The 144,179-nt window shown below is 31.6% G+C and overlaps 10 protein-coding genes and 1 long non-coding RNA gene across 22 annotated transcripts; 6 read left to right on the top strand and 5 right to left on the bottom strand.

Annotated features, from left to right (window-relative positions):
• The first annotated feature begins 75,756 nt into the window (after positions 1 to 75,756).
• Positions 75,757 to 83,418, top strand: LOC109602063 (importin subunit beta-1). 2 transcript variants are annotated; one of them, XM_020018384.2, is made up of 7 exons: positions 75,758 to 76,105; positions 76,339 to 76,580; positions 76,886 to 78,473; positions 78,703 to 79,157; positions 79,217 to 79,539; positions 80,414 to 80,516; positions 80,812 to 83,418. In XM_020018384.2, the coding sequence occupies exons 1-6, from the start codon at positions 76,051 to 76,053 to the stop codon at positions 80,478 to 80,480; spliced, it is 2,730 nt and encodes a 909-aa protein (XP_019873943.1). In that variant the 5' UTR covers positions 75,758 to 76,050; the 3' UTR covers positions 80,481 to 80,516; positions 80,812 to 83,418. The 2 variants fall into 2 exon arrangements, with proteins under 2 accessions (XP_019873944.1, XP_019873943.1); XM_020018385.2 differs by lacking the exon at positions 80,414 to 80,516 and having other exon boundaries at positions 75,757 to 76,105.
• A 99-nt stretch (positions 83,419 to 83,517) lies between these two features.
• LOC109602064 (carcinine transporter) lies at positions 83,518 to 85,931 on the top strand. Its single transcript, XM_020018386.2, has 7 exons — positions 83,518 to 83,649; positions 83,698 to 84,084; positions 84,218 to 84,476; positions 84,526 to 85,158; positions 85,214 to 85,395; positions 85,451 to 85,629; positions 85,686 to 85,931. The coding sequence occupies exons 1-7, from the start codon at positions 83,617 to 83,619 to the stop codon at positions 85,873 to 85,875; spliced, it is 1,863 nt and encodes a 620-aa protein (XP_019873945.1). The 5' UTR covers positions 83,518 to 83,616; the 3' UTR covers positions 85,876 to 85,931.
• Positions 85,932 to 85,967: 36 nt separating this feature from the next.
• On the bottom strand, positions 85,968 to 95,098 carry LOC109602065 (serine-rich adhesin for platelets). Of its 3 annotated transcripts, none has more exons than XM_020018389.2 (17): positions 94,979 to 95,098; positions 94,314 to 94,516; positions 93,901 to 94,143; positions 93,679 to 93,846; positions 93,246 to 93,623; positions 92,343 to 93,196; positions 91,938 to 92,286; positions 91,327 to 91,873; positions 91,142 to 91,261; positions 90,412 to 91,062; positions 90,053 to 90,356; positions 89,590 to 90,000; positions 89,031 to 89,504; positions 88,422 to 88,832; positions 87,452 to 88,254; positions 87,272 to 87,400; positions 85,968 to 87,211 (listed from the first exon to the last, which is right to left on the bottom strand). In XM_020018389.2, the coding sequence occupies exons 2-17, from the start codon at positions 94,491 to 94,493 to the stop codon at positions 86,880 to 86,882; spliced, it is 6,354 nt and encodes a 2,117-aa protein (XP_019873948.1). In that variant the 5' UTR covers positions 94,494 to 94,516; positions 94,979 to 95,098; the 3' UTR covers positions 85,968 to 86,879. The 3 variants fall into 3 exon arrangements, with proteins under 3 accessions (XP_019873948.1, XP_019873950.1, XP_019873951.1); XM_020018391.2 differs by having other exon boundaries at positions 89,611 to 90,000; XM_020018392.2 differs by lacking the exon at positions 88,422 to 88,832.
• A 576-nt stretch (positions 95,099 to 95,674) lies between these two features.
• On the top strand, positions 95,675 to 99,976 carry LOC109602066 (nuclear fragile X mental retardation-interacting protein 1-like). Its single transcript, XM_020018393.2, has 3 exons — positions 95,675 to 96,428; positions 98,604 to 99,099; positions 99,188 to 99,976. Exons 1-3 carry the CDS (start codon positions 95,781 to 95,783, stop codon positions 99,937 to 99,939), a joined length of 1,896 nt encoding a protein of 631 aa, XP_019873952.2. The 5' UTR covers positions 95,675 to 95,780; the 3' UTR covers positions 99,940 to 99,976.
• Positions 99,977 to 104,125: 4,149 nt separating this feature from the next.
• On the top strand, positions 104,126 to 106,156 carry LOC109602061 (uncharacterized). Its single transcript, XR_002191705.2, has 3 exons — positions 104,126 to 104,284; positions 105,519 to 105,637; positions 105,949 to 106,156. It is a non-coding gene; the product is annotated as an uncharacterized LOC109602061 (long non-coding RNA).
• Positions 106,144 to 108,586, bottom strand: LOC109602060 (transcription initiation factor TFIID subunit 5). Its single transcript, XM_049966486.1, has 7 exons — positions 108,447 to 108,586; positions 107,805 to 108,390; positions 107,542 to 107,749; positions 107,366 to 107,485; positions 107,151 to 107,307; positions 106,769 to 107,089; positions 106,144 to 106,709 (listed from the first exon to the last, which is right to left on the bottom strand). The coding sequence occupies exons 1-7, from the start codon at positions 108,516 to 108,518 to the stop codon at positions 106,200 to 106,202; spliced, it is 1,974 nt and encodes a 657-aa protein (XP_049822443.1). The 5' UTR covers positions 108,519 to 108,586; the 3' UTR covers positions 106,144 to 106,199.
• A 3,970-nt stretch (positions 108,587 to 112,556) lies between these two features.
• Positions 112,557 to 115,527, top strand: LOC109605341 (chromobox protein homolog 1). 4 transcript variants are annotated; one of them, XM_020021910.2, is made up of 4 exons: positions 112,573 to 112,652; positions 113,208 to 113,310; positions 113,604 to 113,897; positions 114,610 to 115,527. In XM_020021910.2, the coding sequence occupies exons 3-4, from the start codon at positions 113,607 to 113,609 to the stop codon at positions 115,252 to 115,254; spliced, it is 936 nt and encodes a 311-aa protein (XP_019877469.1). In that variant the 5' UTR covers positions 112,573 to 112,652; positions 113,208 to 113,310; positions 113,604 to 113,606; the 3' UTR covers positions 115,255 to 115,527. The 4 variants fall into 4 exon arrangements, with proteins under 4 accessions (XP_019877468.1, XP_019877470.1, XP_019877469.1 ...); XM_020021908.2 differs by having other exon boundaries at positions 112,574 to 112,652; positions 113,597 to 113,897; XM_020021909.2 differs by lacking the exon at positions 113,208 to 113,310 and having other exon boundaries at positions 112,557 to 112,652; positions 113,597 to 113,897.
• Positions 115,528 to 115,673: 146 nt separating this feature from the next.
• LOC109605340 (uncharacterized) lies at positions 115,674 to 123,788 on the bottom strand. Of its 5 annotated transcripts, none has more exons than XM_049966780.1 (12): positions 123,189 to 123,787; positions 121,548 to 121,685; positions 121,353 to 121,431; positions 121,056 to 121,301; positions 120,530 to 120,873; positions 120,090 to 120,342; positions 119,956 to 120,032; positions 119,148 to 119,425; positions 118,833 to 119,091; positions 117,128 to 118,773; positions 116,914 to 117,077; positions 115,674 to 116,853 (listed from the first exon to the last, which is right to left on the bottom strand). In XM_049966780.1, the coding sequence occupies exons 1-12, from the start codon at positions 123,399 to 123,401 to the stop codon at positions 115,964 to 115,966; spliced, it is 4,587 nt and encodes a 1,528-aa protein (XP_049822737.1). In that variant the 5' UTR covers positions 123,402 to 123,787; the 3' UTR covers positions 115,674 to 115,963. The 5 variants fall into 5 exon arrangements, with proteins under 5 accessions (XP_049822737.1, XP_049822738.1, XP_019877466.2 ...); XM_049966781.1 differs by having other exon boundaries at positions 123,196 to 123,287; XM_020021907.2 differs by lacking the exon at positions 123,189 to 123,787 and adding an exon at positions 122,108 to 122,340.
• A 671-nt stretch (positions 123,789 to 124,459) lies between these two features.
• Positions 124,460 to 126,785, top strand: LOC109608152 (gustatory and odorant receptor 24-like). Its single transcript, XM_020024574.2, has 5 exons — positions 124,460 to 125,219; positions 125,706 to 126,098; positions 126,152 to 126,223; positions 126,278 to 126,367; positions 126,429 to 126,785. The coding sequence occupies exons 1-5, from the start codon at positions 124,560 to 124,562 to the stop codon at positions 126,546 to 126,548; spliced, it is 1,335 nt and encodes a 444-aa protein (XP_019880133.2). The 5' UTR covers positions 124,460 to 124,559; the 3' UTR covers positions 126,549 to 126,785.
• Positions 126,786 to 127,271: 486 nt separating this feature from the next.
• On the bottom strand, positions 127,272 to 130,437 carry LOC109605338 (uncharacterized). Of its 2 annotated transcripts, XM_020021904.2 has the most exons (3): positions 130,377 to 130,437; positions 129,128 to 129,217; positions 127,272 to 128,545 (listed from the first exon to the last, which is right to left on the bottom strand). In XM_020021904.2, exons 1-3 carry the CDS (start codon positions 130,389 to 130,391, stop codon positions 127,412 to 127,414), a joined length of 1,239 nt encoding a protein of 412 aa, XP_019877463.2. In that variant the 5' UTR covers positions 130,392 to 130,437; the 3' UTR covers positions 127,272 to 127,411. The 2 variants fall into 2 exon arrangements, with proteins under 2 accessions (XP_019877463.2, XP_019877464.2); XM_020021905.2 differs by lacking the exon at positions 130,377 to 130,437 and having other exon boundaries at positions 127,272 to 128,528; positions 129,128 to 129,167.
• Positions 130,438 to 135,804: 5,367 nt separating this feature from the next.
• LOC109605339 (uncharacterized) lies at positions 135,805 to 143,587 on the bottom strand. The gene is made up of 4 exons (XM_020021906.2): positions 143,483 to 143,587; positions 137,285 to 137,323; positions 137,044 to 137,230; positions 135,805 to 135,945 (listed from the first exon to the last, which is right to left on the bottom strand). Exons 1-4 carry the CDS (start codon positions 143,504 to 143,506, stop codon positions 135,857 to 135,859), a joined length of 339 nt encoding a protein of 112 aa, XP_019877465.1. The 5' UTR covers positions 143,507 to 143,587; the 3' UTR covers positions 135,805 to 135,856.
• Between the last annotated feature and the right edge of the window lie 592 nt (positions 143,588 to 144,179).

The raw sequence follows: 144,179 nt of genomic DNA, 5'->3' as shown, positions 1-144,179 counted from the left end.
AACAACTTAACACTACCAATGTACCTTTAAGGGTTGATACAAAGGGTTTGGAGCCCAATATTAGAGAATACAGTGAAGACGAGTTTCAGTTACTCAGATCCGGTGTTGGCTGTTTGATTTTGAAATATTGGACTGCTGAAGTCAGTTTCAGGTACTTCAACAAACTTGCCCAGACTTGGCTTAGCAAAAAACTTAAAAATACATTATTTTCTCATTACAAATATACGTAATTTTATTAATTGTATATAAAAAAATATGTCGAATTTATCTGTGATTTAATATTGTTTACACTTGTTTAAAGCCATGAGATTATTTTGGACAGTGTATAGTAGTGTTGCCTTCATTTAATCCTTCTGACATCATAAGATTTATTATTTGTTATCAAATTAAGGTGTTAGAAGATTACACATGCACTAAATTGTCGTACACATAAATTTAATAGTGAAATTGTATTTTACATACAGAAAACATTAATCCCTACATGTTCAGCCTTGACGTTGTTTTTTTATTCATTTCACACGACGCTCTTGAAAATTTATATGATTTGTGAATATTTGGCAGCACCTTAAAACACAGATTTGCCGTGTTTTATGACTTTTTCAATAAATTAATAAAATGCAATAAAAATCGCCTGTTTATCTTATTTAAATTCGAAGACAAGGACAATGTAAATTAGTCGTATAAGAACATTACTCATAACTATAGTCTGAATAAATTATTCCTGGATACCGTTATTACAAATAAAATAATGAAAAAATCGGTGTTTTTTAGTTGCCCAAGAATTAATAGGATTATTTTCGGGTCGTTTTTATGAATTTAATTTATCATTTATTTGCTTCTGAGTCGTGTTTTCGTTTTGTTAATTGACAAGTCGGTTTTGTTGCATATTTAAACAAGATTATATAATTGTTTTTATCAATAACAAACGTAATAAATTTTATTTATTTGCCTAGTTCCGTAAAAGGCGGCTGCATAAATTAATTAATTTAATGGTCTTATCAACGTTTAAATTTTAAATGTTTCCTCGCTTCCCCAAGCAAATCAATCCATCCAATTTCCTTACACAAGGTTAGTATCATTAACGTGCAGACTGAATTATTTCATGTAATTATACATCTATAAAAGTTGGTCTGTTATTATTATATTAATTCAGGACTTATAAAGTAATATTATTAGCTAATATTAGCTTTTGTGAGCATTTAAATTGAATAATAATTGTGCGAATTATGCCAATCAGCCACGTTCGATTCGAAAATAGAATTGCTGTTAAGGTTAAACTACAATACAAATCAACAGGTTACAAAGAATACCGCTTGTTTGCGGAATAATAATTATTTTGATACGTAACGATAAATTTCCCCTTCATCAAGAGAAAATTGTACAGGATCTCAGTAATTCACGGTGTGTGAGAATAAGTTCCGCGATACTGAAACTGATTTATTAATCCAGCTCCAATCCCCATTGACATCACCACCGACGTTCATTATGTTATTTCTCAATTGTTCTTGATTAACATTAACAGTTAATGCACCGTCATGGTGGGAAAAAATAAAATAAATCCACTTACATCCATTTTAGGTTTGTTTGTTTTATTAATCGCCGATACGTACAAATAATCAACTCAATTGTAATACATAAAGTCCATCGGTACTTTCTCCGCGTGTGTAACCTTGCTGGATGGCACCACGTTTTTCATTTAATCAGAAGACATAATTTATCGTAAAATAAACCGTGTAATTGTTGCCGTTAATGAACTATTATGCTTAATATTGGTCGTAATCACGGTTTCCAAGGATGATGTATGGTATCCAAGGAACACATCCTGTGGTTTATTACGAAAAACTCCTGCAAGTGGTTGTAGATAGCAAATTAACATGTCCGCAGGACCATTTAGTTTAAATTAGCCAATGATTCGTTGTAATATAATATACGAACTGGCCACTGACAAGAACACCAGTCGGAGTCCTTCCGTTTCCCATAACACGGACCATTTCGATCCCGCCGTTTGTGATATTTTAATTCAAATGATGTACCGTAATTCGCATTTATAAAATTGTACGATTATAACCGACGGCTGCGTTATCGATAAATGTACGGATGTTAAATGGATTGCTTCCTGGATTGGTTCTTATTCCGTTTAAAACTAACTGCTGTTTGCTTTAGGGTCAGAATTATTTCCCCAAGTTATACTTATAACATTTTCTTTGTTTTTTTAATACCCATGCTGTTCCTGTGTGGCTTCCTCATACATTTCAATGATTTAGAAGACCTCAAAACCTGATGAATTCACTATATTTAGTCAATATACAATTGAATTTGTCTTCAGTTGATTAAAACTAGGAAAGTTAAGAGGATGTTTCTTTCTTAAATAAGCTCTCTGTGAAATTCAATGAAGCTTTGCCTCAAGTCTTTGACACCAAAGAGGTGTTGGAAGACTTTTTCGTTTCAGGACAAGAATTAGAAACGTTGTCTAAGTTATAACTCCACTTCCTCATATTTTTTTCGTCTATTTTATTAATACTTATACAGTTTTTTGGTCATCAATGTCAAAGAGTAAAAATAAGTTCACTTAATTTAATTACAAGTCATTATTCCAATTGAATTTGTCTTCAATTGATTAAAACTAGGAGAGTTAATTAAGCTCTCTGTGAATTTCAAAGAAGCTTTGTCTCAAGAGTCTTACTACTTAGAAACCAAAGAAGTATTGGAAGACTTTTTCGTTTCAGTTTAAATCCACTTCCTCGTGTTGTTTTTATTTATTTTGTTAATGCTCATACAGTTTTTTGGTCATCAATGTCAAAGAGTAAACAGAAGTTTACTTAATTTAATTACCAGTCATTATTCCCCCTTACATAATGCAAAACACTTTCATTTTCTGCTTCCTAATCGACAGATTTCCTTGATGTGTTCTTATTAGATCTGTTATTAACTCGCCAATAAAACAAATATCCCATTGACTCATCAAATCAACTGGATACGTTGAAGCCACGATTTTAATAATTTGAGGTTATCTATTAATATCATCAATCTTTGATGCTGGTAGCGATCCTTTGAAGGAATCTTCTTGTAAATTAATCAAACGTGTAATTAAATGAATTAAACATAATTTTACTTAATGATTTATTATCTTCCTCTGAGGTCACTAATATTTCTTATGATTTGAATCCTATTTTTCTTATATTTAATCGATGGTGTTGCGTAAGGAATATTAAGCAATTTGCAGCCTTTAAATCATATCATATTACCTAATTATTTAATGGCATACAATTATTTGTTAAGTCCATTACACGGCAATCAGTATAAACGAAATAACTACTTAAAATACAATAAATTAAACACATTCATTATTACAAACTTAACATTGGTAATAATCCTTGTTAATTATACATTTTCGTAAGTTTCCATCAAAAACTCGTCTTTGTCAGTAACACCTTGTTACAATATCAAAGTCTTAATCAGACCGTATTGACGAACAGGTTTATAAAATATACAGTCAATATCGTACCGATAATGCTTATTAATACTTTGGATGACCTGATTTTTATTCAGACGACTTAATATCATTTCATTAGCAAAGTTTTTGCTGAATTTATTTTACTGCTTGTGCCGGAAACTCTTAAAATTTAATAACGTGGGTAAATATTTTAATTAGGGAATTTTGCTTCTGAGTGTAACGTAATGTATTAGTACTTAAGTGGTTGAGTTAAGCAGATTTTTAAAATATTTGAAAAAATGGCTGTTGCTTCAATAAAATGCATTAGAAGCTTTTAAAAGCTTTCAGAATATAATTAATCGTGCTACACTATTTAAAATTTAAATTTCAAATCAATAGTTTTGTAATTTATGGGCCCAAATAATAAATAAAAGAAATCGTTGCCTTAGAAATTAACAACTCTTGAAAGATTCATTTTGTGTTAGCTTGTGGGCAAATTGGTGACAATAAATTATTTAAAACATTAGTTTGTTGTTTTTACCAATAAATTGCAACTAACCGAGGTTTATACTCAAGTTATATGGCAACTAATTAAACATGAAACATGATCCTTAATGACCGGAGCCTATAAACGATATCAAAAGTAATCTTAGCAGTAACTAGTACATTGCATACATGTATAATTGTAATTGTATACATGTATAATGTTATAGGCCTCAGGCACCCATTTCGGAAAATGAGTAAACAAATTTTGCACTAATTGCTGTTGCAATTGTTCTGGTTGCATTAATTACAATAATCAAAACGAGCCGGTTGAAAGGAAACAATGATATTGATTAATCTCGATCACCGACGCAAGGATATTTTGCGGTCAAGTACAATTGTTTCCGTTACGCAATGGCAGATTGGTGCGTTTTTAATTATTGATTTCGATTTACGCATAAATCGAAATAGAATTGATACACAGACACATTGTCAATCAGTGTCAGATATGGAATGATTAGCATGTTAATGAGATTTACATTTTATTGCATTTTTCAAAAAGAAACCTACTACTACTACAAATATTGTTAATTACCTTCCGGGGCACATATAATGTATTAAATTTCATTTTAGCCTTATATGGAACTGAATATACAATAATAATAATAGAAAAAATAGGTTAAAATCTTCAATTAACCACAGTTAATAAAATTTGTTGCACTAATAACTACTTTCATTTTTTACTTATTTAGTTATTTAATGTAATAATAAACTTTTACCATAATAAAACTTGCAGGAGATTTTATAGGTGCAATTTCATACATGTATGTACCTACTTCTATTTTAATTTTTATGTGTAGGAAATAACAAAGATGGAAATTAGTTTTTTCAATTTTAAAATGAAAGCATTGGTTTAATAAACATTAAATAACAGTGATGTAACTAAATATTGATTTTCAAACATTCGTAAATGGGAAAGAGGAAATGAGTATCCACTTTTAATTGAAATATTTTATAGAGCTTAATAATAATATAAATTAAAATATTTTAGAATATTACAAAATGTAACTTTATAATACAATAATTATCCATTTGTATTACGCAAATAGAGAAATTTTTTACATTAATATTTTATTTTTATATAATATTTCTTTGAGTGTCTATTATTAAGAGGTTATTTATATTTTAAAGCTTAAATTTTGTGAGCAAATTTCTTAATAGTACATATTTTGAAAGACACATCAGAGTTATTCAAAATTTTGTGTGGGACATTTAATATTTTAACAAATTCTCTTTAAATATTTGTTTTGAAAACACAGTGTATACTATTTAAGATGTCTAAGTAATGAATACCAAAACTCTATAGCCAATTTTTTACCTTTTTTGATTTACTGATTCAAAGAAACCTTATTTTTTTTAATATCTTAAAGTGTTGAATTTGTTAGAAAAATTATGGACATTATTGAAACTATGCTATGGCAATTAATTTGTTGTTCCAGAAGGCTCCATACGGGGCTGGTTCGACACGAATATAAAAATGGCGTTCGCAATGTGTTGGAATTTGCACCTAACCCAATAAATTTACGCAATTTTATCGTACCGGATCCATTAGACACTGCATCTCTGCTAATGATTCACATTACCAGTCGAGATGATACATTTCTATTGCTTTAGATGGCCGTCCAAGGCTAGATACTTGTCAAAACCGTTGGCTTTCCAACCGATAATTATTTCAATAATGCACCACATACAGTGCCGTACGATCCCATTTTATTTTCAATTTTTTTGAAACATTTTATCATTCCATCATTTTTTAATTAAAAATTAACTGTGGCAAGTTTATTTTATATAATGAAATTGTCCTGGGGAACCACCTAATATTGTTAGTAAATGTGGCGCCATCTCTAAGATATTATTTTATCTACTAGTTCATTTTTTGACCAATTAATATTTAGAAGAAATGGTGGAGGCGCCACTCAATAAATATAATAATTTTATTAATTAGTCCTAAAATTAAATAATATTCAGATACGCCAATGTCGGTTATTTCGTCCATGAGCGTGATTCTGCAGTTTCGCCAAACTCATTGTTATTATTTACGGCCGCTAAAATCCTAATTCAATTGTAATAAATTGGATATTAAAAGGAGGACCTCACAGTTTTCTTTGTAATCGTAAATGGGATCCTATTATTTTGGTCGGAATAATCACGCTAATTGGATTGTCAAACACGACCGTAACCTAAACCTTGACTCAGTTCTTCCTTTCAATACGAATTGTATCAATAATTATATAACGTAAAAAAACGATGTTCACTAAGACTGTATGATTAGGCATTATGCGATTCATCTGGGAAAAAATGGGTGAGTCGCATAATTTATAACATTTAATATTGCAACATTTAATGATACACATTTTGAAGAATTCATTTGGGTTCAGGGTCGGTGCAGATTTTTTCAGCCGGCTTCAATAACATCCAAATTTGATTCAAGGAAACGTTAAAATTTCCGTGTCTGGATTAATGGTTATCAATTAACCACTCTTATGAATATTCGTAGAACTTTACTCTTGGAAGGAATATTTGCTCAGCACATTTCTAATTAGTATTAAATAATGATAATCACAGACAATTTAAAAAATGCGTCTTCTAAAATTCATATTTTAGTAAAACCTCAAAAAAAAAATAATTTTGCATAATGATTTAGTACTTAGGAATGGGGAATTATCTGGAGGCAATTTTGGTTTAGGAATGTGATCACCACGAACACATATCTTAAGGATATATTGACACATAAAAAAACAATAATGACGCATGTTGAGACACCATCAATTTATTTATAAATAATTCAGTGTTCGGCCGACAAAAAAAGTAATGCAAAATTCTAGCTTGTAAAACTGTTAATATATTATTTATGTAAATAAATAAATTATTAGAATTTATAAGAATATGTTTATTTTAATTACATAAGTCTTACAAAAAATGCAATATAAATTAGATAATCAATTATAATGAAAAACTCATCTAGTCTCAGAATATGTTAATAACTGCAATTTGTATAACACTGCTCAAAATTCCAATTTCACAATTTCATAAATTAAATTAATTTTAAAAATATTCTACTGATGAAAAATTGTTTTAATTATATTTATTATTCAATATTAGATAATTAATTTACTAATATTAAAAGTAATTTCAATAAAAAATATGGACAAAAGGTTTCAAAAACTAATTATTTCACGTGCCATCATTTGGGCTACTGTTTGGCCCAACCTATTAGCACCAAAATACTAATTAGTTTATTAATTAATTAAATCCTCACTTCACCTTGACAGGATTGATATTTTCATTACCCAAAAAAGATATTAATTAATTGGATTTGATTTATATTTGCCATGAACCAGGAACAATAAGTACTAATAAGTAAAACAATGGCCTTCAAAGAAGATACCATGTTATTTGTATTAACTGTTATTGTCTAAGTGCAGTGGACAAAAAAAAATCAGGAAATCATGCACAAGAAACACCTAATTTATATTCTAAATTATGTATGAAATAAATCATGAAATCACTGATGCTGTGTTAAATCGCCAATCAGAATATTTTATATAGTTATTAATCAATTATTTCGTGCATCACCCTAATGTACAGATTTTGAATACAATGCACTGTTTAATAGGTTTTGAGGCCACAACAAAAAGTACAAATTTTCCATACCTTTCCAACCGATACCTTATTAAATTATGCATTGAGACACTTAACCTACATTCGTCAGAGTTATTGCAAAGCTTCCTGATGTGAGTGCTCTCATTAGACATCGTCTTCCCAGTTATCCTTGATACGTCCATCCTGTACATGTTCGAGAGGTTGTGACACTGCGGGTGACCATTTCGTGGAATTCATTTCGACGATCGTGATGTACACTATGTTGTCTCGTACCGTATTTCTCCTGTCTCGAATTGTATAATTATTATTGAATTATTCGTTTCATTAGTTCCTTAATACGTTCTATTTTTTTTTTTTGCTACCTTGAAGTTCTGCGATTACCATTTAAAGTCGATCATCTTTTTCTGTAATTTATTGGCGATTTAAGGCTATCGTTGGATCTTTAAATTACAGTAATTAAGATGTGTAAAGTGTAAACGATTGTGTGGGAAAAAACTGAGGATGGAAGGATCGACTTTGTAATTGTTATTAAACCTCTTCTTATGATGCATTGTGTTTCAGTTGACGAGCTAAATCGGTATTCCTATAAAACATATTTGACCTTAGCAATATTTTTTTGTTTGAAAAAATTAAATAAGGTATAATAGTTCTATATTCTTAGAAAATATTTCATATTATTATATTAAGAAAATTTATTCAGTTTGAATAACTTAGATTCCCAAATCTTACTTTAATTTCTTCAATTTTGAATCTCTAGAACCTTCAGTCTTGAGATTCTTTAGATTCCTTAAATTCTTTAGATTCTTTAAATTGTTTAGATTCCTTAGATTCTTTAGATTCTTTAGATTCCTTAGATTCCTTAGATTCCTTAGATTCCTTAGATTCCTTAGATTCCTTAGATTTCTTAGATTCTTTAGATTCTTTAGATTCTTTAGATTCTTTAGATTCCTTAGATTCCTTAGATTCCTTAGATTCCTTAGATTCCTTAGATTCCTTAGATTCCTTAGATTCCTTATATTCCTTAGATTCCTTAGATTCCTTAGATTCCTTAGATTCCTTAGATTCCTTAGATTCCTTAGATTCCTTAGATTCCTTAGATTCCTTAGATTCCTTAGATTCCTTAGATTCCTTAGATTCCTTAGATTCCTTAGATTCCTTAGATTCCTTAGATAGTCATTTCATGTATAATATTATATTATTAATATTATTTAGATTATGTTCAGATTTTGACGTCCATGTGTTATTAAATATTTGTAAGAGTCCCTAACAAAGTAGGTAATTAAATGCCTCCTTATCTTAACTGGACCCCAAAAGTGCATTATAAAGTTATTCCTGATATTCCTCTCGAGGGTAATTAGTTACAGAATACATGCACAAAAGATTCTGGAGCAATAAAATTTACTGCTTCGTTATTCGCCCTTCTCTTTTCTGCATCCCAAACACTGCAAACACGTTTCCCAATGCATTGTTCTACGTACCAACGAATTACACACGTACAACGTAATATCAGATCGTTTCCGAGATAAAAAAATCATCCACAAAATTAATTTAGTATTCAATAATAGGCTAGAACCTATTCTTATTGATACACAAATGCATAATAGTAAAAACGTGCTGACCTATTAAAGATAATAAATAGTATTTCGATCTGATAGCTGTTCTGATATTGTAATACACATGTGATGTCACAAAAAAAAACTGCTTTCAATGTGCCAATCAAGGCATTACAATGAACAATTCTTTTTTACGAGCGAGAGTATCAGTTTCAATGGCTAAACACTGGTGTTGATCCCCTTGTTGAAAACAACCAGGATTTCGACATTCGAATAACAACTAAAACGTGGCCATTTAGTAAGCCACTTCTTTGTTGTTGCTGTTGTTGTAATAACTGCTCCCTATTACTTATTATTTTTTTCTTTTCTGCGTATAAATATTTAAACGTTAATCTGCCTTTCTAAATACTTTTTTAAATTAAGGATAATCTTAAATTTATTAACATATTCACTTACAAAATCTTATTAAAATCCTCGGCTTTCGGAATACTCTGACATACAATTTTACCATTTAATCTTGTGTTGATTATTCTGTAATTTAGCAATTTCAGATATAAATCTGTAATTAAATTTTGATTAGCGATTACGGTTGAACAAAATTTCAACATAAATGTGTGCTCCCCCCCCCTGTTTATTTAAATGTACACCGAATATTTCATTAAATTAAAGACAAACAGACGTTAAGTTTATTGTCTTCACGACTGCGAAGCTTAAAATAGGATCACACAACACAATTTGACTTTTAAATGCACTTAGGATGCATAATAAATGCATTACAGATTTTTTTCCAATGCAATTAATTATCAATTACATGTAGCATACATGAAGTGACGCAACAGATCTATAGTAATGCAAAAGTGAATGAACTGTCTTGCATTCATCAACATTGTGGATTATGCAAATATTTACAATCGAACACAATACTTTGATTGTGTCAATAATTGCATTATGGTAATTAAATGGGTTTCATCTGTGTCTAAGATGGTGGACTTTCAAATGTTTTATTTATTGCTTTGAAAACCAGCGCCGACTACAACAATTATATCTGCATACACAATTTATAACTTTCAATTAGTCGTCTCTTCCTTATTAAGGATAATTATATGCTTTATAAATATGTGTACGTTTTACTATATATTTCATATCCATCGAATAAAGCCTTTCCAGACAGCCCGAGTGAAATGTGTTGAAAGGATTAATTATGTCCTTTCATTAGTTAATTCAAAACTCTTCGTGGTACAACAATGTCATTGTGTTTTAAACCCCGGTTATTATTTTCAAAACAACCATTGATCTAACATAGATTCCACAACGCCGATAAATATTCTAAAAACCTAAACATGACATGATATTTACGCAGTTCGGTACTGATCCTTGTTTCTTGCATAACCAAAGAATATGGCTCGGTGTCTCGCGTTTGATTTACGGCGTGGTAGGTGTAAATATTTTATTAGAAAATGAAATATTAGATCGCCATTATGCAAGGAAGAATACAAGCATTACTCCAATGTAGACTCCCACCGTTCATGTAACAAATTCAGCAAAATTATCCGACCTCTTGCTGTCCTGTTACTTTTGCCGATGGAAAAAAAAGGCGAACACGCGGGGAAGATATGTAGCGTAATATATTCTAATTTAGTCGGTTTTACTGCTAAGGATGGCTAATTTGATTCGATGCACTTCGAAAAGGGTATAATAAAAGATTGTGAAATAAGATGTGAGTTACAACCTTATTGCGTGTTAGATGTATTTAGTAACAGGCCGGAATCTCGTAATTCAAGCATATTTATATTGTCGATAAAATTTTAGAATGTGAAATAAGCAGAATCAAACGAAATGGGGTTAGTTTAATGAAGTCATGCCAATTTACTTCAAATTGTTACTTAGACTTTCTAGATTATTTTTTTTATATTATTTAAGTACTTTAGACTTGTTATACTCATTGAAAACCTTAAATTTTTTAAATTCTTTAGATTTTATTATTTTTTCACTTTTTCAAATTTTTCCAGTTTTTCAGATTTTTTAAATTTTCCAGATTTTTCAGTTTTTTTCAGATTTTACAATTTTTTTAGATTATTCAGATTTTACAGATTTTCAGATTTTTCAAATTTTTTAGATTTTTCAAATTTTTTAGCTGCTTTAGAATGTTCATATTGTTCAGATTCTTCAAATTCTTTATTGATTACTTTTTTATATTCTTAAGGTACTTAAATTTTTTAGATTCATTGAATTCTTTAGATTTTTTCACTTTTTTCAAATTTTTCGAATCTTTCAGATTTATTAGATTTTTCAGATACATCAGATTTTTCATTATTTTTAAATTCTTCAGATTGTTCACTTTCTTCAGATTCTTCATTTTACTGATATTTCAGATATTCAGATAAGATTTTTTAAATTTTTCAGATTTTCAGATTCATCAAAATTTTCAGATTTTACTGATTTTTCAGATTTGTTGGAATTTTCTAATATTTCAAATTTTTTGTATTTTACAGATTTTTTAGATTTTTCAGATTTTCTAGTTTTTTCAGATTTTTCAGATTCTTTAAATTTTTTCGAGTTTTTCAGATTTTTACGTTTTTTAGTTCTTTCAGATTCTTCAGATTCTTTAAATTCTATCAAGTTTTTCAGATTTCTCAGATTCTTCAAATTTTTCAAACTTTTTAGTTTTTTCAATTTTTTTAGGTTCTTTGGATTGTTCATATTGTTCAGATTCTTCAAATTCATTCTTGATTACCTATTTTTTTATATTCTTGAAGTACTTTAGATTTTTTCATTTTTTTCAAAATTTTCGAATTCTTCCGATTTTTTAAATGTTTCAGATTTTTCATATTTTACACATTCTTCTTTTTTTTAGTTTTTTCAATTTTTTTAGGTTCGTTAGATTGTTCATATTATTCAGATACTTCACATTCTTAATTACTTAATTTTTTTATATTCTTGAAGTACTTTAGATTTTTTAGATTCATTGAATTTATTGAATTCTTTAAATTTTTCCACTTTTTCAAATTTTTCGGATCTTTCAAATTCTTCAGATTTTATAGATTTTTCAGTTTTTTCAGTTTCTTTTAGATTCTTCAGATTGTTCATATTGTTCAGATTTTTCAAATTCTTCGAATTCTTCAGATTCTTCAGATTCTTCAGATTCTTCAGATTCTTCAGATTCTTCAGATTCTTCAGATTCTTCAGATTCTTCAGATTCTTCAGATTCTTCAGATTCTTCAGATTCTTCAGATTCTTCAGATTCTTCAGATTCTTCAGATTCTTCAGATTCTTCAGATTCTTCAGATTCTTCAGATTCTTCAGATTCTTCAGATTCTTCAGATTCTTCAGATTCTTCAGATTCTTCAGATTCTTCAGATTCTTCAGATTTTTCATATTCTTCAGATTCTTCAGATACAATTATAAGTCAACGATCAGGATAAATTATTAATGTTCTCAAACTTTTATATTTATAAATAAACATACTTTCTGATAATAAATAAAGGTACTATTACTTCTAATTAATTGGACATATGTATATATAATATATTATTTAGAGAGAAGAGAAAATATAAGGCAGTATAAAAAACGTATATGAATAATTAGAAAATGTGCAAGACGTTCAATTTCCTGATTGCACGAGCCTATTTTTGCCAAACACAAGCTAGACTACTAATTGCCTCTTTCATCAACTGTCTGAAACGTTGGAGTTTTCCACATTTACGCCTCTGTGTTTTATTTATGTCCGTTCTGTCTAGCAATCTGGTAGATACGACATTGTACGAGCAGCAATTAATCAAAGCAAAAAGTACGAATTAAGCACACAGGTGCACGTCAGTGCTGAACACCAAGTCTGTACGCGGCCGACGCAGCTGAGATAATTAATAAACTTGCATACTGTTAAACTGATTTACACCAGTGTTCGGCAAACCGGAGCTGCACGGCCATAAAATTCGTAAATGACAAGTAAATGCACCTCACTTAATTAAATTACACATTGTGAAAGATCCAGTAACGACCTCCACGGCCCGCGATTTGATCTCCAACAACCCACACGCGAAGATTTCAGATTTCAGACGGTGATTTATGGGTTTATTGTTAATTGGGATTACGGTGGGATATTGCTGTGAGAGATGTCAATTCCAGCACCTAATCCGAAACTAATTGAACTAATTGAATTAAAACAAAATGATGGTGACCACGAATCCAGACAAAAAGGAAAGACGTGGCGATAGCAGGAAGTCGGCCGTTGGTGAGGATCAGTAGCTTGTGTACACCTGAGAGGTGTTGAGATAATAAACACCATATATTATAAACTCGACCGTGTGTAAATATTTAACCTTTCATCGTTCAGAATGTCTATATACGGATGCGCCACCGACAACCGACCCATTGTTGTTCAAACACATCGTCCGCCGCACATACCCGTTAATATCTGGTAAATTGTCAACCGCTTCTGACGGATAGTTAATAGATAATACCTCGTTACAGCTAATTTTAAGTTGTTTCGTTAGGTGCGGCCACGATAAGTTTGTTACGTTGCGGCTAACGTGTGTTGCATGTTTGAGGCAAATCGTTATTTTTTCACTATCCATCGACGGCAATGGTTTAATCTCGCTGCAGCGTGACTCGTTATGCCGGCAAAGATCTTAGGAAGGCTCGTGTGAAATATTTGCACATCTATATTATGATCTATGTCCTACTTCAATAAATCACACATTATCTGCCGTAACGACTGAAATTTGTACTCAATTATACCACCCTGATTGTTGCGAAACAACCAGTGATTTATACTATCCTGGTCTTTGCCACAAGAAGTAAACCGTGTTCTATTTCTTGATTGTTAAATGTGGTGTTAGTCCATTCATGGTTTTAACACCTATGAAATATTGTTATTGATAAAATTTACTGTTAACACATTAGCTTCAATTTAATTCCAAGTCGTACCATACAATATTTTCGTTTTATAGAAGTATTTCTCAACTAATCACATCACACTTTTCCAAGTTGTACAGCACTTTATTTTTATTTTCTTGAAGTATCTCTTAAGTACAGTTTCTTTTGGAGATTCGAGGACCTCTAACTATACCTAAAATATCTGATTTCAACACTAGATCCAGAAATCTCCTCTTCAGCTACAATAGATGATCTCCAAGTGGTCCTGTAGTTTATTTTTGTTTCATAGAAGTAGCTCTTAAGTACAATTTCTTTTAGAACTTCTAAGTCTTCTAACCACATCTAAAATACCTGTTTGTGACTTTTCAGCTCCAAAAATCTCCTCTCCTCGACATCTTTTTCAAGTTGTACTGTACTTTATTTTTATTTTCTTGAAGTATCTCTTAAGTACAGTTTCTTTTGGAGATTCGAGGACCTCTAACTATACCTAAAATATCTGATTTCAACACTAGATCCAGAAATCTCCTCTTCTGTCAGCTACTATACATGATCTCCAAGTGGTACTGTAGTTTATTTTTGTTTGATAGAAGTAGCTCTTAAGTACAATTTCTTTTAGAGCTTCTAAGCCTTCTAACTACATCTAAAATACCTGATTGTGACTTTTCAGTTCCAAAAATCTCCTCTTCTGTCACCCATATCGTCTACAAGTCGTACCGTACTTTATTTTATGGAAGTACCATGTCTTTGAGAGCTTCAAAGAAATTTTTTGTTTGTTTTGATGTTTTACACATCTTAAAAAATGTACTTTAAATACATATTCAACTATCTTTAATTAGACCTTGTTGCAAAGTACTTAAACAAATTGAACTGTAAACATCAACTTACAAAACAACTAAAATAGTAAAAGTGCTTAAAGCCTTCAGAAAGCTTAAAGGTGGGCAAACCCCTCGTGTCTTACAATTTCCTCGACGTACGGCGTTGTTTGGGTTGATTGCATTTTAATTGTTATCAATTCCCCATCTACCTTACACGTACACTACTGTTGGCAATTAACATTAGGAAATTTATTTGCCAACTTGTTTGCATACCAGCATCTGTTGTAACTAAAAAGTTAACAATCGCTGACTTTTTTAATCGTGTATCTGGTTACCGAATTGATTTGTGAAAACGTCAAGAGTAACACCTTAGCTTGTCAATATATATTTTTTTGCTTCAGCAATCTCATTATTTACAACGATTACACGATTAATGAATAACTTCTTTTGTGCAGTGATTGGCATGTTAGTAAGAAAGATATTTAGGTTATCAATTTTTTTTTTTTTTTGTAAAATAGGAACGAAGTGTTTCCAGATTCCATTAATTACAGGTATACGCTACGGCCACAATTAAGCAATAAATCGAATGCGCCAGGCATCAAGTTGCAACTAATAATTCTCATATTGCACATTCTCACACTGTCAATAGAAATATTAATTACTTTGCCAGAAGACACAGTTCCAACAAATTACTAGTATAATCAATAAATTGATTTACTATCTTCGCTGGTTACCCTCCCACACACCCATAAACCACGGTTCAAAACACGTATCAATTAAAATTAACTTTATCCTTAATTAGTTTATGGATATTATGTAATTTATCGATCCTTATCACCTTAATTGTCTGGTAGTCTGTTATTAAGACCTGGTGCACCCACACATATCTATGTATTTGTACAAAGTGAAATCGTACAAATTTTTGTAAGCCACCATTAATTCTGCATAACTTCGTATCTTGGGAATCTTATCATGTTACATATAAGGTTAAAGGTCCGGTCTTTATATGGTCAACTGTTAAAATTCATCAAATAATTGGTTGAGTCGAAAGTGTCTACCGCACCGTATAATTATATGTTTTAGTAACTACTGGAGTCAATGAAATATAATTTATTTCGATAATTATTTGTGTACTATATAATTAAATATCATTTTAATAAAATATGTTTTAATTGTCTATTCAAATTCGAACTGTGGACCACTTCAGCCATGTGAATTAGGACTTGCTTTTACTTTTTAATACCCCTAATGTAAAGATATTGATCACAAAATTTTCTAAGTACTTACTTAATATGTTACATAATTTTGGTCAAAAACCACCACTGAGAAACCAAAGCTAATTAACTTAAAGTAATTATTTCCTAAATACTACTAAAACCTTTCTCCATTATATAAAATTCGAACAAAACATTAGCCAAAAATTAATAAATTCATTTATGCAATTTAATTAGCTGGGATGGTGTACATGCACTGAGATAATTTATTAGACGTTGAGTTATTGCCTTTTAATTACCAAGTTATTAATCAAACCGATCGTTTTTACATACTTTCATTAAATAATTGCATTTGCTTACTATGGACAAATTGGAAAACAACGAATTTATGGAATCGTGCTCGGCATTGTATATCATTGTTTAGAAATACCAAGCCGGGATGTAAATGGGTACGAATGTGGATTTATGTTGTAACTAACGAGTAACAATATGCTAATTTTTTATTGTGATTGGATAAATTGTTGTATTAATAATTATTTATGTTGGTAGGCTAATTTATTACACGTCCATCAAATTTTGTTCTGAATCGTTTAAGTTATTCCCAGTTTAATTTCTTATATAATTTTGTTTATAAATGTTTTACAAATTTAGTATTTACAAGAAAGATGTGAAGGAAAGAAGTTTTTTGGAACTGAAAAGTTACAAACAGGTATTTTAGATATGGTTAGAAGACTTAGAAGCTCTCAAAAGAAATTGTACTTAAGAGTTACTTCTATGAAACTAAAATAAACTACAGTACCACTTTTAGATCATGTATAATAGCTGACAGAAGAGAAGATTTCTGGATCTAGTGTCGAAGTCAGATATTTAAAATATGGTTAGAGGTCTTCGAATCTCAAACAAAAGGTAAAATAATATATATATATATATATATATATATATATATATATATATATATACATATATATACATACATATATATATATATATATATATACATATATATACATACATATATATATATATATATATACATATATATACATACATATATATATATATATATATATATATATATATATAGTAAAATACTTACAAAATAATAAAATTATTAAGGTAGTTCAAAAATTTGAAGCTTATAAAAACATGGACTTAATAGTAACTAATTAGATAAATTATTAAACTTAATACTTTTGGTACACTTGAAGCTGGACAATTTGAAAAAATTCTCAATTACGAAATATTGAAATATGGATCCAATAAATCTTAACCTATGTTTGTGGATTCTATCACTTGGTGTGTATAAACAATTCCAATAAACAACATATATCTTTGTAACATTAACTGTCAACATAAGATTAATAATAAAATCATTTTTATTTATTGCAACACTAATTGCCTTGTCAGTATCTATAAATTTTACGCATTGTTTTTCGCTCAATTGTAATCGTAGTATACTTTCACAATTAATTTGTCAGGCTAATAAAAATCCCATAACTATAAATCAGTACAATATGTCAGTATTAACTCAATTGTTGATTAACAGTCATAGTATGACGAATATAAATGACTAAAACTGAAGTAAATTTAAAATCTAAATCATAATATTTATTTAAAAATTTCTTAATCGTGTTTACAAGAAGTAATATTATCCAGAAATGACAAAAGATTATTTCTCAGTACTGAGCAATGCCATTTTTTATCGTAATCGACTGCAATTAATAATTGATCACATAGTTCAATGTGCTTCCACGTTTTTTTTGCATATCGCACATTAATCTTATAGACAGCAACGCTCAAACCTTAGAATTATCGACTCATAAACACTAACCATATATTGCAACGTTGGCTAATTATTTTGTTTATTTCTTTTTAGTCTTTTTGCGTGCAAAAACTAAAAAAATATTGTTTATCGTCGATTTCCTCAATAAAAATAGCTGCATAATTACAGGGTAGACGGTGGGAGGCCTTGTGGTGCTTCGCAAAATAACTGGAAGCAACTTTTTGCACGTACAATTGTTAACAAAGAACTTTCTTCCCGCTTACTTTTGATAGCGATAAATCACGGCATCATCTGCAATCGTTAATCTCGTTGTTCGAACGTCCAAGGCTGCTCATTAGTTGAGCGAAAACAATTAAACAATTCATCAGTGTTCAAAATATTTGAGTCCGGCTCTCGGGGGCAGTACGTGGTTACGTGCTAAGGCGATTTTAGACTTGGCAGTTTATCATTTCCGTGCGATCTTCTCGACGTAACGGTATTATTTGTAAAACATAGTAATTGATGTTAAAACATTTATTTGTGCAACAACGATACATGCTTATAATTAACGGTTAACGGATGGTTAAATGCAGTTCAATATAATTACATAAAGAAGTGAACTGTTAAATTCCAGATCGGACTGTTGGAATTCGTGTATGTGGAGACCTTGGACAAGGGAGCGCAGAGCGGTGCGTTCAAAAGTAAAAGGACTCCGATACCACTGCCAAAGGATTATTATTATGTCCATCACGGGAACTTTTTTTTTATTATGCATCACATGCAGACGTTAATCCCCCCAGTTGCGCAACATCCTTGTCGTGAGTCGGTCGATGGAGCCATTTTTCACTCCATTTCAGCAGGTTCCTTTTCACATCTAACGTTGAAGTCTCTCCATCAAATATTAAGATGGAAAAAATACCTATCATATATTATTACTATACTATTAAAATTATTATTATTTTACAATTGAGAACCAAACGAAAATTATAATCAAGTATTTTATGAATATATATAAAATATTCATAAGTGTTCATTACTAAAAAATACGTCCTGTATTTAAATTAAGAGATGAAATCTTCCTAGAAGACAACAAAAGGAAAAATAAAATATATAATATTATAATACATACATTATATACCCAACACTACTAAAATTTTTGAATTTCCTGTTCATTACTAAAAATACTTCCTGTTTCTAAATTAAAAAATGAAATCTTCCTACAAGACGTTAAAAAAGAGAATAATAAAATATATAATATTATAATACATAAATTAGATATCCAAAACTACTAAAATTTTTGAATTTCTGCATTTGAAAGCCAAAGAAAAAATGTAATCAAGTTTTTTACGATTATAAATAAAATGCTCATATTTATTGAGTTGTTCATTACTAAAAAATACTTCTTGTATTTAAATTAAAAGCTAAAATCTTCCTAAAAGACGTTAACGAAAAGAAAAATAATATATATAATATTGTAATACATAAATTATATACCCAAAACTACTAAAATTTTTGAATTTCTACATTTGAAAGACAAAGAAAAAATGTAATCAAGTATTTTACGATTATAAATAAAATGCTCATACCTCTGATGAGTTGTTCATTACTAAAAAATTCTTCCTGTATTTAAATTAAAAGATGAAATCTTCCTACAAGACGTTAACAAAAGGAAAAATAAAATATATAATATTATAATACATAAATTATATACCCAAAACTACTAAAATTTTTGAATTTCTGCATTTGAAAGCCAAAGAAAAAATGTAATTAAGTTTTTTAAGATTATAAATAAAATGCTCATTTCTACTGAGTTGTTCATTACTAAAAAAATACTTCCTGTATTTAAATTAAAAACTAAATCTTCCTACAAGACGTTAACAAAAGGAAAAATAAAATATATAATAACATAATGCATAAATTATATATCAAAAACTGGTAAAGTTTTTGGGTTTCTACATTTGAAAGCCATAGAAAAAAATATAATCAAATATTTTATGATTATAAATACAATGTTTAATAATATAATTATTTGTAGAAGGAAATAAAGATGATGCATTCTGATGATTGATTCAATAAGGACATGAATATTGTATGCTAATTACTTTAACAATATTTTCTTTTACATATTACTACAGCAAATTCCAATAGTGACATAAAATTTTATAATATTAATTAATGACAACAGTTTATTTGTAATGTATAACTTTCTTCTATATCATCTATAGTTTATGTTGGTAATAATGCATTAAGTGGTAGCTGTTAAATGTTTCTTTATACGACCCCAATAAAATCGATCTCGATTGGTTAGAAAACACGATAATAAAATTTAATAGAGTACATGGTAATAAACATAAACGTCTCAACATAATAATATGTTCACATTATGAACATAAGTCCGTCAGGATCGTCCTGATCCGAATAAACTTATGTATGCTGTATGAAAGTTTATGGAAAACGTAGTTGCGTTGTTTTGCACACGAAATTATCGTTCAACAGAGCCATAAATGAATCAGATCTTACGAAAATTGAGTAATTATGAGTTCTGCACTTCCATTACAACAGTGATTTTTAAACCAAGTTTCGCCTAAAACCATTGAGTCATACGTGACCGTTCAATTTACCCCGACAGATAATTTCAATCCAACCTGATTTGCTTCGTCGATCTCGACTGACCACCGATGCTGTCAGCGCCGAACAATTATATATATTTTTATCGTCGAATCTTTTATTGGAATCCATCATGTATCTTCCCAAGAAAGCAAAGGACATGCTTGCAAAACACTTGTTAGAGGCAATTAGCAAACGGATTTGACAGGACAGGCGAGGTCCAATTGAACACGATTTCGTTGTACTAATCTGAATTTATACCTACACAACTACATCTTGTTGCATACAATCTTATTTTTATGTGCATTCCACACAAAGCACTTAATGCCTAATTTATAAAATTTGCGCAACACCTGCATCATAAATCATAGCAAAAATCTGCGAATGTGTAGCATGATGGCCACACGGGGCCGCACCTCAAAAAACATCTTAATTATTAACTAAACTTACTAATCATGTCACTTGGCACCAAATAAAAAAACAAATGACAACTATAAATTGCTGGAATTACGAAATTTAAAGGTCTTTAATCTAAGGAAATGAGTTTTAGACAAAAATGATTTCTAAAATTAGTTAACTTAACACGTAATTTATATTAAAAATAATATATTAAATTATTTAAAATAATCAATGTACAAAGAATTTTCAATATTCAGTTTAATTTAGAAAGTAGTCTTAAGGAAAGTATAAGAAATAACATTTTTATGATTTATTTAATTCTCCAAAGTTGTTTTAATTTTAGTAATTATGTTATATAAAGTAACTACACACTCTCTGAATCCAAATCTAACCTTTTGCATCGTAAATTATTCCATTGCAACTTTTTGTCGACTATTATTATTATTATAATATTGAGCCAATATTGTATGCAGAATTTCACACTTTTTTAATAAGGAATTTGCATACAAAGAATTCGATTGTCTATTATAGCAGTCTTTGTTTTTAATCTTAAAGATCATAATCGAAAATAGACTTACGACAAGATTGTCCCTATTCGGAGCACCATGAAAGTATTAACAATTAAGAAAAAAACCGCTTGTTTTGTTGAAATCCTTTGGACAATGTAAGTTTTTGTTAGCCTTAAGCCAGGACCTCTTCTTTATCATCAACGTTGGACATAAAAATGGCATCAAGGATACGCAACACTCGGTTAAATGTTTAAATTAAAAGCCAGTTTTGTAATTATTGTAATTTATAACGGATCGCTACACCAAAGGCGACACTAGTCATGTTTTTCCTTGATATAACTAGGCAGTGTGCCGTAATTACAGGCGGTACGCTAATTTCTACGAGAAATTTACGCATCTCATTGGGGAACTGTAATTTTTTGCACGCGAACAATCTAACTATTAGTTTTTATGGGCGACAGTTATGTGATTACGTGCGGGGGCGGTAGGTGACATAATTGATCTCTTTATTTGCTTTATTTGTTAATTTATTCAAATTTTAAAATAAAAAAAATGGCATTGTGCATTACGTTTATATATTTAAAGAAATTTAATTCATTTTGTCTAATTTTACAACAAAAAGTGAATTTTTGCTATACAGAAACTTCCATCATCCCTTCTCGAAAATATTTAATGCAGGATTTATGATTGAACTCGTGAAACTTAAATATTACCTAGTCCGATTCTAATTGGACAATCGTAGAAAGAGTCGTCATAACGTGAGTTATTCAAGCATAAAGTACGACTGATAAAAAAACGAACCGGTACGTTATTTGTTGTTACTGAAAAATTGATTATAGACAAGCAATTACTAAACACTCGTGTAGTAGTACTATTGCAATTAACTGAATTGTACCACATTATTATACACTTGATATAGTAACTTGAACTCTTCGATAATTTTTTAAGTGGGTAACGTCGAGTTGAATTAATTTCATTGGATAATTATAAGTCGGTCAATATTTTGATCCACGTATACTTAATGTTGACATGCGCAGTGATGGTTTTTAAATATTTACAATAAATATACATAAAGGATGTAATTAAGCTCCTAAAATGAACCATGCAAGTTTTTTCATTAGTTTATAACTGGATTATGTAAATTATGTTATTTTTAACTGAACTTGACTATCGATGTTTTTCAACGTGATTAAAATGCATTAACTGCAATAAAAACACGGATAAATAAGTCGAAGGACTAAATGTGCAATTAATTTCGTCGATAGATTTAATCGAAAGCACATTGTCATCCTTTTTTGCATCACTTGATTGATTATCAATTTTTAATCGACAATATTTCCTGTATATTAATATATTGTCATCTCGGACTTTAATGCTGTGAGTAACATAACGCAGAAAACCAATTACATGGGTAAAATTAGCTGTCAATTTTTGATTGTTAAAGATAATCAGTGCAGGTCCCGGTTTATTTGTACAATTAATTAATCTTCCCATCTTAAATCGATCGTCGTATCAACTTTCTTTTGTGAAAAGTCATTATTTTAACTGGTTCCTTCTGGACTCAATTTAGTTGGGAATTTATAGTAATAATTGAACGGTCTGTGTGTTCACGTGAGGCAAGTACTAATTAACTTAAAAGTTATTTGTTAGGGATAATTGGCATTTTAAAACCGTTAATAGTTTAGAAAACACACCACTTTATTGATTGAATAAGACAAGAACACACTTTTATGGTAAATAACTAATTAAAATCTCGTTAAGTTTGGAATTTTCACGTGGAATTTATTGTTCTTTTTTACAAAAATGTCTGCTAATACTTATTTTATATTTACCCTATTCCTGTCTATAAAATATTCTATAGTTCTCAACAAAAAATATTATTATTCAAATAGTAATTTGCTTTTACTGCAAATTTACTTTTCTGTACATAATTTGTGTAATAAATATTTGCGAACGTATAATTATATTCATATTAAATTAGGTACATTATTTCGATATTTCAACACTTTCATTTAACCTTAGAGATTCCTGAGCTAAGAACTAATCATTTATTCGCTTGAAAAACTTTTAGACGTTAATAATTTATAACAGATGCAGAGGCTTTAATTCGCATTAAATATTAATAACTTATATTTACTGTACTGTAATTTTAATTACATTAATATTATGATCATTACAATGAAAAGTATTTTCAGCAGCTGTGCTGCTTTTCAGCTACTTTCAGTGGTTTCACTAGGAATAGTCTTCATGGATGTTACCAATTTTTTTAACAGAGTTTAGTATGGATAGGGGTTCCAGTAGGCTCATTTACAAGTTCTTCCGTGGTAGATCTTCAGAGTTAAGATCGAAGGATAAACTTAAAGTATTTGCTAAACAGATGTCCCTCAATGAGCAGTTTTGTCGTCTATTCTATGTGATATTTATACTGTAGATGTGATATAATGATAAAAATCAATGAGAAATTTATATACATACAGTTAATTTCATATAATTCAATAAAACCTGACAACAATATAATAAATATCAATGAAACTTGAGCACCTTCATATACTTTGGAATGCCTTATTTGAAAATTCCATATTAATAATGTTGATGTAAACAAGTAATTAATTGCTCAAAAATTATTAATTATTGCTTGAAACATTTGTGAAGTTGCAGTCACAAGTACACACGGCCATTCATCATTTGATTTAAATTTATGGAATGGCGTATAAATGTGCTGTGTCTTACTCAAGAAAAATGTCAAATATATGATAATTATCTGCAAATCTTACAAGTCATTATTTTTTACAAATATTAAAAAAACTCAATTAATTACATTAGATAGAGAATTATTTTTATTAAAATAACTTTTCAAATTTATAAAAATTATTAAAACTTTTCATATCAATACAAAATTAATTTTTTTATTAATTACAAAAGAATATGTATATCATTTAAATATTTTAGAATAATAACCGGTTATAAAATGATAAAAAAATATTTTTTCTCAATGATATAATTAATTTTTAAATTTTTATTCAAAATTTAAGTTAAATTAATTACATCTAAAAATCAATAAAATCATGAAGATCAATTAATCAATTATTTTGATGAGTATATTATTATTTAATTGTAATGTTTTTTAATCCTTCAATAGATAATAAATTAATCTTGTAAATCTTTAACATTCTTATATAAAATACCTTTAGAAAATATTTTAAAAAATTAATAATTAATCATCATCATTGCTTAGCATTATTAAATGTCAGTAAATTATATTAATCAATTACCGTTACGTAATTGTAAAAATAAACGACATTTGAAATGCAATGAAAAAATCTTAACTGAATCAAAGATCAGCGAAAAGATGAAAACCATCATACACGTTGAGAAATGTAATTTGTCTGGACCACTTTTTGTCCAATTTTATTTTATGATAGATTACCTCAATTACCAATTATGGTGTGCAAAAAACCATGTGTGTGTGTAGCAATGCAGTGACCCTTTCAAAATTACAGAAACGATCGCTGTCTGCCGATTTGTTACATCCAGGTGTCAAAATATTATAAATCGTTTGTTGTAAAGATCTATTAAACGCCTAATTGATTTTTTGTTGGCCAAATAATCTCCAGGGCAACACGATTAATTTAGAACTCAGTCAAGGCGATCGGTATTGAACTTTGATCTTTTTTCGAAACCATCAGGTCGATCATTAATAACGAATATCCGGCGTCCAACACAAAAACCGAGATGTCCAGCTTGCCTACTCGTTCTTGTGTTTATCTCGTCCGCATTGGCGGCCTTGAGACTGATGTTTCATTTAATTAAAATTTAAGACATTGTGCAAAAATCCGGACAAAAAATATATTTGCATGTTGTTTTTGGAATAGTAAATTTTTTAACGGGCGCCTTTAAGTTTCCGTTGCGGCGACGTTGGGTGAGGAGGAAACTGGACCAACTCATGCACACAGGTGCAAACCATTAATCGTGGTGATATTGAAACGACCGGCGTATATAATTTTCCCGTCTCGTGCGAAAAAATCGTGTACTTGAAATATACACAGGTCTATAATTCAGATCTAATAGTAGCACATACAGAACGATGGCTGGGAAAAATTTGTAATAAGATCAGATACACATGCATCAGTTTATTTTATTGCTTAGGCAAATTGAAATATTGTGCGCCGTTTGGATTATCGTTATTTGCCGAAGGATAATTTATTTCTGATTGGGAAACCGAAATTGATTCAGGAGGTGAGCTAATCAAACTTGTGCCGTATATATCAAGTGTCAAAACACTTCCTTGCTTTAATATTAATTTTATTTATGATTAGTGTCAGGCAAAAATTTCAAAAAGTTGAAGCTCTTGCTTAAAAAACTTATAATTTAATGTATTTTAATCATTAAATTTATCCAAAAATGATGTTAAAGATCAAAACTTATTGAAAATCAATTAATCTAAGTACTTTTAAGCTTTTATTGACTTAAAAATCATTCATGCTTAATTGATGAAGGATTTCTATATACTCATTTACAGTTTCCTTCAGAAGAGGTTCTCTAAATGTAAAAATGAAGGATGAATTTGAAGGATTTGACAGTGTGAAACACATGTCTTTCCAGATATAGTTTTAGCCCATTCTATAGAACATTTACATTTAGAATAAAAAGAGAATGATATTATCAGAAAGTTACCTTTGTGTAGAATCAATTCTTCCTTCCTCAAGAATAAAGGTATCAAATTCTTCAGTAATACTGAAATGTATTACAATTATTTGATTCCAAATGGTCCCTGTTACAATCCAGAGGAGAAGAAGTGTCAAAATAGCATGAGTCGTCGTCGTCCCAACAATCTTTTGTAAGTTTGAACATTCTAAAAAGAATTAAAAGAAGTTATGACACATATTTTTACTCATTACATCTTTATAGTGTATACTCACTTTATTTTTTCATAACCCAATTAATCAGCAGTATTTTATGAGGTCGTAGGTAGTTGGTTCAGGCCCTTTAGATTGTTAACAAATTTCCTCCAACTAAAAAAAAAGAAAACTAGTAAGAATCACCCAAAAATGTTATCTTAATTTAATAATTTAGTAACAAGAGATAAAGGTGTTGTTTTCAAGAAAAGTAAATTGTAATACATATTCATATTTCTACAAAATTTTGAACGTTATACGTTTAAAAACTTTCTTTTTTTCTATAAAACTTGGTGGACCAATGAGAGTATCACGACTGTAAAAAATTGGTGATCTGAAGTATTTAATTTCAGGAAAGCTTTATGAAAAGTTTTAAATTATAATCCCCAATTTTATACTTTTTTTCTGTTCCCCACTCATATTATAATATTTGACATAAAAAATCTTAATTTTTAGGTAGTTTAACAATAAATAAAGATAATTTATGTTCTTATAGTAAATATTTAATAGTTAACATTGATTTATTTAGTACTAAATATTTGTACATAAAATTGTCCCAATTTTTTGAGTAAATGCAGTGAAAGTGTTGGAGTATTTATCCAAAATTTACCAGTTTTAAGAGTAATAAATAAATTAATTACAGCTGATTGACAATTAACATGAATATTTGTAGGATGTTCTTAAAAAAATAAAAATAAACCATAAATATTTTACAGCATTAGTTGAAGTTGTAAAACAAGTAAGTTTTTATTGTATAATCGCATCGTATTTGTTAATATTGGTTTTTAGTTAAATTCTGCAACATTCCACAATTAGTAGAATTTCCCACAAATCCTTGACCCGCACATTACTGGTTTTCGCGGGTAAAGATTTCATTTAAATTTATTTAAAATTGCTGGCGAGAAACGCTAAAGTTGGCATTGTACGTAATTGCTTAAGAAAATGAATAAATAACAATAAAATCCGACGTTATTGTTGGTTTTTTTCACCACATTTTTAGATTATGCATCAAGAAATAAATTCAAGTAACAAGGCCAGTCCAAGAAAATATTCTAAAAATTCCTTCGAGTTTTTACCTTGATTGCATATCAACATTTTTCAGTGTGGCCTTAATAAATCAAAGAACACCAATTTCCATAAACAATTATGTTTAGTATAATGCCTATAATCTATCACTTTTTCTGCTGAATTACACGTTACACCTGAATTCTTTGCATTTATTCATTGTGAGGTGGTTTTCTTTTTCGAGATTCGCCGCTTGTAATTGTCAACACCATTTAATAACAACTAAGATTTATGCCGCTAATCAATTCTGCCCATTTTCCATCCAATCTAAATTTAATAACCGACGTATTTAAGCAAGTCTGTCGCAACTTATGCAAATTGCCGACGTGATTTACTATTTAATTTGAATACATTTATTAAAGTCAGCCGAATGCACCGTATAGTTAATATCTTAATTAACAAGTGGTAAACCTACACAATGACTGAAAAAATAGTGTCCGCAAAATTATCGATCTTCGGTTGCGAAACAATCAATTGGCACGGTTTGCATAATTGTGGGATCGCCGAGGGAATATACTCGAAATATCGAGTCACGAGAACACAAAAAAAACCTTTTCTGAAAGCGAGTCATTTTTTAAAATAACTCCATTATTATACAACAGTTGATTCGCTGTGGAACTGGTCAACATCAATCTAAAATTCAATATCTAAGAAATAATTCAATAATTTAGTAACAATAAAATTAATTTTTGAAGTTTTTCAGTAAAATAAATTGTAATACATATTCATATTTCTACAAAATTTTGACATTTATACTTCTAAAAAATATATAAAACCTTCTTTGGACCTTTTTCTTCTCTATTAAAATTGGTGGATCAGTGAGAGTATCACGACTGTAAAAATGGTTCAGCTGAAGGATCTAATTTTCAGGAAAACTTTATATAAAGTTTCAAACTATAATATATATAAATTGTAACTAACTTTTGTATAATTCACATAAAAATGATGATACCAAGCCTCCAAATTGATGAAGAATATTTGCCTCAATGTTAAACTCATCGTAAAGCTTCATCTTCAGCTGCTTAGTTGCTGCTGTCAATTACATATTTGTAAAGGACATGAAGAAACAAAGGGATATATTTGTATTGGAAACTAATTTACACAAAATTTTATGGTGACACAAATTTGGAAAAAAAATTACACAAGATAACATCTCTTGTCATCTATCAGCTATCATAAATCAATAGTTTAAGGGCTTGTCCAATAGCCAGATCACTTTTTATTTAAGCACATATGGTGTTGCTTAAGAAGAAGATACAAAAGCACAACATAAAACCGAAAGTAAACCTAAAAATCGCCTTGAAAAAGCATGAGATGCAATAAACATTGACCACTGTCTGGTGTTAGTAAGAAGTTTTCTTAGAAAACTCGTAGTAATAAAAGTGAAAGGAGAACCCACCAAATATTAATAAAAAATATAATTTTTTAGTCTTATTTCAACTGAAAATATATAAACAATATATTTGAAAGGAGCCTCACAGTTTTATCCAAGGCTGTATATGTTTTTGAACATAAATTATTCTTTTTAATTCAAAGATTTCAAATCAAAAATGTAACTTATCTTACCTAAATAATTAAAAATATAATATTAATATTTAGGAATCTAAAATTTTTTGGTTGTGAGAACTCCCTATGATGAGGTGGTGTGGGATTCCCATGGTAACGTCTTTAAATAAAATGTGGGTCAAAATCGTGTTATTCCCATCTGAAATTCCTCATAGAAAACGCAGCGGCCGCAGGAAAAAATTGTGCATGAATAGTAATGCGGCAGAGAAACTGGAATAATGATGAAAGATAGTGAAATGTGGGTGGGTAAATTCGCTATTACACGTCTATTGTCCCGGTGACTGGGAGGAACCGTAACTGTCATTTACGGTTCGATACGGGCTTTATAGAATTTAGACGTGATTCTGCTGCGTTTAGTTGATGTTGATGTAATTCCCAATACGCTTTCCACGGTTATTAAATTATTTGTTGGTTAATCAATTTGTGAGATAATCCGCCATTGTCTTCTTAATGGGATGGTCCCAACAGGTTGTTCTGTGAAGTTGGCACAATTAAATAAATCGAGTGCGTTTAGCTTTATTGCAACAAATTATAGTTTTCGTTAATAAATTACACAGCTTCTTCTCCACATGAATCCGATTCGTGATCACAATATTTAGTTAATTCACAAAACAATGACCTAAAATTTTATTCAAAAAATTCCTCGATGATTGATCCTTTTCAATTTCCATGCCTTTCATTCAAGTAATGGACAAATAATAACCCCAAAGCTTAAAATTAGTTTAAGTGCCTCAAATTTATTATGGACGGAGATCCCGCCGATTGTGAGGCCACATTTTATTATTTATGTTTATTCATTTCACCGCAAACAATCGTTATATAAATTTGCGATGTGATGAAAGCATAATTATTATCTAGAGAACAGGCACTGCAAGTCTGGTGGGCAGGAACTTCTCTCTTGTTGTTTTAAGTTGCTCCATTTATTTCCAATCTATTGTTCGGGTCTTTAGAACAAGCAATTGTGGTATTTTTAATTTTTACCGTATAATTTATACGTTTTTTATCATCTGCATAATAAATTGCTTATTGAAAGCATGTCCGGGGATTTGAAAAATTGAGTAATCGACTTACAGGCGCTGTTTACATTGTTTAGGATTATGAATATTTAATTCCATTGGGAACATTACTTTCTCAGCTTAGGTTTCACCAAATAAATTGTCTTAATATTAAGCGTTTAATCTAAAAGTCATCCGTCCGTATATTGAGTCAATTTAAAACGAAACAATACTTTCGAATTATGTTTTTATTATCAGCAATTACACGTCAATTATCTGCATTACAATACCAACGACGACAATTAACGTGTTCGTGACAAAAACGAGACTTAATGACATATTTTACGAATAAGTCGAAGTCAAAACCCGTCCAACTGTAGTCGTCAGTACGACTAATAAAATTCATTAAATTTCCTTCGGAGAATTTAAAATTAATGCTGAATTATGCTTTTTTTAAGGACAATTATACGCCGTTGTGCACGATGAATTATTGATACTGGTTTAAGTTTTGTCAGTTTTATGTCACAGGCACTTGCAAACAACAAAACTGGCCCTGTCAAACCAATTAAATGATGTGTATAATAACAACTCTTAATAAAATACACTTTCATTTTGTTTACTAGTTTGCAATTTATAACAAAAAATGGATAATGATCTGCGCAAACTGGGCGTTACCAATGTAACAATTCAAAGTCTTCGTAAAAGAGTCACGACCCAAACTTCCTGCCCAACCTCCTCACGAATTATTGAAGACAATTAATCTAATCAATTTTTCTGATTATCAGTTATGTCAGTCCTCAAATCAGCCCACTTTGCACATTTTTTGAGGCCTGGAATTTAACGTTGGGCGCCAATGTCCAATTTGAGTAATGTTTTTTCTGATTTTATTGTTGTTATTGTTATAAATATTACTAATAATTAATAAAATCCAATTTCATTTTATTTTACAGTTTCGTTTATTCAAAATTTCAGTTCACATTGTCCATGTTTTGAGGTCAGAAATTTAACGTTGGGCGCCAATACCCAATTTGAAGAATTTTAAATTGTCAATTTTCCTTAACCTACCCAACCTCATCAGAAAATATTGGAGACACTTAATTTAATTAATTTTATTGATTACCAGTTATGACATTTCTCAAAAAATCCGACATTTTACATTTTATTGGAGTTTGAAATTTAACGTTGGGCGCCAATACCCAATTCAAAAAATTTTAAACTTTCAATTTTTCTCAAATATTTCATTTTATTTTACAGTCGTTTATTAAAAATACATAATTATCTGTATAAACTGGGAATTACCACTCTAACAATTAACAGTCTTCATAAAAGAGATCACGACCTAAACTTCCTGCCAAACCTCCTCACAAAAACAATCAATCTAATCAATTTTTCTGATAACCAGTTATAACAGTTCTGAAATCAGCTCACTTTGTAGATTTTTTTAGGGTCTGAAATTTAACGTTGGGCGCCAATGCTCAATTTGCGTAATGATTTTAACTATTTTTATTGTTGTTGATGTTGTTATCGTTATAAATAATAAAACACAATTTCATTTTATTTTACAGTATTATTTATTAAAAATACCAGTTATGACAGACCTCAAATCAGCTCCCTTTGTATATTTTTTTAAAATATAAAATTTAACGTTGGGCGCCAATACGTAATTTGAAGAAATTAAATTCTTAATATTTCTTAAATATAAATAAAGTTACAATTGTAAAATTTAATTTTTCGTTTATAATTATGAAATGCTAATTAATTGAATAATTTTTTATTATTATTTATTTAATTTTTTATATTTATATGTGAAATTAGAAGTGATATAAATTGTGGGGATTCACCGACAAGAGACAGACAATGTTGTGGTAGTATAAAGACAGCCATTAAAAGAAACGGTTTGTTGTATTGGCAAGGCGATAATGTTATACAAAGTGGTTCCAGGGTGAGCGATACTTTAACACAAAAATAATTTCTCCTTGTCTCATTAAATGTAAACAATAAATTTAAATTGTGCGGACGGCAAGATGAAAAAAGCCCGGACGAGGACGTCATTAAGTCGTTCACGAGCCGTCTCCGCGATCCATTAATATCGCCGACAATGCCTTAAATCAACCGGCGCATTGGAATTTCGAGGCAACCGGCGACATCTGTGATTTACGCCGTGCGATCCGATTTCAGTTGAGAAAGACGGATAAGTGAAAGGTGGCCACGGGGGTGGGGGACGAAACAACGGGTCAGAGGTGACAAACGGCCTCGCCCACTTCGTAATTTGTACGCTCCGGACGAACGAACGAATAAGTAGTACTTGCTGAAATGAGATACAGCCTGAAACTTTAATTATACTCGGGGGATTTGGAGCATTTCGAAAATTACGCCGTTTCCATAACACTTTGACTGGCCACACAAATTTTATTCGCCACTACAATAAAATAGTGTGTTGCAAAACTCATACTTACATTCCTATATTTGATACAGAAATCATGTAATATATTTTATATGGTCAATGTGTGTGTGTTGCCACATAGATAATCTATTCATCCCAGCAGGAAACCATCCAATTAGTTCTAAACTTTTAATATGCTGAGCAAATTTTTTTATAAAGAGAAAATAAGCCATTACTCCTTTAATTTTTAGATGAAGAAGCAGCATGTTCATACAAGATGTACGTGATAAGAGTTCATAAAAATTTATTGAATTGAATCACACACACACACACAAAGAGAGAAAAATAAATTGCAGCAATGGTCACATATATAAAAATTCTGGAGAATGTGTGAATACACAAGGAACATCTAGAACCATTAAAACGTAAGAAATACATTCAATGGGTACTTAGTTCTCCTTCTTACTACCAACAAAGTGGTACCTATAAATTAAATTATGCAATAAAACTGTCCAAAGCCAGGATAAATTTTTCACTTGTACATTTTTCGAAAAACATTTCAAACGTATTCAACAATTTTAATGATTGCAGTTCTCATCTCACAAACAGCTAACGTTCAATTTAACAAGATGCTTCAGTAAAAAAGTGAATATCTGCAGGTCATTAGTGAATTTAAAAACAATTTACATGTATAAAATATTTCCTCTTATAATGAATGTTACGATGATAGTTACAGCAGGACACTCAGTGTGGTACAAGTTTTCACACGGTGTACAACAATAAAATCTGAATGGTAATTTGATAAACATTGAAAATATATTAAGCAGAAATAGTGTAATTTTACTTTGGAACAATAAAAGCTAAAAATAAAGTTAAGTGGTATACAAATTTACACATTTTAAACATTTAAAATGCATATAGGGTGTCTCATTTATGGGTGTAGGTAACAACCTTGTATTTCTTATATATAAGGTGCTTTTTAAATCAAGTTGATGTCAAAAATTAGATCTTATCAAAGTTTGTCAGTACCATTATTCTTCTTCATGTATAAGGACATTTATTTATATGATAAAAATCAAGAAATTATTGTAAGTTTTCTTCACAGTTCATTTAAAAATATATTATACATTAAATAAATGGTTTTAAATAAAGTAAATTGTCCTTTTATCTAATTTATTGCCACGTGTAGTACAGAGAGTGGCCAATTTGTGGTGCAATTTTTAATTAATCAGTAAATGTCCTAATTTCTTCAATTTTCTGGTAACTTCTTAGTAACTTTTGATATTATTCGTTACTACCAATTTAAAAAAAAGGTTTATTTTCAAAAATATACAGGTTATGTATACTGAAAACCTAACCTAAAAATAAAAATGTTGCCTACACTGGCTTTGGCTCAGTAATTTAACAATTGCCACCAACTGAAATTTTGTAGCAGAAAACAAGACTGGAGGAAACATGTAGTAAAACTTAAGTACAGTGTGGACAAAAATCACAGAATAGTAATTAATGACCATTAAAACATTTAAATTACTGCTGATCTCCATGAAACCATTGAACGGGTAATTATGTGACTATTAGTGCATAGTGCGACATCCATGTATATAAATTAGTGCTATAAAACTGTCCGGCGTATTTTTCACCTGCACATCTTTCACAAAAATCACGAACACATTCAGCTATTTTAATGATGGCGATGCCCATTTCGCAAATACCAATCGTTTTGTATTGCAGGATGTGGCAGTGAAAAGTTTTTCGTAACGGCCTTAAAAAAGTATTTTACATGTGTGAGGCATTTATCTAATAAATGTGTCTGGCGAACGAAAATAAAATAAGATATAAGGAATTTACCACATTCAACGACCACACATTGAATATTCCACGTGGAATTACATAAATCTTGGAATTTCAGTCGGCCACGATTTTTCAACACTAAATCGAATAAATCCTTCCGTTCGCCTATTAATGAAATTGCGTTTACTCGAACTGATAAAATTAATTCGTTTCTAATAAAATCGTGATAGGTGCACATACTACTATGGGAAAATTGGCAGATAGGAGTCAATTCAAGGTGCAGACATCAATTGATTACAAAAACGATTTATAATATCATTATTTATTCAATATTCATCTCAAAACTTTGTCATATTTTTCAATTTTCAGTTCAATTACTTCATAGCAATTTAAATAGACAACAGACTATCGTATTTCCATAATCAATTCAAAATTCTTTGATCCTCCTGACTGTATAATAAAGACAACCAATTACTTATTCTAATAAGTGACTGTGAAAAGTGTTAATTGACATAATTTATGAAATAAATACCTGAAATAAGATTAAATCTATAATTATAGCTTCCATTAGAATGCCAGTTTTTTCAGACAGACAGGCTGGACAACCTTATTCATTCAACTAATTGTTTTTGTCACGCCTGAAAAAGAGCTTGGCAAAATCCTGCAATAAGATCAATGTATTTTCTTAACTTAATTTTATGTTTCAGTTGTAAAATTTCAATATATATAGAGTCCTGTTTTGCCAGATATATTTACTAATTACTTTCTAGCTGTAAAAATATTGTAAAATTAGAAAGGTACTGTTGTTTCAATTTATTTTAATGTATAATATAGTTTATAGGTAAAATAGGAACAGTTCCCTTTGACATATCTGATTAATTTACATAGACATAAAATCGTCGTTGTTTCTAAAGAAGTTAGATAGTTTCACCGACACATATGGTATAATAAATTTCTTCCTTTTTGCACTTTTTGCGTCAATAATTGTTACAAGCCGTGAGATGTAATCTTGTCCGTTATAAGAAAGATATCCAAATATGTGTGTACAATAAAAATCAATTGTCAATAAAACATCATCAAATGATTGCAGGAATCTTGTTCGTTTTATGTAACAGCTTGTATATATTAGTAAAAGTATGCAATCAGATACATCTTTATAACACTTGCAATCGAAAAATGCCACATTACATAGGATTTAATGAATTATAGGGTATACAAATGGAATGTAATAAATGGTAAGTACTTTTTTAATGACTTGTCCACAGTTAAATATCTTCTATATAAAATCATAGTGTGTGTGTGTGTGTGTTTCATGATCTCTAACCATGGACAATTACGGACACCTTTATTGCCTGGGGAAAATGTGTTCGATCAACACTTTTTGCATATAACAATATCATTTCACGTTTCTTCAGCCTTTTTAATAATTGTGTGGAACAAAACGTGCATCCGGATGTACATACCCATATTTTCCATTACTTTCTGAACCATTTTAATACGTTTCCATGATTACCAATCGTGACACACGTTATATTGTATATTGTGAAAAAATACCTTATATTTAAATATCAATGAACTTGTGTTAGTTGCAATTATATGAGAGATGTGTGCCGAAATAAACCATTAGTATAATGAATATTAATCGATCACTTGATATTCAAATGATACATATGTAAATTTCACTTATTTTTAGGGACGTAACCTTGTTTCCCACGGTATTGTTCCTGAATTCTACGTCAGTAATTTATCTCCGTTGTTAAAAAAATATTTTTATGTTAAAACATTCTTGAATATTAAAGTGTCGTAAAAGACCAATTAAAATCAATTTCATTTGGAATAAATACATATATAAAATCAAAAACACAACAGAAATCACCACATCAGATAACGTATATATTTTAATAGATAATGATTAATTGATGCACAATTTATGACGCCAGGTTTCTTTGGAAAAGTAGCATGTAGGATTAAATCATGGAATGGTCAATTTTCTATTATAAAATGTATCTGTTCTAACCTTATTCAGGTTTACTTTCTTATTGATATTTTGTGATTTATGAAGTTAACTTTCCGAGAAATTGATGTAGCCTAGATTGATTGTGTAGGAAGATGGGTCAAATTTATAAAATGTTTGTTGAGATATAAATTTTAAAATAACTTAACATATGTCTTATAATGTCACCTGTTTTTATTAAAGTAATTACTTATTACGCGTATAATTATTAATAAAAATATATAATTCAACTTTTTTAATCTTTAAATTTGTTTAACTTAAAGTTAGATTATGTCTTAGGTTAAGAAGTTAAGCCATGTTAATTAGGTTAGGATTATGCTGTGGTAGGTTATGTCTACAGATTTGGTAAAGTTTGGTTAAATTAAAATTTGTTATTAAATGTTAAACTATACGTTATTTTTTATTGATGTCGTTGTAATTGATTACAATTAGTTAATAATTATTTGTTATAATTATTAGTTATAATTATATATTTTAAATTAGTTCCCCAAATGCATATTATTATAATTTTTATTATATAGAAAAATAAATATTTTGATTTTTAAACTAATAGTAAAAAACAATTAAATAAATCCAATTTATTATTATATGTTATTAGTAATAACAAAATTTACAAAATTAATTTTACAAATTTTTAAAAATAGTTTTAAAAACTTATAATTATGTAACATTATTTTGTAATAAAAAACAAATAGAATCTTTTTATATAGAAAATAAAATGTGAAAACTTTGGTTCATTGTAATAAGTTAATAATTATTTTTTTTTAATTAATTAAAAACATAGATTAGCACTAAAAATTATCAAAACAATTATAGATTTTCAAACTATTTGTACGAAATAATTAATTATTATTTAATGCGAATGAATTAATAATTAAATTTCCCAAGTTAATAATTAATTTTTTCTTAATTAATAAAAAACATAGAGTAGCACTAAAAATTATAATAATAAAATAATTTTAGGTTTTCAAACCATTTGTACAAAATAATTAATTATTATTTAACGTGAATGAATTAATAATTAAATTTTTCCAATTTAAATTAAAAATAAAATTATTAATGTAACATATAATTGAGTTACAAGAAATGTAACGTTCCATTATACTCATGAGTCACTGACAACATTTTATGACGTAAAAAATATTTTCTACAAGTTACATAATTTTTTTAACAAATTTTAACAATAAAAATATTATTATTAAGGAAGTATGCAAGCAGGAAAGATGATTTTAGAATGAACATTTAATATATGCATTAAAAATGTTCAAAAAACGATAATTAATAAGTTAAAAATATAATTACTAATATGGCCTGACATTTTCAGTAATTAAAATATAATAAGAAAAGAAACTGTAATTTTTATCGATATAATTTAATTTCAGTTACAAAAATATGATTTCTTTTAAAAGACAACTAAAAAGGTTAAATAGTCAAGATATTTTTGGAGATATATTAATAAGTATCCATTTTATCAATAATTATTGATTGAAAATTATTAAAATTTTATTTTAAAAGATGAACAAACATTTAGGAATGTTTTCGTATCGATCTCTATCTAATCTTCCCATAAGAAAAAAATGTTGTCAATTTATAACTTTTCAAATTCTATTAATTGTGGTTAAAAGAATGTTGAGTAAATTGTGGTCTAGAATGTCCGGCATTCAAAAAAGATTAAATTTTCGTGTCCAAAACTGATCCTTAAACGATTATATAATTAATCCATTAAGTCCTGATTCATTTTTACACATTGTGGAACGAATGGATTTGTCTTGTCTAGTTTACACATTTTTTTTTTCTTAATTGGAGTTAAACTTAATAATTTAAAATTTCTAATAAGTACTTAAGTAATATTGTACAATTATATTATATTTTTTAAACATCCAGCCCTAATTACATGTTTAATAAAACATAAATGGCATTTATCTAGTTAAACGTCATTCCCATAATGATTTGCGATTTGTATCCAATTACGGGGCAATTTTAACTGATAGTTTTGCACGTATTGTCTTAGAAAGCACTCCGAACACACTTAATTTTAAACAGTATTTGTTAAAATATGTTTCGAATCATTTAACATAGGTTTCATTATTGTCGTGACCGTTGGTAATGGTGTGAGTTTTTAAACTGTTGCCGGGGCCCGTGATGAAAAGCTTTAAGAATGCACCGCCGTGGATTTCCGACTAGATAAACTTATGCAACTGCGGCTCGGCTTTCTCGTAAATGTTAAACAAAATAAATTATTGAGCGATTATTTTCATAAACTTTAATTATACCGGGATAAGCAAACAACTCGTTATTCCCGTCCCCTTGTCTTTTTTTATTTAATAATGAAATTACAGCTGAAATGTCATTAAGATGTTACCAAGTTGTGACTTGGATTTAATTAATCGACCCAATTAAATCAGAACGGTTTGGCCAAGATTCAAGTTTCGTACTCCTTGCAGAGTAGAAAAAATCATAATCGAAGTGTGTGTGTGTGTGTGTGGAGGAAACGCCTGTTATAATTAATTACCCAGCATTAACAACAATCAAACCGTCAGAGATAAAAGATAGTCTTTGCGAGTTAAAAAACAAACATAAATTTGATATTTTAGTGCGTTCGTTATTTCTAATAAGTGATTAGTCGATTCAACGCCTACAAGATAACATCAAAATATATATTGGCCTTACAGATCAGGTCTTCGTATGGGGTCCACACTTCGCAGCATGGAATCTAGGAATCATAGAAGTTATATACGATGGCTGTATCTGGTACAAACGTCCACTGCCTTTGTAAAACATTAATTGATATTCGAAACATATAAATCAATACCAATTTACGGCAGCAAGTTACTTTGTGACGTGTAAAAAAATAATTTAATAGATTTATTACGTTCACAGACTCGTATTTATTGGAACAGTTTTATCTATAGATATTTGTTTATTTCCCTGCGAACAGGATGCAACTTATAACAGGATAAAGAACACGCATTTCGCATTTAACTTTTTCACCATGCTCTCACAATATGTTACCTATTTTATCTAATTCCATTAAACAGGTGTTCGAATCTTATATCAGTCCAGGATTTACTCAGGTGCATATCTCGCATGCCGCATCGAAAAATACAACCAAGTTTATACAATAATCATTAAAACTGATCATTATGACGATTAAAGTTTACAGTAATAGTCATATTTATGGCGTATCTCATAAACTTTACTATGAGAACAGGATCCATAATTTGTGGTGCACTAATGATGTACTATGTTGGTTAAAGCTCAATGTTATTTAATGTGTTGAATTGCGAGATTAACGGCAAAAAATGCGAGATTTAAATGTTAATTAACTTTAAGGATAATCGCACATTCCGTTTGCACATGTGGAAAACTTATTTCAGCCATCAATGTTGGAAAACAACTTGACTGTTACGACGATGTTACAATAGTTTCAGTCATATCTATTCTTTATTAAAACTTTAATGGTTTTTTTCAAATTAGTTCAAACTAATGTAAAATTAAATATTTCGAAATTAATTAATTAATCAATATTCTTGTCTGTAACTAAGTTGTGTTTCAATGTTTCAAACTAATTAATTTAGAAAGATTGATCTGGTTCACCTTCTGAAGCTAGAAAAATTATTTTTTTAACCTTCCACGTTGGACAAGATTTATCACATCCTATAAACCATAGTAATTGTTTATTCAAAAATGCACATTTTGTATTACTATGTCATTATAAGGATAAATATAAACGATTCACATAAAACTGCTACAATAATTTAATAGATACTTGCAATTCTTCAAATTCTTGAACCTCAGATCTTTATGATAATTAATAATTTATATATCACTGTATCAATTTAATTAATTTAGAGAAATTAATCTGGATTTTCTTCATAAAAATTAGTATATTTTCTTTTAATTACAGAATAGTTATGCCCTATCCCCAATTCTTGAAAATTTTGAACTTCAGAACTGACTGATAATTATTAATTTTGAATAAAAAGTTTAATTAACTAAATTATACCAGCATCCATCACTTTTTGAAGTTAATTTATTTATCTTCAAGTTATATTTTTAATTTTCTTTAAAAATATAGAATAATATTATTTTTATTCACTAATAATTAAATATTCTTAGTAATTTTAATAATAAACTTTTCTCTGTCATAATTTAATTAATTTATAGATATCAAACTGATTTTTTTTTTCAGAAGCTAAAGAAAAAATTAGTATTTTCTCTTTTAATTAAAGAATAACTATGCCCTATCCACAATTCTTTAAAATTTTAAACTTCAGAACTGATTGATAATTATTAATTTTGAATAAAGAGTTTAATTAACTAAATTATACCAACATCCATCAATTTTTAATGTTAATTTATTTATCTTCAAGTTATATTTATAATTTTCTTTAAAAATATGGAATAATATTGTTTTTATTCAGTACTAATTAAATATTCTTAGTAATTTTAATAATAAACTTTTCTCTGTCTCAATTTAATTAATTTAGAGATGTCCATGTGTCCATTTTTCAGTCTCATTTATCCACCACACCATAAGAACAATAGTTAAGATTGAAATAAATTATTTTTATATTTAAAAAATAATATAATAATATTCCCTCCTTCATTGTTTGTTTTGTCGAAGACATGCAATAAATATAAATATAATCACATTGAAAAATGTGAAAGTCCCGTCGGAAAATTTAGTGAATAACCCGAGAAACAATTTTGATAAATCACTGCGACATTCCTCGTAAACGTTTCACACATATTTTCCGTAACATTTATGATTTTATTATCACAATAATTCCGCAACGACATCCACGGATTCCGCGGCAAATAAATTAATGAGTGATTTACAAATGACATTGCCATAGCGTATCCGTATCGTTTTCCCGTATCTACAAGGAAAATAAAAAAACGGGAGTAAAATATAGCATGCGGTTAAACAACATGTAATTGTGCGGTTTGCGGAAACGGTTGGCGAACAATTCGAAAAATCTTAACCTATTCACAACACATGTGTTATTAGTCGATCGATCGATCGATAATTCCCGGACAATCAATGACCATTTTTAATGCGTCGATATCAACGTGCCACGTCAGTGGTCGGAGCGTGTTCACGTGGGGATAAGGAGATAACAATGATTGATTAGACAATAACCCGCCTTACCCATACGCACTTGCTACACACCACAACAGCCATGGTAGGGTATGCATGGATTGTGCAATGCCAAACAACGCCGTATCAGAAATATGCTTTCGAATACTTGATAAAATGGACACCGTAATTATCCATGCACACTTAGCTAATTAATTGCCTGCAATCTTTGGTCAAAGTGATTGGCTAAACTTCATTTTCAAATGTCGCAATTATTTATTTATTACATTAACATAAAATATTAACTGCAACTGAAAAAATTCACCATCAACTTTTTATTTAATTAAATAAGAGAAATCAGTCTGGTTCACCTTCTGAAGCTAGAAAAATAACTTTTTAGCCGTCTAATTTTAATAAGACCTACAGAATACCTCAGCAAAGTCCAATTCTTCAAAATCCTACACGTCAAAATTTCCTGATAATTAATGATTATGTGCAGAAAAACGTTCAGAAATAAATTGTTTCAATTTAATTAACTAGACAGATCAATTTAGTTCACTAGTAGATAGTTCCTTCAACCTTCTAATTTTAAATTGTTTACAAATTAAATGAATTATTTAATTAAAAATTCATATTTTGCATTACTATGTGATTATGCGAATAAATAAGCAGCAATTTATTTATTGAATACAGCAAAACAAACATTTCTAAATTCTTCAACATCAGATAATTAATAATAATGTCGTTTTACAACAATTTAAAATGAATTATGAAAACTGTAATTTTAAAATCCCGTCGCACAAATCCCGTGTGATGGTGGAACGATTGAAATTGATGGTGATTTTTAAAAAGGGAGACAGCTTACATACATTTGAAACACAAGATGGCATATCTATGATGGAATGCTTAGAATCGTTGCGCCTGAGGTATGGACTTAATAGTTTGAAACTTTCGTGTGTTCACCTGTAAGTTTTCACGTAAACAGGTACCTGTACATCATTATATCTTACTGGTGTGTATAAGGATAACGATTGACTTATCTTGAAGCATTATCGCCGGATTGCAAATTATAAAAACGACATTATTCATATGTAATAAGACGTCTTTCGTGCGGTTATAAAAATTTTTAAGCATCACTTCAGGCCTCCGCTAATAAATTTAATCCCCGCTGAGATAATAACACTGTTATTATTTAATAAATGTGCAAATAAAGGTTGGAAGGATAAGTATTTAAACAATGATTTGCGGACACAATATTACAAGATAAAGTACAAAAGACGTAATTGTATATTATTTGTGAAAATTAAATTTTTATTTTTCTATAAATAAATAATGAATAGAAATTTAATAGGCTTTAAAATTAAACAACTTTTATATTGAAAAAACAAATTTGTTTATGCAAATAATTATTAGGTGCTCATTTTTCCCGAATATTAATAGAAATTTAACGTCTTACGAAATACTTTTACAGTAATACACCGGAAATATCATTACATCTTAGTCATAACATGTTTTCTTTTGAAGTAAAATATATACTTATATATATAGTATATTATAATAAAGAACAGAACAATGTAGCTTAGTATAGAGAAGTATAAGAATTGTAATGTAGTCTAATAAGTCTAATATAATATAGTTTATATAGTAAGTACTAGAAATAAATAGAAATTCTGAGATACACTAAAGTATAATGTAGTATAACATAATGTAATATGATGTACTATAGTGTAGTTAATGTCGTATAATATAGTTTAGTGATGAGTAGTATACTAATGTATAATATACCACAGTACAGTTTGGTATACTATAGCTAAATATATATATAATAATCGTCAAAAATTCAAGAACAGTATAGTATAATATAGTATAGTGTATAGTATAACGTAGTATAAGTATAATATAGGACAAAACAGTGTAGCTTAGTATATAAAAGTATAAGAATTGTAATGTAGTCTAATAAATATAATATGATTTTGTTTATAGAATACGTACTAGAAATAAAATGAAATTCTAGGAATACAATACAGTATAACGTAATAATGTAATATGATGAAGTATAGTATAGTGTAGTGTCGTGTAGTGTAGTTTAAGAGTAGTATACTAAGGTTTAGTACAGCACAGTATAGTTTAGCATACTAAAATATTTTCCCTAAATATATATAATTTTCTTCAAAAAACAAACAGTATAATATAAAATAATATACTATAAAATAGTATAATATAATACAGAACAGAACAGTGTAGCACAGTATAGAAAAGTATAAGAATTGTAATATAGTCTAATCACTATAATATGGTATAGTTTATATAGTAAATACTAGAAATAAATAAAAATTCTTGGAATACAGTATAGTATAATGTAGTATAGCATAATGTAATTTGATGGAGTGTAGTATAGTTTAACGTAGTATTCTAAGATAACAAAATATAGTTTAGTATAATTAGTATTTTTCCTAAATATATATAATTTTCTTTAAAAATATAAAAGCACAGAACAGTATAACATAATATAGTATAGTATATTATAGTACAGAACAAAACAGAGTAGTAAAGTATAGTTTTAAAATTTTCAATCCATAAATTTGAAGATTTCAATTAGGTTTTTGAGTCCACCTGTTAAAGTACTTCAATTAAATTAAGAGTACTTTTTTCCAATGAAAATTTATAATTTAACCAATTCATTTTTTAAAATATTTATAAAAAATATATTAAACAATTTTTTATCAGAAAAATAATATAAAATTAAAGTAAACTACATTGTATTATCATATTATTGATAGAAAATGTATATTATTACAGTAAATTTAAAAAATTTGAAAAATTATACAACAATAATTCAATAAATTATAATTATTGTCGGCTTATAAAAAACAGTTAGGTATAATATTACAAATGTGTTATATCGATAATTAATAGCTGCAATTTTTTAATTGCTTTCATGTAATTACCTACTACTACAACTACAACAATAACAATAAACATGTTTCCTTTGCTATTCATATTACGTAAGATTAGAAATAAAACAATAGACCGGCGTTTATAGTCACTAGACAGATAATTTTCACGACGACGTTTAAAATGCAAAATCCAACACTTTCTCTGCGCACGATTTTAATTAAAGCCCCAACAGAACTTGTGCCTTTGTTGTTAATTCATTAACGAACAGAAGTATGCGTTTTTTATGTTCGTGTGTTTACCTATTGATTAATATGTATTAGCTTCCGACAGTGGTTTTCAGCCAAAGCCGTTTTCTAAAACGTCGGTAATTGGGAAATTTAAATATAAATTACATGTCCTAATGAATCGCGTACGCTAATACATTTTATGATTTTGCCGAAGACATTGAATAATTCATACGTACGAGCAAAACAGTGAATAAAGAAAGTCCGTTTTAAAAACCCGGAGCCTTCACCAAAAATGCTAATGACGCACGGATTTTATGGCTGTTGACTGTCAAAACCGAACCGGGATGCGTATTGTGGTTTGTGGGTCACATGACACGTGGTATCCTATTGTCAATCAAAATAAAATATTAATTTATCATCTGGAAACTAATTTATCTGTCAGTCCTGAGCCTATTAATAAAGGAAAATTTATTCTTTCAGCTAATGTAGGCATGTTGAAACCTTAAAATAAAATCCATGTATTTATTTACATAATAAGAGTTATCTTCGTGACATGAAATATGTATGAATCTTATCTTGTTCGCCACACTTAAAAAAATACTTAACAAAACTATAATTTTGTTTAATAAATAAATATTTTATAATTTATGCTCCGCAAATTTTACGCAGAAATATTACCAATAAAATAAATCAATACGGCCTCAGTTCGTACCTTTATTTTTTTTTTTTTTTTAGTGAAAGTTTCGTGTGGAATGTAACTTATCGATTTAAAAAATGCAGGTTATTGCTGATTGTAATTATTTTCAATTTATGTTTCTGTTTATTATACGCAAAATTGCCTTTTTTGCAAGGTGGATTCAATAACAATTTGTTATTTTGGCCGTTTTAATTTTCACCTTTATCTTTATATTGATCTACACGAAGTTGGTGTGTGATGGTTTTACAAGGGAAAATAATGAATTGTCGGTTGTTGTTTTTGGTAGGCCAACAATAAAATAATAAATAAACTATACAGAGTGATTCCTTCCTTCCTCCATCCAATTTTCTGGACTTTCTTAGGTGTATCTTGGTTGGTACTTCTTCGTGGCATCTACAGGTGATTGTTGTTGGTTTTGAGGCAATAAATTAGGGTTAAAAGATAGGATCTTAAGCTCTGTAAGCAAAAGATGGAGTGAATAGGATCATATCGGCTCACGTCTGGCACCGGTCTATGAAATAAGTGAAACTTTTAAGTCGAACGTAATAAATTAAGGTGTGTGTCCACTAGTGGGGCACTCAGTGAGCCGGTAACAGTCGTGTGAGTTATCGCACGGCGTAGTAATCCTTATTTGCGCAACACCGGCGTCTGTTTTGTCACGAAATCATGATCGCATAACTTATAATGCGGCTCAGCATTCCACACGCTCATAATTCCTGGATTCAATTGCTTGTCTCTCCGTCGGGGTACATTTGTTATTTATTGGACCTATCCCGGTAAAATATCGCTTCCTTATCGGCTACATCACATGGGAATTGTGCACTGCTTCGACGGCTAATGACGAAAAAACAAACTTATAAATTATCAACTCTCTATTTAACAATGCGGGGTTATTCATCACCCGTCGCACGTCACTTAGCAACTTCTATTTTAAGATGTAAAGCTGCTCCTCCAGAGGATTATCACTGATGGATCAATACTCATAGGGTACCCACATCAAACTGATTCCGGCTAATCTATGCCATTCTCATCTCTCACATCACATCACACAACTTTTTATATATCACTTTCATTGATAACTTCAGCCAAAAGGATCACAAATAAATGTTTATGATGCGAAATAGAAAAACTATAAGAAAAAATAAATTGTTTAACTTCATTTTATCTTGGCAATTTCCTGGTGTTTTTCTACTTTTATTAACGTTTTCTAATTTACTTCAGTAATAAAATAATAGTAATGACCAATTATTTCAGATATCGAGAAACTTACGTGATTATTACTTTTGAAATTACCAGTCTTGCCATAGGCGTACACAGATTTTTTCGTGCCATCAAAGAGTACTCAAGGGTAGTACTTCATTTCCTATCTTTTAAAATCCTGATAGTAGATATTATCAATTGATATACTTTCTAATGTATGGGAGGTCAAAGTATGTTATTGAAGATTTTATCAGTATTATCATCTAAATCTTGGTACACTTGTGTGATGTATGAGAGGTACTCATGAGTGTGACATCACTAATGTCAATTCTATGCTTTAACACATCATTGGGTTCAGTTTTTTTAGAATAAATAGATGAAATTGACCTAAAAAAGTAATTTATTGCCATTAAATGTTTAATATTAAATTGGAGATACTCACAGATGAACAATAAAAAAGGGCACAAAAACAGTAACTGCATGTGGCTTGAATTGAAATGTGGTTTTATAAATGGTGCCACGTTAGTTTTCTCGTAGAACACCCATTAAATGATGACAGAAAATGTAGAGAGGTAGTACCTCTAGTAAGTAAGTAATTTTGATCGCATAATAACAGAAACAAATTGTTATAAACACTGAGACATTTTAATGATGACAAATTACCTCGTAGATTCCTGTTTTCTTGTCCACAGTTAATTGGATTATCTTTTTCCCCCATTGTCAGATCTTTTATCTCGGTACCCGTTAAATGATACATAAAATAATAAGCGTTTAGTCATACCAGCTAATGCACTAATACGTGCAAGCACTTAATCTACTCTGAAATTATTTATAATTATTTAAATTCTTGGGAAATGTGGAATTAAAGACGTTTTGAGCACAAGGCTCCTTATTTAAATTTGCCCGAAGAAATGTTCAAATTACTGTGATTATTTCAACAACGCATACGAACTTCAATTACACTGATCAATAATAAACGACGCATAGAAGAACGGGGATCAAAGAGAACTGTTTAACTAAATAATGAATAATTTCATGGTTTGTTTCATTTATACATTTGTGTTTCTAGTTTTGTATTTTTTTTTTTATTATGCAATATTGTGATTAGTATGTAAATTTTTGCTATCGGACAATAATTAAATATATAAAACTGATCGAATGACATTCAATAATATTACGTATTCATTTTTAATAACTGTTATGTGCTCACTGACTGACGAGTCGAAAACAAAACTGAAAAAAGTGAAAGTACAAAAGCTCTGGCTGGAATTATGATAATTATTCAAAGTCACTTCCAATTAAAACTATTTTTGTTTACTTAATTGATTAATTACGTTGATGAAACGCTCAAAATTGAGAAATATTATTGAATGGTGTTTTGGACTCTACTTTGGTATAGACAGGAAGAGCCTGTTAAGTTGAGAATTATTCAGTATATTTTGAGGAGTCCTTCTTTGTTTGAGGATATCCATGAAAGAATCGTCCTGGTACAACTGAAAGAGCTGAAAATTAGGTTGGTGAACTTTTATGGACCAAAATTTGGCACAGATATTGAGAATATAGGATATTAAAGAGAAAAAACTAAGTAAAAAAATATATTTTTAATTGATAGTGATATTTCTTCCCTAATCCTGGTAGTTCCAGGTAGTTCCTCTATATTTTATTTTATTCTTAAATAAATTGATTTAATTAACAGTAAAATTTGTGGTATTTCCTTTGATTCTTAACTGTAAAATTGGAAAGGATTTGAAGAACATATTTAAAATTCAACTGCAGAGTTTGATTTATGGTTTTATTTATGTATGCCGTCAATATGCATTTAATGGAGCAATATAATGGACCATTATGCGGTTCATCTTCGTCCATCCAGACATGCCATATATCATTATTTCATCAGGCCGATAAAATAATTACCGCACAGGGGAGTAGTAAATATTTATATGCACGCTGCCCTTTAAATATCTAAGAACTAATCAAACGCACATAAATAATATGATGTCATCTATGAATTAGTAATTTTATATACATTTCCCGTAGTGGCAAAAATTTTCACGTCGTGAACGATACAGCCACATCCTTTCGCTGTTGTTCAGATGCAGGAATGGCGTCCTTTTTCCATACACACAAAAGCAATTATCGTCAGGAATTGCGAGAATACGTAACGTATGAACCACGGGCAAATCATTGAACGAGATTGGCGGACACGGTAATTGCTTGATATGAATCGCTAATGGTTCCTTATCTATTGCAGTATCGCCACGGCTCTGAATATCACTATTTCTTCTCCGAGTTTTATTATTACTGTTGTAAATATCTGGATTTAACAATGAACGATTTATATTTCCGTTTGATTAGCATCAATATTAACATACAGAGTGGCTACACAACCAGTTTTTTTTGTGTTCTTTGGCCCTTCTCTTATCTTTTGCCTTCAAGATTAAATCAAGATACCATCAGGAAATAAATTGCGGCCCCAGTTCCTGACACCCTTAAGTCTATATCTGCCAACGCCCGTTGTTCACATAGACTTAATGTAATTGATAATTCCATTTTGCGAAATCTCTAATCGATCTCGATCTCAGATTGTCGATACGGTTTGTGTAACGTAAAACAATGTACTATAAAAGGGCTCATAAAGAGAAACTATATCTAATCTCCATTGTTCTCCACAGTCATCAGTTACGGACTGATCCAATCGGCGGCTAATTCGTTATCTCTGCCTCCGGTAAATGGCCACTGTCAATTTATTTAGGTTTAAGATATTTAATATTTTGAGCTGCGTAAACTCGTAAAATTAATGGAAGCGTGCCACACAATTAACAGTAAATCTTAATTGCTTTCTGTGTTCCCATTTTTCACTCTACAACTTCACAATTAACGTTATCATCATGATAATGTCCATGAAGCTCCCCATGGAAATACCTGGATTAAAACGAGTAGTTTGGGTCCATCGTTGCTGCATTCCAAATAAAGCATCCCAGACAAATTGGCCTGGACGTAGTTATGGGAAAGATGTTCGGTACGTGTAAAATGGCATGCGATAACTTTTCTCACGGTCCCCGACAGAAAAAGGGAAACAGACTCCTGGCGCTGTTAGGAAGTATTCACAAGAAAAAAGCGTTACATAATGCCGAGAACCGGAGCTGGAAAAATTCTATGCCGTCGTGAAAAAATGATATAAAGCCATGTTCAGTGTGACAACGTGGATGGTTTTTCATGCAATACAGGATTTTTATTGCCAAACCGACCCTTATATGCAACACTTTTTTTCTAATTAAAAATAGCTGTATCAAGTCGCAATTAAAGACGTAGTAACAAACGAAAATAAAGGTTATTTTTCACCGTCTGAAAAACGTAATTACGGAGTTATTTAGTTGATTTTGGTGCCGCTGACGTACGGAGATCTAGACAAGAAAGCCGGCCACAAAACGAGGCATACACGTAATAACCACGTAGTTTACAAACAATAATTGATTGACTGATTTGGTAAAGCATTCTGAGCTGATCAATGATCGATATTGCTGCAATATATGCGTTACTTGTTTTATTGCGAATCAACATAATTATGCTAATAAACATGTAATTCCTGCAAAAGCAATATTGGACGCGTTATCTCAGGAATCTTTAATAGTTTAATTCGATATTGTAATTAGATGAACGGGGATGATTCTTCCTTAATGGACACTTATTTTAATCATTTCCATAACAGAAATCATGTTAATTTATGTTGAACGATCATTTATTTGTGCAGTCATATTTAATGATTAATCTGTGCACTTCAAATTTTCTCATGCACCATATAAATAAGATGTGATTCAGTAACTAAAATATTCTTAACAAAAAAATTACAGCACCGACTTTAATTTATTATAATTAATAAGCCATAAACCTTGTAATATCAATCTATTGATGAAAATTCATTTGTTAATCCACCATGATAAATATCTAACAATTATAAATTAATTGCACATGAACTAATAGATATCCATCCTGCAAATTCATAATTATATAGTGCAATTTCAAGGATATGTAAATTTATGTTTATGCTCACATTAATAATTACTGATTTATTCAAAAATTAGCTGCATATTTGTATTTTGAATTTGTCATTACACACAGAGGCGTACTCGCCACAGCTTTTTCGTTTCGATTTAAAACCAACAGCCTTGTATTCATATGCATGCCCAGATAAGAGGGCTCACGGATTTGCGTTTAAAATAATTAATAACTAAGCGATAAACTATCTTTCAGCAATTTATGTGTTTGGTACGCCTTGGCGAGGCGAAAAAAAAAGTCGAGGAACATGAGAACAGTGTAGTCGTGAAATTATTCAAGGCGACGTGAAAAAAGTTACAGGAAAATTAATGATTTTATTGATATTATATTGCGGTTTTTTTAAATTGAGGCTTAACATAATGGTGTTAATTTGAGATGCTGATTAATCATTGTATTATAGAGGCTAGCGCCGATTTCACGCAGCTACAATGATTGTTTTATTTATATCATTATTTTTGTTATTTATATTATTATACAATTATATAATTTCTCTAATAGCTTATGTGTGTGTATTGTAATAATTTCTGCACAGCAGTAAAAATCAATTATAGCATTCTCTAGAGAGAGCTATAGTATGCAATTCATATAAATTGTTTTATTAATTGATATGCCAATGTTAAAATAGTAATTTCCTTTTCAAACCGTTATTGGCAATTACTTTGCATTTCAATTAAATTTTTAACTAGTACATATTGTTTTAAAAATTAATTGGTTTATGTTAGCATACAATTTTTATAACTCTAAATAATTATTTAAATTTAAATTAACAAAAATTATTCTAATTTTTAAAATAATGTACAAAAATAATTTAAAGTGTTTTCAATATATTGACTACAAATCTATAAACAAAATCTTTCTGGCCATGTCACAGTATTGTTGTTAAAGTTTATAACTACCTTTTTTAATAATAACAGCTTCATATCTGACCTTATGTGAATACACTATAGATACCTAACATACAGTCTTCGTATATATTTTTTTTATTATTTTTATTAAATTAATATTTAATTTGCTATTATTAGACAGATTTACAAATAAAAATAAACTTCTACATCAATCCATTCACGAATCTTTCATTAAATACTAACATCCTGCAGAAACTGAAAAAAATCAATTACTACCACTTTGTAGGCAAATACTTTTGCTAGCAATTAATTTTTAATTATATACTAGATAATGTACAACCAAAATACTTCTGGTCATGTCACAGTATTGCTATAAAAGTTTATGAACTTCCTTTTTTAATAATAACAGTTTCATATTTGACCTTACGTGAATACACTATAGATACCTAACATACAGTCTTCGTTTATGTTTTTTTTTATTATTTTTATTAAATTAATATTTAATTAGACAGATTTACAAATAAAAATAAACTAATACATCAATCCATTCACGAATCTTTCATTAAATACTAACATCCTGCAGAAACTGAAAAAAAATCAATTACTGCCACTTTGTGGGCAAACAAATCAACCAGCAATTAATCACTAATTATATATTGTAACAAACTCTGTTTATGCAAATAAGCAAAACATTACTTTCTCGCTTTGATCCTGCTGATAATAAGCACGACAAATAAAAATCCTGCAACGAGATTCGAATTGGTTGTTGCTTAATTTTACTTATTTAGACTCAGCAACGTTAATTTTAATAAATTATAACTTGTCTAATAAATATGTATGTGTCAGTCTTTTAAATTTTTTTAAAAAAGTTCCCCTCCTGACCCGCTGTTGAAGTTTCCGCAGTTCATAGTTTATTTTACGTCCAACCCGAAGGTTAAATTCTTCAGCATAATTATTGATTAGAAATTATGCTGCAATAAATTATAAAGGCGCCGGTGATCTTCAACTTATTTTTTTAACAATAACATCGAATTTTTTTAGTTTTGAATCCGCATTAAAAAATGGCTGCGATCATATAAACAACGACTCCAATTATGCACGTTAATTTTAACGGCGCACACATCCAATAACTAAAAATAACTTGCCATTTAACATTCTCTCATCTTGAAAACTCAGTTTGTATTTATTGTAAACCTTCTAAGTAATAGGGACTTAATTGCACTGATTATAATAAAAGGTGTGTATTATCGCTGATTACAATTAATTAATTATTTAATTAGTAAATTGTCTGTTACAATAAGTACGTGATACAGGAACATGTAATAGTGTTACTGCCTGGGACTTAAATGCCTCAAAACTCGCAATTATGTTCAATCATATTATAACTAGCCTGTCAAGTGTTAGTTGGTGTGAAATAATATCTCTGCGTGTTCAACACCTCATAAAAATATTATATTATTACAAGATACTTTCAGGATGTGAAAATTATTATTAATTCTCCAATTGACCACTTGCAAAAAAATGAAATCTTTATTGTGTCACCGGGATTATTTATTTGAATCTAATTGACTTTGATGCTGTATAAAATAGCGATTTGTGCAAATTTTATAGCATATTTATGAATATTATACATCCTGCTTTGTTTGTTTTTGCCAATATATAACTTTTGTGAAATTTATTAGAGTCGTTGATGCTTAATTTATGGTCGCAAAACAGATTAAGTGCAACACAATATACATTTTTTTGGTCGATTAAATCGACATAAATTTCCATAATTCTAAAAATAACACATCACTTTTTGTGCATGAATTCTTAAAATTTTAAATCGGTTGGATGCAAAGTAAAATCTCTGATTTATGTGCAGTTTTCTACTCAAATAAATTATAAATATTTTAATATATTATCTTCAATAATCTTAACTATTTTTATGTTTTTTTTTAATGTTTGACGTTGATTATTTTTTCTAGAATAGTTAAATATTTTTTGGACAATTTGTTGTTAAACACTTCCTAAATATATATTTTGTTTGAGCAAAAATTAATCCAAAATACTTTTAAAAGAGCAATAAAATATTGAAACTAAATGAATTTGGACAAAACTCATTTTAATAAAATAATACTTTTATATATTTGGAAAAGATATTCTAATAAATTTATTTATAAAGTGTATTTAAGTACTGTTAACGTCTTGAGAAAAATACTCACATTTTGAATAAATAAAAACTGTTTAAATTTTGAACAATGGTTTACCTGCTGCTGCCTCCCTTTTTGAATATTTCAGGTTTTTTTGTTTATAATAGCTTAGAATAAATATTTTCTTGTGTAATCTCCAAAAAATTATTATATTAGGTTTGTTAAATTTTTGGTACTGGTCCATAAGGCTTTATTAATTGAAAATTGTTTAAATTCAGAAGAATAATTTAGCTGCTGGTTGCTTGAAATAAATATTTTCTTGTGTAATCTCTAAAAACTTCCATTATGAAGCTTTATTAATTGAAAATTGAATTGAAAAAAGTTGCTGGATTCTCCAACTTGGGTGCCAATATGAAGAACTTTTGAATTTAGACTTTATATTTAAATGGTTGATATCTTAATGAAGTGACAATTTAACAACATAAGCCAATTAACGAGGGATAAACAAGTTGAATTTTAGTTGTTGCTTGAAGCCCAGAAGTACCAATAAAAACTGCAACAATATTATTACTGCCATTAAAAAATTAAGCTGGGTTAATTTTATATATATATATATATATATATATATATATATATATATATTGTAATGTTACCCAGTATAATATATCCTTCAAAGTTTTTTTTCCCAACTTGTGGCCATAAAATAATGATAAAATTGGCAATTTAATGAGTTTTGCAAGAGGTGAAACTGAAAGCAATCTCAGACGCAAAACATTAAACTGTCTAAAAAACAATAACCATATATCAAACGAATTTAATGCATCCGAATATTCCAATAACGTTGCATAAATTTGCTGTCCAGCAGCAAAAACTAGTCAGCGTTACGTAAAGCATCAAACAGGTGTTAAATAGTATTAGGAGTCAATAATGGATTACACATGTTCGGGCCGTACTTAAATCATCTTGCCGCAATGTTCTCCCTCAACTGATGCGTTTTACTGTCCGATGGGTTTTTATGGCAGTGCATAAACATCTCGTAATTTATTTTCACATTTTTGTGTGATTAATCTGTTTTCTTTCTCTTGGGAGCCCGTTTAATTGGACCTTCTGATGCTTTGGTGCATGTTGTACTCGTAAATAATTTATATTAACACAACGTTTTTTGCCTTCATGCACTTAAGATTAATTTGAGAAGTAGACAGAAATGAAAAGTGACGTACCTCGAGGAGTCATGTTACATATCTAATAAATGCTTGTCTTCATGTAGCCCGGAGATAATGCTAGTATCTATGTTAATTCCCAGGATCCCACAATCACGACCGGGATGGCGCAACTCCACATTGATTGACACGCAAACCGCATTAATTGCCTTTATCAACGCAATGATACACAAACTAGTTTCGTATGATGGCGACACGGCTAATTTGTGGAAACCATACTTGATCCCGATAATTAGGCTCCACGCTGTAGCTGGAAAAAATAAATGTGTAATAATAAATAACTGGAATGAATAATGGGCGAGCCGCTAAAAGGCTGGCAATAAACTAATGGTCGTTTCCGATTTTTTTTAATAACAATTCCGGACAGTGCGTTACGGTAAATATGAGTGTTGCACCTGTTGGATGGAAAGATGGCGAGTTCCTGACAAGCAGCCAGCCGTGAGCTAAACACTCTTGATAGGACGCCGTTGTTGTCCAGAAGTGTTGCGGGACGTAGTAACTCACACGTGCACAATAAAGAAAATTTATCATCGTACGTGTCACGGGAAAGTTATGATTTACGAGATCTTAAATCTGCGGCAATAACCACAAATCTCCTCTGCGATTCAGATATATCATTTGGATCTGGATATTGTTCTCTTTCCTTTTTAACTGATAATTATATATAAAAAATATTATAAGTTATTCTTATAATCATCCTTTTAATCAATTGAATTGTAAAATTTCATTATTTTTGCAGGATTTTTCAGGAAAAGGGCTATTTTACTAAATGTGAGGTTTTATTATTCTTTTAAAAGTATCTTATATCAATGTTTTGTATTTTTCTTAAGAATTAAACTTTATAGATAAATTTATTAGAAATTTTTTTCAGTTATACAAAAGTATTGTTTTATTATAATGAATTTTGTACAAATTCCTTTAGTTTCAACATTTTATTGTTCCTTTAAAAGTATTTTGTATTAATTTATGTTCAAACAAAACGTATATTCAATGAGTTGTTCAAAATTTGAATATTTATCTCAAGACATTATCAGTACTTAAAAATATTTAGATTATTTTTTCAGTTATTCAAAAGTATTGTTTTATTATAATAAATTTTGTATAAATACCTTCAGTTTCAAGATTTTATTGTAAAAAGTGTTTTGTATTAATGTTTGCTCAGTAAGTTGTTCAAAATGTGAGTATTTTTCTCGAGAGTTTAAGAATACTTAAAAATACTTTAGGAATAAATTTATTAGAATATTATTTCCAGTTATACAAAAGAATTATTTTATTATAATGAATTTTGTATAAGTTTCAAGATTTGATTGTTCCTTTAAAAGTATTTTGCATAAATTATGCTGAAACATAAATTTAAGCAGCCTAAAATGAAAAGTTTGGCCTTCATATTGGCACTCAAGATTTAAATTTAATTTATGACAATAGTTGAAACCTTGTTAAGCCTAATCATGACACAAACGGATCATTTGTAATTTTATTACATCTGTATTTGTACACGTCCAGTCAACTACTTAAAATAAAGTTACACAACAAGTTCAAATATTGTTAAAAGCGTTTTAATATGACAACCTTCTAATATAAATTCTTTGAGTGCAAGAGTGACACTAGTTGGTGGTAATGTGTTCGTAAGTCAGTAGCGTCGTGATTTCTTGAAAGCAGCCGGTGAAAGCGAGAATTTACAGCTAGGGATGGTCTTTGTCATTGCACCGCCTTATTGCAAATGAAATATTTCACTATAATTACTATGTATGTACCGTGTTGTCGTGCTTGTACGATTTGACTGTTATTAGCTAAGTTTTGATTTATACAATGGCCGTAGACGTGGAGTTTCCATTTGCATTATTATTGATATCCACACGGACCCAGTTTAAACACGAAGCAAACAAGCCTGAACATCTATTAAAGGTCGCAGTGGAATCATCTTAAATTTACATAAATTAAAACAGTTTACTATTGGTGACAAAATGTATCTACTTAGACAACGAGTACCAAATCATTGCTAACTTTGGTACCAACTTCAAGAGTTAAAAATAATCAAAGGTTACATGTTCAAAATCGATTATTTATTTTTTCAGCAATAAAGCAAGGTAAAAAATAAAATGCGGAGAAAAGAAAGCAACAATTAAATCATTGTATAAATAATTTTAAGATGTGCACAAGAAAATATATATTCAACAATAAATATCAATTTTATAGCCATTAAATTATTAAGTGCATCATAAATTTGACGAGCACAACATAAATAATTTCAGAAAATGCACAATTTTTTTTTTTTTTTGCTGAGCCATTACTAAAAATAAAAATATCCTGAAAAAATCTGAAAGTCTTTTTTGTTACAAAATAGCTTATTAAAACTAATAAGGCATTATTTAAAATAAAGTTTTTGCAGATTCTAAACTATCAGAAACAATAAACATGAAAGATTCAAAGGAAGAGAAGCCACACCTAAATAATTGTTCAGAATTTAAGCAATTTTCAGTAATTAAGGCATTATTATGGATAAGTTTACGTGTACCATAAATTTAACAAACCTAATATAAAGAGTTTGTGAAGATTATAAAAGAAAATGTTTATTCTAAACTATCAGAAACAAAAAACCTGAAACATTCCAATTAAGAGAAATCAGCAGCTAAATTATTTTTCAGAATTTAACTGCTGATATATTATATATTATATATTATATATTATATATTATATATTATATATTATATATTATATATTATATATTATATATTATATATTATATATTATATATTATATATTATATATTATATATTATATATTATATATTATATATTATATATTATATATTATATATTATATATTATATATTATATATTATATATTATATATTATATATTATATATTATATATTATATATTATATATTATATATTATATATTATATATTATATATTATATATTATATATTATATATTATATATTATATATTATATATTATATATTATATATTATATATTATATATTATATATTATATATTATATATTATATATTATATATTATATATTATATATTATATATTATATATTATATATTATATATTATATATTATATATTATATATTATATATTATATATTATATATTATATATTATATATTATATATTATATATTATATATTATATATTATATATTATATATTATATATTATATATTATATATTATATATTATATATTATATATTATATATTATATATTATATATTATATATTATATATTATATATTATATATTATATATTATATATTATATATTATATATTATATATTATATATTTATATATTATATATTATATATTATATATTATATATTATATATTATATATTATATATTATATATTATATATTATATATTATATATTATATATTATATATTATATATTATATATTATATATTATATATTATATATTATATATTATATATTATATATTATAATCAGTTTGACATATTGTGGTGTGTTTATCATTCGATTAAATATGACAGTAAAATTAACAAGTAAATAATTTTCCATAATTCTAATAAATCGTTGATTAACGAGCATTTTAATATTAACGACGTAGTGCGTTCTCAGGGATACGTTCAATATTCATGGTTCAATCAATATACTGACAATGTTGACAAGTACAACACGCAAATTTGATTATTTAATGGATCCTGTCAAAGCATTGCGGTCAGACAATATCGGTTTAGGTCTATTATAACTGCTTCACCTGTTTTATAATAACGCATTGTGATTTCTGATATCGTGCAACTTTAAACCGCAATAAACTTGTCAGGGGTATCTGAAAACTATACATTATAAAACAGAAATAAGCTTCAAATTAAGTAGTTTTATGTGTTAGCACAGAACAAAATAGTTGTAATGATGTAAAATAATTATTTTTGATGCCGTAAAAGTACACGACTTATCTGAACGAGGAAATCGATTCAATAGTCTTTTGGACCATTGTCCATAGTTCCTAGTAGGTTACCCACATGCCGCTCAATCTAACCGACATGCAAATATAATTCAAATAGATGGACATTCTTGGGCAGCAAAAGGCAGTCCTGACATGCCTCTTAATTAAATTAATTTATCCTCGGTTGTTTTAATAACGACATGTTTCACTCGGATGTACGGCCGAGGATCAGCAGGAAAACGCTGCGACCAGAGGCGCAGCGAAGACGATTTAAAATTCAAATTGTGCGACAATTCGCGGCCTTAAATCTTTTCACATGCAAAGCTAACACACAATGATTATATGCGAAAGTCCGGCTGATTAAAATGTGTGATAAAATATCCTTTTTATTGGTTTCCACCCAGATATGAGGGAACTACTAAATATAGACACTGACTGTTTAATTACCATGCAAGATAGATTACATGCTCCATTCAGTTATCTGGAGTGTAACCAATTTATCTTACAATTTATCAGACCCCTTACTTAGTATTAATTTGTTATTATAAGCAAGGTGGTGCACTTTTTCTAATTAATAGTTCATCGACGCCTCCAATTATCCTTAGTTTCTTTTAATAGCAGGTTCCGTAGATTTTTCTCAATTAGTATAATTGAAGGACGATTCATATTTATCACTTCATCAATTTGCACAGCCAATAAAAACTTGAACGTCAGTGAAAATGTTGTTTTTTCTGGTTTAACTCTTTAAATTGTGTGACTGAATATTTATATTACAAGAGTTGATTGATAACTACATATTCAACAATTATGTTTTATAACTTTGGCTTCACAGCTATAAAACTAACATATATTTAAACCTGCGTTGTCTTATACATATAAATAAGTTTTTAATTAAAACCTCACTGTTGATTTATATTATATTAATAATTAGAGTTAATGTTACACATAATGATAGTACTTAATAGTACCTGTTCACCGTGCAAATTGAAACGAGTAATAAAAGTTTCCATTTAAATTGAAAATTAATATAAGTTGATAACGAGTAATTGGAAATCACTACTATACATAATAATAACAATTCACATTGCTGCAAGGTTTTCCACATCAACAAAAAAAAAATAAACATTGCAATTCTTTTGTTTTTGTCGATCTTTCTCACGTTCCATATAAATAATTGTGTATTAGAACATTTTATCAATTTTAAAGGCAATGTTAAGATGTTGTACTCTTTATTTAAATTGCACGATTTAATCGCTGTTTTCTGAACAGCCACATAATCACCGACCTGTCTGTAAATCGCAATTACGCTTCAAAGAAAACTTAGTGTCTCTTAATAGCACAAAAATTGACACTTAATTGCACACAATTAAACCCAGGCCTATATTCAATTGCATGAAAATTATTTCATTGAAAACACTGAATGGACTAATGCATTCAATGTAATTATCATAATGGAATACTTTGCTGTTAAATAATTAAGATTAATTATGCAAAATTCATCTTGTAAATTTATAAACATTAATATTTATGCCTAATTAACATTGCTGTGATTTTTGATTGATGGCTTGCTGCAAGCTTAATTGTTCCTCACCTGCAACCACATTTTGTTCAATAAAACAATGCTGAACAACAAACCAATATATTATAGTAACAAATGGGGGTTTCCCAATACAATTCCAATCATAATATTTATAATAGTTTGCATTTCTAACGGTTTTAATAAAAATATCCGTCGAATTGATGAGATTTATTGCCAAGCAGTGCGATTTTAATATCTCTAAATCACGAGAACACAGACTCGTGTAAATAGGCAAAGAATATGCATACACTCCGCATAATATCGAATAGTTAGATTTATCTTTGGAGTAACACAGGATACATTACGCAACACATTATTCCTTGTACAATTTATTTAAATTTTATATACCAAAACAATGAATTATAGAAAGGAAGATAAATAGGGTTTTCTTTGGAATTTTTGCTTTTTTTCCTTATATTGATGTAAAATTAAGTATATTTTTTAAAATTTTCTCTTATATTGTTATTTATAAAATTTTTAGTTGTAAATTTGTTCATATTTATGGAAAATTGACAGTTTAAAATTCTTCGAATTGGGTATTGGCGCCCAACGTTAACTTTCAGACCCCAAAAAAATGAAAAATGTGATGTTGAAGAATGTCAACTGGTATTTTTAATAAACAAAACTGTAAAATAAAATGAGACTGGAGTTTATAAATTGTTATATTTATAACAATAACAACAATAAAATCAGAAAAAACATTACTCAAATTGGACATTGGCGCCCAACGATAAATTCCAGGCCTCAAAAAATGTACAAAATGGGCTGATTTGAGGACTATCATAATTGGTAATCAGAAAAATTGATTAGATTAATTGTCTCCTATAATTCATGAGGAGGTTGGGTAGGAAGTTGGAATCGTGACATTTTTTATGAAGACTGAGTTCTTAGAATGGTAAACCCCAATTTGCACAGATTATTATCCATTTTTTATAAACAAAACTGTAAAAAACTAAAATTATATTTTATTTATAATCGAATATTAAAATTTACAAATGTAAACTAGTTCATATTTAAAGAAAATTGATAGTTTAAAATTCTTCTAATTGGGTATTGGCGCCCAACGTTAAATTTCAGACCTCAAAAAATGTAAAATGTGATGTTAAAGAATGTCAACTGGTATTTTTAATAAACGAAACTGTAAAATAAAATGAGATTAGAGTTTATTAATTGTAATATGTATAACAATAACAACAATAATATCAGAAAATCATTTGGCATTGGCGCCCAACGTTAAATTACATGCCTCAAAAAATGTACAAAAAAAATAAAATATTGAATTTAAAATTTAATAAATAATAAATATTTCAAAAAATGTTAAAATATATAATTTAAATTAAAAATAAATATTTAATTTATATCATTGCCTTAGTATTTATCTGGATAGTTCAGAATTACAACGTCAAGATTCATCAAAAATTAAATTTTCAGGACTTTTATTGAAGAAACAAAAAAATTTTTTAATTTTTATATAATTAGATATTTTCAAAGAATTTGCACACAATTTAACAAAAATGTTGCTATATTTATGTTCATTTACATTCTGATTAATAAATAAAATTTGTTTTTTCACTATTAATTAAATAAAATATCAAATTTATGAAAATATTGGGATAATACAAATAAAATATAGATGAAGATATGCAATCATTTTTGTTTGCTGTTTGTACCACAATCTAGAGAAAGTTGGTTTGAAACCTATTCCCACATTAACATATCAAGTCAAAATGTCCGTGTTTATCAATTGGAGTACCACAACTAAGTACCAGCAGTATTCAAAGGCCACACCGAACTGCAACGGCATTTCTATCTGGTTTTAGGAATCCGCTGCCAGCACCACCAATACAGATAACGTTGTGTGGCGTAGGTCAGGACGCAATAAAGATTATGGCTAATTAAACCTAATAAGATGCCGAAGATGGTTGTGCCGCGGTGTTTCCAATAAATGAGCGACATGGGATTTATTAAATGCCTTCGCAATTTCAGACCTCACACGTCCCGATGCCGATAAACAACCGGGAGCTGGTCCGGACGGGCATATTTAAGTTTTTTCGACGCACGTTTCGCCACCGGTCAAAGGAAAACGTTAGATATATTGGATTATATTACGCCGCTCCGAGAAATTAGGAAGATGCGACTTAACGTGGCTTCCTTACATGAGTACAAATTGAAGGATTTGTGTGCGCTATGGTCTTTCTTGTTGGTACTGAAGCGTACGGGCAGATGCAAGAGATGATGCTGAAGGTTTTATTGAGATTTATTATTTCTTGGATATTTTCTCATAACAAATCACAAGGTACTACAATGCTCTTGGGTATTTTCAATTGATTTACTTGCCTAAGAAATGTTTGACCGAAATTATACAGCATAATCTTTAAAATATTTATGAACAACAAGTCTTTAATGGCCACCTTAAATGTATTTCTAAAGAACTATAAATAATTTAAAAATCATACATCAAATAACAGTAAAATACATGTTTTTTGAAATGTTCAAGGTACCATAAAACAATGTTATAAAAATAGTCAAAATAATTTATCTAAATCTGTAGGCTTTTGTTCTGTATTCTTTTTAATTTGTAGAAGAATAATAGAGGAACATTTTAAAAAGCCAAAAATCTTCATACCTTTGAATGTTTGGTTACCATGAGTACTACACTTCTTCTAATCATTTTCTTGTGTATCTATTACGTGATATTATTCTTCCCATATAATTAATTTATAGAATTTTGCAGTGACAATAAAAGTTTGGATAGTATAAGTACCGTACTTTACTCTTATATATCTATCCTGCGACAATTACCTACCATTTTATCCTTCCAATGTACCTGAAACCTTCTTCCCATAGTAATTGGACACTGATGAAAATGTAACCTCTGTTCTTCAGTTTCTGCTTTTAGATTAAAAGAAGATTAATCTATTTGATAAAGTACAGGAAATGTATTTTTGAGGACCATTATGTGCTCAATTTACTTCAATTTACATAAATTTCAAAAACAGAAGATAACATTATATAAAAATTAATATTAACGAGATGTGTTTTTCATGTTAACTGGTTCATATCTCCTTATAATCTGCAGATTATAATCTGGAAGTTATAAGGATGCAGTAGTTGCACAGTATTAAACTGATAACAAAATTTGAACAGTGTATAATTGTATAAATTAACAATTAAGTACCTGCTGAACGTTTCACGCAATTCAATATAAGATTTAATAATATTGAAGCTATAAATAGCCGTTTCAAAGCCATGCGCGACAATCATTAAATCCTATTTATCTAATATTGATTTATATCTATTGCGTGACTGTTGGCTTCGATGGGTGAAAAAATCGGACTCCCAGCGTTACACGGCGCATTCACCGGCCCGACAACAGGTTTGGCGCCGAGTCCGGGGGAGCAAACCGATTCCGGGCAGGGTAATCTAGTTCGCCATTGGCTGCAGGGGAGGTTCCACCGTAACCACCATTGCCCCCGTTGTGTCCGGCGGCTTCCTGCGTGCCCGCTCCGCGTCGCGGTGAAAGTAAAAAATTCACATGCACCGACATCACTTACGTAGGAATCATAATTGCCGGATAATGTTGTCCCGCATCGGATTTTACTTGCAAATGCTCGAGACAATGACATCGATGTGTCTTTTTTTATTGTTTAATGCGGTGTAAGGACATTTGTTTGTAATTGTAAATTATAAATTATAAATCTCGTTAATCGGCTGAGATTTATCACCTTATTTCAAATTTATATTAGCATTCATAATTGCTTTAGATAGTTCCAATTTCCATTAATTGATCTTTTATTTCTTTGTATTCATTTAATTCCACAGAATCATTATAATACACTTTTTAGATTAGACACTTTTTTTATAAATGTTTGAGTTATCTTTTTACGTCTTAAAAGTTATATCTCGCATCAGGTGTCAATTTTCAGTTTTTTCAGTGTTAGTTTTCAGTTTTTAGTTTTCAGTTTTCAGTTCTCAGTTCTCAGTTTTCAGTTTTTCAGTTTTTCAGTTTTTCAGTTTTCAGTTTTCAGTTTTCAGTTTTCAGTTTTTAGTTTTTAGTTTTCAGTTTTCAGTTTTCAGTTTTCAGTTTTCAGTTTTCAGTTTTCAGTTTTCAGTTTTCTGTTTTCAGTTTTCAGTTTTCAGTTTTCAGTTTTCAGATTTCAATTTTCAGTTTTCAATTTTGTAGTTTTCAACTTTATTATCTGTCATTTGTATCTGTTATTAAAATTAAGTATTACTTTTCAGTGTTCAGTTTTTTAACCTTTACATTTCAAGTTTCAGTTTTCAATTTCTTGTTTTCAGTTTTTAATTTATTATCTGTCATTTGTATCTGTTATTAAAATTAAGTATTACTTCCTACAATCACTTAAAAATTTAATTAAAAAAACTAATCATTCTAGTTAAAAAATTTGATTTAATCACTCAGGCTACAGTGACTGAAACTAAATTTCTGTCATTTTTTTTTTAATATTAATAAAGAAAATCTATTTATTTTGATAAATAGGTAAAATTGGTGAAGAGGTCAAAGACGAAACTCAGATTAAACTGAACTTGATTCAACGCCGAATAAATCACCAACATTCCCAGACGCAACGATTCCAATTTTCCGTCTGACACAGATTGAAAATAATAACAAATTGACTCACTTTCCGTGTGACGGGTTATGTAAGTTAATTAAATCTGAGTTCAGGGAAATACTCGAAAATAAAGTGGCAACGACCTACGTTATAATGAAATTCGTTGAGCTGCAGACAAAATAAGAACAAGCCAACCCGAACTGACCTAGCATAACCAGACACCGGGTCTCTAAAAGCCTGGAAACGGTGCACGATTTACGACGAGGTCCTTGGACTCGACGATTTTTAACACTTTTTACTGGTAATAGAAACCTGTTCACGTCAAATGTTGGCAAAAAGGCCAAAAAAACTGCTTAAGTGCATCAATTCTCTGCTCCACCTGTTACCTAAAATAACACATGTACTGGTAAATGTTAGATTTAGAAGACAAATGTCCGCAACTATTTACTGCGACGATTTTTACGTGAAACACTCCAGTCATAAGATTTAAGCTATTCGTGCACATTCCGCATGCATCTTTCTTCAGTCTGGGACGTGTCAGTTTGTCTGCCGTCTCATTTGTTTTTCTTTAGAAACGCTATGCACTACAAGTGTAACTTTTGTGTTGACGTCTATTCGGGAACGTTTCCATGTTATGCTAATTTTACACACTATTAACTCACACCGCAACGGTTATCACTCGTGTAAAACAGTTCCATTTCAGCGGATTTTTATTAAATTCCGAAACAGATAAACAGGTGGCTTTCGACTGATCTAAATTTAAAGGTCAACTGAATTATTCAATCAGTTCAATGTTTGAGGAACTGACTGCAAATTCTTTTCCCACCATCAATAGAAACGGACAAAATCAGATTTAAAATTAGTTTCAGCGATTCGATTAAAGCAAGACATATCCAATCATATTTAGAGGCAGCATCTACAAGAAATAAAAGAGAACAAGACATTGCATGCCACGGTTTGTATGTTACATTATCAATTGATCTTCGTCGGTATCGTAAATCATTCTAGTGACATGTGGTGTGAAGATATTCGGTCTGCATCAGCTAAATATTTTGATTTTTTATTCAATAGACCAACCTTCACTGCATGAGTCCACAGGAAAGCTTGTGACCAACAGAGGGAGGCATTGTTTGAATACTAAGAGTAGGCAACCCAGATACCTGCTCCGTACGAATCAAAACTATAATGACAAAACATTGCTTAACGTCGAAAACCTAAACAGAAATCTAATAAAATCGATTCAACCTTGTTACAAATTTGCATTATCCAAATAAAGACAAAGATTGTTGATATCGGTTTTCGAAATAACGGAGCCAGTGGAACGACAAATCGACACGCGTATTCCAATTTTGCCATATTTGAAACTGATTATTTGCATCCGAGACATGCATCAGGCACCGACCTTACCCAACACTGCATCCTGCATAAAAACAATTCTTTCGCAGTGAAACATATTTCGTAGTACCGATTTCACAACCGGTAATAAATTTCATATTAGATTTGCATTATTGAAAATTCAGCGGCATGATTAAAATGCTGTCACGTAGCCATAGTAAATGGAGAGCGGATTTTCTTATTTCGATTTATTGATCGGCAGGCGGCAAAAATACAACGGTAAATTGCGCCAACACGAACAAAGGGACTACTAAATTATGTATTAATCAAATGGGAATTTCCGAAATGAAAAATAGTCATGTAAATAAACTAGTGTTGGGCACAAATTGCTTTTACTATAAAAGTACAAGGATGCTTATAACGTCCAATCTCACATTAACGTTTAACGCATTATAATTTTTATACGTTTCAAACGATCCCAAGTCCACGTAATTTATTGAAATTATTTTTTAAAATGCCAATTAAGTCGGCTGTAGTTTGTTTGTAATAAACACATCTTTCACTTTGAGTTTACGACATTCAAAACGAAGTAATTATTGCAATTATTCAAATTTAATAAGGATTGTATGAAATTACATATTTACTTTAGTCCCGCATGCAGTTTTTTAATGTATGTTATTATTGTTCCCGCAATTAAATTTGATGATCCCCATAAGTACCAGCATGGGTGATTCGCTAAGTTACAATAAATCACCAACAATAATCTGTGTATTTAATGCAGTTAAATTACGCGATTTACATTATGATATTATACGGCTGCAATTGTGATACCACATAAATTATAATAAGTAACAGATATGCGCATTTCCTTGAAGCTGGTAAGTACTAAATCGTGTTAAATCCGAAGGTTCTCTCGGTCAGAAATGGGCCAACTCTCTACATGGGTTACTCGAACTGAAATTAAACTTCCTCCAGTCACTTCTAATCAGGCACAATCGATTTATCTGTTTCACTTGGAAATATTACAACTATATTCTATACAACTATGCCTTTATCAAGTAAATTATTATATTTTTTCATTCATATTAGCTGTGGTACCAGTTTTTGGGGTTGATTATTTCTTTCAATCAATTCTAATCGGACACAAACGATTTATTTATTGGGCTTGGACACTATATTACTTTTATATTCTATGAAATTCTCACTTTATCAATTGTTATATTTTTATCATACATATTAGCTGTGGTACCAGTAATTAGGAGTTAGCTTCTTTCAATCAATTTCTATCAGACACAAACAATTTATTTGTTTAACTTGGACATCTTACAACTATATTCTATTAAATTTTGTCTTTATCAATTAAATTGTTATATTTTTATCATGCATATTAGCTGTGGTACCAGTATTTTGAGTTAACATCCTTCAATCAATTTCTATCAGACACAAACGATTTATTTGTTTAGCTTAGACAACCTACAACTATATTCTATGAAATTTTGTCTTTATCAATTAAATTGTTATTCATGTTAACTATGGTATCATTATTTGGTATTGTGTAGTTTTAATTATATAAGGATTGTTCACTTTTTTACGAAATTTAACGAAAGTCAATTAGCGTTTATATTACATCTTCAAGCTTGTAAAGTTATGATAAACTTATACATATCTTGGATTAGTACTAATAATTATAATTATCATATATTACTGACATTAAAATAAATATAGTTTTCATATCGCCTGTCTTATTAGCAAGTACCTAATCAACTATCTAATTGATTTTACGATTCGCTTAGGAAGTTCAATGGTAAAAATATCATTTTCCCATTGCACAAAACGAAAAGTTTTAAAGTACTTAATACTTACATTTCTACATGAAATGCAATCATGCATACAGTTCTTAATTTGTTAAATAACCTTTTAGAGGAGTAAAAACATAGCGGGGCGTTATTTATTGTTAATGGCGGGATTATTTGATATTATAAGTAAATCAAGATAAGCATTTCAAGAAACGTACCGGACTCCAATTACGTAGACACCACCTATTCTAATTAAAATAATTCCGTGCGGCTTTATTCGAATGCTCCACAAGTTTTTACTGTATGTGAGTCAATGAAATTAACATTTCGATATTGTTTTAATGGCCTTTTATAGATTTTCTAAAGGACACACCATTAAAAATTGCCAAGACTTATCAAGACTAATCAAGTAAATAATAAGTATCAATGTACTTGATACCCAAATAGTGGTCGTCGTCCGTATTTCAAGAAGTACTGTTAGTTTTTTAAGATGGCCGCTAGGTGGCCAACACTTCACACACTCGAAAAATCAATTTTATTATGTATTTTACCAACTTAAAGTGCATTTAAGATATTTGATTATTTATCTAGAGGAAATTTGTCATATTTTTATTAAATTCTACTGGTTGTATATGTTAAAATGAACAAGAGAAAAGAGTTTTCTTTCAAATTTCATTTAAGGTATCAAAGTTTGACTATATCAATCATTATTAATTAAAAATTTTAAATTTTAATGGTCGTCGTCCATATTTCAGGAAGTACTGTTAGTTTTTTAAGATGGCCGCTAGGTGGCCAACAATTCACGTATCAAAGTTTGACTGTATCAATCATTATTATTTAGGGTGGGTAAGATTAATCATCCAGCAAAAGTATACTTATACACTTAGCATATTCATCGGTAAATTGATTAATCTCGACGTTGATAAAGATTCCCGTGGTAAATTAATTAAACGTATTCAGCGTTGTGTGCGTCTAGTGGTGAGAAAGAGCGACTCGAAGTGTCCGAGGTATTAATAATTTAATGATAATTAATTCAATTAATAAATAAATGCAAATTGCCGTGGAAAAATGGCCGTCGAACAACACATTCACTAAACGGGAAGTAAGATGGATGACCGTTGATTACCACTTTCAACTTTGTATTAAGAACAAGTCTGTTGGATCATAGATTTAGACATTTAAATTTGCTCGTTATTTTCGTTACACTGTCTTGTCATATCTATAATTACTGCTCATATTTGACACGAATTAATAGCTGCAATTATTCAAATTTCATAACGAGAGTGTAAAATTACAACTTTTCTTGAAGCATCTGCTGTTATTGGTTAATCAAATTACCTGTTTGGTTACAGACTTAAGACCAAAATGGGAAACGGGCATATTTATATTCATAAAACGTTAAGGTAGTTATTTAAGTTTGTTTGAAGTGAGTTGGTGCAGTCAATCAAAACAGCAAACCAGGAATTTATTCGTAAACCCGGAAAACTCACCATTAACTATAATATTGGATTAAAATCATCTCGGACTCTTAAAGAACTTGAATACGTCCTGAGCACGCCTTAATGTTTGAAATAAGTCGATTATAAATAAGGTTTAATCGTTGCTTATTATCATAATCTTGGGTATTCAGTAGCCCATTACCACGTAGTAAAGAAGAAAAATCCCAAATAATCCAAACGCACGCAAATAGTTGGTTTGCACTCGTTGTGGAAATTTGTATGTCCATCGTAATGCGATATCGTAAATCCCCCTTAAGAGTGTTCCTGCACGTGCGGCATAAATCGTCTTTCCTTTTTTCCATGCCTCCATATATGGATAACATATTTCGAATTAAAGGCAAACTTAAAACTATGCGACCGTGTAGACGACATTGCATCTCAATATAGAACATGAAATGTAAATATTGTATCAGATTATTCAGATTAACAAACAGTAAGGTAAATCAAATAGATTGAAGACATGGGGCAAATATCAAGGATTTTATTTAGAGATGTGTTTACGGAGAATTTAATACATCCTGTACATTAATCAAATGAGCTTCTTATAAGCACAAACTAGAGTGAACTTTTAGTAGGAAACCAACAGATTCGATGTCAAAGAACAATCCAATAAACCAATATTATCTGATCTCAGTCAGTGTCCTTATGACTAATGCGTTTTCGAAATCCCAATTAACAATTTTTTCCTAAGAACCTGCTTAGTCATAGTGCTTTTGTGCATTCTTAACTAGACAAAGAATAGAACAGATCAATGCCGTCACTAAATTAGATCATAAGGAGTGCTGATTCGTCACAGTCCACGGACATCCCATAAATACTAGTGACAAATTGCGTCACTTGGTGCCTTGAGCACTCATAACACACCCTTAAAAATTAAAACTGGTACTGGCTATTTAATTTGGAATTGGTAATTAGGTTTACAGATGAGAACAAGATAATGTAGGTAATTATTAATTATACATATACAGATAAGTAATATCTCATTCAATCATTAGAATCTTGAAAGTGTAGACATATAAAAGAATGATTAACCAATTAATTTTATTGAATAACCATATTTATTGTCCAACTGTAATTATTATTTTTTTAATAGAACTCTTCTAAATTTAAACAGTTGTCAATCAATTTAAGATTACTCTCGTTGAAGATTGTATTATTACATATGATATCTTACTTACTAGCAGTACTTTTCTACTGAAAATTATTTATTAAATTTTCTGTAATTAAAGAATTTTTTATTAACTTCATGTATTATTCACATAGTTTTTACTATTTAATGATAATAATTCTTGAATACAGAGTATTTAGAAGAATATTCTAATATTGGATCATATCTTCTTCAGGTAAATTTGTTGTTAACCAAGATCTAAACAATTTTTAATCTGATTTTTTTTAGAAAAGTCAATATTCTACTATTCTACCATCCAACTTAAGTTTTCCAGTAAATACTGAGTATTTAGAAGAATATTCTAATATTGAATCATGCCTTCTTCTGGTAAACTTGTTAATAACCAAGATCTAAACAATTTTTAATCTGATTTTCATTTAGAAAATTGAATATTATACTATTCTATCATCCAACTTAAGTTTCCTCTAATGAAAGAATTTTTTATTAACTTCATGTACTATTTACACAGTTTTTTTCTATTTAATGATAATAATTCTTGAATACAGAGTATTTAGAAGAATATTCTAATATTGAATCATGCTTTCTTCTGATAAACTTGTTGTTATCCAAGGTCTAAACAATTTTGAATCTAATTTTCTTTTAGAAAAGTCAATATTGTACTATTGTACCATCCAATTTAAGTTTTCCTGGGGAAACCCGTGTAGATATTTAAAGGTATTTGAAGAAGAAATTATAGTATAGTTGATAATTTAGACTCTGTCTTAGTTCTAAATCTTTTGTTGTCCATTTCATATACAAAATAAGGGTTTAGGAATGATGTAGCGCAAATGGACATCAATCTAATTCAGTACCCCGATTCGGAAAGCGTTCCCGAAGACTTTGATTGATTGGGTTAACGTCCTGCATCACTATGTTTGTATACATGTCTGTGTATGTTTGCGTCACGAATGTTTTGGCACGGCGAATTCGGACCGTCCAACATAAAACATTAAAAATACACGGTGCGCTGACTGCACTTGCGAATGCATCGTTTAAATGTGGCGTAGAGGTGATCCATTTTACATTTTCACAAACACGTGTTCCAGTGGGAATTGTACCATGAAAGCCGAATTTAAACACAATGTCGTGGCCGAAAATACCCACATGGCGAGAATGTCCGACTAAATTTAAAGTCGCGGAAACGAGTGTTATACGAAATATGTCGCAAGAGCGAGGAATATTAATCACTTGTGAAATGTACAAGGAAACTTCAATTTAATTAAATGCGTAAATAAAATGGTATTGTGGACCGACATCAAAGGATTCACATGGAATTACATTCTTGACATGTCACGCCAAATGTATGGAGTGTACAATTAGAACGGGTTGGATTTTTCTAATTTTCAACCAACTTACTTATCCTGAAATATAATCTTGAGGAAAAAATGGTCATTAGTGAAAGTCAAAATGGGATAATTAGCTGTTTCCCAACCTAAACGAGGTATTATGTCGATGGCAAAGCCCGTTACAGAAATAATTGTAATTAACAAACAATTAATCACGGTGAAAATTCAATTACACCAAGATTGTTTGCATTGTGCAACGACATTGCACGGGACCGATCCGCAAGGTTCATATCTAAGACAGAAGTGTTGTTAATCATTATTATACCGGCCATAAATACCGGCGGTAAGTTGAAAAGAACTTCTTCACACAAGTGTTATTAAATTAATTTCACACTATTTTAACCTTTAAGTCAATCAATGGGTATTAATTGTGGCCTTTGTGTGAAACGATTTTTGCCCCGGCGATGCACATTATTTTCCAACGTTTGTTTTACGAATGTAGATAAGTGGAAGATTTGCATAAAACGATTTGATGCGTGCCTAAGAGGAAATGCTCACAATTTTACTTCGCATGCCACACAACAGTGTTTTATTGGCACCTTGATAAACTCTGAAACAATATTAATCCGAAAATGTGTGTGAAATTTTAAACGGTCGTCAGTGAAACTCGCCCACGGTTAAGACTATCAATTTAATGGTACTTTCCATCCAAACATTATTATAGCGAATAACATTGGGAAATCATCGTTTTATCTGGTTGAACTCTCGAAAACAAACGATCGTTTTATGTGCTTGTTAATTTCATAAGCCGTGCAAAAGAGGTGATTTCTTAACAACTTAATGGCTCTAATACATGGTAATTGTTTTTGTGGTAGTCATCAGCTTAAATCGGTCAGTCCTACGCTTTCGGTGTTTTTCGATTGGCGAAACCAGACTGCATCTAATTATTTTTGTATTAACAACGTGAAAATTACAAGGCTGTGTGTGTAATTAATAAAAATTTTGATTGGGGGTAATCAGAGGACAGTTCAGGTCTCAGAATATTTGAGAATATTCATTCTCCTTTTAAGATTTAATAAGTTTGGAAGAGATCTTCCAGCAACTTCACCTCTTTTAATTTACTAACTCACTTTTATCTTGGTGTAGGTGATTTAAATTCCATTGTTTTTCCTTCATATTATTGAAATTCCAAAACATACATTATTTAGTATTTTTATAAGGGTTTTATTATCCATAAAACGTTTTTTTCATTTACAAAAAGTTGTTCAGTAGCTCAAATTTTATACTTACAATTCCCTCTTGCTGTCTAAGACAATATAAAAGTTAGAACCCGTATGACAGTCATTTTTTTCTCAAATCTTTCAGTTTTATTATCCATAAAACGTTTTTTCACTTAAAAAAGATTATTCTGTAGACCAAATTTTATACTTACAGTTCTTTCCTGCAGACCAAGAGAATATTAAAATTCAGAATAAAATAAAAAAATTTTCTCAAGCTTTCCAGCAGCTTTACCTCTTATAATTGACCAACAAAAGTCATCTTCTGTTATATTGTAACCACTTCTCAGACAATTTCACCACAAATATTCATAATTCAATAATTTGACCACAAATATGGAGGAAATGATATGATCCTGACCCCTTAAAGAGTTTGAATCAATTTTTAGGACCAAATACAAAAATATAAAACCCTCTAGAAGTCAGAAAAAAATTGAAATATGAGTAAATCAGAGAAGAAGCAACCAAAACACCGAATCAAATTGAATCTACGGCACTGGTGCGGTGACTGGCGAACAATCAACAATACAAGAGAGATTGAGTTACGACGGGAATTTCTATTTTTCCGATTTCTTTAAAATAAGCACGGTGTCTATTTTCGTAGTCCTAGACGAGACACTATTCTACACGTTCTAAATGCGTCAATTTTTTTATCGGACGGTCTCACCGGCAAATTTATTGAGATCAGAAAGTTATTTTAAAGGAACAATGAAGGAAGTCGTAAAGAAATTAAATGGGGAGCAATAAAACGAATCAAATGTCTGATTGCCTCCAAGCTTCTATAAATGATGAACTATTTATGTAGCGTGGGACATTGTTCGGATTTTGAGCACAGCAAATTGTTGATGAGAATTCGTAAACATCATTCTTGTCATCTGCTGGATTATCGGTTAGCTTTCCGACGGCACTGGCAATATTAAATGCCATTATTCAAGTAAACACAACAAATAACTGGATATATTAAATAACGTAGTTGGTCGCGAATTCTATTGGAATCAGGGAACTCTAGAACCGTGAGCAATATTTTACGTCTTACACGGTATAAATCTCGTATCTGTCGCTGTATTTTTGCTTAAAACAACGTCTTATTTACATCCCCATTCTCACTTATTCGCATTTTTGAATGCCGATGGAGATAAATTGGTTTATTGTATCATGACAAAAGGACAGTTGAATTAAGGTACAGTAACTTACATACCCCATTTATCAACCATGATAAACAACTACAAAAATTACATTGTACGAGACGCTAGTATTAAACTTTGAGATTCTGGAAATACGTAAAAATGACTGCTTCTTTGCTCATACGTTACAAAAAGCAATATGCACAGCATGATGCTGTATATTTATGGCAATGTATCCACAGTTAATTACTTCTATTCAAACACTGATAAAACCAAAGAAATGTCTGGTAATATTGTGGGAGTATCGATACTAAATATAATAATATTGTGTACATGATATACTCTGCTGATTGAATATTAAATATTGTTTATACTTGCAGATAAGGTAATTTATTTTGGCCGGCATCTCGCACCATAATTAGAGAAAGGAAATTATTTATACCTGACCTGTGCACGGTATGGAGATTAGATAGGCTACGGAGTGGGCAAGATAAACTGCATTTTGTTCCAAATGACATATTTAATATTTAAAACTTATAGGCTTGTTAATTGTAAATGTGTAAAGACTTGCAGAGGAGACAATTATGTGGGAAAGATAATTAAGGCCTCAATGAAAAAAAATGCAATAATCAAAGTACAAAAAGTATATTTAATTTATAAAAACATTAATATACATGTGAGGACAATAAAAAAAATAAATTCATGAAAAATATGATTTTTAACCTTTCACCAGAATTATGAGTATGCATTTTTTATGAAATTTCGTTTATACCCATTTCAGGGGGCTGCTTAATTTAGTAATATAGTTAAATATTCTATAAAAAATTACTAATATGATTTCTTCAATTTTCATATCTAAAAACTTACCCTGTAGGTTTTGTTTTTGAACCAAAAGACGTGACTAAACTACATATTTTCATACTTTACAATTCAAATAAAAGTTTGTCTAAATCGGACGAAAAATACAAATTTTGTGTGTATATTTGAACCGTTTTCATAAATCAAGCTCTACCAAAATTAAATATTATGTATAAATGTTAAACGAAAGTTTAAATATATAATTTTTAGATATTGTATATAAATTTATTTTTACCCAAATAATAAATATTTTTAATTTGAGTTTACTAACCTTTGAAACTGGAAACTGTTCTACGTGTCTCCTTTTTCCATGTATTTCCATGTGTTACACATTACTTTTAACATAAAAAGTGTTTTTTAATTAATTTCTATAGCATTTAATATTAAAATACATTTATAATCAAAGATTTTATTAATTTGCAAGTGCGTCTGTTTGTTAATTTAACATCAGTGTTGCCATCTCTTAAAAGTAAATTTATAAAGTAGTTTAGAGAAAGAAAACCTTTTTTGAATATAATCCTGCCAAATCAATATTCAATAAATTAATATAAAATGTAAATATAAACTATATATTATATAAACTGCACAGTTCATGTTGCAAACTAAAACTAAATTAAACTTTAAACAATATTTAATCGGTAAAGAAGAACTTAATTAGTACCGACAGCGCCACCTTTATGAGTAACAAAAATTGTTAATTTAAAAAGCCAGAATTCCAATTACCTTTTTATATGTAAATATGTCTTAGGTTTTTATTTTGTTTTAGGGGCAATATTTAAATAATTAATTCCAAATACAATAATAAATATTAAACCAATTTTATTTCAAAAGGCGCCACCTATGCGGAAGTCACCAAACTTGCGCACGGGATAACGTAGGCTACAGGCTACAGGAAATCTATTTGGCGCGTATTTCTAAAACGGTCGTGCGTCAATGGGAATGCGCATCGAAAAGTAGTGCAACTGTTTCCCGTAGCTGACAACAATAAATTATAGTTGTATGACAATTTTGGTATTTCACATAACTATCATTGAAAAAATTGTTGTGTTTTCGACGTAACTTATGTGCATTTACTGCCTAGTGTCGAATATCCGTGGTTAACGATTATTGTGGTGGATTCGGAGCGTAGGAGACAGCCATCGTGCCAGTTCTGCCAGTTGAATCATCATACATGTGGTGTTAGCCGGCTGATTTTAAGAAATACTAATACAACAGGCAATTTTAGTTTAGTAGTGAGCAAAAATAAATAGCACACAATGCATCAAGAAACATTACACCTCATTCAAATCCTAGAAAAGACGGTATCACCAGGTGAGTGAAAATCATATTATTGTCAGGTTGCCATTGTACCTGCCATTTGTGCATCCGCCTATTTATAACCAATATTCTCCCCTATTAACAAATCACTCGGTTAATTAGCACGTAATTTCCAATCTCCTGAATTTTCCGCCCAAATACACCTTCATAACCTTCAGCCAATTTAAGGTCAATATCCTATATTTTGCATTCAAAACTTAACGTATTTTTCCTCAAAACTTTTACAGACAAAAATGAACTGGAACAAGCGTCGCAATTCCTTGAACAAGCGGCAGCTACAAACTTATTGGGCTTCATCAAAACACTCTCGGACATTCTGAGGCATGGGGGCAACAGTCCTGTGGCCCGAATGGCTGCTGGTCTGCAGCTCAAAAACCAGCTTACATCGAAGGATGCTGACAACAAAGCAGCCTACCAACAGAGGTGGCTTGGTTTTCCTGATGACATTCGAACCTACATCAAGAGAAATGTAAGTACATACTTAAATGTATATCAGTATAGATTAATATTTTATAAAGTGCATTATTTAGATTGTTTTGCAATACAAAATAAATTAAGATAATGTAAGACCACATAGATTAATTATCAAAAGTTTAGTTTCTGGAAAAATATTTTATTTTTCATTATTAAAAGTACTCTAAATGTTAACTCTGGATACAAGGAACCTTTAAGTCATTAATTTCAAATTTTATCATCATTGTTTTACTTTTTAATAGAAAATAAAACGGACGTTTCCCTAAATTAGCCTTTCTAACAACTTTGGATTCTTTAAAGGTGGTGGGAGCCTTGGGAACGGAAACGAATCGACCTTCCTCCGCCGCACAGTGCGTGGCATACATAGCGGTGGCGGAGCTGCCACAAAAACAATGGCCGGACCTCATCCAAACATTGGTGAACAACGTGTGCCAGGCGAACTCGACGGAAATGCAAAAAGAGGCCACCTTGGAAGCTATCGGTTATATTTGCCAAGAAATCGACTCAGAAGTGTTGGTTACCCAGTCCAACGATATTCTGACCGCAATCATACACGGCATGCGGGTGACGGAGCAGAGCAACCACGTCCGATTGGCCGCCACCCAGGCACTCCTCAACTCCTTGGAGTTCACGAAAGCTAACTTCGACCAACCGACCGAAAGGAACTTCATCATGGAAGTCGTGTGCGAAGCTACTCAGTCGCCCGAATCTCAGATCAAGGTTGCCGCCCTGCAATGTCTTGTCAAGATTATGTCCCTGTACTACCAGTATATGGAACCCTACATGGCACAGGCACTATTCCCAATTACTCTGGAAGCCATGAAGTCCGAGAACGACGCAGTCGCCTTGCAAGGCATCGAGTTCTGGTCGAACGTAAGCGATGAAGAAGTCGATCTGGCAATAGAAGACACGGAAGCGACCGAAGCCGGGCGACCGCCCTCGAGAGTCTCCAGACATTACGCCAAGGGGGCGTTGCAGTTCATCGTCCCCATCCTGTTGCAAAAGCTCACGAAACAAGAAGAATTGGACGACGAGGATGACTGGAACCCCAGCAAAGCTGCGGGCGTATGCCTGATGCTTTTGGCCACCTGCTGCGAAGACGAAATCGTGCCGTACGTCCTGCCGTTCATCAAGGAGAACATCAAGTCCGATAACTGGAGGTTCAGGGATGCGTCCCTCATGGCCTTCGGCTCAATTTTGGGCGGGTTGGACAATACCACCTTAAAACCACTTGTGGAACAGGCGATGACCACACTCATTGAGCTCATGTACGACTCGAGCGTGATTGTCAGGGACACAGCGGCCTGGACGTTCGGCAGGATATGCGAAATCATTCCAGAGGCCGCCATCAACGAGACCTATCTCAAACCATTATTGGAAAGCTTGGTCACCGGGCTTAAGGCTGAGCCGAGGGTGGCTGCGAACGTTTGTTGGGCTTTCTCTGGACTGGCCGAGGCCGCCTACGACCACGCCGACGCCAACGAGGAGACCGGCACTCCAGATACTTACATATTATCCCAATATTTCGATTTTATCGTGCAACGACTGCTGGAGACCACCGACCGTCCGGACGGAGCCCACGCCAACCTGCGGCCGGCCGCCTACGAGGCGCTCATGGAGATGGTGAAGAATTCACCCAAAGATTGCTACCTGACGGTCCAGAAGACCACCATGGTTATATTGGAGAGATTGCAGCAGGTTCTGCTAATGGACACACATATCAGCAGCCACTACGATCGGTCCCAGTTCAACGATTTGCAATCGCTGTTGTGCGGCACACTGCAGTCCGTACTAAGAAAAGTCACACCTGAGGACGCCCCCAGGATATCTGATGCCATTATGACCGCCATGTTGACCATGTTCAGCTCCAACTCTTGCAAAAGTGGAGGTAAGAGAAAATTTTGGGAATTTTATCATAAAATTAGATTAAATATTGCATTGAAAATAAATACCAATTATATTTTAGTACAGCTTTATCAGAAAATTATCTTTATTTTATTTAAAAACTAAAGTTCAAGTGGCTGTTGATCTTTAAATGTAAATGATTAGGAAACACTAGATGTCGCAAATAACAACGTTTTACTGAAAAGTTTAATTTTGAGGAAAATCTTTCATAGGTGTCCAAGAAGACGCTCTGATGGCAGTGTCCACCCTCGTGGAGGTCCTCGGCGAGAACTTCCTCAAATACATGGAGGCGTTCAAGCCGTTCCTGTTCATCGGCCTGAAGAACCACCAGGAGTACCAGGTGTGCTGCACGGCCGTCGGCCTCACCGGCGACATCTTCCGTTCCCTCAAGCACAAAGCGCTGCCCTACTGCGACGAAATCATGCAAGTGTTGCTGGAAAACCTCGGCGACCAGACGGTCCATCGCAGCGTCAAGCCGCAAATTTTGTCCGTGTTCGGTGACATCGGACTCAGCATCGGCGCCGACTTCAAGAAGTACTTGCAGGTCGTGCTGACGACTTTACATCAGGCTTCGCAGGCTGAAGTCGACCGTAATGATTACGACATGGTCGACTATCTGAATGACTTGAGGGAAGGCGTTCTGGATGCCTACACTGGAATAATTCAGGTAAGGACAAATAAAAATGATACCTTTATTTAGTTATTATATTGTTTCTTTGCTTGTAGGGTTTGAAAGGTGACGGCCCGACCCCAAATCCGGACGTGCACCTGCTGGAACCGCAGATACCGTACATCGTGCAGTTCATAATGGTGGTGGCTCAGGACGTGGAACACTCGGACGGCACCGTGGCCGTGGCGTCGGGCATCATAGGCGATTTGTGCACCGCTTTCGGCGCCCCAATGGTACCGGTCCTGGACGTCGAGCCAATCAACGAGATGTTGGCGCAGGGCAGGAGGAGTCGCACCAGTCGGACCAAGACCGTGGCCACTTGGGCTACCAAAGAACTAAGGAAACTGAAATCGTCGACCACGGCCGCGGCTGCCAGCTGGTAAGGTCTAACCGCTGTTTTAATCGGAATAAACGGTTTTTTATACAATAATTTATAAACTAATTCTACATATATACCTGATATTATATAATTTATCGTTTTTACAAGAAATTTAATGTATGACATTGAACAACTTACTAGAGTATAGTTTTAAACGTTGAAAATAAAAGTTTAAATGACCACTGTAATTATTATTGTCACTATTTGAACAGCAACACTAACTTACACAAAACAAGGTGTCACTTCTAAATAAACTTATTTAAACGTAAAATTTTTGCTTAGAATTTGAAAATATTGGTGTTCTTTCATTTTTTACATTTTCATTATTTAATTACTGGTTTGAAAGACAGGTTTAACAAATTCTTCTTCCTGTGAAGAAGTAAGTTTATGAGTGTTTTGAATTCTAAGAGAATTTTTACAAAGGAAAACAGGTTAAATAATTTGCATATAAAACTCCACAATAGGTTTAAACTAGATTAATTTGAATCATATTTTATCACAAAATTAATTCGTTATATGTATTTATACAAAAATATCAACAACAGAATCTTATCCATCATGTATTGTTTTCATAACATGTATGTAATCTTCATCAAGATCCAATTCAATTATTACACACTGACACGTGTAATTCATCATTTTTATGGGACCATTCATGGCATGAAAATCCATCATAACAATGATAAATCATTGTCACAACTAAGAGCTAAAACTGGGGCTTACTCATCACATTTTAGGTGTCATTGATACAAAAACCTTCTTTTCTCTAGTTGTGAATGTTTTATCGTGGTTATCAAGAACATTTACCAGATGGATTGGAAACTAAGTACATGTCCAACTACTATTAACTTCCACAATTTAATCGTTTTTATAGGGGCGCCCTAGATTTCTCTGTCGGTCTCAACGGAAATGCTCATTTAAGCGAAAGTGTGGTCCACTAGTAATCGAAAATGGACATAAAAGAATGCTTACTTTAGGTAAATCCCATTGATCACGCCACTGATATAAAAATGTATTTGTTTCAAGATGGTTTTTGTATCAATAAAAGTTGGAGATCACTTTATTTGATTTTAATGATGGAAATTTATAGTCCCTTTCTTTTTACCTTTAAGTTATTTTGATTGAAGTATTAACAGTATTTAAAAGAAAGTCGCTATAATTAATTATTGGGGTTATTTGTGTTTGTTTTAGGGAGGGATTTTATTTATTTTTTTATTTGCTGACGTATTAATAATAATATTATTGGCATTAAACCAAATGTTTTTTTTTCAGATTTACTTCACCTGCTTGCGGCATATCAGATGCAAAATACATAGGAAAGTTGTGGTCAACGGCATCAATGTGGAATCCATATACTTAAAATAATCAAAATTCATAGTCATTTTAGTTATTTAATTGTCGCTAGCCACGTGGATTCTCAACTAAACCCATTCGTTTCCGGCGCCACACCGCCAAGTAATTGTTTCTCTTTTCGTGCATCTTAGGTATTATTTCAAATGTAATTTTCTCGCCTTACAACGTTTATTCGTGAGTGTGGCGGCCACTAAAGTCCGGTAAATTTTTTAAAAAAAATAACTACTATAGTTGACATGGTATCGTGTCCCCCAAATACTTTTTCGGTTAAATGGGGTGCCGAATGTGTGAGTACATGAACTCTGCATACTGCTGTGAGTGTAAACCTTAGCTGTGTACGCTTGTTACAGTTTTTCTCTCGCCTTGATTTATAATTTGTCGTATAGCGATTGCTCAAGACTGAAGAAAGAGTGAAGTGGATTTCGTGGTGTCATCTCACTTGACGCATTTTTTTTTACTTGGTCTTCATTTTAATTAATTAATAATGTACTTGTAATAAAGCATTTTCTCTTCACATATCGATTTTAATAATAGGTAATTATTTTTGTAAGTATTTTTTTAAATACCGGCTCCAGTCAAACGTTATTCCGTCGATCGCGAGTAATTTTGATGGAGTGTATTTAATTCCTTTCAATGAGACTAAAGCATGTATCTAAATTGTTCAACGATCTTATTAAAGCAGGGATATCTATACATATTATCTGGTATTTGGAGCAAAATACACTTGGGCAGGTACCCAACTAAATGAAGACCATCTAGTTAATGTCAAAATTTAATATTTGTATTAATATTACTCCGAAGGATTTTCATTTCGATTGTGATTCAGGTTTTCACCTATTGTTTTATGTGCTTCTCCGTCTTGTTTATTGTTCTTAGGTATTGAATTCAATTCAACATATTTTTGAACTACATCAGGGTATACACGAGCTTCTCCACTGAAACGTACTTAACATGCTTTAGTTTCTATACCTGTAATGAAAGTTTCCAATTCAGTGAATTTTGTACTCAGGAAAATTTCAAATAAAACAAAAAAATAATTGTGAATGGTATTTTTATGAGAGATTTTTGTAAGGCCTGTCTGTGCCTTGCGTGGGAGGTTGTATGAATAGTTTGAACTGAGGGTGGGTTAACTTTACAATTAAAACAATCTGTGATTTGGGAAGGTTTCGATAAGTTGCCAAAAATAAAAACATTGTTCGATTCCATTAGATTTTATAAATGAAATACGAAACCTTCTCAATGTAATGTAATTATAATTCTACAATTGTAATTATCAATTCCTGAATGTGTGATATTTTATCATAAGCAATGTTAAAATAATTATGCAATTCGTCAAAGTAATGCAAACGCAATTGAACAATTTTATTTATATCACATTAAGTCGTGTTTCTTTGAATCAATTAAAATTATTTAGTTGCGTACTCAGTATTACTTTGCTTATTTTTTTTTAATTGTTTCTTGGACTAGTCTCATCTCTAATTATTGTTAGAGACTTGTTGCAATTATTTTGAACATTTCTTATGACGTATTCAAAGGCTGTATGAATTTTTTTAGAATGTAAGTTGTATGATTGTTATTTTGTATGTAAGTTGTATGTATAGTATTGGATTTTTTTACAACAAATAGCTCTTAAGTGTTTCTAAGGGGCCTAAATTATTTTTATTATTCCTGGGACATTCCCATTTTTATACAAAACAAAACGCATGAATCTAAATTTTGAGAGTTATTTTTACAGTAATTATTATGCACAAATTAACTATATTCTCACCCACATTTTTATTTTGATCATGAGACTTGTGAAAAGATTAGTATTTGTTTCATTTATTAAGAGTAACAGTGGTACTGAAAGAAAAACTAATCTTGATATCTTAAACATGTTAAATTGTTATATTTTATTTATCCGCCGTTAAATTTTATGGGGCTTCAGTAACATCATGACCATTCTGAAGATAAATGTAGCAAATTCAGGTAGAAACATAAATGAAGAAAATAAGTAAGAGTGAACTTTAACTATGTTGGTTGAATGTTATTGTTTTGATTGTGCCATGTTAGGTTGACTGTTATACCGTGCATTCATAATAAATTATTCCCAAAGATTAGTTCCCGTTTCACTCAATTTATTATTCAATTAAGAGGGAACTTTTCTTTACGGACAATTTTGAGGTGAAACGCACCGTATGTTGTACCCCAATCACAACCGATGTTCACCAAAGGACAAAAGTATGTAATGAAGACTGAAATTAGCTCAAGTGCCGTATGAAAGTGTTGAAATATGCGGCGTATTCCAAGATAATTAATTAATTTGTTGAACATCGGTTTCTTATAAAACTTTTTATTTGTATTGTTACCATGTCTAGGGTGCCTATTGACCAATTTATCAAAATTTTATTGTATTGCCTATTAATTAATTTTCTTTTTGGTTCATCTATTGCACTTCTTTCAGTTTAAACACTGTAAAATTCCCACCCAATACAATGGGGACATTTTTGTAGTTCATTTAAAAATAATATTTCATTTAAAAAAATACATACATGCGTTTAATTTAATACCCAACCGACTGCTGAAATACGCGTGACTATAAAAGCCAAAAAAGAATTAATTCTGACAAATTAATGGCAACACTTATCCCAATTGATTTGATTATATTAATCTTATAAAGAACCACTATATGGCTTCTGCATAAAAACTCAATATCCTATGTCGTTCACTTTTTGACAGTTTACGATGGATAACGTGAAAGAAAATGATGCGCAAAATGTAAGCCAACAATTTCTAGCGGTTTAAATTTTATTTCGTATTTTACAGGACACAATTGATTTAGACGATATATTGCCTCAAATCGGGGAGTTTGGCAAGTATCAAAAGATGATGCTGTGGTTCGTATGTCTGCCAGCCTGTTTTCCCTGCGGATTCGGTGCCTTCAATCAGTTATTCATGACTAACGTACCGGATCACTGGTGTAAAGTACCGGAGCTGCTGAATTTTACCAAAAATCAACGGCGGGAGGTCGCCATCCCGAAATACAACAATACTCATGAGAAATGTTCTAGATACAGAGTAAATTGGACGCAAATTTTGAATGATTACTGCGACGACATCGACAGTGTTGAAGTTAACAGTTCTTGGCCTCAGGAGAGCTGCAAGGATGGCTGGGAGTACGACAACAGCGTCGTCTCAAGCATAGTCATTGATGTAAGCATACTGTTTTTATACATTTACTGTTTACGAAAATGGTGAGATTATTCAAATAAATAAAGATTCAAAGTAACTAAACCACTTTCGTAATAAACAGTGGTAGAACAATAAACAATTTCAGCATTTATAGTTTGATTTGGTTTGCGACAAAGATATCTACCCGACGTTGGGTTTGGTGTCGTTGAATTTGGGTGGCCCAATTGGAGTCTACTTTTTTGGCTGCCTCAATGACCGAATTGGTAGAAAGAAGACGTTCTTTTTATGCTTAACAACCCTGCTAATTGGAGGTATATTAACAGCAGTAGCTCAAGACTTCTGGTGGTGGGCTTCAAGTCGCATCATTGTGGGCCTTACAATTCCAGCTATTTATCAAATTCCTTTCATAATTTGTAAGTCTCAAGTATTTAAGTTGAACATTTTGTAACAATAAAGTTTTAGCTTTAGAGCTGGTTGGTCCAAATTACAGGTCGTTTGTTACAGTCCTCACGTGCATGTTTTACACGTTTGGTTTGATGATGTTGGCGGGCATAACGTATTTAATTCGTGACTGGGTTTACCTATCTTACGCCACTTGTGTACCCTTTTTCTTGTACTACTTATACTGGTTTTTCTTGCCCGAAAGTCCCAGGTGGCTACTAGCCAAAGGCAAGTTCGAGGAAGCCTCTAAAATCCTAGAAAGTTTGGCACGGATGAATCGCAAAGAATTGCCGCCCAGCTTTCGCCTTCAGTTGAAGCAGAAAATGATGCACAAACGTACGGTTAGCGAAGAGGAGGAACTTAAAAAGAACCCGGGTTGGAAAGAATTGTGTGGCACACCAAACATGCGACTGAAGACCACTTTGATTACTTTAAATTGGTTTGCTAATGAGACTGTGTACGTGGGTTTGAGCTACTACGGCCCTTCTTTGGGAAGTAACGAGTATGTGAGTTTTCTCTTGTCGTCCTTGGTGGAAATTCCAAGTTATTTTGTTTGTTGGTTGATGATGGACAGATGGGGGAGGAGGTGGCCTCTTTGCTTATGTATGATATTAAGTGGTGTCAGTTGTATTGCCACAGTTGTCATACCAAATGGTAAATAAAGCAACGTGAGCAAATTTTAATATACCCTAATAACTTTAAATTGTAGATGATGTTGTTACCACTTTGGTACTGTTCCTGATTTCAAAATCGGCGATATCAGCCTCATTTTTGATAATATATCCTTTCGCTGGGGAATTATATCCGACACAATTAAGGGGTATTGGAATTGGGACATCAGCATACATTGCTGGTTTAGGTCTGATAATAATCCCTTTCATAACATATTTGGTAAGGACTCAATTTTATATTCCATTAGTCTCAGTATTTAGAATAATTTATTAAGGGTGCAGAAGTGCTAACACTGCCGTTGATAATAATGGGAGTAGTCTCAGTAATTGGGGGAATGTCAGGCTTGAGACTGCCTGAAACACTCCATCACCGTTTACCTCAAACAGTGGAGGAAGGCGAACAATTCGGCAAAAATTTCACAATGAACGATTGCCTCCGATGTATCCCGATCAAGTGAGTTGTCAAGTCCTTTAAATTTTGACTCATTTTACTTTTTGTTTTGACTTTAGGCCAGAATCTTCGGTTTCATGCTCCTACGAAGACTTGGAATTAACACCTGTCAAGTTGGAGCCTACTGAAGAAACTCCCCTGGATCAGAAGCAGAAAAGATTGTCCATTAGAAAGCTTACTCGCCAACAAAGCGTAATGGATACTCAGAAAAATCCGGATGGAACTATGAAAATGACGTATTGGTTTTAAGTTGATTATTAGATGTTTTTGTAATTTTTTTCTTAATAAACTTAATAGACATTAAATTCATTTTTTAAATCTAATAAATAATATACAAAGTATAAATCTGAATAAGTTTATTTTTATAAATATCTACATAATATGTTGAATTAAATGTACAATGCAAATCAGTCAAACATGTTTCCCTACAATCTTAGAATACCAGTCATGAGAAACATGCTTTTAGCTAATACACAAAACTACTTCATTTGATATTAATTTATAAGATCATACAATTAAACAATTACAAACAGGTATAAAAAATAAAGAAACCATTTTTGAAAAAAGAATATGTTCGAGATAAAAAATACTGATTATGTTAAATTTTATTGCAATTTAAAATAAAAACAGTAAAAAGAAAGTAATTCATTAATATCTTACACTTTCAACAACACGACATACAAAAAATTACTTATAATTAAATAAAATATAAAATGAAGTATCACTAGAAAATATCACCATATGATTATAGTACATAACTTAATGTAGTAAATATGTTTTAAAACGTTCAGTTCACAATATATCAAATTAAAATAACTTACCTATATTTTATATAATTTTTAAAAGCAATTCATTTTTATACTGAACATAAAATTGCACGTGATACAAGCAAATTATTACAAATATTTTTAAATTGTGGGCACTTGGGTTCCAAATAACATTCAATGAGATTGTGTTACACCCAAAAATGATTTGACAAATTTCAAATGCAACAGTGCATCTTGACCATCAAAATGTAATTGAAACAAGTATGTACAGTTTATTTGAATGGAATTAACGTCTCATTTAAAATGTTAAATAAAAGTACTTAAATAGTTACCAGTGATGTCATAATATGTGCATTCACTTTGAAAATTATTTACAGTTAATATGATCAAAAAACAACTAACAAACATACCTAGGTATGCGTTACATGGCGACTTTTATGACGATAACGGTAACTTCTATTCAGATATTTGTTATAAATGAAAGATCTAAGTCAAAACAATCAACTGCCCCGTATTGGTTCCATAAATAATACCCTGGCCAGAGTATGGCAACCATCTAATACAATTTATTCTGCTGTCCCTCGACTGATCTAGTTCTCGAATCATCGGCAGCCTATCGCCAGGCACGTCTTTTTGTTCAATCTTAAAGATGCGTGCCATCGCCCATCGATCGTGCGTAACTATGGACACACGTCGGGACGCCAGTCCTACCAACAAGTGACGACTCAACGGCGACAACGACACAGAAACGGCGTTTTGTTCAAAGCTCGTTGTATAGAGACACTGCCCCAATGTCTCCCATCTTAAACTGTACACACCTGAAACAAGAATTAACGTCGTTAACACTAGAACTCTAAGTGGTAGATATTTTTACATACCAAGTCTATTAGTCACGTTCAAGTAACCCCCAGAAGGCAGAAGAGTTACTAATAAGGTCCCATCTTTGGCAATATCTACGCTTGCATCGTTGTGTATTTTACATTCTCCAACGATTACGTTCTTCAAAGCTGAAAATATACATTCAATTATGTTTGTACCTTTTATTATGCGGTACTTACAGTTACTAATAGAGGGTACACTCCAGTCCGATATATCCCAAGCCTGCAGTCTGTGATTGGGGGTGACCGTCGTTATCATGTCGGTCTCGTACAGCGGCTCCCGCTGTGGGTCATCCAGGTCATCGTCGAAAGGATTCACGCTTGCGTACAACGGATGCAGGAACCTCGGCCGGAACAGCCCGAACGAGGCATTGTGCCGCAACTCCGACGCCCTATCCGGGAATCGGTGTCTTTGAGACATCATGCGTTGCTGGAACGTCGACGGTTCGGAGACGGGCACGTCATTGATGTGGAGGGATGGCACTGGCCAGAAGCGACCCGGTCCGTCGCCACTCAAGTTAGGGTTGGTTGAACGATAGGTGTTGCTGGTGGTACTACTCGTGTTATTATTATTGTTGTTGTTGTTGTTGTTGTTGTTGTTGTTGTTATTATTATTGTTGTTGTTGTTACTAGGGTTGCCCCTAGCCACCCAGTCTGAGTCCTCGTCGTTGTCATCGCTGTTATTGCTGAAGGTGTTGCTGAAACGTGGCTGGGTTGCTGGACGTTCCCTGGTTGTGTCCCTGGATGTCGACGGGGTGTTGCGTAGATACTCCTCAAATCGGGCGTAACTGCGCACAATTTCCGATAGTGTCATAAAGGGGCGTAGAGTAGGTGATCCAGCTTCGTTTCCTTCTCCTGGAGTGGACGTTGGAACGTTTGGGACGTCCACGTTGGGAAGCGGTGTGTTGGCCGAATTAGAAGTACTCTGCTCCGAGGTGGTGGCCATGTGTCTTATTCGGGCTCTTCGGAAGGACGTTAAGCACCTGTAACGAAACGTCAAATTAAATTATTAATACGTGTTTTAGCTTCAACATCCCTATTGTTTATTATACTCACTTATATCATAATTAAGAATAAATGACAGAAATCAAAGTAAAACATATTGCGATTTTCTGAAAATTCTTTCATTTTGCATATCATGCCTACTGACCTCCCAATGGAGCACAGCAACTCCACCCTATCAGTCTCCACACTGGGTAGCATGGCATTCCTCCATGCGTTATAAGTCTGCCCCAATTCCCTTGCATGCCCCATAGTCAATCTCAGCAACATCAAACTTCTCGTCAGCTGGTGAGAGTAATTCCCGAAACCGCCACCGAGCATCTCCCCGCACATTACGTCGATACGTGTGGTCAAAGCTTCGCGTTCCGGATCCAGGTTGATGCCGGTGGGCGGCGGGATTGACTCTACCACCTGGAGCAGAAGCAGCTCAACAAGTAGGAGGGACAGAGCAAGTACGCTATGCATCTCCCGGATCATGATCACAGTGGACGCGTCCATCTCAGCCAGGTGACGGCTGAGGCCATCCACGATTAAACTTAGAGTGTTCCTCACTGGGTACCTGTAATATCAAGAGTAAATAATACCAATCCCCAGAAATCGCAATATGAAATCAGATAATCGTAATTACTAATCGGTTTATTGTTAATAGTAGGATCTTCAGTCTAATGAATTCCTTAACTAGGCATTCCGTGCTACTGTTCAACCTTAAATGAAAAAGACAGTCATGCAACATATGTGCTAGAGATGTTGATTTTACCTCGACATTCCATCTGAAGTAACAGCAGCCTGTGGATCAGATTGCAAATTGGTCCTACCGTTGCCCAGCATCCTATTCACTCTCAGCACACTTCCATGCAACCTCAAAGCGAGCATGTGTTCACCTAAATCAATAGGTGCCCTCGTCGTGGAGCTTGTTGTGGACGTTGAAGTGGATGTTGAAGTAGACGTTGAAGTCGAAGACGTCGTCGTTGTCGTTGCAGTTCCTTCCGTTGTGGCCCTCGAAAAGTGACGCAACTGCTCAGCCAATAAGTTTTCCAGACGGCGTGTCATCACGGACAACGTTGACGAGTTGATGACGGAGAAATTAGTGAAAGGCGTGGTGTTTTGGCGGTTGTTTCCAGTGTCGGTGGATCTTGACTGTGACGACTGGCGACTTTCGCGATCGCCGCGATTTGTGTAACGGAAATGTGGCGGTGGTGGTCTACGACATACCCTCACCGACCGAAAGAATCTGAAATACATCAATCAATAAAATACAATTCCTTAGCTAATTCATTAAAGTACGTCACTAACTAGTTTCTTAGAAAAAGACGTACTTTGTAAAATAAGTCACCGACCTGGAGGGAGGATACGTCTTCCGACCAGACGTCCTAGGTTTGCTTCGAGGAGGCAAACTACTTTCACCTCCAGAGCTGGTGCTAGGTTCCGCGGATGTACTTGAATTATTGGCTTCGGGAGAGTTGACCTCCTGAGCTGACGAAGCCGGTGGTGACGCAGTAACAGGAGGACTAACGTTGCCAACGTCATTATTGGAAGCGGAACTGAGACCTTCTGCTGCTGTCGACGTCTCGCATGGTCCGGAATCACTAATTCTCGTGCCGGCCATCATTTGGCGCACGCTGGACATGCCGCTGGAACGGCTTTCCGCTGTGATGCTCCGCAGATTCCGGACGAGTTCTAGGACTAGTTGGCGCATGAGACGCAACTGTGAAACTTCCACCATGGCCCTAAATACAACAAATATTTTTACACCACCTTCAAAGATATGTATACACATACCTATCAATCCTTCCGATACTCTCGACTTGTTGCCTCAGTAACCTCGCCTGCCTCTGAATGTGAGTGATGACGATGTGAAGTGAAGTTATGAGAGGGGACACTTGGTCGCCGTTGGTGTTCTGCTGTGGACTGTCCGGATTACGAGGATACGTATGATCGGAGGCAACTGCATTGAATGGCATGTTAATATCTGGAACGTTGCTACTAGATTCCCCAGTTTCTTGATTTCCCTCAGTTCTTTGGTCCCGCACATAAAAGGACGGATCGTAGAAGCTCCAAGACACTCGGTTGTTGCTAGACAAGTCTAAACAAAAAATCCCAATTATATTTAATCTTAATTAAATCTTGTCAACTATTACTTTGATCTGTTGTTTGTGAAATAAGCTCCATAGACCTACTCAAATTTCTCAGTATAACTTCAGACTGGTTCATAATGTTTTCCAAACGATCCGTATAACTGTTCAGCATGTCTGATGTTTCCCTTGGTCTGTTACTAGCTCTAATGTTCCTCACATCATTCAAGCTGAACTCCAAGTCTTGCACGATATTCGAATACATATTACTGATGCCGGAATTGTCGCGTTGGTTCCGGTTTTCACCCGGCCACGGATTGAAAGTCATATCGTAGGACGACAGATTAAGAGGAGGATCATCTTCAGAATTCGCCCTCTCTGAGTAATTGATTAGCTCATCTAACGCAAAAGATCCCGACATTTGTCTTCCATACAAAGTTGATAGTGGCGATCCTAATCTACGAACTCTTGGGGAATGATCGTGGGATCTGCGCAGCCGCGAAGCCGCATAATTTACTCTGGTCGGTCTGAAAGCTGATAACATACTGAAGCCACACCTCCGTCTAGAATTTGAGGTATAGATAGGATCGCTTGTCGTTCTGGTATACGTGTTCATCGTTGTCACCGATGGCGAAGACGTTTCCGTTAACGTTGTGCTTGTTGATGTGGTGGTGGTAGTAGAGGAGGTAGTTGCCGTAGCTGTTGGATTTGTAGCATCTGAAGCAGAAGTATTTTTATTTTCTTGCCTATTTAAATAAAAGACAAGTTGACAACATAAGTCTAACGTGTATAATACCTGTTTCTTCCGGTACTCGGTCATCATCGCTCGGTGATGAACCTAACGTATCATCTAAGTTGGAATAATACGCCGCATTTCGCATATGCCTCGTACAGTGTGAATTCGTCACGACCGGCTCTAAACAACGATTCCATATGTTACCACCCTTTCCCTTCCCACTTGCATAAGCCGCAAATTCTTACCTGGTAGTAAATGTCGCCTGCTGGGTCTGATGGGCGAATTTCTCATTTGAGGCATTGGAGTGGGTTCACAGCTAGACGGAATTCTTGATCCACGCGGATATAAAAAACAAACATCATTTGTTCCAGGGGTAGTACTGCCCAGAGTCTCTCTCAGTTCATTTAAACTAGCTCTAACAGCCGAGCCGGCTTCGTTGGCCACCGAGAGTGCCCGCAGAAACGATAAATGGGTCGGAGAAGTAGAATCTAATGTGTTTCCAGTTGAGTTAGCACTTGTGGCAGAACTAAAGGCGGTTTCCGGCACTGACGTGGTCTCGTCTCGTACTGAAGTTGGTTGGGATGAAGAACTAGAGCTAGTCGTCGAAGGGAGGGAGGCCGTAGGCGTGGATGACACCCTGGAGAATACTAAAGCAGTCTGAAAAAGGGAGTTTGGAGATTGTGGCCCATCAGTTGTGGAAGCTGTTGTAGAAGTTGAAGGTGCCGTATAGGTACTTGTGGAACTGTTACTTTCTTGTGTAACACTTGTGGTAGAAGTAGTAATTGTTGAAACCTGAATAATAATAATAATGATGATAATAAAATGATATTACGTAATAAGTACAAAAAGTACTTACATTAACGCCATCCGCATCTAGAGCTCGGGCAGTCTCATTTTGGTTCTCAATTTCAGTCAACAATTCAGTTACCAACTGTTCCAATTCAGTATTATAATTCCTCATAGAATTAGGTCGCGTCTGTTCCGACCCTCCTTCGCTAGCCGTAGTAGTGGTTTGTGCCACTGGGGGTGTAACCTGTCTCTGTGGATACCTGTGGGAATTGTTATTCGACTCCTCGTCGGAACTACTGTTGTTCTGGGAGGACGTGTTTATGTTCCGTCTATGCCACCTCAGCTTCTTGTTGCCTCGCGCCAAGTACATCTGACGGAAATGCATGCGATGCTGCTCCCGACTATCCTCGAACAGTCTAAGGTAGTAAAATGATTAGACTTCAATGTGCAATTAAGAAAAAACCAAAATTACCTAATCAGAACAGGCCTGTCGTTCTCAGGCACGGACCTTATGATAGGCAAAATCCTGTTTCTGACTTCCTCCTCGGCGGTGCGTCGTATATTTAGCAGCAAGTCATCCACGTTCGTCTCAGAATTTGGCACTGGCTCAGTATTACTTGTACTGGGTAGTGACACGTCAGTACTCGCACTAGGTTCAGAATTTTCGGTGGCGTTTGAAGAAGATTGACTTGTAGATGGTTGGTTGTTGGACGTGGAAGGTTGGTCAAGACTTGTGGCAGTTTGTGGGCGAGTTTTGCTTAATTGGAGCGTCCGCCACGGACTAAACAAGTTGTTCTCCCCCTGAGTTTGAGTACTGGTGTCATTAAGGTTATTCATAATGGACATCAGTCGGTTCTGCATTTCCTCAATTTTTGGTCGCTTTTCCCTATTACTGGCATCTCCTTCAGGTTCTGTCGCCTTGTGTTTTCTAGATTCGGGCGTCTGTGTCGGCCTGGTGGTCGGCGACTGGTTGATCATAATGGAGAAAATCTTGCTAGGCGATATGAGATTCTGTTGTGACGTAGTACTGGACGTGGACGGTTGACATTCACATGGAACCTTAGGTTTAGTAGGGTTTGATCCACGACTCGTAGATGGTTGCAAATTTGTTGGACAATTTAAACTACTTGTTGTCGACGGAGAATCTGTAGGTATCGGCTGATTATCGGGAGTGGAAGTATCTGCAGGAGTTGATGAGGAGCCAGCACATGGGACTGGGGTGGAGAGGGCAGCTGGTTCAGCACTGGACGATGATGGTTCCGGCGTCTGGGTGCCACTGCTGGTGCTACTTGAACTGGGTTCCATTGGATCAGTTCCTCTGTCAATCTGTATCAAATAATGTAACATCTCCGTACAAATTACGATCAAAACCTACCATGGTCCTGGGCCTGTACAACTGCAAGTACCGCTGTACCAATTGCTCGTACTCCCGCACCAAATTCCTATAGCAACTCGTGATCCTACGCTCTCTCTCGGGTATATTTGAGTAAGGCGCACTTCCAGAATTTCTGGGTGTGACCAAAGTCGGCTCCGCCATTGCCGCTACTTCAGCCAAAAGTGGTGGGGGCAATCGCTGCTGTTGTTGCAAATTGGTGACCAGGCGTGGCGTAATGCGACGCCTGTAATTTATGCAACGGTCGGCTTGGCGAGGAACCGGAACCGGGGCCCTCACCCTCTCCCATCGCGTCTGGGGGCTATTGGCGATGCCTGTGATCAATTTGTGTCCCAGGTTATCAAAGGCGACGTACCGTACCTGTTTAAAAATGATGTGAAACAATAGTTAAAGCACAAAAACGAAAGATTTTAACCTTTTCTTTAGGGTTGTTGGTTGAGCATTGGACAAACGGTTCAGGCTTGCTCCAATCCCAAAAATACACCTCATTATAGGTCGCTATAACCAAAACCCTGTCGTTTGGATGAAAAGCAATTGACGCTATAACAGACTCATTGCTAGTTGTCCAAACTTCACTTCCCCCCTGAAAAACATTTACACATTAACCTCAACAAGTAAAATTTAATAAATAACTTACACTAAGGTCCCAGATGCGGACTTGTCCACCCAAACAACCAGACGCAATGATCTGGTTGGAGGTAGGATGGAATGCAATACACCATGGGGTTCTTGGATGTCCCACCAATGTTTTAATATTCTTACCACTCCTGCTATCTGTCACGTATATGTTGTGATTGCCATGAGTTGATGCTATTTTAGTTCCATCCGGGCTGAACACCATCAAGAAAGATGACCGTGGCGTGCCCGGAAGATCACATTTCTAAAAAGGCAAACAACCCCCATTTTATTAAATGATGATTTATGATCATCCTTTTAGCAACTACAATATATAATTATGGTTCAGATTATGATTGAAGAGCTTAAGCTTTAAAGTATAAATAAAATTACGTAATTTAAAGATAACTTTTAAGAATTAAAATATATACTTACCATTTCAGCATAATTTGCTTTTCGTATAAATTCTTGTTCAGCATATAACTGCAAACTTTCTGTATTCTTGGCATTTTGTTGTATTCTTCTAGAGTCCAAGCCTTTTATTAAGTCTATAGCTGGACTTCCTTTGCTTTCTTTCTTTAACTGACGATCCAGGTAGAAATCCTCATAATTCATTTTTTTATTGTCATTGGCTGGATCTTAAAAAAGAAATGAATGAAATACTTGTTGGTTCAGTTATGCAGTTTTGTTATAATTACATTGTTTACTAATTCTATGAGTAAAATCTTATAAAATGATGTAATTATACTGATAAGGGTAATATCCTATAATTCTTAAACAATTTTCAATTCACATAATCTAATTGGAAGTTGAGTCTACTATCTTACTAATGTAAATTTCAATTTTATCAATAAAGAAAGTATAAAGTTACATAGATAAACATTATATAAAAAACAAAGGTATTAGATCACCCCATTAAAATTATTTACTGTCTGTTACATACAATATATAAAATTATGTGGATTATAATAGAATAATAATAATATTTAAAGAAGTATACAGTTGCCAAATTATCAGGGGTTGGGCTAGAGGTCATACAAAACAGAATTAAATGCCATCCATATGGGTTTTTGATCACTAGAACATACATTTCAACATACCTGATCATCAGGATTTTATTTTACACTATTCTAACAGGCTACTCTAAGAAATCTATGAATATAACAATTAAAAATAAACAATAATCTGTATACAGTGACGTAACACGTTCACTGAAAGCAAATTTGACAGATTGACAGATACTTCGATAAAGTTTATCAGTGATGCCAACTACTGCGAATTTTCTGGGTTCAAATCACAAAGCTGCGAAACCATAGAATACTTTTTCAAACTACATGTAGAAACAATTGAAGGAATTACAAGAAAATAACAATGCTAACGACTATCAAAATGAAACAGAGAAGAGACAGACAGTATTAAATTTTTAACATTGATTATAAAAATATATTATTAATATAAATAATAATAAATCCATGGTCCATCTTATACTTAATTATATTATTATAATTAATTGTAATAAACCAGTTAAAAATTAGTACTTTTGTGAAGCATCAATCATTTATTATCCAATTGTAATTTATTTATAATTACGCCTTAATAATTGTTTAATAATAACAAAAATAACTATAAAATATAATATAAAAAAATTAATATTAAACACTTCTATTATAAAAAATATTTTGAACAATGATAAGACAATTATTTTAATTTATCTTTTGTTTTAAATAATTCAGATATTTAAAATTCAAAATTCAATTGTTTAAGTTGGTACTGCCGAATGACGTAATGTTGGCATTTTTTCCGTCTAGAAGCGTGGTTCGTGGTGTTGTGTCCCTTGTGATAAACCGATCCAGTAAATAAACCCGGTTTCCATTTCCGTAGAGTGCGTGCGGCTCCGTTTCAATGGGAGCTCCGGTCCAAGGTAGAGGCAACAAACGCGGTAACTTCGGCCCGAAATCAGGTGGACGCGGCGGCAAGGGACGACAAGGGCGTGCTCCTTTGAATGGTCATCCGCCATTGCCGCCAATGAGACCGATGCGAGGAGGAATGCGCCCTCCCATGCCGCCCCCGATGAGAGGTGGCCGGCCACCGATGAGAGGCAGGCCGATGAGAGGTCCGCCGGGCCCCATGATGGGTCCCAGAGGTCCACCGCCGCCGGGCATGTTCGGGCCTCCGGGAATGCGTCCCCCGCCGCCCGGGATGAGGCCGCCACCGCCGCCACACATGATGGGACGTCCACCTATGCCGCCCCCGCTGCGAGGTGGATTCAGAGGGAAACCCAGATTCCCTCCAAACGGCTTCAGAGGCGTGAATCCCAAAAGTAAGATGATAAACAAGAAGAGAGTACAACGACCCAAACAAAAGGCGGCAGACTTGACCAAGGAATTCGTAACGCAAGCCATTAAAGACGAGTTCGCGAAGAAAGACGAATTGCTGGCCAAAGCCAAGGCATCGCAGGACAAAAATGACTGGGCTGCATTCAGAGAGCAAAGGGAGAAGTGCAACCAAATGTACCATTCAGCAGAAATGGACTTCGTTGGGCAGCAGGAGGTTCGTATCCCCCAGCTCTTGCCCGAAACTAAATTCGCGCGAGTAACAGCACCTATTGATTATACAGCAGACGTCCATTTATAGGTATTTTGCATTAAGTCACTCCTCTCCCATGTCCTTGCACCCCATTCACTTGGGACTCGCTCAACACATCCTCCCCAAACACCCCCAGACCAATACATGTTATTGATTAGATGTTTATAAGATTTTGATATTCTACTTTGTTTTTTATTAGTACTGGTTATCAACATCTTGTAAAACAGCTTGATGGACTAGTTGGAACAATTATAACTGTCCATCAATAAAAACTGCTTTGAACGTTCACAAACTTTTAATGCCTGTCAGTGTTAAATGAATCCTGATGGCTCTTATTATTATCCTACATAGTTGCTAAACTAGATACTTAAATTAATGTTTCTTTAACATTAATGACTGAAATTCTAAATTTGTTGGGTATCTTTACAGGATAGCAAAAAAGTAACCGGGGCAGAGATGAACAAAAATTTAGAAACTCAAACTATCAATGAGCCCAGTGGGCAAAGTTCTCAGCCTGCTTCTGAGACCAATACTGAATCTGCAAATACAGAAGTAGCAACAGCATAACGGGGCTCTCACTTAAACATGGCAGCCAGTTTTTTTTCAACTGGTTTGAAAATATTTATTTTATATTAATTAACATAGTTTTTGTCTGACTGAAAACTACCTAGGTGTAAATTACAATAATTTGTCTTTAATTTGTATGTCTGTGGATAAAAGTATTTAAAATTTAGATGTAGATAATTATTTTGCAGTAATTGTATATTGTTTAATTTGCCATTTCAAAAAATCTACATGCAAAATTTCAGTGTATTAAATTTAGTCATGAAGTTGTTATTACAAGATATTATTTTTCTGTTATGTTCTGAATGATTTTATTTTAAACTATAGTACCTTGAAGCAAATATCTTTTGTAATTACTATTCATTGTTTAATAAAATAGTTTTGCAAATGGAAAACGATTTTTTCTGACAGATTATCAAGAACACCAAACTTGTCATGTTTTTGCTACTAATTTTTCTTCCTATGTTACTAATTTTTTCATGGGTGTGTTTACATAATATTTTGTCATATTTGGTATAAAATATTTTTGTAAAATCTTCAAAAACTGTTTAAATGTTATATGTTTTCAATTTGACAAGAACGCATGTGATTGATTTTACTAAAATATTTTCAAAATATACGATCATAATTTTGTCGTAATTTTGATGTGTCTAGTTGGATTTCTAGATTTTTATAAATGTGTGAATTATTACATTTAATTATTATTTGTATGTGCAAATTTCCATCAATATATTACACATTTAAAAATCTGAAACGTTAACTTTACCTTTAAATGGACGCATGTTTTTAACATTGTCTCATTACAATTTCAGTAAATGTTACCCACTAGAGAGATACTATCAGTCAATTCATAAAACAACATTAATATCACTTGTATCTTACTTTGTCCTAAGAATGTCATGGTTACTAAAATGTAGAGGATGATTCCAAAATGCTGTTAATAAATAATTTTGTGTCCTATAACAAAATTATTTATAAAATATTGATATTAAAAAAAATAGAGAATATTTTGGAATAACTCTCAAAAACCAAAATACTAAACAATGTTCTTTAGTTAAAATTTAGACAAAAAAGTTAAACTTCAATTAAAATTTTGGACATTTCTAAAAAATTATATAAGTTTAGTTGCAAATTTATAATAATTTGTATTACTGTTAAATGTCAAGTAAGCACAAGCATGAAAAAATTAAAAAAAAAAAAACATACAATTATATGCCCGATTATAATAAAAAAGGCAGAGTCTCACCAATTTCAAAAAAGTAAGTATTTTCCTCAAGTCAACAAAAGTTGAAAGACTCAGATGATTGTTGTAGTGTCCTTTTTTTAAGTTTTTATTTTATTGGACCGACATTTAAGCTCAATGCATTCAAGAAATTACATTAACTTTTCTTGCAAACAAGGATTTCACCCCGTAAGTTAAATAATTTTTTACTTGGATGTTTTTGTTCAATATTAAAACTAAACACTTATTTGATTCAATTCTTCAAAGTAGTTTTAAACTGAACTTTCTTTCTAAGTCGATGTTCCCTAAGTTGCACGATTCACGAACTGTTTAACTTATGCTTGCGTTATTAGGGCTCTTCAACCCATCCAGATGACCCTTATGATGGTGATTCATATTGCAGCGATGAAGAATATGAGGAAGACTGTGATTATGAGGAGGAGAATGAATATCCTTACGAGGAGGAGTACGAATATCCTTATGAGGATGAAGAGTATGATCCTGAGCAAACATATTCCTGTGATACGTGCGAAAGAATATTTTCTAACAGAGCACAGCATGAGCAGCACATGTCAGAACACAAGACTTGTGGACTGGACGGGTGCACGTTTACAGCTCACGAAAAAATCATAGAGAAACATGTCCTGATGCAACATGCAACGGGATTGTACGACAAGATTAGGAATATTAATACGCCCGAGGACATACAGAAATGGATTGCAGAGAGGAAAAGGAGGTATCCCAATAAAGAAAACATTGAAAAGAGGTACAAGGAGCAAGAAGAGAAAATTAAGAGGGGCGAGAGAATTGAAAAGAAGAACAACAGATTCGGAAAAGATAAATATCGATGTAAGTGTTTTAAAATTGTTAATAGTTTCTAGGTCTTCACCTGAAAAAGGTTTGGAACATTATTTTAATAATAACAACTCATTTTCAGTATCAAAAGTCAATGCAAAGGGTCCAAAAACTACTCAACCTCAACCTCCAACGCACAAAAAGAAAAGCCAACCAAAGAAACCGAAGAAGTCGTCACTGATTGATGAAAAGTGTGACTGGAATGGTACCATGTTTCCGTTTAAGGGCACATCAGAATTATACTGCGAGGTTGAGATGAAAGAGGAGAGTGACTATGACGATGATGAGTGGGATAATGCGGCCCCAACAAAAACTAATACAACTATCAAATTGAATAATGCCTTAGGTGCTTTAATGGGTGCGTATATGTCGGATGATGAAGAAATGGAGGAGGAAGCACCAAAGCCAGAACCAATAGTTAAAACAGTACCAGTTCCTGTGAACGTAGTACCTGTAAAAGAAGAGACTGAACTAGACGAAGATGATGGTCCTCCTTTGGAAGTAAAAATTCAAAAGGAGGATCACCAAGAACACATTCCTGAAAAACCGACAGCTACCACTGAAACAGCCACAACTTCAAACAAAACTTCCAAACGGACGAAAAATAGGAAACGGGTGGAGACTCGGAAAGAAAATCGTAGAAACAGGAATACTGGCAAGTCGAATACGGGGGAGAAGAATGAAGGAAAGTTTCCATATGATAATTTTAAGAAAAGGCCAGTTACTCTGTTGGAGAAATTACTAGAAAGTGAAATTAGGCATGAAAGAAATGTTTTGTTACAATGTGTTAGATATGTCGTGTCCAATAATTTTTTTATGGATTCTAAGTCTTGATTTTTATGAGTTTATTCAATAAATAATTGTAAAACGATCTTGTGTTTCTATTTCCTTTTAATTGGGGGGTAATAATTATAAACAAAGTTGGGAGTTAAACTGGCGCATCCGCCCAATTTTTAACAACCAAATAATATATATGTTTAGTAAAATAGGTGGTCTAATGATAAAATCCTAAAATGCATACTTTTAATTTAGGATAACACATTAATTCCATACTGATATAGTTAAGCACCCTGTATATTTCATAAATATTAAACTGGCGCATCCACCCAATTTGTAACAACCAAAATAAAGTTATTTAATTATTTAGACATTCAGACAAAAATATTATCAAACGTGTTTATATTTAAAGGAATGTACATAAGAGAAATATCACATTTACATAAACATTTTCGAACGCATTTATCAGTTCAAGCAGTTGAATTTCCAAATAATATTTACTCATACATACAATAATTCATTAAGAATTTAAATTTAATTGGCACAGATCCAATCGAATTAATATTTTATATTTTCTACACTGACATTATTTTAATGACATGTATGACGGCGGATTTTATTTCACTTGGCATATATTACATGTATTTTTAGTTAACATCAAACAAGAAATAAAATGAATGATTGTTACAATAAAAAAAAATGTTTGGAAATAGTTTAAATTTGTTCTTGGTCGTAAATTTTTTAAAAGATCGTTTTTACCACATGTGTTTTATCATAAAATTAGTAAACGTAACAACCGTACAATAAAAAATTAAGTAACAAACAAATCTGGACAAAATCCAATTCTAAAATTTAAAATATTTTATTATTTCATTTGAACTTCAAATAAATTCATAAACATCTATGAATTAAAAAAAAATATTTGCGAAGACTAAAATAAGGATGTATATTACTGATCTGGAGCTTTCATGTTTAAGTAAATATGTATAGTTTTATTGCCAAGAAGGTTGTTAATTATAGAATGATTGATGACATAAGGCCCGTCAGCATATATTTTTCTACGTTTAATGAGTACAAAGGATAAACAAATACGTTACACTAAAATCAGAACCTCAATTTACGTGTTCACTTCAACTTATAAGTAAAATTTATATTTACAAAATTATGTCAAAAATATTATTAATTATTTTATGCCCCTAAATTTATGTTCTCTTTAAAAAATAATATAAATTTAGTTTTGGAATTGTTAAATTAGGTTAGGTTAGGTAACTCCACCAAAATCTAAAGTTTCATCATTTTTAATACAAAAAATGCCTACAAAGAAACAAGTTGGGAGTTGACATAAATGTTGCATATATTTTTCATAGATATTAAACTGGCGCATTCGCCCAATTTTTAACAAACAAATAATACATTAGTTAGGTCAGGTTAGATTCATAGTGGCCAACAAGGGTGCAGAGACCCCCTAACTCCACAAAAATCTGAATTTTTCGTCATTATTGATATAAAAAATGCCTAAAATGGTGACATATTTATTATATTAATATGTATGTAGTAACAGAACATTAAGTTAGGTTAGATTAGGTTAATTTTAGCTAACAAAAGTGTAGGCACCCCCTAACTCCACCAGAATCTAAATTTTACATTATTTTTGATACAACAATGCCTAAAAAATGCATATTATTTTAATATATACATCAACCTGTAGTAGAAGAACATTTTCACAATATTTAAAATAAAAACCTCAAAAATATAGGAATTTTTTGTTTGTGTATCTTATTTAACATTTTTATTTACACATTCCTGAAATAAAAAGTGTTTTTAAAACTGTATGACATAAATTAAGGTAGATAAACTGTATTATTTTTAGCACAACTCCTGTATTTATCTCGGTCAAATACAATAATCAGTTAGCAGTAAAACAGGCAAATTCCCAATTTTACACGAACAATTTACTCTTTGTTGGCAAATAATCAGAACGACCTGGCATACTTGTTTTTTCTCACATGAAGTTGTTGACTCGTATTTTTAATTTTCCAGTTGCAAAATAAACGTCCCGAGTATTGGCCAAGACTTACAACTAATTAATAATTAAGATTTGATTTAATTAAATGCTCACGCTTCGAAGCTCTTGTACTTAATGCGTGACATTTAATCTTCTGGCTATTTTTAATATGTAAACACACAAACATCTGGAGCTGCTGTCACTTTAAGTACTTTGGTAATAGGTGTATTTCTAGCAGTGGTCCAGTTTTACAAGTTATTAGGCTAATTTTTAAATTGACCAAAAAAGCCAAGCCTATTTATATTTTGCACAAAAATGCCGTTGTAACATCCATCGACACAAAATTAGTTTACGAAATACTCTAACAAATATTAATAGACTAAAAGGTCAGAGTTATTACAAATATCTCAAAGAGTATACGTCGAAACGTTGTTTTGAAGGATCCAAAAACTGTTATAATTTCTATTTCTGTTAACTAACTCTATTTGATTCTTGGCTCAACTCCATGTTCTTTAGATTAGAAAAAAACGCCTGAATAACATCCAAATCAAAATAAATTGAACGGGCAGTTATTCATTCTTCGTGTGTTTTATGTCACGTCCGTTACTGTGTTATTTAAAGGCATAAGTTTTTTGACAGGCTATTTGGCTTATGGAAAGGTGGGAAACACTTAAAACAATTTTCAAGCTGAAAAATTTCTTTATTTTAATGGATTTTATGTTTAATTTATATAAGCATTTTATAAAAGTACTATTTAAATTAGAAAAATTATTGATATACTAATTTAAAATATCTTTAATTTTATTTTAATTAAAATTAACAGGGTTAACTTAACATTAGACAATAATTAACAAATATAAAAGCATAAATAATATGAATAAAATAAAAAATATACAATTTAAAGTTGAAAAAAATGTGTGAGTCACTGAAATATTTCAGTGGACTAAAGCTGACAGCTTCTGCAGTGCTGAAACAAACATTTTGTCATGTATACATATGCTACATAAATAAATATATCCACATCATCGATTTTTAAATAAAACAATATTGGATATCAAAAATAAAATGGATGAAAGACAGCTCTATCTATCAACGTCTTATCAAAATCCGTTGCATACCTTTATTACTACGAACAGGAGATTTTAATAGACACTCTAAATATAGAATACAAACTCTATTTAAATCGCTATATAAATTCAAAATTCGCGAATTATCGCGATAATGCTAGTATGATTATATTTTCAGACATTGCACACGTATTTTTTTCAGCAACGACAACTAAAATAATAATTTTGTTAGATCATTGTTTTTCTGTTGTTCTATTTTTTTACACCGACTTTGTCCACTTAATTAATGTGAATGACATTTTGGCATGAAGCCTTTTGTTGTCTTACGTTTAATTAAATATTATTAACTGACCTAACCGTACCATTCATCGTTGTATCTTACACTTGCACACTATAAATAAATGAATTGTTTTATTCAATGAACATGTTGAATAATTGGGTTGATTTATTGCGTTTAACACCTAGTCATTAATTATCTGCTTTGTTATGATGTGTGGTTGGATCCCATGAAATTTACATTAATACAGTTAACTGGATTTAAATTCTACATAAAGTGCGATACAGACAAATTAGATGAATATTTTTTACCATTTAGTCTTCTTTTATTGAACTTGGACTCATAAGTCCAATTCTGGGTATAATTAATATGTATTCTTTTTAGATACCAATGGTTTATTTATTGAAATACATCCTTGAACGTTTTGTTCATTCATACTAGATAAACTGATGACTCAATTAATTAATTTTTTTTATTTGTCTAGAAGAAGTATTTTCAATTGAGTGGATCTAGAAGAAGTTTTTAGTGATGTTAGCAATATTTAGGTCTTGATCTTTCATGTTAATTATAATTTTCCTCTTCTCTGGAGTACAATGAAAGTGAATTATTCAATAAAATAATACAAATCTTTACTATTAAGTGTGTTAACTAATCTTTACTAATTAAGCGTTTAATTACAATGGGAAACTTTTCGGCGAGATTAATCCAGAAACTATGTTTAAACAGAATAAACAGTGTTGGTCACAAATACCGCGAATCCAAAAATACGACGAAGTTCCTCCGTGCTGAATCCCGCGTACACTCGATGACCAAAACGAACGGGAAAACAGCGAAAATAAAAATATCTCCGGGAAAATGCTAGGTGCGGCCCCACCCCCTCTGATCACGGCGACGTCACCGATTCGTCCTCCCGGCGCCTCTAAAAACTTTACGTCGGAGGCGCAGCGCCTTTATCACAGTACAGTTGTGTAGTGTTGCAAGTGCAAAAAGACAGGTAAAGAGACTCTCAGAGAGATTAATTTTTTTTGAGGAATTAGTGGTATTTGAATAAATGTAAGTTTTTGTTGATTGGTATAATTAATTCAATAATTTTATTTTTAAAATAATTTTTCAATTATTTTAAAAGGAAAAAGTATTTTGTCGGGTGACCTCTCCGAAAATAATTTAAATTTGATAAACATTTTTTTATTAAGCTTTTAAAACGATTAATTAGTTTAAATTAAATAATAAAATACAATTTACAACTTTTATTTGGCCCAAGTTTTATTAAATTAATTTATAGTATATCAAATAACTTTTCTTTAGAATAATTAGATATATACTAACTGTATTTCAATATTTTTAATAATTATTAATCATAATTAGATAAATAATCATTAAAAATATATTAGTAATATAAATTATTAATGATTTTAAGTAACCTATATTCTGGAAACTTGAACAGAAATTTTGAAACAACGTATTACTTCAAATAAATGATCATCGTCACCCAATAAATGTCGCCGAAATGTTTTCACTTGGCTAACATTCCAAGACCAGGTACCACGAATATATCTATCAGATATTCGAAAATAGTGTCATAATTATTAGTGTTCAACAGTCAAGAATCCCGAATTGCGAATATAAATAAACCGTGTTTTCGCCTCGAAAACCGCATATAAAAGAATTAGGCACATCGGTGTATGACTGACACAAATTGGTGTCCTGCCAAAAAGTTTTATTTTTATATAATATTCGAGCGAAAATAAATGCGGGTACAAGAATAGAAGGAAGACACTATAAAAAATTTAATTTGTCACGAAAAAAGTCGATATTAATAGAGATTTCGTTGCACCATACACTTCGCTTGTAGAATTTAAAGTGTTGTTAATAAAAAAAGATTTATATTTTATTAGTATTTGTTTATTATAATCAAATTAGCCAAAAATTATAATAGTTTATAATAAATTTTATGATTGTAAAAATTAAAGGCAATTTTCGTACAAAATAAAGAGTAATATAAACAAGTAATAAAATATTGGCAGTCCACTTCCGAAATTCCACATAGAAATCCCATTCCAGATTTGCTAACCTAAATTGTGGTCGTTATTACGCAACTTACTGGTCTTCAGCTCTTAACATTATTCATTTTAGATAAAGGATATAGAAATTGGGTAGCGAATATTCTTTTATTGTTATTTTCATTATGTATTCTTTATTTCGAAACAAATTATTCGACAAATTTAATATTTTTAAAATACAAAGAATAAATCGACCAAAAATTGATTTTAAATAATTTGGGTTACAGAGCAGACAAAATGCCCCAACCCAACGAAGGAACCAGTTTGCTTACCACCTTCGCCATCCTCATCGCCCTATTATTAGCCTTGTGGGTGCTTTACGCCGGAATGTTATAGACAATTTTTCGTAAGTATGAAAAAATCTATTTTTATATTATACGCAGCATTGTTATCGTAATTCTGAATACGTGACGCATGAAAACATAAATATTGTACCGGAAATAACTATTCAATCAAAACAAACCGACATGGTGATTGTTTATTGCCTAATGGATGGCTTAGAGATGTTTTTTGGCATCAACTACTAGTAATTATTAACGCTAATAACAGAAACTGTTTACATTCCATTCAAGTTTTTGCTCTTACCGAGTTCCTAACTTAAAAATCCAATAAGATTAATTATAAACATTGGCGTAAATAAATTTATTTTTGTTCCAGGTTAGTAATAGTAAAAATTCATACCACTACCATCAGAAAGATGAAAATTCCATCAAGTAAACATTTAATAGTACCACCTTTAATTAATGTGACGTAACGTTGTTATACAGCGTAATACTTGTATATTTGTATTTTTATAATTGTAAGATAATTTAAGGTAGAGTTGTACTTATGCCGCATAAGGGAAAATAAAAGTTTTTATAAAATATTCCGTTTTTATTATTTATTTCTAAAGTAATACGTAAATTTTATTAAGTGCTAACACTGTCAAACATAGCAATCGCCAACAACAAATTCCTCCTGGTAAAATGTAGACAAATCAACGGAGAACTTTTGGTGGCAAACGTCCTCAGCAAATACTCATCGCCGGACTTGACGTCCGGATTGTGCGACACGTTCACCTCCTCCGAGCTCGCCTCCTCGCTCAGCTTGGTGAAGTCCCACACCTTCAGCTGACAATCCAAACCGCTGGACACCAGTATGTTGCCGCAGCGGCTGAACGCCAGACAATGGATGGTTTTCTCGTGACCCGTCAGCTCGGCGACCAGATGCCCGTGCGACAGGTCCCACACGAGGACTTTGTGATCGGTGCCGGCCGACGCCAGAAACCGCCCACACACGCTGAAGGCAAGCACGTGTATCGGGGACTTGTGACCGGTCATTAGACGCACGTGGTTTCCGGTGGTGCAGTCCCAGAGGCATACGCGTCGGTCACTCGAACCTGTTGCTATGTAGTTGGAATTCGGATGGAATTGGACGCACTGGAAACGTTTTAAGTTGGCAAATAATGTGCCCTTTACTATTTACATCAAACACTTACGTCTACATCGGAAAAGTGTCCCGCAAACAGTCTCAAAGGTGAATAATGATCTGTGGCCCACAACCTCGCTGTTCTATCATAAGAAGCTGAAGCAAAGTAATAACCAAGTGGTGAAAATTTGACGTCCCAAACTGGAAACATGTGCCCTTTGTAAACCACCAAACAGGTCCATATTTGTAAGCTCCAAAGCCTGATGGTCGTGTCTTCTGAACAACTAATCAGTAGGGTTTTATCTGGTGAAAAGGATACAGCATAGATAGGTCCAGCATGGCCATAAAGTGACCTCGATGTTTCGCCTGACCTGTCGTCCATCATTCGTGCCTGAGAATCGATTATATTTAATCATTAATTATAAATTAGTCAAATAAGATTCCTGTCTTACCAAGACATCTTCCGCATCAATGTTGACGTCCTGCAGTTGATCAACAGATTTCATTTGTCTCAATTTTTGTGGTACTACTGTAAATACTTTCACCATTGAATCACTGAAACCTACAGCCAGCATGCTGGAGTCCTCTGTAACTTCTGCGCATGTTACCCTAAGAAAAATTTGACTCATAAGTATACAATGTTGATTTTAATTAATAACGTACTTACGTGTGGTTGGCGTTTAATAAAGTGTAACAACACACTGAAGGAAGAGACTCTGGACCCAATGTTACTCTTTTAGATATTTCCCTGAGGGCTTTACATTTCTCCAATTTATCATTATCTTTCCTAAAATTGCAATTCATTAATATATTTATTTCAGAAATTTTGAGTATTATGCTTACAAATCAGGAACCGGAATTCTATCATTTGGTGGAGCATTAGGATCAGACTTGGTCTTCTTTGAAAAGGCAGGATCTTTCTTTGCCTTTTTCTTTTTTGGTTTGTCTGGATTATCCTGGTCCACTTCATCATCATCTTCTGCTGGGGCAGGGGCTAGTGTTTGAAAATCAGTTGGCTTTGGAATGCCATAGTAAACCTTTGTTTTGTTATCTAAAATGGTGCATAAATTAGTTTATTGAGTAACTTAAACTACTTAAAATTTTACCTTGTCTCTTTGCTTCCCCACCAACTGCCCCTGAGGTGGCATCAATTTGATTCTTGTTCCTTGCAACTCCCTCATACATATCAAAATATAAATGTTCTTGAACTATATTCAGTAGAACTGAAGCCTTCTTGTCATTTAAATGTCGTTTCAATAACGACAATGTGTCTCTTGACATTCGAATGATGAATTGATTAGACTTAAAAGTGTCAGCCAATTCATTCACATTCATATGTTCCCTTCTGGTCACCATCGCCAACTTCTTCAAATCTTCCTGATAATATGTGTCTTGTTCTGGTCCAAATTTCTTCATCAAATCAATGGCCTTTTCAGTGTGATTATTGTACACCAACTCCAAATACATGTGTACCAGAACTGGATATAAAATCATGCCCAATTCATGTTTATAAATGTCCAGGGAACTCTCAACAAATCTTTTAAGCCCAGTGTATGACGCTTCATATGTTTCTGGATCTCCATCACTTTTGTACCCAGTTAGTACACTACTCACTTCCGAATCAGATTGTAGGGTAGCAGTTTCAGTTCCTTCCTCGATATTAGCCTCTTTACGCAGTGATTCTTCAGTCCCCTGAAAATACATTTTTCTATCAAGTTACTTTTGTAAAACTTTGGTGTATTTCTTACTTTTAGGTTGTACTTTTTTAGTATCTGCAAAACCGCAGCCAACTGCGATTTATCTATGCCAGCTAAAGCCATTTTAACAATAATAATATTGCTTTATTTAATGAAACATAGTGGCAGATTCAATATAAATAAACAAACAACTTTTGGAGGTTAGAGCAGTTCGCCTGTACATCAAAAGGGGGCGAATTCTAGCGCTTGCGCATAAAAAGTCCGTTTATTTTAAAATTCTGCCTAAGTTTTGGAAGATTTTATTTAAATTTTTATTTCTTGGCGCAATTTTTATACAACTCATCAGCATTATAGTCATTACATGAAAAGTGGCTATTATTATTTATCATATTTGATACACTACTTACAGTGTTTTAATAATTAACTTTAATTAATTTATTTCTCCGTTTGTGTAAAGAATTATTTCAATTGTTCTTAATAAAAATTTTGTTTTAAGAAACTAATATCATAAAACGTTTGTTAATTATTTATATATTTACCTTAGATTGAAATGAGCCTATTGTTTATAGATGATCAATTATATAATATAACAATATGTTATATTAATTATAATGAATATAATAACATATAAACAATTATTTATTATAAAACAATATATATATATTGTTTAAAATTCAAATATTGTATAGGAAAAATTTCAATTCGGTTGAAGACGTTCTCGAAACGCATGCAATAAAAAAAAACTCGACGTCGACCAATCAGACACAAGGGGTGAGTTGCCGCCATTAGCCGCCATGCGACGCCGCGTCATACCACCGGTCAGTCTGTTATCGAACGTCGTATCGATCGGTCGCGTGGGGTGGTGTGGTGGTCCGCGCCACCATACCCTCCAAGTTAATTCGGTGGTGCAGTTCGGTTTAGTGTGGTGACTCGTGTGTTCAATTAGTGTTGTGATTAGTGCCCTATTGGATATACTGGATACAACCAAGGATTGCAAGGTAGGTGTCTTTTTGTTTACGGAGTTATTCTATAATTTTATTTGAACGGCACATTAATGTTGTTCCTTTATTGCAATTATATTTTTAAATTATTTTATACCATTCCTACTCAGAAATATAAATTTAGTTAATTATATTGCAACTTAAATACAATAATCACTATAAATATATTTTTATAAGTAGTAATTAAAATATTTAAATAATTTACATTAATTTTAATTAAAATTATTGGGAAATAAACGCTTAACAATTAAGAAAATAATACAAACAGACCCACACCATAATTAAGAATAAGATATGGACTAACTAGTTAATGGTATGTTTTTTTATAATTACAGAAGTCGCTAATAATATAAATAAATAATCAATTCTCAATGTTTTAACTATTGAAAAAACAATTGAATGGTTAATAACAATTAAAATAATAAATACATTCATAAATCTTTGCATGGATATTAGTTCATAAGAATAAATGCATGCTTTAAATGATAAAATCATAAGAATAAATCAACTCTACTTGGATTAAGTAGAGTATACATGAGTTAAGAATGAATGTATGCATAAAAGATTGCATGGATTAGTTTATAAGAATGAATGCATGTTTTAAATTATAAGATCATAAGAATACATCAAATCTACTTGGATTAAGTAGAGTATACATGAGTTAAGAATGAATGCATGCATAAAACTTTGCATGGATTAGTTTATAAGAATAAATGCATGTTTTAAATTATAAGGTCATAAGAATAAATCAACTCTACTTGGATTAAGTAGAGTATACATGAGTTAAGAATGAATGTATGCATGCTTCAAATGATAAAATCAACTCTACTTGGATTAAGTAGAGTATACATGAGTTAAGAATGAATGTATGCATAAAACATTGCATGGATTAGTTTATAAGAATGAATGCATGCTTCAAATGATAAAATCAACTCTACTTGGATTAAGTAGAGTATACATGAGTTAAGAATGAATGTATGCATAAAACATTGCATGGATTAGTTTATAAGAATGAATGCATGCTTCAAATGATAAAATCAACTCTACTTGGATTAAGTAGAGTATACATGAGTTAAGAATGAATGTATGCATAAAACATTTCATGGATTAGTTTATAAGAATGAATGCATGCTTCAAATGATAAAATCAACTCTACTTGGATTAAGTAGAGTATACATGAGTTAAGAATAAATGCATGTTTTAAATGATAAGATCATAAGAATAAATCAACTCTACTTGGATTAAGTAGAGTATACATGAGTTAAGAATGAATGCTTGCTTAAAACTTTGCATGGATTAGTTAATAAGAATAAATGCTATAAATGATAAAATCATAAGAATAAATCAACTCTACTTGGATTAAGTAGAGTTAATAAGAATAAATGCATGATATCATCAATATTTGGGTGTTTAAATAGTTCTTTCTCTGGTTAAAACATTGAGCAAAGATTTTTTGTAAATTTCTTCGTTGATCGTCAAGACCTGCTCACATCTGGACCATGATGACTCAATTAACTATTGGAAAGACGATAAGGCAACAGGGAAAGGGCATTAAAGGTAATAAATCATAATTTTAGTTATCAATGAAACAATGATATTAATTGAAAGTTTTTTATTAATTTCAGGTAGGTCCAGAACGAGACTAGTTAACCTGGCAACTGGCAACGCAAAGTAAGTTTTTGAACATATTAATATTAATTCCAAATCTTGCATCATCATCTTTTCATTTATTTATAAATATGTTTTTAAAAAATGAAAGAAAAATGTCTTTTATGTTTTCAGGAATGATTTATTTTTATTTTCTTTGTCCAATCTAATCATTCGTTTCAGCTCAAATAAATTAATGATACAGTTGTGTTAAATATTTGTTTGGTATGATTTTAAGGAATATTGGATTCATTTATATGTTTTTTAAATAATACTAATAAGGCCCTCTCTTTCAGCTTAAATAAATTAAAGAAAATTTAGTTTGTTTTATTTTCATCACATTTATTGAACAAAATCCCTGGCCTACAAATTCCCCTTTTGTTCGTCATATTATTGACCAACAAATTCCCTTTTTGTTCGTCATATTATTGACCAACAATTTCCCATTTTGTTCGTCATATTATAGACCAACAAATTCCCTTTTTGTTCGTCATATTATTGATCAACAAATTCCCTTTTTGTTCGTCATATTATTGACCAACAAATTCCTTTCTGTTTGTCATATTATTGACCAAGAAATTCCCTTTTTGTTCGTCAAATTATTGGCCAACAAATTTCCTCCTTGTTCGTCAAATTATTGGCCAACAAATTTCCTTTTTGTTCATTTTTTAAATATTTTTTTATTTGCAGGAATTCACAATAATTAATAAGTTTAATCTATTTACAGGTAATCTTTATTTAGTATTTAGATTTTAGTAAATTGTAACTTAGTGTAGGGCTGCATTTACTCAGCGAAGATTAGTATTTTTGAATTGAATAGTTTTCGCCGTAAATGCAGCGGCAAGCTCACCAAATTACTAACCCAAAATTGTATTTTATAATTGTAAGGCTTGTCATAGGATTTTTAAAATTGTACATCTACTGCAGAGGTACAACTTTGAATTATGTCCTATCTGATGACGCACGAAATGCAGAAACAAGCGGGAATAGAATATATTTATTTTCTATTTCCCTTGATTTTTCATAAAAACAAATATAATTTTGGGTATATTTAAAACTTTATTTATTTTTCTTTTAGTTTTTTTACATTTATTAATATATATATTTTTAACTCGACTTATCAAACGCCTCGTTCAAGTTGAACAAAATAAGAATCTAAAGTGTGGAAAATAATATTCAATTATAAAATTACTGGTAAATGTTAAACATTAATACTTTTTAGAATAAATTTGGTAATGTTGATAGTTGTTAAATTGGATATTTAATGCAAAAATTCAATTTCAATCTGTTAATAATAAAATCCACGTAAATTAAACCATTTTTAATTACTCTTGGGACTAATTAAATACTTGATTTGCCACCAGTTCTAAGTTTAAATAAAAACAACTTTGCGTAAAGGTTTTGATAGCGAATAATCTTAACTTTTTCAATAAATATTTTTGGTTTATTATTTGTAATGTACGCGCAGCAGGGATTTTTATTCGTTTACCTGTTCCTAGTTGGCGGTAGTGTAGTTTGACCGCCATCCGAGAAAACCGCCATATTAACCAAACAAAATTGTGCTAGCGTTCCCGGTGTTTTGCTGTGGAGTTGGTTCATAATTTTTCAGGTGAGTTTGTATGTAATATTAGTTATTTTATACTAAAAGTAGTTAAAATACTCAATGTAACGTAAATGTTTTAACATTATTGGTGTTAATGTGTCGGGAAGTAATCACATACCAAGTGAAATTTACGTTATAACATATCCGCATACCACTTATAGATAAAGCATACAACTATTTGATATCATTACAGGTTAATGAAGTATAACATATTTATAAATTCCATAATGAACCACAAGTTGACATGTCAAAATTGTTTGTCTTTTGTTATTATTTTCTGACATAAAACAATACATATAAGAGTATAGCGTTGTATCTATAAACAACAACAATATACGATATTTGGTATATCATTTAAACATTGTAGACAATGAATTATGGGGAAATTGAACAAATGTCAATTTGAATGTTCTCTGATCTCTATTTATAACTTTAGTATTGGCAATTCCTTTTAATAATATTTTAATTCTTTTACTTCGGAAACACTTATTCGTAATAATTTTAGCATAAATATGACTACAATATGAAAAAATTAATTGTAAAACACCTGTCTGTTGATAGTTAAAGGTTGGTACCACTGCCGGTCGGGCCAGCCATTTTGACATATCAGTGCGTCGTTTGTTTCCCGGTTTTTTTCTTGGGCCGTTGTTCACAAATTTCCAAGGTAAATTTTGACACGTTATTGTATTATTGTGAGAATTTCGGAATAAACATTGTTAGGTAATTATTGATAGCATTTAAAGTGACATAACTTTCTAGACTTTTGATAATTTTGAATGTCCAAATGATGCTTGACAATTTGCATTATAAACGGCTAGAAGTGTTTTTAGTGTTTTTCTAACTTTACAAATAAAATTGTTGTTACTTCACAATTATTCAATGTAACAATTACCTTTATTTTTATAATGTGTTACAAAACATAGATTACAAGTTTTTGAACTAACTTTTAGTTTCCAGAAAATGGGCAGGAAGAAGGTGGAAAGCTCAGAAAGTGAGGAAGAATATTCCGTTGAAAAAATCTTGGACAGAAGGGTTAAGGACGGCAAGGTTGAATACTTTCTGAAGTGGAAAGGATATTCAGAATCAGACAACACGTGGGAGCCAGAGGACAATCTGGATTGTCCTGAATTGATTGCCGAATTTGAAGCTCAAAGGAAGGCTAAAATAGGACCAAAGAGCAAGAGGCAGAGGGAGAATTCTACATCTTCCATGGATTCCACTAACTCAAAACCTAATGACAAGGACAAAAAGGTAAGTTTCTTACTGAGTACATCTTTCTCTGAGTCATTATTTTATCAAAATTCTTTTTAAATGATTTTGTTATGACTCGTAACAAATAATAACTATATATGATACATTTAGTGTCAGATTTCATAACAGATAATTAATGACATGGTGTTTATGAATTTGACATTAAAATTGACATATGTCTTTTATTTTATATTAATTAATAAAATAAACCTCAATTAGTTAAACATTTAGTATCAAGTAGTTAATTAATAAGTAATTGGCTAAATTTCTCTAGATAAAGTTCATGTATCAAAGGAATTAAGTAAAGAAGCTGTTACAGGATCTGTGTTTACTAAATTCATACCAAAATGTTCAAATTTCATTTCCAGGTTCAAATAAGACAATTAAGATTAAATTTCTTTTGTGTCACTTGTTTTACTATTATAGCAGCATGTTTGGATTTGTTTAACAATTGTTTTTTCTTATCAATATTTTTACCTTCAATACAATCAAGTGATTACCTCATTTAAAATGTACAATTCATAATTTCACTGGAAAATATCCAGTACAGGGTCTGATTTAAAATATATATTTATTATTTATATCAGATATTTAAATTTGATTCATTTATCAGAGTACACAGATCAGTTTTCAATTTGATAATGATTTTCCTCTTTATTTACTGATATACATACTGTTCCACAAACCAAATATATGATGAAATTTGTTTCAGGCTGAAAATGAAAAGAAGAAAAAAGATAAAGATGAATCTGAAGATTCTGAGTTAGAAAACTCAAAGAAATCTAAACTGGATGATTCTGATGAAGATAAATCTCAAAAGAAAAAGAAGAGATCGTCAAAAGTAATTAGTGACGAGTCTGATTCTGAAGAGGAAAAGACAAGGAAGAAGAGGAAGAAGAATGAAGACAAGAAGAAGAAATCTGATAAAAGCAAAGTTAAGGATGACGAATCTGAGGACGATGACAAAAAGTCCAAATCCAACGAGAGCGACGAGTCTGACGACGACAAAGCCAAAAAGAAGAGAAAGACTGACGACAAACGAAAAAAATCGGAAGACAGTAAGTCAAAATCTAAACAGGTAGATTCCGATGACGAAGAGGACGATAAAAAAAAGAAAAAGAAGGATTCGAAAAAACCACAGAAAAAGGAACTCGTGGGTTTCGAAAAAGGGCTGGTCGCTGAGAAAATCATTGGAGCATCCGACACAACTGGACAGCTCATGTTTTTGATGAAATGGCAAAATTCTGTTGAAACTGATTTGGTACCTGCGAAAGAAGCTAACATCAAATGCCCGCAAGTAGTTATTCGATTTTATGAAGACAGAATTGCTTGGCACTTACCAGAGGAAGAGAAATAATTTTTTATATAGATTTATGTTTATATTTCTCAAGTTAACAGCTCATCTTACCATTTAAGTGGTAACTATTCATTTTATCAATTTTCTTGTTAAGTTTAAATTTGTGATGGTAAGATCAGCTGTTCATTGATTCGTTTATATTAATTACTCGATATTTTTTTAATTAAGGTACTTCTTACCGATTAATTCAGTATGGCAGATGTGTCACACAGAACGTTATAAATTTTTATTAGATTAGGACTAATTTCATTAAGTAAATGTCTATAAATCTAATGTTTTTTTGTTCTTGATTTCAAGAGAAGCCCTAACATACACCCCTATAAAAATAATTTAAAAGTTGAACATTGTGCAGTGCTGTTTTTGGTATTCTAATGTACTGATCTTTGTTTTAAATATAGGTGTATAAAAAATAGACAACATTAATTTTAATAATTTATATATTTTTTAAATAATGTCTTTTTACAAATGTTGAAATACAAAATATAAGAATTGACATTATCATACATATTATAGGGTTGCTATAAAAATAAAAACAATAAGCTATGGGAACAATAAACAGTAAAAACAATAACTGTAAATCAAAAAAATCTGCGTTATATTCAAAAACAACTTTTTATGTCGCAAAGGCATAATATAAATAATCTGTTAATTTAACAAATGTTTAGATTTCTTAAAATACAAAATGTTCACCTAAATAATTACACAATAATTATTCAGTTTCCATAGCACTGACTTCAGTGACATTGCCACTGTCTAGTAAAGATTCAGGTTCAACTGTCTCCATATGTTCCGTATTATTGGAACATTCATTTTCTGCCGAGCTATTTTTATTATTTTTATTTTCTGATTCTACCTCCTCCGTGGATGATTCCATATTTGCCGAAACCTCCTTTGAGGACTCTTTGAGTTCAGGATGCTCAACATTGTCATTTTCTTCAACCACAGTGTCTTTTTCTTCAACTGCAGAGTCTTTTTCTTCTGTTTTATCAACACAGTCAACAGAATCTTTCGTTTTACTTCCGTTAACAGATTCGTTTTGCTCTTTTTCATCTGCGTTCTTATCTTCCACCTCCTCCTCTAAGATTTTATCTGATGCTTTATCGACGGCACTTTTTTCTTCCGCCTCATTAATGACATCTTTTGCATCCGGCTCATGAACCACGTTACTGTCATGTGGTTCATCAACGATGTTCTTTTCTATTAATTCATTAACAGGGTCTTTATCCACTGATTTAGTATCATCTTTTTGGATGCTCTTGTCGTCAGGTTCTTTGTCAACGATTTGGCCCTTCGGTTTATTTTCCTCCTCTGATACGCTCTCCGAGTTTTCGTCATCGTCCAGACAAATTACCTTTTCGGGTTCAATTATCGGTTTTTTAACAACCGCCAAAAGTGCGTCATCAACTTCTTCCACTATTCTTGATTTACTCGTCTTTGAATCAATTTTCTTCTTGTCACTGCTAACTGTTTCTTCCGGTTTTCTCACTAAACCCAACACATCAAGCATACTGTGCGTAACACACGCAGATTTGGCTTCTTTCATCGTTGGATATGCTGATTTCCTTTCACATATTGCTAAGTGTTTGGCAAGGCAATTTCCTGAGAATTAAATTATTAATTTATTAATTAATATTATTGTTGTATAAGAATAATACGTACCATCTTTACTACTAAAACCACAGACGCAGAACATTTCGTAAGGCAAGGGTTCCTCCGCAGCTTCGATTTCCGTTTGCTTACTACAATTCGCTTTGTGTTTTACCATCGCATTGGCACAACACGTCGAGTATTGACAATTAGGATTCTGGCAACTCTCAAAGGATCTAAAAAAGAATTTGTTACCTTTATAATGGTCCAATATTGGCACACTTACGGAAAATGTTTGGACGAGTTCAGCGACAAGTTGCACTCCTTGCACTTGGCCCCTTTCGGTGCGCTGAAGAACAGCGTGCTGAAATTGATGACCTGTGCATCACCCGGATACTTCTCAGTCTTCGATTTGGGCGCCAGCACCCCGTTCCTGGGCGCAATCCACGGTATCAGCCCGGTCTTGCCGCGCTGCGACGTGTGCATCTTTTGCTGGTGCTCCTTGACCTCCTCCTTGCTGATAAACCACATGTTGCACTTACCGCACCGTTTCGCGTACTGCTTCTTCTGGTGGCGCTGCAGATGCGTGATGAAGAAGTTGAGCGTCTGCACCACGTTGCGTCCGGTGGTGGAGATGGTGGTGGCCTTCAGGCAGAACGGACATTGTATTGTGTTGCCGCCGTCGTGCGCCTTGTAGAAGTGCTCGATGACTTGCTTGTGGTTGGAACACCTGTACGAGCACGTGCCACACTGGTACGGGAGCTCGGAGGGGCAGTGTTCCTTGGACATGTGCTTGCCGAGGATGAAGGGGTTCATATAGTGCGTCTCGCAGATCAGACACACGAACCCGTTGTTAAATCTGGTTTCGCACGGGTGGGTGTTGCTGAAGTGCTTCAGTATATCGTTGGCAGTGGGGACGCTTGTGAGACAGTAGCGACACAGTTGGGCGTCCATTGAAATGCTGTGTGCGTGTTTGTACAAGTGATTCATCAATTGTAGATTGTTGTTGAACACTTCCTTGCAAAACGGACACTTCACGTTCATGGTGAAGTTAGCTGGAGGATGATAATTGTAGTCTTCTATCGTGCCGTAGTAATAATTTTCTAATGGCACTAATTGCTCCGGAATGTCCGGCGAGTTGGATTTAGGAGGCCGTGATACGTCTACCACAGTTGATACGGCCTTGACTGTGTCCGATTTCTTAGGTCGGCCCAACTTTTTAGGTGGCACTGGCGGTTCAGCTGTCTTAGGTAATACTACGGGTTGACTGCCTGTTAAGGACCAGTTTTTAAATGGATTTAATGACACCTTATTCAATCTCATAAAGAGCATCATCTTCGACTCTTGACGTGTTAGTTCAGCTATATGCAAAATAATATTATCAAAGGCTTTAGTGGCGTTAGAACCGTACGTTTCCCTCCAGACCAACTCATCCAAAAACTGTTGAATAATTTGTCTGGACAGTAACGATAACGTGTTCTGAAACATTCTGGGTACTATTCTACGTAAGTACTCCATAATAACGGCATTGTCAGTCCCGTATTCATTCTGTACCACATGATTAAAACCCATACTGTACATTGTTGCCCTGTCCACAGTCAAATCAGCCACAATAGTGCTGGACGGATGTACCCACTGAATTATGGGCTCCAGTATTTTATAAAATCGCTTTCTATAATTCTTATCGCCGTCTGTAACCGGTTCCACCGCCCTCAACCTAAGTGTATTGGTGTGCGTTTCCAGAACGCCCAATACCTCAACTTTGACTTGACGTTGGGCGCCGTCTTGCGACGTCGTTCCCAAAGATATGACTCCTACTTCAACTTTGACGCCTGGACCGCCCAGTTTTTTTGAATGAGTGTGTAATGCCACTGTGCACACGGAACGCAGCCACGTGTACACGCCTTTTATGTACAAATTGTCCACTTTGACCTTAAATAACATAAAAAATTAATCTTAATGAAGTTTTTGAAGACAAGAAGAACTCTTACCCACTGAACAACATTTTGTATATTGGTCTGGCAGGCCCAGTGATAGAGCAACTTAAGTAGTACCATGGGGGGATGAGGGGAACATTCGAACAGTGACCCGTTGAACACAGAAACGAATTTCTGCGGACAACACTCAGAAATCCACACGTAACCACCCGAGTAAGGAAAATTGGAGGTGTCACTGTACATCCCCAGGCTCATCGGAGTGTTGTGCAACGAGCACTTCTGCTCCGACTTCAGCAACCCCTGCTGTATCAACCTAACAACAAGAAAACTGGTCCAGCAACTCAAAATAAATGTAAGTAACAACAGTACCATTCGATAAATTTAGTAGGCGGATGCATCAGAACTGATTTGACTTTCGTGTCGAGTTTCGAACGGTCGGCGTTCTGATCGCCGGAGCTGAGCTGAGGCCTGGCCGTCACCACCAGCGAGGGGAACGTCTTGCCCTGCAGCTTGTTGAAGGCGATTTCGCGACAGTCGGCCGACGACGAGTTCAGGTGGTCCATGAAGGTTTTCGAGCTCTTGGAGCCGGTCGCCAGGCCACCCTCCACGTTCTCCTCCGTCGGCTTCGTGGTCAACGCTCCGACTTGCTATCACATGAAATGGAATTAAGGTAGGATTAGTCGTTGTGTTGTGCACCTTGTTTATTCCAAATATTCTTTCAAATTAAATTAATTACTGAATCAATTATTTTGATTTTCATTTTATCTTTTAACTAATATATATTTTTACACTCCTTGTGCTAAAATGTCGCATGTTTCAGACAGGCATTTATATAAACAAACAACTTTCAACATAGTCTTATGTAAATGAATGTGACAAATTTATTAAATCCACAACACAAAGAATTATTACGTCTTAATTTATTTTGTTTTGTTTAATATTTATTTATATTTAGAAATAAGTCAATTAAAATGGGATAGGTGATGAAAATCATTAATCTGATCATTAGGAACATAGAATATATTTCTAAATATAGTAACAAAAATAATAATAATACGTACATATGTAAGTAATGAGAATGTGAGCAATAAAAATGCACGCTTTAATAGTTCAACCAAATTATCCAAATTTATGTTCTTCGCCTAAGATGATACCTTTCTACACTACAAGAACTTACGACATTGTCAATGATCAATTGCGATTGGCCGCTTCTGGTCGTCATTTTAGTCGCAGGTGTTGCCTGCGCTTTCGCACCTAAAAACAGATCTTAATTCCCCCCAGGAACGACGCTGATTTCACGACTATATTTACCGGGCAAATGTAATATTGGACACGCGTGTTTCGTGATGCCCCCGTATTTGAAAATGGAACTCTCGGGAAAATGCTTGTGACACACCTTTTTCGATTTGAGATCTCTGTCTGTGTGCAAATTTGGATTGCCACAGGCCTCTATCCAGCGTTTGCACAGCAACGAATTTCGGGGGAACGAATGAAATGGAGCCTCTGATTTTATGCAGCCCACCACCTCACATTTGCCCTGTTTTTTGCCTGTATTCAATTGGGCCTAGAATAAACCAAGGGATTGTGATTGAAATTTTGTTAAAAAAATATTGGTAAAGTTCCCAGTTGATTTTTCTTTTATTTGTGCTTTGGGTTGAAACATGTACCGATTATTTTCCTTAAGCATTTTGGCACAAAGACGTTTGCCAGTTTACCTACGTTATAATAACTGAGTTAATAAACATATTTACCCCCCTGGTGGTCCGGGTTGCTGGTGTGATTGGAGTCAAAGTGGAGGTCGACGGCGTCGGTTTGGTACTTCCAGGACTGGAGACCGGCGTCGTGCTCCCAACACGCCTTCCCCGGCCTCGTCCAACTCCGGTCGAGGTCGCCGGTTGTAGGGTGGGTGTGACCTGCACTTTGGCCGGGAACACTTTCGACGGTGTTACTGACGTAGCTGGAGTGGTACATGACACTGATGTGGGCATCACTAGACTCAGTCTTGGATCCACCAGCAGCTGGTAACTTGGGCTAGGGGAAGCTACAATGCTGTTGATGACTAATGGTGTGGTTGAGGTACTTGCGGTTTCTGTTGCTGAAATTGTAATTACTCTGCTTCATCTTTTTATATAAGTAAATGTAATATGAACAGTGTGTATACCTTTCAATATAAAAAATTTCTTACAAAAAAGAATCTATAAAAGCTATTCACAACTAATGGGTTATAAGGCACAAAAAAATGTGTGATTCATTCGAGACAAACTAAGATATACTTACATTGTAAAGCCTTTTTTATTTGTTCTGTTAAACCTAATGCTGTAGTATATTCCCCTTTGTAAATAAGTTCTGAGTTAACATTACTCAACAAAGACGTCAATTTATTTTCAATTTCGGTCGCCTCCTCGTTAATTTTTTTGTTCCTGGCCAATTGTGCCTCCGACAGAGGTTCAACCCAACATTCCAAATCAAGGGTGTTCTCAACATTGTGGTTGGTGATACTCTTGAACACCAGGACTTCCCTGTCTGCAATAATTAAACGTTATCCTAAGAATTAACACTGGAAAGCATTAATACCTCCATCTGAAGATTTTCTGTGGGTCAGTTTGTATTTTTTTTTGGGTGGGGAGGGCGCGGGAAAATCTACGGGGATAACCTAAAAATAAACGGAATATAACCTTACTTTAGCTTATTTTAATAGTGAGTTTCGTGTTACTTCGGTGAAGCGACACAAATTAAAACACAGTGAATTAATGTAATTAATGTACTTACATCATCGTCTCGCACTTCGAGTGTTTCGGCCTCGTCGTCCAGAATGAGATGCATTTGCTTTAGGGCTTCTTTGCTGGCCGCCCTCCTCGAGTAGGTCCTGCCCTTTACGGGGGCGGACGCTTCTCGCTTTGGCATCTCCTACAATTTACGGTTTATTCAGTTGTTAGTGTTTGGTACTTGTGTATGGGGTAATGAAAACAAATCATAATAGGCGTCTGACGTTCAGTTGTTTTTATGCTAACTAGACTTTTCGCCCATAAATAAAAACAGTGTTTTGTTTTACATTTTTGAAAATAGTCGTAGCTGCTTCAACCGAATTGGAGACGAGCCACAAAAATTGTACAGCTTCGTTTAAAGGCAGGTTCACAAAGTGGCATGATTGACATTTGTTATAGTTTTTTAGTGAAACCGGCGACTTAATTAAAATATTTGTGATAAGTCTGTAAGTAATAAACATTCCCACCGATAACCAACACAATGACCACCTTTTATTGCTTCTTAAGGCCTTAAGTTGTCTATTTTGTGAATGTGACAAATGACGAATGATGAGTACAGCTTACCGGTATTACGTGTGGTTTTAATATACGAGGGTACGTTATCTGATACTACTAATATAAGTGACTGTGGAGAGGTGATTTCCGGTTCAAAAAACACCAAACATTTTACATAGCATTATTGTCGCCATTTTGATAAAACGATTCGCAAAAGTCAAACCTAGGTGGCGCTTCGTTCGATTTTTGGAATGCTTGCCTTCTGATTGGTTAATATTAATCTTAATTGTCAAAATACGTTCTGAGACTGTATCAAATCATTTTTATGCTGTTCCTTATATTACTTGTATTTTTGCTAGACATGTTTTATTTAGCATTATCTTCTTTTTTCACATTAATATTTTAACAAGAAAAAATATAGTTTTTTTACAAAAATAAGATTTTTATTTTATATAAAATACATACAAGTTTTAAATAAAATTATTATATTTATAATGAACAGGTTAATATAAATTAATACAATAAAAAAATATAAATTTGGACAAAATACCTGAGATTAGTAATTTACGTAAGTACTTCCGTGTATTGTCTATGGTATTCATAGAGTACAAAGTGTAAGTTGATGCTTATATCAATGTTATTTGTCTTTTAATCACTAAAAATACATATAATAGAAAATAACTCGAATATGTTAAACAGGATAATAGTAAAAAAATAAAATTTTGAAATATATTTATGTATAAAACAGAAAGAAAACCTTTTTTCATAATATGATAAATATAATTAATTCGAATCATAATCAGGTAATTATCAATGACAGTTTGCTTTGATTATATTTAGGCAAATTAAAGAATTCTATAACAGATGGCGCCAGTTAATAGAACCAGGTACTGTTATATACGAGGAGCATTCATTTAAAACTACATATTTTCACTTAAATATTTTTCCTTACATTTCTTTCTCATACTTTGGTATGTATAAAATTTATTGTTGTGTTTAGTTTTAAATGTGATTATTATACCTGTATATTGGGCTGTGACAAGTTGCCACCAGTATCTTATTGGACTCTTTATTAGACAATTACTTATATTTTTGTTTAATATGTTTAAAAAAAATTAATATTTAAAAAAACATAATTATTAGTAATTACCGGGTACCTGGTGGTGTCTTTTGGGTCCACAACCTGGCTGATGGAAGTCTCAGGTTGAGTACTGACCGACTCTTCAGATTTGCCAGAGTTGACATGCTGCTCACCATCACTAGACAACCCACGTTCTATACTTTTCTTTTGTAATCGCAGTAGCCTCACTCTCTTAGCATTTCTTGAGGTTTGAGAAAGGTTTGTTTTTTTTCTGGAGGGCATATTAATCAAAAATATGTTAAATCGATATCAAACAAATCACATATAACGCGGAGTTCTAGACACCGATTTAGTTCGATTAACCATATCAAGTCACCAGTTCTTTTTTCGTCCCAGTGTTAGTAAATATTTAATTTTAGCACAACACAGAACACTTGATGCACAGAATTAAAAACTGGTTTAGTATACGTTTATTCCGGTATTATCGTTAGAAATATGGGTAACACAAACATTATAGTTTTTACAATCCTATTTAAAAAGAATTTCAAGTGTAGTTTAAATTTATGGTTATTTCTGGAACATATGTTGTTTGTTTATAGAAGATAAGTTAGTAGTGGACATTACCGACAAAGTTACGGAACAGAAACATTTAACAAGCGTCCAGTCAGGGTCCTTCAGTGACGTCAACGTGAGCCTCTAAATCTGTAAAGTTTATATTAAATAAAGTTTAATATTTTATTATAAATTAACATAAAAGGTATTTTATAATTTTATATATATATATATATATATATATATATATATATATATATATATATATATATTAACACAATAATAGCTTCCCAAATAATATATCCTGTTCAGTGAACATCCTAAAATTGTCCTTTTTATATCCAGGATATCAAATAAATACTAACTATTCCAGTATAGGCATATATGATGAAGAATCTCTGGACATCTGTTGGCAGCTAAACGCCCTTATAATTTTAGTAGTGTCCGGAAGATGGCACTAGCAGGAAATCCTAAAATATTCAAAAACCGGTAATTAATAGTTGAATAAATTTTTGTATTATATTTTCGTCTTTTATTTCAAATTATCTATTGACCAAGTTGTAAAAAAATTTAATATACTAAATTGTTTTTACTTGGAATATTTCTTATTCTACTTCATCGTATTTCAAATTAGGTAACAAGCACAATTAGCTAATAGCCTCATAAGAAAGTCAAAACAACAATTTTCGTAGACACCGTGATTCTGAAAACTTGACCCGTTTTGTGGAACCATCCATAATTCAGGTAAAATTGATGTATTCACTCTAGGTCACCGTTAACTACCTTTAAGTAAACATGAGGCGACAGACGTCATTTGTAAAAACGGCTCAATTATAATTTCTTGCATTGCTCGTTCCAACTTCAGTGAGGTGCGAAGGCAAAGTGAAAATGTACAACCAAACACCCCCTAACAATTCTAACAACACCCTTGCAATACTGGGCTCGGATCTAAATTTTAACAAACCTAGAAGGAGTGTTTACTTGGAAAGTTCCCAATCGTTTTATCAAAGACATGACATCAGGAAACCATCCAAGGTTGATCCGAAGCAAATACAGGATTATCAACAGTCAAACATCCGTAGTTTTGTCGTCGATGGATTCAAACCCATGATGTATTTACTGAGGATAATAGGTATATTCCCAATAGGAGCCGTGGGACCAACATTTCAAGTCACCAAACCTTTGTTGGCGTACTCCATATTCATTTTCTTGTTTGTTCTTGGGCTAATTGGATACATCCGATGGGACAAAGTAGAGATCGTAAGGTCAGCGGAAGGTAGATTTGAAGAAGCCGTTATAGATTATCTATTTACGATTTATTTGGTGCCTATTTTGATCAATCCATTGGTTTGGTACGAGGCCAGAAAGCAGGCTAACGTTTTGACAGCTATTGTCGATTTCGAACACATCTACAACAGGATTGCAAACAAGAAGCTAATGATTAATATTGGAAACGCCCCGTTGATATTTACGATACTTTTGCCACTTTTGTCTTGCGTCGTTATGGTTGTTACTCACATAACTATGGTCCATTTCAGAATATTACAGGTAATTTTTAATCCACAAAGTTTTAATAAAATTATTATTATTTTTATTAATTATTTATTTATCATTGACATTCTTTTAAAATTATTATTTGTTTTTTCGAATATAAATAAGTTTTAATTAATCGATATATATATATAGTATGGCCCATTTTTAATACCTAGAGTGGATTTTGTATTCTTCATTAAAAATTTAAAGGGATGTTTCCCTGTTATATGGACTATACTGCGTCTATAATAGGTTGCCCTTGGATATAAAAATAACTATGTTGATTACCATTTCAAAATTCAATTTGTCTAAAATTAGTGCCATGTAAAAAAACTTTAGACATTATTAATGTGTTGGAAAAGTGTCTATATCTAACAAATAGTTTTATAACTATCCAACACAATATAATTAATTACAGAAATGTATTATGTATTATTTGACAGATTAATAATTTAGGAAACAACTAATTAAAATAATTTGAGTAAAGTAGAATTTTTTAAGGTTTTACCCTATTGTTACGTGAACACAGTGACAGTGCTAATTGGTGGATCCTGGTTCATGTACTGCGACATGATTGGCAAGACAGCCACCACGATCTCCGAGGACTTCCAAAAGGCCCTCAAAAACGTCGGGCCCTCTAGCAATGTTGCAGATTACCGTGCTCTGTGGATGATGCTTAGCAAAATTATAAGAGACGTGGGCAACTGTTTCGCCTTTTGCGTCATATTCTTGTGCCTTTACCTTTTCCTAATCATCACCCTTACGATTTATGGCCTGCTATCTCAAATCCAAGAAGGTTTGGGAGTTAAAGATATTGGCTTGACCGTGACAGCTTTGTTTTCAATTGCTCTTTTGTATTTTATTTGTGACGAAGCTCATTATGCTTCTAACTGCGTAAGTTTGAGGAAAATATCCCAATATAAACGTTTATAAATGATGGTTTTCAGGTAAAATCACATTTTCAAAAGAAAATATTGTTGGTCGAGCTCTCCTGGATGAATGATGATGCACAAGATGAAGTAAAAATATTTAATTTTGATACGTGTAACAAAAAATCACTGTTAATTTTTTAGATCAACATGTTTTTGAGAGCAACAGAAATGAATCCAACTGATGTAAGTGTTGGGGGATTTTTTGATGTCAACCGGACGTTATTTAAATCTGTATGTTACCCTTATTAAATCTGTTTAATGTTTTTGAACATTTACATTGTTTAACTTTTAGTTGTTAGCAACGATGGTGACTTATCTTGTAGTCCTACTACAATTTCAGATTAGCATTCCTGAAGACTCTACTATTGATGATAACGTCACAGCTTCAATTACAACATCATTGCCTAGTTAATGAAATTGTGAACACATTAGTTTTATGAAAGAATACAAAACATTAATATTTTTATCGTCTAATTAAATTTACATAAATTTTTTACATTGTAATTCTTATTACTGTTATCACATGATGTGAATATTTTCATAATTAATGGAAGGGATCCTTGTGTAAGTAATTGTATTTTTCTGTAATTAAATTGAAAACAAAGAAAATATTGATATTGCACCGTTAAAAATCTTGAAAAACACCTGAAATAATAAATTACATATTTATTTTTTATAAATTTGATAACAGAGTTTATCATGTATATACATTTATTTACAATTTTTGAGACACTATCAATGGCAAATAAAATTTAAAGTCAGTATATTGCTTTTTATTGAGTCTTAGTTTTTCATTCTATTTTAAAATACTATAAAAAGTATAAAGTATATTTTATGACTGTCCTTCATTGTAACTAATGCAAATTTATTAAATAGGAATTATCGACAAATCGATTGTAATATTAAAATAAAGCAATTATTTCACTATTGAAATAATATTTCAATTTAATTGTTCTATTTAAAGAACAAAACAATTTAATTTACCTTTAAAAAACAACAACTTTATTGACATATTTTTATTAACAATTAAATAATATAATTAAACAAAAACTTAACAATTTAAATAACAAAAATATAAAAATAACAATATGTAAAAATATAATTAAAATATTGCACTATTGTTTTGGTCTTTTGTTTTAATTTTTGTTTACATTAATTATTTATATTATAAGGTAATTTATAAATAAATATTAACCTAGCAATAAATAAATATTCGTCTCGTTTTATCTAAATCAAATCTCCTAAACGTTCACAGTTTTGTCCTGATTTTATTAATCAATATCTAAATCGTCTCCCGTACCTCATGTGAGGATTTATCGGCGTCCTGTACAGCCTCGTAAACTGCGACTTATGGCTCTCCTCCCTCAAAACTTGCAGTGGCGCCACGGCACTCCTCTGAGGCAAGAGGTCGTACTTAGGCGACCTGGAGCTGTATTTGTAGCGTGGATTGACGTTCTTTTTCGACGAGTAGTTCCTCAAACCTGGGGTCGACATTGGCTTCTTATACGTCTGCGGCACGTTGGGTTGGGTTATTTGATTACCAGGCCTTGATTTGATGGGTTTGAAGCCGCCTTCAAGGTACGGCTCGTTCCTAGTGTTCAAGCCCGCGTTATAATATTCACTGAGGTACTTCTTGAGTTCATCCGGGGATAATTCGTGCGAGGGCACAACAGTGGTGTCTTTAATTGAGTAGTTAACTTTGTGTTGTGTTGTGTCGACGATTTTGTAATCGTCTTGGCTTAGGTCGACTTCAATGGGTTTTATCAGGCTGACGTCGATTGGGATCATTTTCTCCGAAGACACGCCCTTAAGGAGGCTTAAGTCAACGGGCAACACCTGAGATAGGGAGTCGTCGTGGCTTTTTATGGAGTGTTCGTTGATTTTTTGGTGTGGGTACTTGGTGCGTGTTTGCACCGTTGACTTTTGAGACTCCTCCAGGTATTCCTCTTGTGGGGCGTACACGTAGTTGTCCTTGGCATCCGATACATCATTTTCCTCATCTTCTTGTTGATCCTCCTGCACATACTTGGGTTCCTCGTAGCTTTCTTGGACTGGATGCTCGTACTCAGATTCCTCAGGTTTGGGGTAGGCGTACTGGTACTCCACTGCACCATCCTCATCTTCGTCCCCTTTGACTTCGTTTTCCACGTTCTTGGACTTCAGGAACAACTCACTGTGGCTGGTCGGCGTTTTGGGTAAGGGGTGGTAGCCGGGGTTGGAGTGCTTAACGACGGCGTTAAATCCGTGCTTTTCGTCAGCTGTGTAGTCCACTGTACGGACTGATCCGTCCGGCTCAACAAGGGAATAATGACCTCTCACTGTGTCGCCGTCCTTCTTCTCCCATTGATGCTTTACATCTCCCGTGTGCAAATCTTTGACCCCATAACTAAAGCTGTAATCAGTCGGTTTCTGCAATTGGAAATTTACAAGATGTCAGTTTAATTACTGCTGTACTATTGTTTTGTGACATGTCTTTGTTGTAACATTGAATATAAATAAATTTTTCAAGGCATGTACTGCGAACATAAATAAATTACTAGAAAGTCAATTCAATAATGAGGGAACAAGCACTCATAGTGCCGAGATGGTTATTGCCTTTGGGTAATTGGCGTTTTCGAATTGGCTGTGTGCATAAACATCGCAAATAAAATTAAAACTTTCAATGGGTTAACAATGATTTTTTCAAGAGTCTCGTAGCAGATGTCTAAATGGTTTATTACACTTTCACTGATAAGCATTTACATGTGTCAAGACTAACCAACTCGCAGGAAAAGGCAAACGTTTAGAATAAATTAATGTTTATCAGACTGTAAATCAATTGTGTCGGTAATAGTCGAAAATCGCACGTAATTTTTTATTATTGTCTTGTAACGGATGTTAATTTTACTAATTACCAAGTCCAAATTTTATTATTTAATTTTAAAAAGTTTGGCAATTCTAATTTGAACTATTAACTCATTGTAAGTAATTGATTAAGTTAAGTATACTTACATATTCATCATGTGCGGGGGCGTAGTTGTGTAAGGGCACGGTATGTCCACAGACTCCACAGATGAACAGGCCCAGCAACGCCAAAAATGTCTGCATAAAACAATAAATAATTATCCACAAAAAAACTGCATGAGAAATCGATAATTACTTAATTTCAAAATTATTCATAACGTTCACTTTCTATCCTAGATATTCATCTTCTTCACGAGTAAAAAAAATGGTAATCAACACGATTGTGATGTCTTTAGTTATTTTCTGGATTTGATTAATAATTTTAATTAATTCGGAAGGCGATACGGTGAAACTGTTTAAAAAGTAAAAGTGGTCGAGACGTGATGCACGATTTGTTTATATTTTTGTTTTTTATGCAGGAACTACAATTATATCATGTTAGTGAGACATTACATTAATTAAGAATTGTATAAAATGGACTAAATTGATAAAAATAAACATAAAATTGTATATTAATTGTGTCCTTGAAACGAAAGCACAAGTAATTAATGAGATTGAAATCTGTATCTAATTCTATCTATTTAACGTAAGATATTATTATCTCTTTAGTTTCACTCATATGTATAATATTATATCTAAGTGGAATAATCACTTTATTAAGTACAGTAATAGGATAATTCAAGATTTAATGTGATATGTAGGAGTTTCTTAAGTTGAAATTATATAGTAAGTAAACTGTAAATTTATAATTATCTATTGGAATAGGTTTATTTATAATATTGTTAATATTATTAATAGGTTATAAAACCTATAAGAATTTTCAATAATTTTGTGAAGAAAATGGAAATATTTTTGAGATAATAAAAATATTTATAACAATATATATTATTTATATAATATTGTTTAAATCTGTCTTTAGTGACTAAATTATAAAGTATATAAATTATTAATAAACAAATTTTTTAAGATTAATTGTTTAAAATTATTAAAATATTATTTTAGTTAATTATACTTAATAGTATTTAAATAAATAATCTGAATAAACTACTATTTTATTTTAATTTAAATATTTTATTGGGAATAATCAAAAACTATTAAAAATAAAATAAAATAAAAAATATTCTGATGAACGTTACTTTAAAGATCATTAACATTTTAATAAACAGAAACCTCAAAGATTTATAATATTTAAGATTTTTTTAATTATGTTAGTCACTTTTCATTCTTTTTCATTTGTTCACATATTTTATAGTACACAACACAATAGAATAGTGTTTTTTTTTTGAGTCACACCCACCTGATATATCCTCATAATTCAAGTTCAAGTTTCACTGAAACGCACACCTCGAACTTAAAACTTTCACGAACTGTTTCAAGATCAATCTTCGCCATTCATTTATAACATCATTACGGCGCATCCCTACCAAAAAATGTCCATGTTTTCGTACAGGATGTTTCACTTCACGTCGGGGAAATTGCGCCGGTATGACATTCCGGGGTATATTCAACATGGGATTATTACTCGTCGAGAAATTTAGAAATAAAATTTAATTTACTTAAAAAATATCTTATTAACTTGTATTATTTTATTTAAATTTAAATATTTTATTTGGGATTATTTATTATTACTAAAATAAATGAATAAATATTAAATATTTATAGAAATATTAAATAATAAATAAATAATAAAATAAATATTAAATAAAAAATAATTAAAAACATTAATTTTTGATTTAATTTAAGTTTATTTAAAGCAATATTTTTGTAATTTTCTGATTTTTTTAAATTTAAACATCTGATACCTAATAATTTGTATTTATAAAAAATTTATTAAATACTTGTTTTAATCAATGTTAAATAATTTAAATTGATATATATTATATTTTCAATTTAATAATTTAATGTACAAAATGAAAGCAAAACTGAAAAATGTTCAACTATTCAAAATGTTCAACAGGTAGTCAGTTGACATTTTTCCTTTTATGGGATTCCCCTATAAATATTTTTCCTTGCACATGACATCAAAACAATTTATATTGTTTGGCATTTCAAAAGTACTCTTACTTTCCAAACAAATACCGACAAAACATAGCAACAAACAAATTAAAATTTTATTCATAGAAAGTCGACTAAAAACAACTCAGATAAATATTTTTGAAAATTCAATTCGCAATATTTTTTTGTCAATTTATTTGTTAGTCAAGGTAAAAGTGTGCGAGTTTTTAAAACACATGTAAATATGTAAATTCCTGTTGTTACGGAATTCAAGAAACTTATTGCATAACAAAATCGTTTTGTTACATATGTGGTTATATTAAGGTGAACATTCGTGTATTTTAACGGGCTCTTATCATACAAGTTTCATTTTTTCTATTGGGGACTGATCAATTTCTTGGTTTATCTATAATTATAATTATTTACTACTAATTTTTAAGACAAGTAACAAAATTAATAATGTTGGGAACGAAACAAATAATGAACAATTGTAAAATCTTGTATGAAACGTGTTTAAACTGAGAATTGTCTAAATAACCAAATAATTAGTCATATTTCGTATAGGTGAGAATAATTTCTAATTAAAAAATTAAAATTGAGATGCACGTATTGTGTTTTACGTTTAACTTTCATTTGACACTTGTTCAATGGGAAAAATTTGATACTACTTGAGGGCATATAGAAACCATCAGGTTAATATTAATAAATCTTCAAATTAGTCGCTCCATTAAGAATTAATCCTCCAAATTGGTGTATTAAGAAAATTAAAATATTTAATCGAGACGAATACATTCATGAAAGTTGTTGATCACTTACAAAACTTTTTCTAATTCTATTAAATTTTAATTTAAATATCCTTAGAGTTACACACGGAGGACAGACAATAGATACAATGGTTAAAGCAGTCATTCAATTATAGTTATTAAGATACTCGGTATTAAATGGTTTATACTTTCGAGTAGATATACACGTAATTATTTCTTGATAAATCATTATCTGTCGTACTTTCAGTTTAAGTGATCTGTGCATTCAGAAATAAATGCAAGATCTGATATTTTAACGGTACCACTTTTCTCGTATTTACTTTATTACAAGGAAATCACAAAATGAACCAATTAATGTCTTAGTTAATAAACAATCGACTTTTATTGCAAAACTTCTAATTAATGTGGGCTATTTAAATCTACAAGCACTTGAATTAACTTACGATGGAGGAAGTGGAATATATAAATACAGTAAATTATTTAGTGTAAATATCCAGTAAATATGATTAATTACCAATAAAAAAACGTTAATTATTCGTAATATTACACGTGCATTTTAAAACTATCGGTGGTGCACTAAAACTCCTGCCACGCTATTTTCACTACCGGTTAAAAGAAATCAGCAGTTGGACACATTATATATTTTAACTTTTTCCGCCGTTGTCGATTCCTAGAGATCGCCGAAGTAATAAAATCAGTTTCTAATAGAATTGTCACATATTTGGTTCGCGAATGACCCACAATTGTCGAAGAGAAAATATCTGCAGGAAGATGATAATAACGAAAATCTCATTTCATGCTTTTCGACGTTGTTTCAATAAATACATTGGAATTATTCATACCAACAATAAATTAAAACCACTGAAAGTTGACTTCGTCGAAGAAGTGCAAAAATTGAATGAATTCACAAAACATTCGTAATTAATTCGTTTACTGTTTTGTGCCTTAACGTAACTACAAAGTTGCAGATGGAGGAAGAAAGCGGATTTTGAACTTTATTTGGTTCAAACTTTCGCTTTCGTTGGGATTATTTTTAAATTTATCTCTCAATATTTGCCCATCAATTAAAACTGTTATTAAAATATTTTTCATTTATCGGTTTCCAGATGTGTTGTTTGGCAATATTCTCAATAATGCCATATGTTGGATTTCGATATTGAAACGTGAAAATTTTTTATAGCTATTTTTATTGCATTTGTTGAGGAATAGTGACTCCCCTCTGTCAATTATTTAGCGGAATTCTAATGTTATTGGCGTTTCTTAACACTTCATCGTAGTATTTATGAAGTATAATAAAATTGTTGTTCATTTTTTTTATTTAATACTACTTTCTAGATATTCTTATTTAAATGCATAATGAGAATCCTGAGAAGTCTCTAAAATACTACAAAGATGAATGTTTAAGATATTGTTACAAGTTTCAGACTTTTTCAGATTTATCTCAGGGTTTCATGTGGGCCCATTATAATAGGATTTTTTTACAAATAGTATATATAAAAATGGAACAATTTTTTACTTTTTTGCAATAATTTCTACATTTTATAGTTTTAAAAAAATAAAGTTCAACACATTTTATGCTTTCTACTATTTTATGACGCACCTAGTATTTTTTTTATTGATTCCTGAAAGTATTATTAATATAGATATCTGTTTCAAATCGATTATTATTATAACGAAATCGATTCGATTTTTATTATAGAATTCTTTGTCGATAAACAAATGTAATTTACACTTACATTAACTTAAAGTGGTTTTCTGTAACGATACAAAATATGTTCCAACATTTATTCCTAGATGTCAGTTGTTGCATTACGTTAGAGCTTATGGAAAGAGCTTTTCTATAGACTGAGTGAGGACTTTTAGAATCAATTGACATTAGATTTGTCAAATGTATCCAGTTTTTTAATTTAATGCATTAATTTGTTAAAATTCATTCTAGTTTATTATTATATAGCATTATTATGAACTATAGTTGTTGTTTTAAATTTAAACAACTAAATTTTTCTTAACAGGTTGTTCTGGTTTAATGAATAAAAAAACATATATGTATTTCTTTTAGTTTTAGACCGATTACATATTTATTTTCATATTTATTATAATTGTTAACGTTAACTAATCAAAATGATTGTTTATATAATAATAAACAATTAAAAACCACTTATAAGAGGTTCTAAAATGTTTATCAAACATAAAAAAGGAGTGATTGGTAACTAGGAAATAAATGTTTAAGGCTTTAATTTACAAATCAACATTAAGGACTAACGTCTTCATTACATTCACAGGAAAAGTTATAAATTGTGCTCGATTACATTAGGAAGTAGTTTTTTGGAAAGTATGTGAATTGTTGATGAATAAACGGAAATGGGGGAAGTACTAAGACACATGTTTAATGATCAATAATTTCAGGTTGATTATAACCATAAATTATTAAGTTTTGAGGACATTTATGTAATTGTAAAAGATTTGTTTATAGCAATTTAATTACGACTGATCAATTACAGGAAGGAAATTAATACGTCCAAAAAAATGTGGTGCACATATCGAAACCTTGTAACCTGAATTAAAATAAAACGATTTCATCAATCATTAAAGCCCGCAAAATATTCAATTAACCACATCTGAACCATGTAAATAAGGCTACAAAAAGTGGTTAGTATTGAGAAAAAAACTGATAAACCATTAATGCAATTTTTACACGAAAAAAAAACCGGCCTCACTAAATTCGTAAAAGGTTACTTGCATTATGATCCAGTTTCAGAATGCAATTCAAAAATCGTGACATTTATGCACAGTCGGCCAATTAATGAGATGATGTGACATTTAATTAATCAGTTCCTTTTATCACACCACGTCTGCACACGTCGATTCTTATCGGGGTGCTTGCATCATTTTTGTAATAGTTTTTCACGGTTGCATAATTGTTGCAACTCTTGCCAACTTCTTGATTATCTCACTTGTGTTTAACCGTTAATGTTTGCTTCAGTAATAGCTTTGGGAAATATTTGGAATTATTGTTAGGCACTATTTTTATAACGAAATTTAATGAAAAATGATGTAATTTTTAAAAACATTTGTTGTATCAGCCATTCTGATAAATTTTGAATAAATTTCCATTAACCAGTTAGTTCCAGACACCTTAAAAATAGTTAGATAAAATAAAAAATGTATGTGATATAGATTGACAACGCCAAATATTCAACAAATGTCTTAATTAATTACAGGCCCATTTTTTGCAAGAAAGTTTTTTGAACCTACAACTGACCTTTTCGGTCTTGTGTGTGGACGAGTTCTTGGGCCCAACTTAGACGACGTAATTAAATAAAATGTTACAGCTTTTTTTGTGCCACCAATTTAAAATGTAACATGACGTAAATTAGGTGTTTTATGAAACAACTTCTTGTATGCGTGTTAAATTATTGGTTATTAATTTTGATTGATGGTTGCAGATCAGCAACTTTTTCAAGGAGTTCTTCATTTTAATTAATAATTATAAAGTCACTTTGTTTTGCTAATTAATATTTCATTATAATTTATGAGCTTGTACAAAAACTGTTTCAAACTGGTGTCTCATTTGCACTTGTGGAATGAAATCATCAATTTAAATACATCTTACGAATTAATAATAGATCATCCAAGACAATAGAATTGGGTCTTAATAATTGCAAATGACCCACTCCTTGAAACCTAATTTTATCGGGACGAAATTAACAACGCCACACCTAAAAATTAATTAATGCACATAATGAATTAGTGCGACGAAAACAAATAAATTTTTACTGAAACAGGCGCGAAAAACGGCGTCCACTTTTTATAAGGTTTGTTTTTTCTCTGATTGATATATTAGGTTACAACAGTGATTTTTTATCCGACTGGATTAAAATGATCTCTCCAATGTCAAAAGGACGGAATATATTATCTTGTCTGTCACGTAAAAAGTAGGTGGTCTAAATAAATAAAACAAACACACACACACAAACAAATTTAATTTTATGAGATCTGAATGTAACCGTCAGTCGTGTCACCAGTTTCGTTGGTAAATGGGGTTTTGCAATATAATGGGCTTCCTGAAGTCTTGAGGAAACTGTAAATACCCTTTGGCTTGGCTACCTAGAAAAAAGAATGAGATGTTAATGGTAAAAAAGTGGAGAAAGTATCGATTCAATAAAGCAGACAAAAGAGTAACTAACTAACAGTCATCTTGTGTTGCACCAATGGAGCTCATAAAAGGATTCCACTTCCACTGCAAAATCGATGTTCTCCATACAGAAGAGGAGACTTATGCAATATGCAATATATCAGGCATTAACTTATAATTGTAATGTGTTAAAAATTCAAAGAATTATCGTTGTAATTATTATTATGACTTAGAGTGTTCTAATGATTTATGTCAGTGATGTTCCGTATCACTTCAGTTCATTTAAAAGAATCAGTTGGATATAAATCCTGCTGTTGAAACACGGGCAAACACACGAGTTTTCATCATACAATTTCTGTTGCATAAAAAGAAATCGGAACAAATAATCGACTGGCATGAAAATGATCATATGGACTAATTATTTTATTGATTCCTTAATCTCTGACATTTAGAATTCATTATCGTGGTACCTTATATGTGGACAAAAATTGCACAACGAAACTTGAAAAGGTCGATCTAGATGGGAACCTGAACAATGAGATTGGCAGCACTTGTGGACATCTGTGCGAGTGTTTACGTTTGGATGTCCGATTAACATATTTTTTAAATGTCATGTTCACCGAAATACAACTGAATCTGGTTTGCAGCCTTTCCACGACTCGATTGTGACGACTGAAAAGACAATTACCCGTCCATTTGTCCAATCAGATGAATTTATCCAGGCTTAAATAAAGATTTGAAACATCATCCTCATCTAATTTGCATGCTTATCAAGTAATTCAGACACTCACTGAATAAAATATTTTATTTTATTATTTATATTATCTAGATTGAATTTATTTGGCAAGTTGTGCACTGCACTTTCATTTTAGTAATACAATTCAAATGTGATTAACCCAAGTTTCTATTTCAATCAAGATTTTATCAGGATGACAATGTAACAATGCAGAATTTGCAGTCTTCGATGGGCAAGATAAGCTTGTAAATTGTTGTAACTCTTTTGACACAGTTCATGTCCACAAAGAGTTCAGTTACCTTACAACTGTTTGGATTTAATCATAAATAGTTACCCGGCTTGTTGTACTTCACGAAGGCTCTAAAACCTTTATTTCCTTCCACCCTGTATTCCACAAGGCGTACTCTTCCGTCAGGTTGAAGGAGGCTGTAAAATCCATGGACTGAGTCATCTTTACGTTCTTCCTCGTGATGGGTGATCAAGTTGAAACGATCAATGGAGTACTTAAATGAGTATGACACCTATTAAAATATAACTAGGAATAAGGTTTGAAGAAGACGTCTTTAATATGTTACCTTCCTTCCTTGGCATCCAAGAATGACACAGAAAAGTATCTGGAATTAGAACACATTAACATAATTATAACCTTGCTTCTAATGGGCAATTAAAGGGAAAATAGAAGCTTACTTAAGTCACTTGATCATAACACTTTAATTGACGATCCGGAAATAATTTTGAATTCGAAATTGTTATATAATTGGCGATTGTTTGTGTGTCTCTGAGAACAGTGTTGCTAATTGTGATTGCAGTTGGCTGTATACATTTGATACGGTTATTAGAAATGTTATTAGGGAATACAAATGTGGAATAGAATTTTAATGGTGCCGAACATGCAAACTGTTTTGCATCACGGAAATATTTAACTTTTATTTTTATTTTTGGCAATGTTTAAATGAATTTAAATCGCCGTATCCAGTTCAGTAGTTATTAATGGAACTCAAACAACCAGAAAAAATTATATTTATTAATGAAATAAGGAGAATTTCATCTTAACATTCTGGTTATCAATTTGTTCCAGAAGGAAAGAGGTTCATTTTATTGGAATTTGCTTCCTCAATTGTTTTAAAATCTCTAGTTAGGTGGGAAAATTAGTCAGCCTTCTTTCTATCATATTCCATACATGTTCAATGGAATAAATTAGGAAGATGGTAAGACTAAAGTAAAACCATGACTAGAGCTTCTTCTAAACATCCCACTGATGAGTAACTTGCTGAAACTGGACGTCTTGGATGCCTTGATCGTAAAGTATGGGTCTTCTTCTTACAATATGAAGACAAAGGGGAACCTTTTTCATTAAAAAATATCCTCCATATTATTATCTCCATTATGTTTCTATAGAAAAAGCTGGATTATTTCTTCTGTCCAGGTTTTGACTTTTTGACAACAAATTCATCACTAATAAAACCGAAATTCGTCAAATTTGACCAATTTACCATCTATCGAAGGTCAATGGAGGCACCAAATGGTACTTGTGAAGACTCGACACGACTTTACATTGATGGTACACCAATTAGTTGATTCACTTCACTATACCAAGCAGTTACTACACAATTTTTGCCTTTCTGTAGTACCCCTTGGTCGTTCCAAAGTCTCTGGAGACAGTAGATATAGAAGATTACCCTTCCAGTAACTTCTCTGTTGAAAGGATCACCTTTTCCAAGTCTGATAATTTCACCACACACAATTGTGGTTTAATGACATTTACTTACTTAAAAATGGATGGTAATTTTAAGTGCATGAAACCACAAATTTAAACGAACAACAAATTTAAATAAATAAAATATTTATTAATAAGATTCTTCGAAATGGTCAGTAAAAGTTATTTATGTTTTGTCAATTTTATTTGAATACATTCCTTATAATTCGACGACATTAATTAATTTTCCAATCAAAATATTTGTACATAAACAACTTTTATTACAAAATTTTCAGATTGTTTTAAAAATAGATTCGTTTCAAGTTCTTAAACATGTTTTATCTGAGTTTATTAACTATAAAATAAATTGATCACTAAATTCATTAAAAATTAATTTGAATTTATAAGTTTATTGACCTTAATCGTATGATAATATTATTGTTTAAATTATAATAAACATAGCCAATAAAATTGTGTCTAACTTACTGTTTACCCAAAGAAAAAACTGTATAACCTATAATTCCTTTCTCCTCAGTTCATAAATAACAATTTTAAACAAATTGATAAATTATAATGCCACATTAATCTTGATTACACATTTGTATCGAAAGTAGTTCATCACGGATGTCAAAGGAACAGGAAGAACCTTGGCAGCTCCAACCATCAATGAAGACGAACGGATAATATGTTATTAATTACGACAAACCCACATAATTTCTTTTTTGTCAACCTTGTACTTTAATGGTTCTGGTAATGAACTTAAAACGACGCCAATTATCTATTACTGTATCCGTTATGTAACGCCGGACAGCTTGGGCGCAAACACAACGGTTTTGCAGCGGGGTTATCTAAATTGATTGTGTTATTATACCGAATTGACGCAGATTAATTGCAATACTTAATCTGGCACTTCTGCGGTGCTTTAAATATCCCTTTCACGAAGCGGAAAAATAGCATCGAGGAAAACAACTGGGGGCTGAACAAAGGAATGGGTGTGATAAAGAATCAGTTGCATAAAGAAGTGTTTCCAGTTGCACAACCTTAAAGGTGTTCAAGGAGTCTGAAACTCTGATGGATGTCTATTTTTTACTGATTTTTGGTTAATGTATTTACGTAATTTTACCACACGTTGATGTGAGGGGTTCTCCTTTTTACCCAACATAAAAAAGGGACAAAAAACCACTGTATGTGGGTGTGATTAGTCTTCAAGGAGATTTTTTTTTAATTTTTTGGTTGCTCAATCTTGAGCTAATGCAGTTACATAATTCGTTGCACGTTATGTGAAATTTTTTCAATCCATTATAAATTGATGATAGGAAGAGTAATTAAATTGCAATAAAATAAATAAGTTATCAGACCGTTTAAATCTTTGCTTGGCTTCTTCCTAAAGTTTATTCATCAAAATTGACGCACTATTTAATTTCGAACGTAATTAATTCATCATTAAAAAACTTAGTTTAAAATCAGCATCCACATATTGATTAAGTTATTCATTATTAATAGTGAGTAAATCTTATTAAAATTCCATACGTAATGAGACTTTTTAATTATATGTTAAACAAAGTCATGTCATATGCTCACATTTAATAATTTAATATCGTGTCAACTTTAATTTCACTGAAGGTTACGACCTAACCGTCACGTACCTGATTACAAAAATAATATACCTCTAATTACTCCTGCAATTATTGTAATTATTTTAAGGCCAATGACTGAAATAATCATACAAAGGTAATGATTATTTCTTAGTTTTTTTCTTAAATTGTTTAGTCTCTTTAATATTTAGATTTATTCGATTTTATTTAAATTCCTTACATTAACAATAATTTTAAATTTCTTATTTAAATGTTCAGTTTTTTAGTTTTTAAAGGTTTCTAATTACCTTAGATTAGATATTTATTTATTTATGTGCTTTTTAAGTAGATTTAATAATTTTAATCGAAGTATAACATTAAAAAATAATTTATAATAGGTGATTTTAATTTTTTAACATTTTTTATCAATTTTTAAGAGGTTAAATTATTTTTTACCATTAAAATTAATGTGATTTTTAAATTGAATTTATTTAATATTAATATTAACATTGAATATTAATTTAAATAAGTGCTGTTCATTTTTTCATAAAATTTTCATTATTATTGAAATTAAAAATTAATTTAAAAATGAAATATTTAAACTGACTTATTAATTTCAATATTATTTATTAATTATAACTGTGTTTTCAATATTTGGTCCTCAATTTACCTCTCAAGTTACTCATTAAATTTATGGTTTAGTAATTATATTAATTTAAAAAACCCCAATTTTAATGAATTGGAACAGCATATAAATATTTTCAATTAACTTGATTTAATGTTGCCTTCAGAAAGATTGAATTAATTGCCCAAATTAGGCCTTCCGATGTTAATGTCCTGTAATTTTTCAGTGGCGATTTAATCGTGAATTTAATAAATTCATTGTTGGTATCAGTGAATGTTATCAATTATTGAAGCTGTGAAAGTAAAGTAAATTGCAGACTCCATTTTTATACTGCCAATCGATGAATAATTGCAGTTTAAATGGAGGTTGACCTGAATCAGAAATCGATTGTATTGTCGAGATGTTCTGGATTTGAAATTACACACTTTTATTATCATCATTATTTTTTACATTCAATTGAACAATACATGCTTATACTTTATAGCCTAAATTAGTTTTTAATTTAATGGCAAAAAACTCTTATAAATATGCTTGTCATTAGTTATTAATAATTGCCATAAAAACTATTGATTGGTTTGGTGTTTTTTGTACCAATTAAAAATGGTCAATAAATTGATTCATCAGGAAACATTTGTTTGTAGTCGATATCTTAATCTAGAGGTCACTCTTTGTGGCTTTGTTTAAGTTTAAGACTCTATTTAGAGTGCCATTTTTAATTTTCTAATTTGATTTATCAAAACATCACTCAACAATATAGTATTTACCAGTGTAAATTAAGGAAACTGTATTCATAAAATAGAGATTACAAATTTAATGAATAATTAACATAATAATCTACCAATTAAATAATCCTTGCACAAGAGGAAGAGTCAATACTGTGGGTGAAACCTGTAGTGGTCATAAAGAACAAAAAAGAACGAAATATGGTTATTAAGAATGTATCGTAAATTACGATGTTTACGCCATTTTATTTATGTAGAGAAAAAGACGGAAGAAACATGTAGTTAATTAGACATTAATAAGAATATATTGTTCGGTAATACTTAATCAGCAAATAAATATGTTTAAGAAGTACATCCTGGTGTGTTCCATAAGAAAATATCACGATATTTTATTAGAATAATTAAATAAAGTAAAAACAGTGTCGTTAGTTTATCCGTGTGGTTGGCACGGTTAAAGGTGGCCACAAATCACATCTAATAACAATTTGTGTTGTATAACTTCAGAATGTAAATTAAACAATGAGTTAATTACAAAAATGGCAACACATTACATATTCCTCTTCCATTGTTTGATTGGGAAATATTAAAACTTCGGATGCTTAAATTTCTACTATTTCACGGCGTTTGAATTTAATGAACAATTACATATTATGTTAATTAAGATTAAATATTTGTTGGTGAATTTGCATATTTTCCATGTTACGTTTACTAAATATTCTGTTACAAACGTGTAACAGAATGGAAAGACATCAGTGTAACATGTAATTAAATAAATAAATTTAGATAATTTATTTTAAAATTTACAGAATTAGAAATAAACAATTTGAAAAAATAATAATAATTATATATAATTTTCATTTAAAAGTAATTAAAGATATCAATATCAAAATTTAAAAAAAAATAAACTTTCAAGAGGATTTAAACTATATTGAATATCTATTTTAATTCAAAATTAAGTATTAAAAAAAATTGTCAATAATCTAAAGAGTTACAATAAATAAAAGTATTTAAAAATATTGAAAATTTTTGATAATATAAAATTAGATATTAAAAGAAAATTTCAATAATCTAAAGAATTTTAAAAATCTGTAATCTCAGAAATCTAAAAGCTTTAAGTTTTAAAAATATAATACAATTCAAAAAAAATTGAAATATTAATTATAAATATATAAATTAATAAAATTACATTTTAATAATATAAAGAATTCTAATCTAAAGAATTTAGGAATTATCTGTTAAAAAAGAAAAGAATCTAAAAAATATTAAAACATAAATAATCTAATTAAAATTTACATTCAAAATAAAAAAAAAAGTGAATAATCTGAGTAATCTCAATAATTTTTAATAATTAGAAAATTTAATAAAGATTTACAATAAATAAAAGTACTTAAAAAATTCAATGTTAGAACTCAGGAATCTAAAGCTGGAAGTCTTAAAAATCTAGAGGTTTCCAAAATCTTGAAAATTTTTGATAATTTAAATGTTCTCAATTTTTTATAATATAAAATTAGATATTAAAAGAGAATTTCAATAATCTAAAAGCTGCTGAAAGCTCAATAATCGAAGGAATTTATAAAATATTTATAAATTCTCAAAAATAAATAATTTAAAATAAAAATTTAGGGAATCTAAATAGTATAATATTATATAAATGTATAATAAGTAAATAAAAATAAAATTAGACGACAAAATAAGAAATATTTTATCTTCTAATTTTATTATTATTTCAATAATAAAATTTTAATCAAATGTTTTAAAATCGACTGGATTTTTCACTTTTTTTATCACGTTTTTTTAGACATCTAATTTTAATCAAAGTAAGTAAAAAAATTACCTACAAGTTTTTGACCAGTATAACTATTTTTGCTTAAAATAAATTATTTATAAATTAAAGTGGTTATTTAAATAAGTTGCGTAATTTTTTATATTGGTCAATGAACTTGAATGTTTCAACTAGTCTTTTATGGAGTGGGATAATTAATTCAATTCTTGGCATTTTAATATGAGAGCAATTAGTAATTATAGGTAATAATTAAGCAGTTAACACAATTGCCCCAATATGCAAAACCACCAAATTTTACTTTGTATTGTTTATTAATTAATAATTGGATTAAATGGTAATTAATTAAAAGCACTAAAAGAATATAAAACCTTACCAAAAGGCCGGCGATGAGTTTCATGTCGGCCGTCGCATAATGATCGGATTCTCACAGTCGAACAAGCACATCAATAGATTAGCCGTGTCCGATCTTAGAAATGCATTAAATGCAAGTGGATTCAGTTCAGGGGTGGGGGCTGGGATTGTGCAACTGCACCCATTGCAATTTGTTACCCCGAGCCGCCGCGACGGTGTCGTGCGCTCCATCCGCTCGATGTGGGTGGATGCGAACGAACCGAGATCACGGCCTTGGTGCACTCTTCGTGCCGTCGATTAACGATTTTTGCGATCCACTTTCACGCGATGCGGTTGGAAGAGATGTTACTTGAGTGGTTTCAGTCTCCACAGAAGCAAACTTTAGAAGAACATCCAATATTACTGATAGCTGCTGAACTAGCTATGAACTGCTGAAGGAAATTACCTAGGAGATGTTCCCCAGTGACTTCTCCATGTAGCTATTCCTCAGAATCATTCACGAAGAAGAAAAGAAGAAAGAAAAAAGTCTCGTTGAATCTTGTCACCTCCTCAACAAGAGCCAATATAACTAACACCTCAGTACGACTTGAATGATTTCCAACTTAACATTTTAATTTTTAAGGTTTGCTTTCCTTCTTTTATCTTTTATCTATAACTTTAGAAGTCTTCTAGAAGTCTATCAATTCAAGGTAAATGATGTAAATCAACTAAAGAATCTA

The sequence above is a fragment of the Aethina tumida genome, chromosome 4 (assembly GCF_024364675.1).
Source record: "Aethina tumida isolate Nest 87 chromosome 4, icAetTumi1.1, whole genome shotgun sequence".
Classification (NCBI taxonomy): Eukaryota; Metazoa; Arthropoda; class Insecta; order Coleoptera; family Nitidulidae; genus Aethina; species Aethina tumida.
This window is presented reverse-complemented; position numbering and strand designations above follow the sequence as displayed.

Bases quoted from the DNA above. Each gene is read 5' to 3' on its own strand.
- LOC109602060 (XM_049966486.1), bottom strand. From the start codon at position 108,518: ATGGCTTTAGCTGGCATAGATAAATCGCAGTTGGCTGCGGTTTTGCAG. The intron at 107,750-107,804 runs GTAAAATTTTAA...GCACCATTTTAG, and splicing joins TGGGGAAGCAAAGAGACAAG to ATAACAAAACAAAGGTTTAC. The intron at 107,090-107,150 runs GTAAGACAGGAA...ATCGATTCTCAG, and splicing joins TTGATGCGGAAGATGTCTTG to GCACGAATGATGGACGACAG.
- LOC109602066 (XM_020018393.2), top strand. From the start codon at position 95,781: ATGGGAGCTCCGGTCCAAGGTAGAGGCAACAAACGCGGTAACTTCGGC. The intron at 96,429-98,603 runs GTTCGTATCCCC...TTGCGTTATTAG, and splicing joins ACTTCGTTGGGCAGCAGGAG to GGCTCTTCAACCCATCCAGA. The intron at 99,100-99,187 runs GTAAGTGTTTTA...ACTCATTTTCAG, and splicing joins CGGAAAAGATAAATATCGAT to TATCAAAAGTCAATGCAAAG.
- LOC109605339 (XM_020021906.2), bottom strand. From the start codon at position 143,506: ATGAAACTCATCGCCGGCCTTTTG. The intron at 137,324-143,482 runs GTAAGGTTTTAT...TTCTAATTCCAG, and splicing joins AACTCATCGCCGGCCTTTTG to ATACTTTTCTGTGTCATTCT. The intron at 137,231-137,284 runs GTAACATATTAA...ATATTTTAATAG, and splicing joins TTGGATGCCAAGGAAGGAAG to GTGTCATACTCATTTAAGTA.
- LOC109602063 (XM_020018384.2), top strand. From the start codon at position 76,051: ATGCATCAAGAAACATTACACCTCATTCAAATCCTAGAAAAGACGGTA. The intron at 76,106-76,338 runs GTGAGTGAAAAT...AAACTTTTACAG, and splicing joins AGAAAAGACGGTATCACCAG to ACAAAAATGAACTGGAACAA. The intron at 76,581-76,885 runs GTAAGTACATAC...GATTCTTTAAAG, and splicing joins GAACCTACATCAAGAGAAAT to GTGGTGGGAGCCTTGGGAAC.
- LOC109605338 (XM_020021904.2), bottom strand. The intron at 128,546-129,127 runs GTAAGTATACTT...TTCCAATTGCAG, and splicing joins CCCCCGCACATGATGAATAT to AAACCGACTGATTACAGCTT.
- LOC109602064 (XM_020018386.2), top strand. From the start codon at position 83,617: ATGGATAACGTGAAAGAAAATGATGCGCAAAAT. The intron at 83,650-83,697 runs GTAAGCCAACAA...CGTATTTTACAG, and splicing joins AAGAAAATGATGCGCAAAAT to GACACAATTGATTTAGACGA. The intron at 84,477-84,525 runs GTAAGTCTCAAG...ATAAAGTTTTAG, and splicing joins TCAAATTCCTTTCATAATTT to CTTTAGAGCTGGTTGGTCCA.
- LOC109605341 (XM_020021909.2), top strand. From the start codon at position 113,607: ATGGGCAGGAAGAAGGTGGAAAGCTCAGAAAGTGAGGAAGAATATTCC. The intron at 113,898-114,609 runs GTAAGTTTCTTA...AATTTGTTTCAG, and splicing joins CTAATGACAAGGACAAAAAG to GCTGAAAATGAAAAGAAGAA.
- LOC109605340 (XM_049966780.1), bottom strand. From the start codon at position 123,401: ATGCCCTCCAGAAAAAAAACAAACCTTTCTCAAACCTCAAGAAATGCT. The intron at 119,426-119,955 runs GTAAGTTCTTGT...TTCATGTGATAG, and splicing joins AATTGATCATTGACAATGTC to CAAGTCGGAGCGTTGACCAC. The intron at 117,078-117,127 runs GTAAGTGTGCCA...ATTCTTTTTTAG, and splicing joins AACTCGTCCAAACATTTTCC to ATCCTTTGAGAGTTGCCAGA.
- LOC109602065 (XM_020018389.2), bottom strand. From the start codon at position 94,493: ATGAATTATGAGGATTTCTACCTGGATCGTCAGTTAAAGAAAGAAAGC. The intron at 93,847-93,900 runs GTAAGTTATTTA...AATGTTTTTCAG, and splicing joins TCCGCATCTGGGACCTTAGT to GGGGGAAGTGAAGTTTGGAC. The intron at 93,624-93,678 runs GTTAAAATCTTT...ATTTTTAAACAG, and splicing joins CCAACAACCCTAAAGAAAAG to GTACGGTACGTCGCCTTTGA.
- LOC109608152 (XM_020024574.2), top strand. From the start codon at position 124,560: ATGTACAACCAAACACCCCCTAACAATTCTAACAACACCCTTGCAATA. The intron at 126,224-126,277 runs GTAAAAATATTT...TTAATTTTTTAG, and splicing joins ATGATGATGCACAAGATGAA to ATCAACATGTTTTTGAGAGC. The intron at 126,368-126,428 runs GTATGTTACCCT...TTTAACTTTTAG, and splicing joins ACCGGACGTTATTTAAATCT to TTGTTAGCAACGATGGTGAC.